The sequence below is a fragment of the Melozone crissalis genome, unplaced genomic scaffold (genome assembly GCF_028551555.1).
Source record: "Melozone crissalis strain CALT ecotype California unplaced genomic scaffold, PUWL_Pcris_2 ptg000023l_1, whole genome shotgun sequence".
NCBI lineage: Eukaryota > Metazoa > Chordata > Aves > Passeriformes > Passerellidae > Melozone > Melozone crissalis.
The window spans coordinates 3,377,140-3,499,035 of NW_026535801.1; the positions used below are offsets into that span (position 1 = coordinate 3,377,140).

The 121,896-nt window shown below is 45.4% G+C and overlaps 1 protein-coding gene across 1 annotated transcript; it reads left to right on the forward strand.

Moving 5' to 3' along the window:
* The first annotated feature begins 13,386 nt into the window (after positions 1-13,386).
* On the forward strand, positions 13,387-121,564 carry IQCA1 (IQ motif containing with AAA domain 1). Its single transcript, XM_054277702.1, has 20 exons — positions 13,387-13,733; positions 25,610-25,934; positions 28,858-28,971; positions 31,299-31,481; positions 32,199-32,270; positions 44,322-44,494; positions 67,410-67,494; positions 73,454-73,573; positions 77,557-77,632; positions 84,959-85,065; positions 85,246-85,338; positions 93,070-93,131; positions 95,564-95,646; positions 97,983-98,090; positions 100,497-100,693; positions 109,911-109,997; positions 112,554-112,731; positions 115,659-115,897; positions 120,510-120,541; positions 121,552-121,564. The coding sequence occupies exons 1-20, from the start codon at positions 13,387-13,389 to the stop codon at positions 121,562-121,564; spliced, it is 2,694 nt and encodes an 897-aa protein (XP_054133677.1).
* The last annotated feature ends 332 nt before the right edge of the window (positions 121,565-121,896 follow it).

Sequence of the window (121,896 nt, forward strand, 5' to 3'; positions counted from 1 at the left end):
TTGCTGCATAATAGCTGGGAATAGCTGCATAATAGCTGAACACTGCATTACTGAAATCTTGCAGGACCCTGGGGGGAGCTGCTGAATAGGTAAGTACATCTCAGTACAAAATGTGAGGGCAGGGCCACCAGCAAGGTGACAAATGCACATTGGAGTGCCCCAATCGGCCTGGCCAGGCCACCTGGCAGGGCTGTGACATCTGGCAGAGCTGCCCAGGGTGGTGTGGAGTCTCATTCACAGGATGCATTCCTGTGTCACCTGCTCCAGGGGGTTGGACTGGAGAATCTCCAGAGGCACCATCCAACCCCTATTATCCTGACCCTCCTTCACTGTGCAAGGTGGTCTCAGAGATGCCTGTGTCCTGCAACCTCTGCCTCCCACAGAAGCTGTCCTGACATCCTTCCCAGGGATTAAGAAGCCAGGCAAATAAAGAAATAAAGTGGTGTTCTCAGCTGCATGGGAGAGGGTGTCTCTGCAAGATGGGGGTCTGGCCATATTGACACAAACACGCAGACTTTTGAAAAGAAGAGTGGAAACGCTTAGCACAAAATCCCATTAGCAAATAACGGGATTTCTGGGAGCACCATCTGTGCACCACATTGAGCACCCGCCCTGGAGCACGGAGACCCAGGCACGTTGCATATGGAAAGCCAGACAAAAGAATATACAATAATACACAAAGGCAGGGAAAACACATATAGCACGGGGAAGAAGCCAGAAGAGACGTTTTCCTCCCCATCCTCACAATACCCAAAATCCCATTCCCTTCACAGCCTTCCCAGCGTGGCTCCTGAGGCACCTCACGTCCCTTTGTGCCCACTGTGAGGCCCCGTGATGCTGCCACAGAAGAGGAGAAAGAGCTTTGACCTGAATGAGAATCAGCTGACAACCAAAGCTGTTGAGTGTGAAGTGACACAGAGGTTTAGCCTAAGAGGTGGTTTTTTTCCCCCCTCGGGTGTTTTCCAGGGAGGTCTCCCAGATTTCTAAGGCAAGAGATTACCTGGAAAGGGCTCTGTCTCATCTGTGAGCTTCTTCAGCTCCACTGCAGTGGAAAAGTCCAGAAGTAGCCACGCTGGGGTAACTGAAAAAAAGCAAGAGAGGATTTGGTGTGAGTGGGTTTTGGAGAGCAAAACAAACCCAACTTTACAAGTTGGCAACTTGAAGGAGCCCTCTTGAATGACACTCGAGCACCCTTTCTCCTCTGCACTTCCAGGCGTCTCCGTCTTTGTCCGCTCTCCCAAGGGCTCTTCAACAGCCTCCTCCAAAACAGCTATTACAGCAATTACTGCAATTAATTGATTTGCATATCCCCAAAGCCCCATCATTAGTGCAACACAGCCAAGCGTGTTAGTGTTTAATAATATCAATCAACAATTATTCATAACATCCCGCCCCGGCAGACCTAAATATAGAGACAAGCATTCATGCGAAAACAAAAAGGAGGGGAAAAAAAACCCCAGCAGCTAAACAAAAGAATTAATTTAGAGCAGAATTAGGATCATAGAAACAAGACAGACAAGAGACAAGGTCAGATGTCTCGCTCCCAGCTGATGTGAGACTCTCCCAACCTGCCTGCTCTCAGTTACTGAGTGAGCTGCAAGTAAATGAAGTGATTTTCTCCTTGTAGCAAACAGCCAGAGAGCTGCAATGAGCACCAACACAGAGGGGTGGAGGCAACAAGAGGTGACTTCCCTGTTCAGAACAGCACTTCAACTAAAGCTCAAGAGGCTCCCCATTGAGGACAATACTTAAGCACATGCTGAAATTTAGGTACATGCTTAAATCCTGCTCCTCCCTGGGCCAGGCAGGAGTTAAAGGGAAAGGCTGCTCGCCGCTTTTCCAGGCTTTTTTAGCAATGCAAGCCGCATCTCTTAGGGACTCTATGCTCTTTGCCAGCCTCTGGATTTGGAGCCACACGGGGATGTGGGGCCAGTGTGAGTCCAACACCACCAGGATATCAGAGAGCTGACACATCTTTGCCATCCAGAGTGTAGGATGTGCTCAGATCCCCCAGCCACCCTCTGATCCCACATGTGCTGCTTTGCTGCTCACTTCAGGGAGGGTTTCCACCACCTTCGGCAGCAGGAGGAGGTTTTTGCAAGAGCCCAGGGTCAGATTACCTTAATGTAATTAACAGATATGTTGATCAAGCAAGGAGAACAGCTATTGCCCTGAAACAGCGCCAAGAAAACTCAGGCACTCAGCTCCTCCAGTGGTGTTGGCACCAAAAGCAAGGAGTTTTTTATACTGCTGGAGGAACTGGCAAGACCATGGTGGTACAAAGCCACAGCCTTGCTGCAAGCCCCAGCTTTTCACCCAGCTGACGGAGTCCTACTCTGGCAATATCCCATTTATTGAAGGAATTGGGCCAGGAGGGGCTCAGGAGGTGCTTCCCACTCTCATGGAGGCAGCTGGAGCTGGGCAGGAGTGTCCTTAACCCTCATCACTCATGACATCCCAACCATGCAGCAGCGTCAAAGCCATCCTGAGCCTCCTCCATCCTCACCCAGTGCATCCCAAGGTCCCTCAGACAGCTCTGCCAGCACAATTCCAACATGGCAAATGGTCCAGATATCACAGAGGGTGGCAGGAAAGATGGATCTGGCCATGAGGAGAAATGTGGTTGCAGGGAAGGAGCAATTCTACTCTTGCTTCCCACCCTTTGGCACTGAGACAAGCTCTCCAGAACACTTTCCCCTCTGCTTTGGCTCTGTCAATCCCATAGTCAGATCCCAACACTGTAAATCACATCAGCCTGAGAAGAGGACACGCAACTTCCCAGCTCTGGGCCCAGGGCTCCTGCTAAAACTACTGACTGCAGACTAAACAAAGCTTTTTTTTACCCTGCCCACAGTCTGGACTCCTAACTGGAGACTCATCCAGCATGAAATCTATTCCCATTCCTTCCCCACCCCTCCCTGCCTCCATCGGTGCTGATGCTGGGGGACACATTGTGCCTTGATGGTAGGAAGGAATAAAATGCAACGTCTCATTGGCAGCATTCTAAATAGAGAGAGAAATAAGATTTTAGAGCCCCCTTGCCTTTTGTTGGCCTTCCAACTTCCCCCAGTGCCTGTAGCCACACACAACGAGCTGGGAGGTGTGCCCAAAGCAGGAGCAGGAAGCAAAGCAAACTACAATTCCAGTAAACCACTTCAAAAAGGCTTCGGTTTCACTCAGAATTGCTTGAAAGGAAACTCGACGCCTCATCCTTCATCTTTCACACGTCTGAAAAGAAACATTCGTCTGATTGTCTGGGTTTTTCTTGGGAAAAAAATGCATTTCTGGAAGTCACAGTTTAAAAGCAAAACATAAATAGGAAATATAAATGCTTCCTTAAAGCCATATTCGGGTTGTTTGTGAAAATCCCCAGCAGCTTTCATTGCCTCCAAACAGCGACTGAGAGATTTCAGAGGAAAAGTAAGACATTAGAGGCCACGCTGCTATTTTATGGAGAACGTGGAAGGGGAAATCCAAAACAACTCCGAGCACAACGCTGAGGACATTAGAGAGAAGCTTGCCTGGGGCAAACATCTCCTAACTGCTGTAATTACCGTGAAAGGTCACCAAGGACACCTCCCCGCGCATGCTAGAAAAATGCATGCGAGCATTTCGCGTGGTCAGCGCGGAGTTCTGACATTGAGCCACACGAGGTGACATCAGCAAGCAGGCATTCCCCTCGCGAAGAGCTGAGGACATGGAGCACCTTCCAGCTCCTTGCTCTCTTGGTTTGAAACACGGCCATTAACAAGTCTGAAGCGACCAAAAAACGGGGATGAAAAGCGAAGGCTGCGCACGCATTGGCAGCAGCGAGGACAAAAGAGCTCAGTTTGCAGATATAATTGGATTTAAGAGCCAAATTTCTGCCGGGAGCTGGCTGCTGGGACGTTCTCCTGCGTCCCATGATCCAGCAGGAGCTGGATCACTCCTCCCACGGTGCCTATGGGGTGGCAGCCAGGTCCCGTCGCACGCCCACATCCACGCGCGGCTTTAGGGGAGCCCTAAGGAAAGGCAGATGCAGAGGGAGGTTTGCAGGAATGTTCATCCTCAGGTGCTTCCCTCCCCAGCTACCCACCGAGGAGGGATGGGATGCTGAGGAGAGAGGTCCTCCACAGCCTCATCCCACAGCTGGAGCCGTGTCCCCTCTCCTAGGACACCCCAGGGACACTCTGAGCAAGGAATCCTTCAAACCTGCCCTCCTCTCTGCACAACATCTGGGACTGGCCACATCTGGCCACCTGGTTTCACCTGTCTCAGGCAGAATGACCATTTTGGGGCTGGACTGCTTCCTCTGGAGCCCCACATCTCCCTTTCAAAGGTGGGGGAGAAAGCCTTTGACCTGCAGTGGGCCGTTGTGAGGACTCACTGTTGGCATCTGCCTCTCTTGGCAGGGTGAGTGTACAGTCATGCAGGCTGGAAGGGATCCTCACAGCCCCATCTGCTCCAAATCCCTGCTCAAAGCTGCAGGAAACAAACCCAGCACGTCCCCTGTGCTCCTGCAGCCAAAGGCACAGGTGGGGGACACGTGAGGAGCAGAGAAGGAGGCAGGAGGTCTCAACACAAGAAAAATCCTGCTCTGAGCACTGTGGAGAGCAAATCTCCTGGGTGAGAAGAGGCTGCTGAAACATAAATAGTCCTGCCTGAACACCTCAGCTTAACCTCTCCACACACAAAAAACCCTCCCCAAAAAGCAGGTTTTAGTCCTCAACTCACATGCAAAGGAACACTCAGGCAAAGAACTGACCTTTAGCTGCAAAAACAAGTATTCTTGGTGCTTTTTTCCTAAACTTTACCCCCTTCTTCCCAGACCTGGTGGCTCTGCTGTGCACCTCACAAAGCAGAGCTATCCCAGCAAAGGCCCACCTGCTCCATTTACCCCACGCAGCCAACGTGAGGCAAGAGCTGGAACTGCCTCAGAGGTGTCCCACAACCACACACTGGTGTAAAATAATGAAAATCCTGCAAAGCCACTTTTTGACTGAGCAAATTCACCTGTTTCATACTTTGTGATACAGGAAAACCCCTTCACCAACTCAGGCCAAACCTTTCCCTGTGCTCATTCCCAGTGACAACCCTGCAGCACTTATGAGCTGTTCCTTCTCTGGCCTTTTTGTTTCATTCCATAACACCAAAAGCAGAGGCAGGCCTGGAAATTAAACTGCCCCCACTAGTTTCATTCATAAATTTGGCTGCACAACCACCAAGTCAGCTATTGTTGTTATTTCTCACAGTTTACCACTTCCAAGCCAAGGAGTATTGTTTTTATTGCTATTGTGAGAACAAGAGCAGGGGAAAAAAATAATCTTATGCTTCCTTTCCCCTCCCAATCAAATATAATAGAGAAAAAAACAAAAAAACCCCTCAACAGGGCGGATGTTGGATCCTCAAGGATTTTTTTTTTTTTTGGAGCTATCTACAGGAGCTCAGCCTGACGCTGCAGGTTTCTGAGTCTGAATTTTTATCAATGGGCTGCATTGGGTCCATTTGAAAAGCCAGCAGGTGTTTGAACAATGAGGCAGAGCTGCCTCTACATCTGGGCCACAAAAGTCATCGCCGTGTTTACAAGAAACAGGATAAGCAAGAAAACATCCTGCCACAGGCACCTAAAAAGCTGCAGCCCCTTGTTATTCTTTTTTTTTTTTTTTTTCTCACACTGGGCTGTTTATTTATAGCACGAGAAGCTGAAGCAGGAGGAGGAAAGAAAGAAGTGAGAGGTTTCTCACTCGTTTTCACGCAGGAGTGACGCACGTGCGACGCGGCAGGCGCTGGCTTGTATTGTCCCTTCAGCTCTGGGATCTCATTAACCCCTCAGCTCTGGCTGCAATTAATTAATGATCAGGGCACAGCCTGCTGGGTTTGCTTCACCGATGTGACCAGTTAAGCCTGACTCATTCTGGGACACCCTGGAGGGAAACTGAGTCACCACGTTCTGGAAATAACATCCCTAAAGCCTAAACTCACAGACATTGCGGGGGAGGGATGAGGGAAACTCCTCATCCTCAGCACTTAAGGTTGGATCCCGAGGGCCAACAGAGCAAGAGGATCTTCCAGAGCTCAGAGAGGACACAGAGGAACTTCTTCCCTTGCACAGTGCACCAAGCACATCTGCAGAACCAAGGGTTGCCACCAAATTTCAGCTGCTGATGGCTCGTGGTCCCCCACAGAACCACTGCTTCTGCAAGTTCTTTCTCATGACATTTTGCTCTGCTTCCTTTCAACTTTTAAGTTTTAAACAAAGCAGGACACATCCAATTTAGTAACAAGACCAAGTTTTTTTAATCAAGTTCATTAAAGATGCACCAAAATGAAACCTCTAAAATATTTCTCACCATCCTTAAGAACAGCTGAGGAAGCTCCAAGGCATCTCTGCCTTCCAGACTAACACTTTGTGACTCAAGTCATTCTTATGTCCAGCAAAATTAAGTATTCCCTCACCTCATGTCCTCCTTTTAATAGTTTCACTTCTGGAAGCCTTCAAAGCACACCAGTTAGAGCCCCCCCTCAGAAACCTGGGGAAATGAGAGCTGAGCTGCTCAGCCTCTCGTGGAGTTTGACTTCCTTGCTTTTGAGCTGAGTCAAAGAGGATTAACTCAACAGGTGTTTTACTGAAGAGTGGGAGGGAAAACAAAGCAAAACACAATGAAACAACTGCCTACGTGCACGAATAGCAGATGAATTCCTCCTCCCTTTCTGGGGAATGAGCTGCTAAAGCAGATGGCAGACATCCCCTTCTCCTGCAGCCCCGAGTCACTCTTACTTCTGGCTTTAAACACTTCAAGTCCCAGAGCTCAAATGCTTCCCCTCAGTCAGGTCTGGAAGGGGATCTTGCTGATGCAGACTTGACCTCTGAAGGGCTGAGCTGCTTGCACTGCCCCTGACTCGTGGTCTCCTGCACCCTGGTCATGCTCAGAGACACCAGCTGGAGCACAAAGGACTTTCCAGCAGCCTCTGTGCCCCGTGCACGGTCTAGGATGGCTGAAGCCCAGACTGCTGCCCTGTAAATTCATGGTAACACCTCACAGCTCTTTTTTCATGAGCAGGAAGGTCATCAAACAGCACAGGAATAAACAGAGACCAGCATCTTCTTCCCCTTTTGGGCCATGGAAAGCAAATTATAAATTGCTGTTCTGATTTCTCACCAACCCAGCTGGTCCCACCAAAGCTCCTGTTGGCCGCAGCATGAGACACGGGGGCTTGGGTCAGCTAAAATCCCACTGCAGCTGGAGGGAGCAGACAGCAGCTGAGGCTGTGTAGTGTTTGTGGAGAATTTTCTTGAAGCTTTCAGAGATTAATGTGCGCATAAGCCAGTGTTAGCACCCAAATTTGTCATTTTTCTATCAAAATCATGAGAAAAGCACATAAAGCACTTCAGATTGCTGATGGTGAGCCTGTACAGTGAGGAAGTGGTCAGAGGCTCTGTATATCTTAGCAGAACTGAAAAGGGTCTGTCTAGAAGTGTCATTCCACATGCCATACTGAACATATCTTCACAAGAAATGCTACTTATTTCCAATATTTGGGTTGCAGGATGATATAGAAGTGAACTTTGCCCCTATAAGTGACTAAACCTTGACAGAGGGTTTGTGTGAATTTATTAAAAACTCCTGAGCCGAAGCCAAACATTCAAGCCAACCAATGTCCTAAAACGTCTGCTTACAAATTACTTGGATAATTGCCAGAAGCCCGAGTCTGGTCCCTTTTTCTGTTTCTTTCTCACCCAAAAAACATCTGGTGTGTGTTGCCAGTCTGTATTGACTGCTCTCTTGATGCTGTAGGCATCTTTAGGAACAGCATCCTATATAATTAAATAGCTGAGCGCTGACGAACTGTTGTCAAGACAGAATAAAATCAATCCACTCCCTGTCGTGTCATAATGATACAGAGCTGGCACTGTTTGAACCAGCTTCTTTGGAAAGCTTTAATTTTATCAAACAACACTCTTTCAGGAGAGATGATTTGGGGTTTTGCTTTTTAACAAAGAGAGAAGTGGAGTGCAGCACACGGCACTTAATATCTGGCTGAGATTTAAAACGCATGCTCCTTATGAAGTGTGACATTTTATCCCTGAAGCCACAGGAACATTTCCCACATTTAAGTGATAGAGGGAAAATTCTTCAAATTAGATTTGAACTTTATACCTTCTAATTCTGCTGCAATCCTCCTCCTCCATGTACCACGCTCGGGCCTGATGAACACACTGTGATATCAAAGTCTAACAGACCTGAGTGCTGACAAATCCCCTTCACTTAGCCTGGAAGTAAGCAAAAAACCTCCTGGAGATCCAGGAGTCAATATTAACTGGGAAAAATAGCCTGGAAGTAAGCAGCAAACCTCCAGGAGATCCAGGAGTCAATGTTAACTGGGAAAAAATAGCCTGGAGGCAAGCAGCAAACCTCCTGGAGATCCAGGAGTCAGTGTTAACTGGGAAAAAATAGCCTGGAGGCAAGCAGCAAACCTCCTGGAGATCCAGGAGTCAATGTTAACTGGGAAAATAGCCTGGAAGTAAGCAGCAAACCTCCTGGAGATCCAGGAGTCAATGTTGGCTGGGAAAAATAGCCTGCAAGAAAGCAGCAAACCTGCTGGAGATCCAGGAGTCAATGTTAACTGGGAAAAATAGCCTGGAAGTAAGCAGCAAACCTCTTGGAGATCCAGGAGTCAATGTTAACTGGGAAAAAATAGCCTGGAAGTAAGCAGCAAACCTGCTGGAGATCCAGGATTCAGTGTTAACTGGGAAAATAGCCTGGAAGTAAGCAGCAAACCTCCTGGAGATCCAGGAGTCAATGTTAACTGGGAAAAAATAGCCTGGAAGTAAGCAGCAAACCTGCTGGAGATCCAGGAGTCAGTGTTAACTGGGAAAATAGCCCAGTCACAAGGCTAAATGAAGTGGCCAGTGCAGCCCAGCTGGCAGAGCCACCCCTCCTGGGTGTCACCATGAGCTGGAAGCCAGCACTTGAGGCCACAAGGGTGACCCCTGTCCCCAAGGTTTGCAAAGGGCCACCCAGAGCTCCTATAAACACTTCCATCCAAGCCTAAAGGAAAACCAAATACCCACCTGCAAGGAAGTCATGGTCAGAGGGAGGGAGCAGCCCTCCTACAAAGGTGGGCTGGGTGAGCTGGGGGTGTTCACCTGGAGAAGAGGAAGCTCCAGGGAGATCTCAGAGCCCTAAAGAAGCTCCAAGAGATCTAAAAAAGGACTTTGGGCAAGGGCCTGGAGCACCAGTGCATGGGGGAATGGTTTTAAACTGAAAGAGGGCAGGATTAGGTGGGATAATGGGAAGGAATTGTTCCTGTGAGGGTGGGCAGGCCCTGGCACAGGGTGCCCAGAGCAGCTGTGGCTGCCCCTGGATCCCTGGCAGTGCCCAAGGCCAGGTTGGACAGGGATTGGAGCAGCCTGGGATGGTGGAAGGTGTCCCTGCCCATGGCAGGGAGTGGGATGGGATGATCTTTGAGCTCCCTTCCAACCCAGGCCATTCTGGGATTCTGTGAAGCCCTGAGCAACAGCTCCTCAGGCTTGCTGATCACAAGGTCCTACTTCTCACTTTCCAGATTCACAGGTTTGCTGTGCAACTCAGCTGTAACCAGGTCCCCATTTGGGGACAGCTGCCCTGCTGTAACTGCCATCCTTCAGGATGAGGAGAACCCACAAGGATCATCAGGTCCAGCTCCTGGCCCTGGACACCCCAAAAATCCCACCCTGTGCCCAAGAGCCCCTTCAGAGGAAGCTGCAGACCCCAGTGAGGTCTGACCTCTGTCTCCTCCAGGCTGAACAATCCAAGTGCCCTCAAACTGCTCCTTCCCTATCTTCTGTGTCTCCTTTGAACACCCTCTAACAGCTTTAGATCTTATCTAAAGCTGCCCCAGCCCAGAGCAGAGAGGGCAGTGCCCTCCCTGGCCTGGCTGGCACGGCTGGGGTGATCCCCAGGACAGGGATGTCCCTCCTGGCTCCAGGCACTGCTGACTCAGATCCAGCCATGGACCAGCACTGCCAGGTCCCTGCTGCCCTCTCACTCCCCAGTGTGTCCCTGCCTCCAGGGCTGCCCCATTCCAGGTGCAGGATGCAGCACTGTTGAGTCTCACACAGCTGGGGAGTGCCCAGCCTCACAGAGCACATGGCACACTGCATCCCAGGCTGTCACACCCTGTGTCACATAGCAAACAGAATGCTGGACTCCCAAGTGCTGGCCCAAAGCCTCAGCCCACCACGGATGGAGGAGGAAGCCCTGGACCCACAGCTTCTTCCTTTGCACCTCTCAGGGCCAGCAACACTCAGGAAAAACCCACCCCACCTTCCACCCTGCACCCTGAGGCACAGCCCAGACCTCGGGAAGTGCTTTGAAATACAAGTTGCAAAGGCAGAACATTATTCCCATTAGGTTGCTTGCTTTCCCTAAGCCCTCCTCAATAACAGACAGGTGCACTAAGCTCTTTGCCAGGGACCCACGTTGAGAGGAACAAGACCCTCCAGTTTTATGTTTTACCCCCTTTGTAAGCTCACAGTCACCTCTTAAGCTCGTAATAAAAGATTTTTTTTTCGAAAATGATGGCACCTAGTTTCCAAGGCAGCAGGACTTTTAAGCCTGTGTTTGCAAGAGCCTGAGGAATTAGAGATGCCAAAAGGCACGGGCTGTACAAAACCCATCCCCTGTTCCTGCTGGATAGATCAAATAACACACTTGGAGTTTTTAATGCAACACGAGCTGCACGAGGAAGTGGCCAGTGATGCTGTACAAAAAATGTACAATGAGTGGGATAACAGCTACAAATCCCTTTAATCTCTGGTCTTACCTCGACATCTCAGACTGCTTGGAGCCTGCAGGGATTATTGGAGACGTGTGGTTCCAGAATGGAAAGAGGGAGATGCTTCATGGTGATCACTGACCATGAGGGGTCTGCTGGACCTCAGCTGCAGTGAGCACAGAATCATTTTCGTTGGAAAACACCTCCAAGATCATCAAGTCCAACCTGTGACCGATCCCCACCTTGTCACCTAACCCCAAGCACTGAGTGCCATGTCCATGAGATCCTTGGACACCTCCAGGGATGAGGACCCCACTGCTGCCTGGGCAGCCCCTTCCAAGGCCTGAGCACCCTTTCCATGGAGAAATTCCTGCTGCTGTCCAACCTGAGCCTGCCCTGGCACAGCCTGAGCCCTGTCCCTGTTCCCTGGAGCACAGCCTGACCCCCTGGCTGTCCCCTGCTGTCAGGAGCTGTGCAGAGCCACAAGGGCCCCCTGAGCCTCCTTTGCTCCAGGCTGAGCTGTGGGGACACCACAGCCCAGGCAGACCTGTGTCCTTTCACTGCAAATTACTGAAAAGCTCAAGGACTCAACTGGAACCCTGTTGGAAACCAGAACATCTCCCACTCCCTGCTTTCTCCTTTTATAAATGTCTATTTTCTTAGGCGAAACCAATTACTTACTCTTAGTCATACACAGCTCCCATTTCAGCTCAAAAACAGGCTCCTTTCCCATGGAAGAAAAAATAAAAACCAACTCTCCTCATTTCATAATTAATTTTTCTTCATGACTTTTCCCAGCAACACAACTCATTTTTTTCCGAAGTTCTCTATGAACTGATGAAAATTAAAATCCCCTCAGCCTCCCTGCACGCTCTCATGTGCATCACTTCTTTGTAGCTTAATTTCCCACTTTTAAAAGGAAGATATTTGCTTTCCTCCAACTTTTTTTTAGGGGGGGGGAGGGTGGAGAAGGCAGGTGGGGAAAGTGAGCAATAAATATTATTTCATCGTTAATACAACGACAATCTTGTGCACTGTGACACCGAGGTGCTAACAGAGGGCAATAAATTCAGATTAATAATTAACATCCACATCAAATCAAGCCATCTTGGTGCTCTCATTTCAACTGCTTCAGAAATCTTCCCACTTCTTTATTGCAAACACATGCAATAGGTCGATCAGTCCTTAAAGCCACACACGCTGATGGAGACAGCACTGCTGGGACTCTGCAGGTAAAACTTTTGGCTGAAAAAAGCACAGTTTGGCATCAGAAGTGGCGAACAGATGCCAGCACCAATGGAAATAAAAATGCAAGGTTCCTATTTGGGCTGCAAAGACTGGAATATTTTATTTAAAAAGGAACAAAATACAAGTTACTTACTGCTTTTGAGACCCTCCTGACCTGCACGTGGATGAGGAACAGGCACTGGAAGGAAGCAGACAAATTTCCCATGTTAATTTCAGTGTGAACAACCCCTTTGATATTAACATTGAAAATTACAAGCTGATTTTACAGCATTTTCCAACCTCAGCACGAAGAAAATGCAACAAGTCCTCCTAAAAACCCTCCACTGATCCCATACACTTAAAGAAATGATGTGGTGGGCATAGTCATCATATGGCTTGAAGAATAATATCCTTAGATGCTTTTATTATGGTCTTCAAGATTCATGTTTTCAAGCTTTTCCTCCAAAACCAGGGAGGGCTAGAAACTTTATTTCAAAAACTTGATAGCCAAGAATCTCACCTAATTATGTGAACTGGGGCTTCAATGGGAGAAAAAAAAAGGGGGGGGGGGGGAACAAAGAAAAGGAGTGCAGGCATACAGAAATTTGTGTAAAAAAATATGATCACTGGCAAAACTATACTTATTGTCCCAAACTTCTTGCTTTTTTTCCTTCTCGTTGGCTCTGTGGTTGAATGCATTTTCCCCCCAAAATAATCCTGTCCTCTAAACTTGTTTTTTAAGTGTTAAGGGAGTGGAAGACCACTAGAAAGTTGCCTCAATAGGGAAAGAAATAAGAAGAAGAAAGAGGAAAAATGTGAATGCAACAGGGACAAGCCCTTGGTGGGAGAAGGAAATAACAGGGAGGGGGGAAACTAAAAAAAAATAAGGAGGAAAGAGAAAAATATAGGAAAGGGGAAGAAAAGGGGGGGAAAGTACAGGAAAGGGGGAGGAACATATAGGAAAGGGGAGAAAAGGAAACATAGGAAAGGGGGGGAAAGGAAAAACACATGGAGGGAGGGACAGAAAATAAAGGAAAGAGTGAAAGGGGGAAGGAAGATAAAAGAAAGGGAGAAAAAAGGAAAATAAAGTGAGGCAAAGAAAGGGGAGTGAAGGAAACTAATGGGGAGGTGAAAGTAATGGGGGGCTGGCAATGAAACTCGGGGCAAAAACCAAAACTAAGGGAGTGGGCGGCGTGATAGTGATAGCAACGAGGGATGGTTTTAAAGTAAAAAATGAGAGATTTAGATCAGATTCAGAGAAGAAATTCTTGACTTTAACGGTGCTGAGACCCTGGCACAGGGTGCCCAGAGCAGCTGGGGCCGCCCCTGGATCCCTGGCAGTACCCAAGGCCAGGCTGGATGGGGCTTGGAGCCACCTGGGACGGTGGAAGGTGTCCCTGCCCATGGCAGGGGTGGCACTGGATGGGCTTTGAGCTCCTTTCCGACCCAAACCACCTCGTGAATCTGCGAGCAAAAAAGAATAAAAGGTTTAAAAAAGAAGGCGGAAAGCCTGCAGCTCCCTTGGCTCGGAGGAGAAGCCGCGGGCACGGCTCGGCCCCCCCGGGCTGTGTCCAAGGCAACGCCGCGGCCGCGGGCGGCTCGGGCCGGGCCCGTGCCGGTGTCGGTGCCGGCCCAGCGAACTCAGGCTCGGTACCCCGGGGCTCCAGGGACGTGCCGGTGTCGGCCCAGCGGGATTCGGGCTCGGTTCCCCTCGACCCGGGCTCCGCCTCTGTGCCGGTGCGGCTCTCGGCGCTCAGCATGTCCCAGAAGTGAGTAGCCCGGGGCTGCAGTGGGGCTGAGGGCGAGAATGCCCTCAGAGGGCTGGGACACGGCCTGGGGGAGGCGAGTGTGTGCACCCACAAAGTGACCGCGTCCTCACAGGAAAACCGGGCAAATGTTAATGTTATTCACTCAGACCCTTTGTGCAAAAGGTTCTTCTCTCTTAACTGTTCGTGAGAATCTCCTCAGAGGGGTTGGACACAGCCCAGGGGGAGGCAGGTGCGTGCTCCCACAAAGCCATCGCGTCCTCTCAGGAAAACCAGGCAAATGTTAATGTTATTCACTCGGACCCTTTGCTCAAAAGGTTCCTCTCTCTTACAGCCCACTGTTAGTGAAAATCGTCTCAGAGGGGTGAGACACAGCCCAGGGGGAGGCGAGTGTCCCCCACAAAGCCACCGCGTCCTCGCAGGAAAACCACTTAAATATTAACATTATTCAGTCAGACCTTAGTTCAAAAGCGGTCTCTCTCTTTACTGTTCGTGAAAATCGCCTCAGAGGGGTGAAACACGGTCCGGGGTGAGGCAGGCAGGTGCACCCACAAAGTCACTGCGTCCTCACAGGAAAGCCAGGCAAATGCTAAAGTTGTTCCCTCAGACCCTTTGCTCAAAAAGTTCCTGTCTCTTACAGTCCACTGGTAGCAAAAATCGCCTCAGAGGGGTGAGATACAGTCCGGGGGGAGGCGGATGCACCCACAAAGTGACCGTGTCTGTCCTCTCAGGAAAGCCAGGCAAATGTTAACGTTATTCACTCAGACCCTTTGTGCAAAAGGTTCTTCTCTCTTTAATGTTCGTGAAAATCGCCTCAGAGGGGTGAGACACAGCCCAGGGGGAGGCAGGTGCACCCCATAACGTGACTGCGTCCTCTCAGGAAAACCAGGCAAATGTTAATGTTATTCACTCGGACCCTTTGCTCAAAAAGTTCCTCTCTCTTACAGCCCACTGTTTGCAAAAATCGCCTCACAGGGGTGAGGAGACACAGCCCGGGAGGACGCAGACCGGTGCACCCACAAAGCCACCGCATCCTCACAGGAAAACCTCTTAAATGTTAACATTATTCTGAGTTGTTAACATTAGTCTGAGTTATTCACTCAGACCTTAGTGCAAAAGGTTCCTCCCTCTTTACTGTTCATGAAAATTGCCTCAAGAGGGGTGAAACACAGCCCGAGGGGAGGCGGGTGCACCCCACAAAGCGACCGTGTCTACTTAGGAAAACTGGGCAGATCTTAAAATTATTCACTCAGGCCCTTTGTGCAAAAGGTTCCTCTCTCTTACAGCCCACATTGTGTCTTGTTGCCCCCCAGTAATTTTAGCACAGTGCAAAGCTTTATGAGTTTGTCTGCAAAAAATAGACAATGACAGCATTGGATCAAAGTGCCTGCAAAGAGCTGTGCTCATTGCCCCAGAAACATCACTCCAAACCCAGCAAGTATTATTGTTATTGTCATTGTGCTGCAGTGCTGGGAGCTAAACTGTGAGCATCGTCCATAATATCATCCCTCAGTGTTGTGCTGTCTGCTGCTCCCAGCTCCAGCAGCACAGCCTAGTTTGTGGAGGCTCTTTTTCCCAGTTCCAAGCTGGGTATGGCTTATTCAAGTTCATTGAATAATAGTGCATTAGTAAAAACAAAATAGAAAACACCTCGAGGTGGTTTTGCTACCTCCTTCTGCTCCTCTCCTTCACACCCAGACCTGGCCATATCCAAACTGCAGGTTGTGAGCAAAGCCTTTCCTGGCATCTTTCCCATGGTCTCCCTTCTCTGGCATCAGTGGCAACAACCTCAAAGCCCACTGCTTCTTTTGCCCAGTATCCCATTTCCAAACTCAGAGCATTTTGCCAGGGAAAACGCCCTCAGATTCTAAACCATCCTTCCAAGTTCAGAACCAGAGCAGCTCTCCTTGTCACCAGCACCTTGGGCTTCACAGAGCTATTAAGGATGGACAAGACTTGCGAAATCACCAAGTCCAACCTTCAACCAAAACATATCATTAAATGCTACATCTGCTTCCAGGGATGGTGACTCCACTGTTCCCCCTGGGCAGCCTGTTCCAATGCTTAACTACTCTTTTCAGTGAAAAACGTTTTCCTAATAACCAATCTGAACCTTCTTGGCTTAAGTTGAGGCCGTTTCCTCTTATCCTAGTGCTTGTTGCCTGGGAAAAAAGGCTGAGCCCCAGCTGACCACAACTCTCTTTCAGGCAGCTGCAGAGAGCAATAAGGTTTCCGCTGAGATAGTTTTCTCCAACCTTCTTTTCTCCACTCTTGCCTCCACACATTGGCAGAGCCAGACACCAGTGAAAACTCCACTGCTTTCCAGCCAGGCAGCTCCTTGGTTCAGGAGAGGAAGGTGAGAGGGATGAAGGGCAGAGCAGAGAAGGTCTGGGGGCTGTGTCCAAGGGCAGACCCATCTCAGCCTGCAGTTGGAGGAAAAAGCTTGGTTAGATCCCTGGTGGATCCAGTGCAGGGCTTGTATAAATCCTGCCTAACACTCTCATGGAATCAGTTAAGTGAAGTTCACAGGGTAGTGGAGAGTTGTCTGAATTGTGCTCTTTAAAAGGAATAAAAAAAAAAAAAAAAAGAAAAAAGAGATAAAGGAAGAAAGAAAAAAACCCCACAAAAGCAGTGTTTGACCTCTTCTTCAGAGTTATCTCAGAATCTGTCATTCCTACCCAGTCTCTGGATCATGGATGCTGTTATTTGAGCCAGATTAACACCAAAGGAGTCAAACTGAGCATAGCTGGAAAAATACTTGTGCTTCAACTGGTTTGGCTCAGTTTAATTTTAACAGAGACAGGGCTTTTAGCATTTCCTATGGCATTGACAGCACTGCCAGCAAATCCATATAAACAGGATCATATATCCACGCCCCATGACAAGAGCACACATCCACTCCTGTTTCTGAGCAAGGTGCTGCTCAGGGACTCCAGTTTGGTGTTGAAGCCCCTTGGCTCAGGTTGCTATAATGACATTGTAGCTGTGCACAGCACAGGATTTACAGCTGGGCTAATCCAGCCCTTCCTAAAGAGGAGCCAGAGTTGGATCTCAAATAAGTTACCAAGGCTACTGTTAAGGTGGTTGGTTGCAGTGAGGTTAGGCTGGCTGTGCGCCATAAATCAGAGTTGTTCAGGTTGGAAAAGCCCTCTGAGATCATCCAGTCCAAGCCTTAACCCAGCGCTGCCAAGGCCACCACTAACCCAAGTCCCCAGGAGTCACATCCAAATGGTTTTTAAATCCATCCAGGGATGGGGACTCCACCACCTTCTTCTTTCCATGAAGAGATTTTTGCTGATATCCAGCCTGTCCTGTATCTTCCCAGTAGCTAAACTGGGCTGACAAGAAGGCTGGAGAGGGACTTCTCATACAGGTATAAAGTAATAGGACAAGGAGGAAAGGCCTCAAGCAGGAGGGCAGGTAAAGATGGGATGTTGAGGAGAAATTCTCCCCTGTGAGGGTGGGCAGGCCCTGGCACAGGGTGCCCAGAGCAGCTGTGGCTGTCCCTGGATCCCTGGCAGTGCCCAAGGCCAGGCTGGATGGGGCTTGGAGCACCCTGGGACAGTGGAAGGTGTCCCTGCCATGGCAGGGGGTGGGATGGGATGAACTTTGAGCTCCCTTCCAACCCAAACCATTCCATGGTTCTGTTATTCTACAAACCTTCCCTGGTGCAACTCGAGGCCATGTCCAAGGTGTTTTAAATGCCATGTGACAAACATGACTTCCAACAGCCTGCCTTACCTGAAGGCAGCGAGACAAAGAGACAATAATGCAAGGGGGTTATGAGAAAGAGCTTTGGTTCTTCAGAAATAGAAATGCTACACAGCTTTCCTTGTTCTGAGGCACGTTCACCATGCTCCAGGTGCTGTGATTCTCAGAGGTGTGGGCTAAAGCAGCAGGTTTAGTTCCCCTGCCTCAGGAAGCTGTGTCAGGGCAGGGGGGGAGCTCAGAGTCAGCAGCGCTCTCTTAGGGTCACTAAGTGCAGCAGGCAGCCAAGGGAGCAGTCAGCATGCCCAGACATGCCTGGGATTTTCCAGGGGCAGTCTCAGCCTCGGGAGGGAACAGAGCCATCAAGTGCAGGGTGATTAAAAAGTGCTGGGGTGTCTCACTTCCCAAAGCACTCAGGCCCAGCATTTGCATGCAGATGTACCTTCTGTTCCAGACACTGGAGATTCACAGAGATGCTGCTGCATTTATGTTTTCCTGCTGTTTCCTCCTCTTTTATGGATTTGTTTACCCTCTCCTTGACCCCTGGGATCCTGACCAGTGATTTCTTACCTTGCCCCTGACAGCCCTAGCCCACGCACGTTCAAAGCCAAGCCTTGGCACTGCTACCACTCCTGCCAGGTTTTAATCAGCTACAAGACATTTGCCACTGCCACCAAGGAGCTTTAAACAATCAAAGCGCTTTAAAATTTAATCTCGTGTCACAAATAGAATTTATATTAATTCACTGGTTAAATATTGATCTAAGACAAGATCCTGAGCATCTCCCTCCCTGCTTCCAACAGAAACAGCCAAAGCAGAGCTCTCTGTTTTACATCACATCCCCAAGGCTCAGCTGAAGAAAATTAAGGTTGCAACACCCAAATGTGAAAAAATGTCAGTGCAACTTCTAATCCCCCCTGCTGTCCCCCCTCACGTTCTGTGGCTGCATTACGATGCAGTTTCTGATGCTGTGATCACATCCTATTCCCTTCCCACGGGGCCCCAGCCTCATGCAGCCATTGGCCCGTTGTTGAATATTTCTTTTTATCCCCTCATTCAGCGTCTGGCCCCAGGCCATATTCTTCAAATTCCAACCAAACGCCACAATTATTAGCTTCCTCCTGGGCATTCCTTGCATGTTCTCTCTCATACATCTCCCAGGCAGTCACAGATTCATCTTTGCCCCTCTTTCCACCCCTGGTGAGCATTAGCACATCATCTTGCTTATGTTAAAGCAGGAAATCAGAGACAGGATCAAATTGATCACAGCTAAGACTCAAAGCTACAACTCCCTCCTGTGCCTCCCTTCATCCTTAATGAGCAGGTAGGGAAAGATCTTGTGTATTACTCCTTCAGTGTCTCCTCTGGGAAAAAGCATTGTCAGTGGAAATATCCCAGCAGCACTTGTGCTGGAAAATAGGGAAAGAAAAGGCTCCAGTTTTCCAGGAAACTGAGTAGATGGTGTCAGCTTTGAGCCTCCTGCTCCTGGCAGGGATAGGGCAGCACCCAGCCCTTTATGCATGGAATTGTAGGCAGCTGGATGGGTAGCTGCCCCTTCCTGTCCTAAGGAAGAGAGGGGTAAAAAGAAGAAGATACAGGATGGTTAAAGCCGAAATAAACTTTGTTGTCAGAAGCAGTGAAGTGTGTTATAGGCAAATACTGCTTGGAAGGAAAAATTCTGCTTGCAAAGGAGAGGAGGCTGCTGTTCATGTAACACAGAATAGTTTGGGGCTGGAAGAGACCTTAAAGCCCACCACCTGCCATGGGCAGGGATATCTTCCACTAGCCAAGGCTGCTCCAAGCCCCATCCAACCTGGCCTTGGACTCTTCCAGGGATCCAGGGGCAGCCACAGCTTCCCTGGGCAACCTGTACCAGGGCCTCCCCACCTTCACAGGGACAAATTTCTCCCCAATATCCCATCTAGCCCTGCCCTCTGGCAGTGGGAAGGCATTTCCCCTTCCCCTGGCACTCCAGACCCTTGTCAGTAGTCTCTGTCCATCTTTATTGCAGGTTCCCTTCAGGTACTGGCAGGCCACAGTTAGGTCACCCCAAAGCTTCTCTTCTAGAGCATTCCCAGCTCTCCCAGCCTTTCCCCATGGAGCTTTCCCATCCCTCTGCTCATCCTGGTGCCTCCTCTGGACTGTCTGCAGCAGCTCCAGGTCCTTCCTGTGCTGGGGCAGCTCTGCAGGTGGGGTCTCACTGAGCAGGGCAGAGGGGCAGAATTCCCTCTTTCCTGCTGCCCACACTGTGGGATCAGCCCAGGGCACAGCCCAGGCAGGAGCCGAGGGACAGGAGGGCAGCCTCTGGAGCATTGGACAGCTCAAAATAGCTTTTCCCACACCTTAATTGCTTTGTCATTTAGGAAAACATTGGTTTTTAAAAAACCCATGAAAGAAAACAGTTCATTTTCCTGCCAGCCTCGTGAGTTAGGCAGGTGCAGGTGCCTGAGACCTGCTGAGGTGTGTTGTTGCTGCTGCTGCTGCTGCTCCATGGAACTGCTTCCTCGCCTTCCCTGTGGTTTCCCATTACATTTCTGCCACACAAATCTTTTATTCCCCCTTCACTTTCTGTCATAGTAGCCAGGACTGAAATTGGAGATGACAGAAGCACCGAGCTGTTCACGTTAACAATGCCAGCAGGCTGTGTGTTTTCTTCTCTTGTCACAACCAAAGCCTACTGAGGTTTAGCCTTTATTTTTCCCCCAAATGCTTCCAACTCTGTAAAACATCGTGGCTGGAGCAAGCCTGCTTAAAAAGTCATCTGGCAGAGTCACATTCACCACCAGCTGAGAAGTTTGGCATAATTGTGAGACTAATCTTATTTTAGAAGCAAGGCAGGCTTAAACAGGCTCATGAGCCTGAACTGCTCCAGACTGCAGGCTAAAGGCTTTGAAATCAGCAATTAATTCCAACACCATTTCAGGCAATTTGGTTCACAGGATCAGTGCTGAGTTGGAAGGGACCCACCAGAGCCATTGATCCAACTGCTGGGCCTGCAGCTGGATTCCACAGGACACCCCAGGAGCCCCACCCTGAGCCCGAGAGCATTGTCTAAGGACTTCTTGAGCTCAGACACGTTTTGTTGTAAGGCCACACTGATCTCTGATTCTGCCTGCACCTCTCCAACACAAGTAATGTTTGCCTATAATAGGGCAAAAGAAAAAAGGGGGGTTACTCCTACAATGTAATCACCCCACAACACCTGTGAGGGAACAGGTAACTGCTGACCTGGATCACCCAGCATCACCCTAAGCCTGGTGATTTTTAGAAAGAGAGAAGAAAAAAAAGCAGCAGCAGCAGCATTAAAAACCCTTTTTCCTCTCAGGGTCTCACTTTCCCCTCCCAACCTTTGTCTCTTGTTTCTTTATTTTCCCGAGGCTGCAGGGCAGGGTTTCCCTCCCCCGTGTTTGCCCAGGGCTCAGCACAATGCCTGACCTGTCAGGCTCCCAAGTGTGGCCAGGGGACCCCGAGCTGTGGCCCCTGCGTGCACTTCCTTGTCACCAGCCCTGCATCTCTGTCCCTGCTGCCTGTGTGTCCTGTGCCAGGCTCCCTGAGCCCTGCTCCACATCCCTGGGGCTGTCACAAACCCTGGGGCACTTTCTCCAGCCCCAGTGCTGAGAAAGAAATACAAGGTGGCCTTGCAGTGGCAGCAGAGGTTCCTTCAGCAGCGGTTTAACACACACAATTTAGAGTTCCTTTAATCACACAGGAGTTCCCAAACGAGGTGAGGAAACCTGGAGTCAGAGTCAAATGTTTTCCCTTCCACCTCCTTCCATCCATCAGGATAAACCAGGGAGACCCAGGCAGCACTGCACTACTGCAGCTTTAGCATGGGAAAGCAGGAGATATTGCTGAGGGCAGCCCAGAAAAACCAGGCAGCAAAGAAGCCAGGGTTCAGCCCATGCACAAATCCAGAGACAAGCTGTGCCATGTCCTGGAATAACAGGGGCAGTGTTCCCTTTGGCAGGGAGTGAAACCCAGAGACGCTCTGGGGGGAGAAGAAAAGGCACACAAAGGTGACCCCACTGATGGCAGATTGCTGCCCTGGCTCAGGAGTGGCCTGAGGGACAGCTTGCATGCTCAGCACAAACCCTTCCAAGAGGGGCATGCTTCAGCCTTAAAACCAGCCCAGCACCAGTGAGCAGGCTCACCTCAGCTGGACTGCAAACCAACAGGCTTTTCCAAGTGTTGGGAGTGATGGGGCAAGCAAACATGCAGACTTGGAGGGCCCTACAATGCTAAAACAAGGCATGCACAATTTGACAGGATTTTAAACATCTCTTTGTAACTTCAGCAGGAGAAAAACCCTGTGTTGTTAAGCTTCACTCTACACAAGGAGAGCAGGCTTTACTTTGAGCAATAAAAGTGAGATTTGAACTGGCAATCAGGCTATGGGCAAAAGAAATTCTTAAGCCCATGTTTTAGTCTCTGTTTCTACTCTGTGGGAGGGAAGAGAAAGGACATCAGTGAGGAGCTAAAGCTCTGACCTTCCCTCCAAGCTGTGAGCTGCCAGAAATCACTCTGGGGACTCTGGAGTTCAGTCACTTGATGTGCTTCTTCCTCATCCCATTACAGCATTGCTTATTTCCCCCATAACACCCCTATTTGGTAGTTGCTATGACAATTTGTAGCATTACTTACAGTGCTGTATGCACAGAGAGATCAGGAGACAACTTTCTTTCCCAGGATTTTATTTTCTTAAGCCTTGAATAAGAAAGCTAGGCTCATTACCTGCACTAATAGGTGAGTTAGAGGCTCTAATCCAACCTAAATCTGGTGGAATATCCTTGGGCACAGACATAGCTCAGGACAGAGCCTACAAAGTGGACCAGTCACAGTAAATAAAAGCCCAGTGCATTCAATGCTACATTGTCCTCCCCCTGCAGCGTGTGGAAGCAATTTTGAGGCAGTTCACAATTTAATGCAAAGGGGCACTGAGCAAATAGGCAAAAATTCCAACAGGGACTTAGGGATCACACGGTGTCTGACTCACAGGCAAGGGGAGGCTGTGCTCTCCTTTGCTTTTAAGGCATAACCTTGAAGTTATTCCTCCTGACTACCCCTGAGCACGTTTGTCTCTAAAGCTGAAAGGCTCCTCTGCTTCACAGCAGCTCTGCCAAGTGCCCCAAAAGGAGCTCTAAACACCAGGCCCAGCTCACCCTTCAGACTAGGCCAGAAGGGCTCTCATTTGGACCTGGGATAACCATTTTAATCCCATTTTGGGGATGTGTCCTCTAGTTTTTAACCAGGGTGAAGCAGTGTAACACTCAAATCAGATTTCTGCTTGGTCTGTCCAGTACATGATGTACCCATTCTGTACCTAAGAAACTTGGGGGTCAGGTCCCCAGGGTGTCAGTGACCCCGAACACAGCAGGTACATAGGGTTATCAGCTACAAATGTATCACTTTCACATCCACCTTCTCCTTCAGCACTTCATTTTCCAGTGGGCCCATCGTTTCTTTTGCCCTCATGTTGCAAAAGCCACAATCATCCCATAATATCCATAGTCTTAACATCTGACCCCCAACAACCGTGCCTGCAATCATCCCTGCGCTTATCTGATAAACTAATGCTTTATGGAAGCAATTATGTCCTATCTGCAGTGCCTCATGGAAACGTCCTGCAGCCCCCTCCTCTCCTCCCTCCAGCAGCCATTCCCAATGTAAAATGAAACTGGATATGAGCTGGCTCAGCAGGAGGAACCACTTGACATTGCTCACTCAGAGAAGGCAGATTATTGTAAACCGGTCACTTCTGCGTGCACAGAGCAACCTGCACGGGAAAGGCTCCAGCCCCAGCATCCCCAGGGCTCATCAATCAGCGGGATGGCTGTGGGGACACCCCACAGGGCTGGGCTTCCTCCGAGGCTGACAAGCTGTGCCCTATCCGTGAGAAATCACACAAAGTACGCAGGACACCACGCCGTTTCCTCCCGCGCTGGAAAACCCGCGTGCCTCACATCCTTCCGTGCTCTGGCTCCAGCCCTGCTGGCCTTGCTCAGCCCCATCTCCTCCCCTCGGCCGGGTTTGTTCTGTTTATCTCCTGCACCTGGCTTAATTGCTGCAATTGACTGATACGAGTGGTGCAGTGGGATGTAAATGAAGTAGGGAAAAAAGGGAAGGGGAAAGAGCTGGGTGGGCTGCAGAAGCATTAGGAAAAGCAAGGCCAGCTGCATCCTGCAGAAAGCCAGGTCAGCTGAAGTGTATAATACGCCCTCTAAAACGTTAATGGTGCAAATTCAATAGCAGGGTTTGGTTGCTGGTGTTTTTGCTGACTGCAGCGGGGAGTCCCACAGCCCTGTCACCACCCAGGGCACCCCATGTTTGAGGCACTCAGGGCTGGAGTTGTCCTGTCCCACCCCACACGTCCCTCTTGCAGCACAAGCCTTGGGTCACTCTGACCTCCGGGACAGGCAATGATAAGATCAGCTCACAGAGCTCCAACATTTATTGTCATGCACAAACAATGCTAACAACATCTGTCCAGCTTTCTGGTCGGGATAAATAAACCAACACTCCCCCAATGCAAGGTCTGCTCTCAAAGCTCATCTAACAAAGGCAGGGCCTTTTGCTGTTCTCATCCCTCTTTGAGAAGCTCTAGGCACAGCAACTTGGTTCAGCAAGGATGGGTCTAGATTGCACCATTGAAGCCTTTGTTCCTGGGATTAAGGAGCAAGTCAGCTGTCCCTGTTTCCATTGCCACTGTTTTCTCCCAATGAATGAATGGTTTTCTCCCAACACAACCATGGCTCAGCGCAGAAGGAATTTCCTTGCTCTATTCCTAGAGAGGCATTTTCAAAGATGTAGGATTTTTTAACACTTTTCACTGGCAAGAGTCTCCATCTGGCAAAGGAGAACAGGACCAAAAAGTGTCTTCTCTGTCACAGGTGTTATTAACACCCTTCCATGACAAACCTGCTGCTTGAGCCCTTCTCTGAATAAAAACCTCATGGCTCATTTCTTGCTCCTTTAGGCTCATCCCCCAGGACATTCTGATCTGCTTTTCCCATGAAAAGCCACTGACAGCCAGTCCATGCTCACCTTAGAACTCCACCTATTCCTACCAAAACTGCCAAGTGAGCAGCATTACTGCTCCTGGATATGGAGATGGCCTGAGGTGACAGCTTCCATGCCACATAATCCCACGGCCACCAGACCAGACATTTAGCAATTCCTTGGACTGCAGCAGTTGCTACCACAGAAATAAATCAAATTATTTTCCTTACCTCACATTTGAATTAGGGCCCCCAGCTTCACTCCAGCATTTGCACCAACCCCACCCTTACTCCGCAGTTAATGCCAAGCAACCACTTCAGAAAGGCAGAACAGCTTTAGAAACACGAATTGGTCCAGATCCCAAAAGTGCAGAGCTTCAAATAGTCCTTCCCCCTATTAAAAGGGAGAAGGACTATTAAAATGCCTATTAAAAGGCATTGGAGGGAGACACCTTTTCAATTAAACCATCTTCTCAATTAGCACAGTTGAATAAAACTCCTGGCACTGTTGGGCGTTGTAACTTCAAGCATTTGAAGGATGCTTCAAGCCTTTTAGAATGAAGTTGGAAAGCTTTAAAGTATTAAGCTTGTTTTAATAAAACAAACACAGAAACTTCTGCTAATGGTTTTCAAAATGCTTTGTAGTTAAAAACTGTCACAGGCATATTTTCTGAAAAATCCTTTGCTAGGATTTTTTCTCCTGAGAAGCTGAGAAGCCTCAGAGGAAAAGAAAAACAACAATTATCTGCTGCTGTGGAATGCAACAGGTGGATCTGTGATTGGTCCATGTGAGTTGTTTCTACTTGATGACCAATCACAGGTCCAGCTGTGTTGGGACTCTGGTCAGTCACGAGATTTTATTACCATTCCATTCCTTTCTTTTCTAGCCTTCTGATGAAATCCTTTCTTCTATTCTTTTAGTACAGTTTTAATATAATATATATCATAAAATAATATATCAGCCTTCTGAAACATGGAGTCAAGATTCTCATCTCTTCCTGAGATGAGAAACAGGGGGCCCCTGTGAACACCACCACAAAAAACCTCCTTATGAATGTAATGGCTGACACTTCCAGGCTTGCTCTGTGAGAAATCCACACCCTCAGAGCCCTGGCTCTGTGCACTCACTCCTGCTTTCATATCAGGCTGACACGAAATTCTCCTCTTCCCAACCAGCACTTGCTGCCAGATATGGGCAGACACCCAGAAAGAGCTGGACGCCATGCTGGAGAGAGAGAGAGAGGAGTTCCAGGAGCCCCAGGAGGACCCTGAGGAGGTGATGAAGATGCTGGCCACGGCCTACGTGCAGTACCTGGCCATCCTGCGGAAGCTGGACGAGGCCCACGCCCCCCTGATCCACCAGCAGAAGCGCGCGGCCGTGCGGCAGGCGCTGGACGGCGTCATGGGCCGCATCCTGGAGATCAAGGGGGAGATGGTGGCCCTGGAGAAGTGCGAGTGCCACTCCATGGCTGCTGTCCTCAAGGAGCTGCAGCGAGTGCCGGTAGGGCTGCCTCCATGGGAAACATGGATTCTGTCTGTAGGCCTTGTAGTTGTAACCCTGCCTGCTGCCTCTCTGGGGTCACCAGCAAACTTCCAAGTTTTTCACACCCCATGCACCTGATCTTCCATGCACAGGGCAGGGAAAGGGTGACACACAGTCTGAGGGTGATCACAAATGATTTCAGGGTTCTGTAACATTTAGTAAGGGGTTCTGGGGCACGCTCCTGACACTTGCAGTTGAAAGCAGAGATATGGAAAGAAGCAGATGGCTCCCCAGCTGGTGTCAGCACCATAACTTTGAGGGTTTTGACAGTGCAATGGCTTGTGCAGTGTCAGGAGTGCTGGTATCAGTTGGCACCCACCTTTCTCAGAAGGGAGGGGAGTCTTTGCCTGGCAGCAGGAGGGTGGAACCAGATGACCTTTGTGGTCCCTTTCAATTTGACCCATTCCATGATTCCATATTACATTTGTGTTCATAGAATCCCAGAATGGTTTGGGGTGGAAAGGACCTCAAAGCCCATCCAGTGCCACCCCCTGCCATGGGCAGGGACACCTTCCACTGTCCCAGGCTGCTCCAAGCCCCATCCAACCTTGGACACTTCCAGAGATCCAGGGGCAGCCACAGCTTCTGTGGGCACCCTGTGCCAGGGTCTGCCCACTCTCACAGGGAGGAATTCCTTCCCAATATCCCATCTAACCCTCCTCCCTGTCAGTAATAACTTCACAGCTTTGCTGTTAAGTGTCAGGAGCTTGACTCTGCCAGATGTTCATGTGGGGTGAGATAGAAAATGGGCCACTGATAAGTAAAGTGGAGTCCGCTGCAGCCTGCCCTTCGTGGCACGGTGAAATCAGCACCGTGAATATGACAATGAGGCCAAGCGTGGAAGCTGTGCTTTAAAAGCCGCCGGAAAAATGAGCTGGCAAAGAGGGTTACTTCTCTCGCAGACAGCTCCATCTATTGTCACATTCAGGTACCGCTGCTTCGCTAAAACCAGCTGAAATTCCTGCTTTTTGTGCTTTGAAATTCCTGCTTTTCGTAGGATGGCAGCTCCGAGATAAATTGCCCAGTATCATTATAGCATCACTCTGAGATCTGCATCGTGTTTCTGTTTGCACATCTGCAAATTTAGGAGAGGATTTGCCAGGAATTTCCACCAGCCCTTTCCCTTCAGCATTAAGCACTATTTTAAACACATCTCCAGGGAAAACAATCCTTCAAATCATATTTTGAAATCCTTAGCTCTGCTGTTTTCATGACTCAGCAGTAAATCCATCTGCAGCAAGAAGTTGGCAAGTCTGAGGAGTCATGCCTGACATCTCCTCAAAAACAAGCATAAATTCAAATTCCTGCACCACACCTTAATTTTAAGAGGGCATAACATACCTACCTACCACAAAAGAAATCAATCACTGAGGAGATTTCAGTTTTTTTCAAAGAAAAAATTTTCCATGCTAGATAAGAATATAGATTTATGGGGTGTTCTTTTGAATAAAATATTTAAACATTCTTGGTAACATAACAAAATTACTGGACAAATAACTCCTGTTTCTCAAAGGATCTGCCCAGAAAGGATATCTCCTGTCATTCCTTTCCCTTTATTATCAGTGCTAAAATCCTGCAGGAGTGAAGGCAGAGGACACAATATTTTATATTCTCTGTGATGATATTGCCTGTTTTGTACTGTGTCACTGCAAGGCCAAGCTTTCCTATTTCCCCAGTTCTGTAAATTGTGTTTTTGTGCAGTTGCCTTCCAGCATCCAGTCTCTCCATTTCCTGGGGTAATTGTGAAGGTATTTGGATCCATAAATCCCATGTGGAGCTGGGAGTGGCTAAAAAGCCACACATTTGACTTGAGGTTAAACATCCCAAGCCTGACTTTTCAGTGCTGGGCCCCAGAAAGAGATTATGAAGAGAAGCAGACTCCCCACCCCTTCCAGCCCTGGCACTGGGGCTTTGATCTCCTTTTTCCAGTCAGTAAAAGTCACAATCCAGAATCACTTGGAATTAGAGGCCAGGTGAGACATCAGAGATACTCCTACACTGATTCTGTTCCCTGGCAGCCTAAAAATCCTCTCATCCTCCAGGAGGATGTCCAGGCAAACCCTTGATTTCTTAAACCTCCAGATTTTAATCCACCCAGAGTGATTTGCACTCAGAGTACAGCATATGATCATTTCCATCAGCTGCCAAGGGTTGTTGGAAGGTGCAAACAGGGAGCTTAGCAAGACAAATATTTAGAAACTTTATCAGAGCAGCCCTCTGCACTGATAAAATCATCAGGGATCAGCACAGCCCGACTTGGAAGCTTTCTTGTGGTGTCGTGGTAGGGATGTCCCTCAGTGTGCAGCTGAGGGAGTGAGGAATGAAATTGGGAGAAATGCAAATCAGTTACATCTTCCTAATTACAGAATTTTTTTAAGAAGTGCCTGAGATACCACAGTCACAGGCAGACAGTCTGTCTACAGCTCAAAATATCTATAAAAAACTCCAGAATTATGCTTTGGTTCCTTATAATGGTAAAAAAAAATTGCAAGAGAGCAGATCTATTTTTCTATGTTGATTAAAACAAGAAGTGGGATGATCACACAACCATAGGTATTCAGCTCAGTGGAAATCATGTTTAAATTTCTAGCAGCCCTGCCAAATATTTTAGCAATTTGATAATATAATTGAGCCATTATAAGAAGAAAGATTTCTGGGCTCACATGGTTCACAAACTGGGTTGATTTATTTGTTTTTGTTGAATTAGGTCTAAAGTAATTGGAAAATAACAGCAGCTGTTACAAAGGTCAAATTCCCCATTACTCAAAAAAATACTCAACAACCTCTGTCCTTATTTTTTTGCTTTGTAGAGGTGTTCAATTAATCAGTAATGTGATTTAAATACAGTCCTAAAAAGCATCTTGTGACTTTCTTCCTCCAGGAAGACATAGAAATACCCATCCCAAAGTATTTCATTCAAGAAAACCTGGGAATCCTGCAGTACAGGGAGAAATACCTGCATGAGATTTTGCTGAATGCTGGTTTGATAGAACAGGTAAATGTACCCCATACCTACATATTGTGCTTGGTTTGTTTAGTTCACAGCCACATGTGTCTGAGCACGAGACACTGAAGTGAGAAGTGCTTTTACAGCAGTGAGGAAGTAAAAGTGTGTTTACAGATAAGGCACAAGCAGCAAGAAACCTTAGATTTCCCTGTCAAACAACATCCAGTCACATCTCAAGGCTGGGTAAGACTGGAATGATTCTACTCTGCTTTCTGTGTGTGAGAGTGTCAGAAAGAGCAGCACTTTGGCCAAGTCAGTGCTTTGTTTGTCTAACTAACCCTCATCTTGTAATTAGTCCTACTGATGCCTTGTGAAGGCTGACATAGAACAAAGACTAGACAGAGCTAAAGAATAAAGTAGGGATTTAGTAGGAGGCCTCAGTGGATCCACCTTGGGCAGCACAAGAGCCCAGCCAGGGCTACACCCCAGATGAACCCAAAATGGTCACAAAAATGGACAACTGCTCACAGGGTCTCTAAATTTTCTAAGTTCTGCTCCATTTGCATATTGGAGTTAATTGTCCAATTCCAGCTTTAGGTTATGAATCCCATCCTTCTTGTTTTTCTGTCTTCAGTCCATGTTGTTTGTGCTCTTGGGCCTGAGATTTGGATCATTTGTCCTTGGTCCCCAGCTGGAGCAGGAATTGTTTTGTCTCCCTACTCTGTGAGGAGAGCTCACCATGCCCTAATATGAAACTCAGATTAAAGCAGTGTACCCACTAAAGCAGCACAGAATCTGAAAAATATAAAAGCTAAAACCTGAAGTATCACTACTGAAATCAAGCTGTCCTGGCCCAGGATTCCTCACTGGAGCAGGCAGAACTCAGAGTTCAGGTCAGCACAACTGCTGGCATTCACTTGTTTGTAACCTCTGAACAATGAGTGCGGTTTCCCCCGTGCAGCTACAGAGCTGCAGCTGCTGGGAGGAGCAGAAAACTGAGTTTTGGCAGAGCAAAAGTCATTACAGACAAATACATAAGCACTGCAGTGAAGGCTGCTCTGAGTTTGATATACTTTTGACCTTTTGGGAGTGGCATGTTGACCCCTGAAGTAAACAACTGTGCCTACATTCCTGGATAACTTGGATTCATGGGTGTTGTAGCCATAAGAGACAGTGCTGATGGCCCACTTAGTCACACTGCTGCCCTGATTTCCCCAGCAGTGATTGTGCCTGTTGATCCCACCAAATAACAGAGGGAAAGTCCCCAGGGATGGAAGCTGCCCCAGGCAGGCTGCAGAGACAGAGCACAGGCTTCCCTGCTGGGGAGAGGCTTTGCTGGGCAGCTGCAGAGCTCCCCTGATTGAGTTCTCTGCTCTCCTGCTGTTGCTCTGGGGAGATCCTGTTTCAGCGCAGTTTATCCTGGAGCCTTTTTGCTTCCCAGAGTTCTGCTCTTGCCCCTTTCCAGCGTGGCATCCATTAGGGATGAGGTTGTCTAGTGAGCAGCCAGCTCAGGCAGAGCACCAGGCTCTGGCAGGGTCCAGGCTGCTGCAGGGAGCCAGGGGATTCAATAAACAGCAATAAAATCACCTCACCCGGTGCAAAAACCCAGTGTCCTGTGCTGCACTTCCAGCTCACTCACCACTGGGATTGCTGCAGGGCTGTCAGCACCTCTGCACCTCATCCTCTCAGGAAATCCTGGCTGCTGTGTAACCAACTGGAGCTCTCCATGTCCGTGGCACTGCTGTTAGGAGCAGTCCAACATAAATCAAAACCAGCAGAGTTCATCTTAGGAATCTGCTCTGCACATGGTTTATGGGATTCTGTTCAGGAAATCTAGTCTGTGTAATTGTGTCCTAGAAAGCCCTGCTGAAAGTAAGTGCTACACAATATAAATATAATAATTAAATATGAGCTGCCTCCAGCTGGGAGATGATCATCAAGAAACACTAATTCAGCTTTTCCATGGGGAGCATGAGGGGTCTCAGGAGTGAGAAGGGGGAGTCCCTTCTGTTCTGATCCATTTTTCCCCTCTGACTCAGAGCAGCCCCTCCTTCCATTTTAAGCTAAAGAACTGTCATCCCAGCAGCACCTCCAGAAACCCTCCCCTCAGAAAAGCAAAGGAAAACATTCCACAGCCTAAGAAACTCTCCTTTTAGAGGGACAAAGCCCCATGGTTGTGTCTTTCTGCTCAAATGGATCAAGTTCAGCAGGGCTGCATGAGCCACTGTGGCTTCCCAGCAGAGCAGGTTTTCCACCTCACACGTCAACAGCAGTCTCTGCTCTTTGTTTGCTAAGATACCATCTAACTGAGGCAGGCAATTTACAAAACATAACTTTGCTTTGCTGATTCCCCTTTTTTGGCTGTGCTGTTGAAGGAAGTTGTCACGGCCATGACACTCGAGGAGGCCATTCGAGTGATCCAGGTGGCAGAACGGGCTCGCCAGGGCCGCGCTCGAGCCGCCTTCATGAGGAGAATTTACCTTGAAGAGAAAAGGCAAAGTAGAACACAGGAGCAACAGACTAAAAGTCCAGATGAAGCTGCCACTTGCATTCAAAAGGTGAGTTTCTTGTGTAGCAGCAATTCTAGCAAAGCCACATGACAATGTTTTGGTCAGGAGAGCAGCTGTAGGCAGAAACACAGCTCACACAATGGAGAGTTTTCTGAAATGATCCTTTTTAGGGTGTCCAGCAAGGTGAAATATATCATTTAAAATTAAAAAAATGAGACAGGACCCCCAGATGTAAGATCAATGGAACCAGTCCTGCACTGGCAATGCAGGATGACTTTGTAACTTACACGTTGTTTTTCCATTCTGATTTTTATGACCTCAGTTGCTCTTTCTGGCCTCCCCTTGGAATTCAGTGCATCTCTGAATCCATGCCTTTTTCTGTGATCTCCAGGGGAAGAGTTCATCCCATATCTGGAATAAAGGACAGAGGGAGGTCAGTGCTAAATTCCACAAAGAGTTCTTGCACATGAATAATTCAGACAATTCAGCCTGATGAGAGCAGGAGCTCAGCCTAAATCTTATGTCTGAACTTCATGAAGCAGTGCCAGTTTTTAGAAGCCACCCAGAGCATCATGAGGGGATAACAAACCTCAAAATTTGTTAAAAAAAGAAAAAAGAATAGCAGATGGCAACCTGTTAAAAAGCAATAGTTTCAATGGTGTATTGTGCCTTTCCTTCCTCTATTTGTTTTTTCCTGTGTCTGCCCCAGAAAAGGAAGCTGTACCAAGGCCCATTTGTCTCATCAGAGTTTTGTTTACAACGCAGGTCTGGCGTGGGCACAGGCAGCGCAAGGAAACAGAGAGGCTGAGAGAGGAGGAGATGATATTTCTGGGCATGGTAAGTGGGGCTGTGCCTCCAGAGCACAAAATGCCACACTCTGTTTGTTCTTCAGGCTTTTATCATTCAGCCCAAGAGGAGAAATTAATTTCTATGATTCCTCCTATTTTAAAAGGAGTCTCCGAGGAATCCAGAGCCCAGCTGAAATGATAAATGGCACAGGAGTAGCACAATTTGTCTTCTGCTGAATGGGTTTGTGCTGTCCATACATTCTCCAATGTGTGTGGCAGATGTGGAAGCTGCCTGTGGAGAATTTGCCCTGGGTTCCAGGGAATTTGACCTAGGCATGATCAGCAAGGAAATTTTGTTAATCAGCTTTTCAGTCCTGATTTCAAGAGTGGTGAGCTGCCTTATGTCTGGAGTAGAATTCATGAAGGTTGGAAAAGCCCTCTAAAATCATCAAGTCCAAGCATTAACCCAGCACTGCCAAGCCCACCCCTAACCATGTCCCCAAGTGCCACATCCACACATTTTTTAACATTTCCAGGGATGGTGACTCTGCCACTTAACTGGGCAGCCTGTTGCAATCCTTGACAGCCCTTAGAGTGGGCTAAAATAATTAATTTTTGCTAATATCCAATTAAACTAAAGGAGCAAAATCCTCTTGTCCTACCCCTTTGCAAGCCACTGCCTGTGTGTGTCAAGAGCAGGGAAGAGAAACCTAAGAACTGGCATGTTAATCCATCAATATTTCTCTAAGTCCATATAAAAATAATCAAAATCTGCCTCACATCACACTGCAGAGGCACAGGGAAGTGAACAGCTGCCCATGGTCAGTTAAAATGCACAGGGGTGAAGGAGAAAAATCAGAGCATCCTTTCCACAAGGAATCTGTTCCTCCCACCCCCTTCCTTGCAACAAACACCCCAAAAATAAGATAAATTCTTTACTGTTGACCTTTTTTTGCCCCCCTCCAAGTTTTTGGAGGCACTAACAGGTGTCAAGCCTTACCCAAGCCCAGCTGCAGTAGCACTGTTGGATTAAGGGGTTTTTTTGGTTTAGAGATGAGGTAACTGAGAGGTGTTTAAAAACATTTATTTTATTTTTATTTTTATGTGAAGGATGAGATAATACAGATGTTATAATTTATGTTATTATTATTAGAAGCTAATTATTTCTTAATTCTAATACATGATAAGTGTATCCTTCTGCTATCAAATTTTAAACATTTTCTACAAATCCATTTTTCACATAGCACAGCCGTTGTACCAAGCTCTAGTAGCCCTTTGTACCAAGTTAAGTTCTAGTAAAGCAGCAGCACATCACAGAAACATCCAGCACTGCTCTGCATTTGTTAAGTTTATTTGTGCTTCCATGGTCTACAGTTCTTAAGTGATTAATTTATAAACTAAAAATTTCATTTTGATTTAAAACATGCTTTCTGCTTTTCCCAAGCAGTTTGGGGGATTTTCTTGCCCAGCAATGGAGTTGCCCTTAGCTGCTTTAGAGGGTTCTGAAAACTGTGCCTAGAGAATGCCTCTCACATCAATTAAAAGTACCATTAATACCTTACCTTTAGGGAGGAAAATGTACATTTACCTAACTTTGCCATGTTAAATATGGGTAACACCTTAGGGATTACTCCTTTAGTATCTGCTGGTCTCCAACAGCTAAACAGAACCTTGGGTGCCAATTCTGCCTCTGTTTAAGACAAAATTCTCAAAGATTTTAACCAGTGCAGACCTAAATACTTGGGATGTACTGAAAATGAGTTGGAAAGGGCACCTTTTGCAGAACAAGGGATTGTTTCCTGTCAAATCCCACGATGTTTCTGTCGAGTCCTTAGGAAGGAAATGTAAATCTGGCATCAGTTATCGGAGGGTTCACAGCCAAGCCCTCATTTCATGGTGGCCAGTGTGGGAGGAACTGGAAACTAGGATGTGAACAGCCTGGTTTATGGGGAGAATAATATAATCTATATCATCAGAGGGATGAGGGGAATTAAAACCAAACACATCGAGTGCATTCAGTTCCTGACCTCCTTTAAAAAGCAAGAGAATTGATGTTTGCTCCTCTGCACTCTGACTCATTGCTCTTTATCAAGTTTATAATCAAAGCATGTTGAGAGGAAAAAATGATAACTCTAAATAAAATTTTAAAAATCCTGTTCTTCTTTCCAGGGTTTTTATATTCCCTTTCCCTTTCCATGCTGCATTCCCTTCCCTGGTCTCCAAAGGAAACAGATATTGGTTCCCACTGATAGATAGGCAGGGAGCTCCAAAGGTCAGGTCCCTTTGATGTATGATCACGTCAGCCCTCTAAAAAATGACCACAGATCTTCATGTGTAAATATGTTGAATTTGCTTTTCTAATGCTGCACGACTTAGATAAATTAGAAGACCCAATCATCCATTACTCCAAGTCCATCCCAAAGGAGACTCGACTTTTGTTGCAATAAATATAAATTCTCTTATAATTAGGGGTTTTTTTAAAAAATGTCTGTGTTACTTTCAGACAAAGACTGCTTTGCACAAAGAGCTGATCCATCTGAAGTTCTGTGTAAAAGATTTCTGGGAAAATTCAGTTGTGTTGGCCTAAAAAATAGGAAAATAAGTGTCAAACCCAAGGATTGTCCAGTCTTCTGCTTAATTCAGTGTTATTTTCTTTACTCTCTACTTGGTTCACAAAAAATTTATGTGTCTTTTCTGGAATTCGATTCTGTTTCATCTTTTGCTTGATGACAGAGAACAAGCCTATGGTAGAGAGATTTTTCTTGGCTCAAAAATAAAGCCTCATTATTATTATTATTTATTAAAGCCTAATTGCAGAAACAGCATGATCCCCTCAGCACCCGTTCTCCAAAGCCCCGATAAATCACACTTTGCAGTCCCAGTTTAATTTGTGAAGAGAAGCAAGCCTCCTAAGAGCACATATATCTTGATAACTGTATCCTGAGCTGCTTCCTGATCTTCCTCACATTCCTGCCACAGGGCTGTTTACTGCCAGCTCCAGCACGACCACCAGAACCACTGCTCCAGGCACAGGCTTGTGTTTAAACCACACTGATGTGGCAAGAAAACACATTGAGCTGTCTGAAAACACAGACGTGCTGTCTGGGCAAACCTGCCTTTCCTTGCTCTGCTTTGCCCTCCCAGCTCAATTTAACACACCAGCTTTTTAAACTGCCCTGTTCTTCTGGCATTTATAGATTCCCTGTCACTAAACCCCCCTTCAGAGGTTATGATTGTTGAATTTTGCTGCAGAGCTGTGTGACCTGGCTTTTGGCAACTGCTGTGTCTTCAGGCTAGTGCAGACTGCTCCTGGATCCCCCTCAGCACTCTCCTGCAGGAAGTTATACTTTTAATCTCACAGCACAGGCTACTGGAAAGAGGAAAGGCTGGGTTCAACCTAAAACATTAGGATAAACAGTTTGCCTTCAGACTGATTTATGGGAGGGTAGGAGGATGTTGGGGACTGGAGGAACAGTTGGTTTAAAACCATTAAATGGGAAGAACATGAAGCCAGCAAGTGCCCAGGTGGCCAAGGGCACTTTTGTGTACCTGCCCTGGGCTGGGCACTGGTCAGGCTGTTATTTTCTTTACTCTCCACTTGCTTCACAAAAAAATGTATGTATCTTTTCTGGAATTTGATTCTATTTCATCTTTTGCTTGATGACAGAGAACAAGAGAACAAGCCTATGCTGTGTCCAGTTCTACCTTGTTCTTCTCAAAATGTTCTGGAAGTCAGGCCAAAAAATTCCAGTCAATGCTTTGGTAAATCCTCTGTTGTGTCTGGAGGAGTTAAAGTTTGCCACGTGCCTTATTTTGTCAGGCTGTTCCAACGTTGGCAAGTAAAAGTTGTTATTGGACCTCCTGAGAATTTTGTTGTTTGTGCACACCCAGAGTAACTCACACTACCTTCCCTAAACCTGCTGAGCAGGAATTAGAGGAGTCCAGGAAAACAGAATACAGAAAGACAAGTCCCTCTCTCCACCTGCAGTGCTCTGATACATTTGCCCCCAAGCCTCTTCTCCCTGGGCTGGGCTGACTCAGAGCAGCCCCTCCTTCCATTTTCACCAGGAGAACTGCAATCCCAGCAGCACATCCAGAAACCCATCCCTTCAGAAAAGTAAACATTCCATAGCTTAAGGAATTCTCCTTTTAGTGGCACAAAGCCTCATGGTTCCTTCTGTCTTTTTTCTCAAATGGATGCAGTTCAGCAGGATGCATGAGCCGTGTGGAGCCGCGGTGGTTCCCACTGGAGCATCAGGTTTTCCTCACCACACCAGATCCAGCTTCTCCTAAAGGTGCTCATGGAAACACATCTCCCTGGATATCAGACTTCCAACACATTGCAGGACAAGCCCAACCCCAGTTTAGGGTCTCACAGCTGTGAATTGACATTTACAGAGATCTATCCTGAAATTCCAGCCCTTCCCAAAGAGTTGGAGATGCAACACCTGCTGCTCTGTGATTCTCTGACATGGTATTTCCAACATCCTTCCTTCCTCCATATCCAAGGCCTGCCTGGATGGGGCTTGGAGCACCCTGGGCTAGTGGAAAGTGTCCCTGCCCTGGCAGGGAACGAAACAAGATGAGCTTTAAGATCCCTTTGAACCCAAACCATTCCATGATCCTTTTCACATGAAAGGATCTGTGTGGTGTTAAATAAAAAGCTTTTCTCTCCTTCGTACCTCTTTTAAACATACCCAAATTTAGGCATGTTGTCTTGGTTAACGCTTTATTTATATCTGAGAAAACAGGCTGCCAAACATTCCTCCTTCTCTGAATTCCTGATAAATATAATTCATTTCATCCAGTCAGAAAGGAAAAATAAAATCAGCATTTCCCAGAATAGCTTTCTGTGTAAACATTATAGACTATGGCTAAATAAATATTACACAGGATTTAACAAAGTACAAACTCCATCAAGTGAAATTTAAAATATTTCATCAGCTCTTGAGAGTGGGCAGCTACAGCAGTGGTGCAGATCAGGCCTGGTTTTGCCAAGTTTAAGATTAAAATGAGTTTTGCTTGCTTGGGTGTCAGCACAAAGTCCTCTGTTATTTCACATCTCAGCAGTGATAACTAATCTGTCCTGTTTTCAATAGAAATTTTAAGCCTGCTTATTTTTGAAACAGAAAGACTCTGGGAAGAAAGAATGCTGAATAATTTGGCTTTCATTGGCTGCAGTCACACTAACAATGAAATCACTGCCTTTCAGAGCCCAAAACATGCTTGCCATGTTTAGTCAAGTTTAACAGCATGCCCAGGTATCATATCAGAAGTAAACAAAACCCAAATTATGTAAACTCATCTGGCCCTGCATGTAAACCTTCAAATTTTCTTTGTCTTCCTAAAAGGTGTTACATGTAAATATATTTCTAAATATGTATGATATGAATCTCTAAACCAGCCATTTTCAGTATTTTTTTAGCAAGGCCTCCTACTACAAATGCTTTGTTTGAATGCATATGACAATTACTTTAATTGGCAAAGCCATTGGAGTGAGTCAGAGAGTAGGGAAGCTTTAATGAATGCAATATATTTTGCTTACTTGTTTCTTTTTTTTGTGCCTAATTTAGGAATTCAGCCATATAATTGATGTGGCTATCACCATTTGTGTACTGTGGAACCTCTATTAATACAATTTTCATTTGGGGGGTTGGAACTGGATGGGCTTTAAGGTGCTTCCAACCCAAACCATTATGTGATTTTATGATTTACAAGATAAGAGACCTCTTTAAAAATCTATTCTTCCCTCAGACAGACAAATTATATTGAGGAAATAAAGCAAGGACATAGCTCAATCCTGCAGCAAACTTTTAAATGCAGTTTGGATCACAGTTCAAAATTCAGCAGAATCGTATCATGGAATCACAGAATGATTTGGGTTGGAAGAGACCTTAAAGATGATCTCATTCCACCCCTTGCCATGGGTAGGGACACCTTCCACCTGAAGAATAAGAGTGTAAGTAAAGAACAAGACCCCAGCTTCTCTGACAGTAAATTGTTTTAGTCTTCATGCCTGTGTAATCCAAATGTATAAAAAAAAGAATTTCACTTTCACTGCTGGTTAAAATAAGTGACTATTACAACTACTTACTTTAAAAATATATGGAAATTAAGCTTCTCCCCCAGAGAAGCAAACTGTAAATGTACTGAAAAAAATATTGCACAACTGGTCCATCTTTTGAAATCTTACTGTTGGGGGTGATGCTGGCTGTGGCAGAACATTTCCTGGAGCCCCATAAAACCACAGAGCATGTGCTTCAGCTCTGCTGTTCCAGGCCTACGACAAGAAGCTGTCCTAAATTAAGTACCCAGCAATAAAAGCTGCAGTAAATCTACCTCTCAGGCATAATAGGGACGTTGGCCTTCCCAACATGGAGGGAAATGAAATGTATTTATTTCACTGCCACCGAGCCTCTTGCCCTCCTGATGGAACAATTGAGGAGCAGTTAGTTCCACAGCAGGGCCTCCTCCTCCTCCTCCTCTGTGAGGAAGAGCAGCCCCAGGGTGCTCAGGCAGCCTGCACACCTCTGGGTGTTTCACAATGAGCAGTACAGGCTCTGCTGGGGAGCTGGCTCAGCACCAAGGCAGGGCTTTCCAGCCAGGAAAGGGATCCCAGCAAGCAAAGGCCCGAGGTGGGCAGGGAAAACAGGCCCAGTTCTGTGGAACCACGCATTGCTTTGGTTGAGATGGGCCCTAAAGCCCATCCAGTGCCACCTCTGCCATGGCAGGGACACCTTCCACTGTCCCCACTGTCCCAGGGTGCTCCCAGCCCCATCCAGCCTGGCCTTGGGCACTGCCAGGGGCAGCCACAGCTGCTCTGGGCACCCTGTGCCTGGGACTGCCCACCCTCACAGGGAGGAATTCCTTCCCAATATCCCATCTAAACCCACTCTCTGTCAGTTGGAACCTACTCCCCCTAGTCCTGTCATTCCAGGCTCTCTCCAGCTTCCTTGTAAGCCCTTCAGATACTGGAAGGGGCCCTGAGGTCTCCACACAACCTTCTCCATGCTGAACATGCCCAGCTCCCTCACCCTGTCTCCAGATGGGAGGTTGTCCAGTCCCCTCATCACCCACATGGTCCTTCATCCCACTGACTCACCTGGGAGCTGTAGGAAATATCCTCTCTCTTCTGCTGGTGCATCATCCCCTTCCCTAAAACCTAAATTCTTTTGGGGAACAAGTAAAGAACAGAACAGAAGAATCTTAGCAGCACACTCGTGACTGATGAGTTGGAATAAAATTCTCTTTTAGACAAATGTCCATTTTGCCTTATTAATTTAAACAAGGATTTTAAAGACAAAGCCCATCAAACATTAGATAAGCCTTTTAAGTTAATGGACCATGTAGTCCTATTTTCCCACAAACTCAGGAATCTTCATAATATGTCCTATTTTTACAGCAACATCAATTATTAATATGTATACTTTTGCTGACAGAGGACCACACTAAAAATGTGAGTTTCGTTATCCAGTTCTGGGTCATTAACTGTGAAAAGCTTGTAAATATAATGGTTTATTCACATGGGAAGCCTTCATTAAGATGCATTATTCTACAACTGATGTGGCAGCATTGCATTATCAAGTTCACTGTCTCCATCTAATATTTGTAATTTGTTTCTAAATTAGTTGCTGTTTGTAGGGCAAGTTAACAAATTTGAATTTCACATGGCCAGAGAAATTTCTTAAAGATGGGAAAATGCTTCTTCCCCCAAGGAAAAGCTATTTATTAGCATCTTCCTGGAGAATGCCTCCCTTTGATTCAGAAGCAGGAACATTAGAGGCGTGGAGAGAAGGGATGTTAGAGATAAATTGGCTTTTGTCTTCCTTCCATGCACATTAGAGGGCTGTGGAAGCACACTCAGGATAACTTCAGAGCTCCTCAAGAGCCATGTGGAAACATGGAAAGCTCTTCCATGATGCTGCATGGCACAGGTCACAGGCTGGCCAGCAGGGATCCCAGCATTCCTGCTGGAGCTGTTGGAATTCACCCTCTCTCTTGGCACTCTCCAGCCATTTCGCTTCCTATTCCCTCTCGCATCTTCAGATGGCCAAAGCTTTTTCAGACCTGTTTCCTTCTGAGTTCTGCTGGTTGGCAAGAGAACAGAACCTCCAGCAGGGCTCTTGGAGAGATTCTGTCTCCTTCTGAAGGCCCAGGAGCACCTGGAGATGAGCACAAGGCACACGGGTTGTGCAGTTGGCTCCTCATTCCTGAGACAGGGTTAGGAATGTGTTTTATGCTGAAACCATAAAATCATGGAATGGTTTGGGTTGGAAGCACCTTAAAGCCCGTCCAATTCCAACCCCCCCAAATGAAAAGTTGTTAATAGAGGTTCCATGGCAAACAAAACCCTGACGCTGGTGAGGTTCAGGGTGACACATGCTTATGTGATTAGGTCAAGAACACTGTGGACAAAATAAAACAAGTTTACCAGGGCAGCTTTCTTCAAAGTGGGAAGGTATCACCTATGCTATTCATAGCTTATTTTTTTTTAAAGTGTTTTAATAGTCTAAAACATTTTATATCATCATTTACTCGACAGAAGAAAAGCCTTTTCTGTGGAAATTCCTGACAAATGGTAGAGAACTGACAGTTCCACCCTCTGGACATCTTGTTGCATCTCTTCAGCAGCTCCCACTGCCCCAGTGTCTAGGTTATGTTGCTAAATTCCCTTCCACACTTAGTTTTGTCTAGTTCCTCTTCTTATTCCCTCCCTCCTTTATCAATTAGCTTCCTTGAGCATCCCCATGCTTGGATCAGTTCCTACATTTTTAACATAGTTCCGATTTCACTTGGCCCACGTACACATAAATTCTTCTGATGTCTCCTCATCCTTGTTTTCCTCAAGTCCATTCATTTTTTGTTTACATGACTGCATTGATTTCAAAGTGACAGAACAGAGAGCCAAGCCAGCTGTACATGCACCTGTGCTGTTTTGTTTAAAAACCAAGTGCCCATGGCACGATGTCCTCACTGCCAGCCAGTGCTTTCCTCCTGGTTCTCCTCTCCCTGAACAGGAGCCAGCCTTGGGTTCCTGACCCCTCCTGCTCTTCCCCCATAGACAGGGCACTCTGTGTAAGTTCCTCGTCAGCCAGCCCTGAGTCCTTCAGGCCTCATTTCTCACAGCCAGCTGTGCTCCTCATGTCCTGCTCCCATCACAGCTGGAGCGTGTTACTGCCAAACAAGAAATCAGGAGGACTGGGGGAAAGAGAGAGTACAACCTTATCAACTTCTGTTCTCTTTCATGCTTTTTCTTTAGGGAAGTATTGAAGGTGAATGGCTTCTGTTCTAGAAGTAATTCTCATTTTGTTCTAGAAGTAATTCTCATTTCTTCTTTTTCTTGTAGTAAAATGGACTGTGGAAAACAAAAAATTAAAAAAAAATACAACGGAGCTTCTCATAAGCTGTTCTACAGGTTACTCCAGCCTTGGTGCTGAGTACAGCTGATAAACTCCTGTTAGCAGATGTATTGATAACTGAATGGTGCTCAGACAGGGAACTGGACAAATATTTACCCAGGACTGAGCTGGGTTTTGCCAACCAGAACATTTCCCATGGCCTTGTTGTTGTCAGCATCTGAGCCAGCTGGTTCAGAGCTACCTGGGCTGTGTCCACAGCAGCTTCTTGACATCAGATATGGGCTGTAGCAATTCTCTTTTTGAGATAAGAATTTCCTAGTGCTGATCTCACACTGGCACCTCCTGTTTGCCACTTCAAACAGCTCTTACCTTGTCTGGCTTTGGGGCTGCTGAATAAATTCACAGTGGGACAAGCTAGTCATGCAAGGCTCCCTCAAGGTGCAGTGGAGAGCAGCTCAGAGGAGCTGCAAAGCTTCTGGGATGGCAGGGAGGAGCTCTGCTGCCTGTGCTGCTGCTTCTCCCCACCTTGCTCTGCTCCCACTGCCCTTGCTGTGGCACTGGCCCTCAGCTGGCTGATCCACCTTGTTACAGTGGGAGATGCGTAACTTGAGGAGGTGGGAGGAGAGGAAGAGACACAAGGGATTATTTTCCAGTTTTTAGGGAGCTGACCTGGTTCACTGCAGGCTCAGGTGAGTGCCAGAGCCTGGGCAGAAGGGAGGGATCATGCACCCAGCAGTTGAGGTGGTGCAGGATCCCTCCCTTCCCTGCTCACCTGGTGACATTGCACCTTTCAGTGTGCAGGCTGTGCTGGAGAGGAGCCTGTCTCTGTCCATCAGCCTCCCTAAAGCTGCAGGCATCCTCATGCCCATCTGCTGGGAATGTCTCAGGAATCCCCTGAGGATTGCTGTAGGGACACAAACAGAGGAGTTGGTTTTGGATCTCAGTCTGGAAAACAGGCCCTGTGGGGCCTCCTCTGGTTTCCAAAGGAGCCCCTGAGAGAGCAGCATCACATCTGGGCTCTGTTCATCATCAGCAAGGCAGGCAATGGTGAAATACAAATAAACACTCTCAATAGTAGCTGTGTTATACTCATAAATAGGTGCTGGTGAGGGGGGAGATTGGAAACACTCAACTTCCCTGAAAACTGGGAATTGAGCAGAGGCAACATCTCAGGGTAAAAGGCAGCATTGGGGTCACATATTCAAGGAGGGAACATGTGCAGCCACCTTTCAGAAGCACACTGCTGTTCTTATTTCCTCCTGAATATTTTCTCCCTGGTGGCCTTGACCCATTCCTGGAGCACAGTGCGAGTCACACATCCCAGATGCAGTAAATTGGTTTTCTGAATGGGGCCTGTGTGCTTGCTTTGGACACTGGGGGATCCCTCTGGGTGCTCAGAAACCAAAGTTGCTTGGCACTTATTAGTGATTTTTGGAACCTGGTGGAAGCACAAAAAACCAGGGAATAACAGATCTTAAATATGAGCTGGCCAAAGCTTTGACAGAGCTTTTTGTCTTCATGGGAGGCCTCAGGAACTGAGGAGCACACCAGAAAATACACCAGAGCAAGAAGAATGCATTACTGAATCAGTTTGAGATGTGCCAGTTAAGGACAATTTCAGTATGCCCTGAAGTTGAAAGACCAGAGCAAAATTATATCGGGTTTTTTTTTTTCATGCAAACCAAGCTTTTGTTCACATATGCTGCCACATATGTCAGTTACAAACTTTGAAAAGAAATAAAATTGTACTACAAAACCAGATTGTCGTATTTTCTCCTCTTTTCCCTTCTTAAATTTGCCATATGCCATCAGACAATATGATTAATAATTCCCAAGTACATGAAAAAAACATTTTGTTCCAGAATTAAGAAAACCTAAAACCACAAAGCCAGTTCACTAGTTGATTTTTAAAATAGATTTTGCTCTACACTTACAAGGTAGCAATAGGTCGTAAAACACTGGGAACATCTTAATTTTATCAATGATTGCAAGCTGAAAAATGCAAAGTTTCAGCCCACCCACACAGATGGGTTTTTTCATGCTTCTGTATTTGAATACCAGAAAGACTTTCATTTTTCTCCCTCACACTACATGTGTAAAATCAATCACAGAGCAGAAATTGTTGTAAGACTTGAAACTGGCTGAGAAGCCCTTCTCTCCAAGGTTATCAAATCATGGGAAACTTGGGGAGCTGTGATTTTTGTTATAGTGTTTGGGGGGGGGGGTGTTTATTCCTTTTTTGTTGTTGTTGTTCCTCAAGGGAAGTTGATTTCCTAAAGGAGTCTGACCAGCTGCAACAAAATACCAGGAAACCACTGACCAAGCAGTGTGCATATAAAAATTTCAGTGCACAAATTAAAAACAATACTGGCTAATTAAAAAGCTCCAATGGGAAGTCCAGACATTTGAAAATTCAATTAAAAAATTCTCTGGCACCCTTCTGACATGGATAAAGCTGGCATTTGCAGAACAGCAGCTTTCTCACCTGTCTCATTGAGATCCAGGATCCCACGCTGCAAAGGTTGTTTTTGTACACTGCAATGTTGTTAATTAATGCTGAAATACCAACAATAGACCATTGTGTACATCCAGGCACTTTTTATGAGCACAGGGTTGGTTTTTTTTCCTGGCTTCCTGCAAATAAATTAAGGCTTAAGCTCAGATTCACTGTCAACCTGGCATTCCAGTAAATATTAAGTTTCTTTTCATTCATACCTTTTATTTTCTCCTCTCCTTTTCAGAGCCTGCCTCCCGAGTTGGAGGTAATGATCAGCTTGCAGAAAACAAATGTCCTGGAAGGTGAGTTCCAGGAAAGAGCAGACTACTCCTTCACACATGAGCTGAGGGCAGCAGAGGGGCCCCACATCAAGGAAACCTTCCAGGAGGAGATCACCCAGTGCTTCCTCGAGTGCAGGTGAGCAGAAACACTGACCCCTGAACCAGTCCATTTGCCCCAAAGTGTCTGGTTTTGAGTTCCTACAAACTGCAAAACCCATCTTTAAGGCAGTGGTGCCAGTCCCAGGTGAGGAGTTAGTTCTGTACCAGCCGCAAAGCCCAAATGCTGAGCTGGAGGATTCCTGACCAGGGAGACCACAGCTCCTGGCAGGGCTCAGAGGTGCTCCTTCAGTCACTGGCTGTGGGTCAGAGCCACGAATATTCAAGTGGGACACCTTCACCTTGCACATTACCTTGGGCCCAGTCTTTGGAATTACAAGCAGCACACTCTAAACCTCAGGAGCAGTGACTTTTCTCCCTGAGGTTTAAGAGAAGGAAGTCACTCTTCCATGAGATGGAAGGACCATTATTTGCCGTAGCAAATCACATCATGTCACTGGCACTGCCATCCTGCTGCTGGTATTAGCCATGAATCTGAAACACTTCTGTTCTTGAGGCTTGACCTTGGAGCCACTCCCCCAAATGGAACCTGACTCTGCTGATCTCAGAGAAACTTCACGTCTCAGTAGAGTTAAGCACGTACTTACACAGTTTTAAACCCTCTGCTGACACCTCTGCTTCTCTCAGGGAGTTTACTTCAGCCAAAGAACTTTTGAGACTGGCAATTCTGACACTGGAAACTCTTGTCCTAAGGAGTATGGGCTGGTTTTATAATTTTATGGGATTTACCCATCCAGAGGATCAGTGTGTGAAAGTAAATTGGGAAGCAGCAACCAAAACTTCCAGGATTTGGCAGCAAGGCTTCATTTGCTCTGCATAAAGCTGCTCTGCAAACTGTTTTTGTGTCTTGAGCTGCTCAGGGATGTTACAGGGCTCATATTTGTCTTGTGGACCAGTGTCATGCCCATTAATCATTCAGTGTTTGCTCAGGGTACTGGACTTGCCTTCAGCATGCAGTTTCCAGTTGGAAACACAAATGCATTCTGATAAAATCCTGCCCTGTTTGTTCCTTGACTCCTTCAGTCAGGTTTGGGCTGCTGTGCTCCAGTGAAGTGTTTGTTAAAAAAGAAAGAATGATCAAAACCAGCACTCTCACAGGTCTGCCACAACCTATTTCTCTTCTTTCTTGCACTTTTGCCTCTTACAGACTCTCAAGACTGCGGTGTATTTTTACTCTCCTTTGGAAAGAGCTGCTGGTTTTACAAACCTCAGTTATTGCAAAGCACTTTCCCATTCCTTAAATCAGCCCTCTCCCAGGGCCTGCTCTGCACACTCCTTGAGCTGCCATTTCCTGCCATTCCCCACAGCTCCCAGCATGTTCTGAGCTACAGAAAGATCCTATTCCCTTTGCTTAATATTCCTCACCTAATAGTCATTCTCTACCATAGGTCAATTGTGTCCAATTAACTTGGCTGTGGAGCTGGGGAAGAACTCCCTGAAATACTGCAGGAACCAATGGCAATGTTTCTGTAGCAGATTAGCAGGGAGCAGGCAATCTCCCAGAGAACCAGGCTGAGCCATAAACCTCTTTAAAGACATTATGAGACACTATTAAAAGTTAAATCTGGTCCACAGAGACCCTTAACAGCAGAGCCAACCAGCAGCCTAAGCCATCCAAAGGATCATTTGAGGGAGCTGAAGCCATGGTTCAGTGGAGGGAGGTGCAGAGGGGTGGCTGAGAGGGCACTTCATCAAAACTCCTGCTGCCTGGTTCAGGGGAGCCCTCAGCCTCATGTGCCTGTCTAAGGTGGCATGTAAAGTGCTGAGCTTTCTTTTTGCAGCCCTTACAAGCAGGATGGGACTTGCTTGCTACATTTATATCTCAGCTTCAGGTGAGACTCAAGGCTAGAGGCACACCAGTAGCCCAGCATGTGAACATACCTGATTAAACAAGCTCCAAGGATTCCTTTTTCTGGTCTGCCTAGTCAGGCTCAGTAGTCTTGAATCTCATCTAGATTTGAAAATTAACAAAGATTAAAGGAGATGCTGGAATTAAAGCACCACATTAACTGTTCTTGGATAGTTTTATGGATAATCCTCTGAGCAAGGGATTATATTAGATGGGACTAAAATACACCCACAGGGTGCTTAGAGATAAGCCTCCAGTCAGGCTTGTTCTGCTGCATTTGAGACAGAGTGAGACAACAGCTCCCTTCCAACCTTGTACAATAACCCACCCATCTGAAACAACATCATATTTTAACCATTAACCATTTCCTATCAAAATGGTCTGATTAGGCTTAAAACTGCTTTTAGGCTCAAGATGTGCAGTTCTGTGCCTGCCTGAGAGCAGGGTCATTGCAGTGGGACAGTGGGACTGCAATCTGCAGGTGGCACAGGGACGGTGCCACACTTGTTGCAGTGAGTGTTTGATCAGAGAAGCCCAGCGTGGTTTGGGCTGGAAGGGACCTTAAAGCTCCTCTCATTCCACCCCCTGCCATGGGCAGGGACAGTTTTCCCTAGGCCAGGCTGCTCCAAGCCCTATCATACTCCCTGCTACTGTCTCCTTGCAAATGAACTCTCTGTCATGACCCCTAAAAATCATTAGTGCATGGTTCAGCCAAGACCAGACAGCTCTCATTGATAAAAGCTCTTGTGGTGATTTAGCAGATGAAATCCTGCCCCTGGTGAAGGCAGTGGGAGAGCTGCCATCAGCTGCAGCACAGGCTGGCCATGGCCCAGTGCTGGGGCTCATTTGACTCTGGCTGAGTGAGGCAGTGATTTACAGAGCTGAGAGGAACCAGAGCGAGCTCCTGAGCCCTGCTCCTCACAGCAGGCCTCTGTCTGAGTGACCACAATCACTTTCCCCTCAGACACATTTGTTGGCATCCAAAATAGGTTCAAAAACAGCAAAAAAAATCAGCTTATTTCTCCACAAGGGGAGTGTGTGTATCCTGCAGAGCCAGGCTTTCCTGCCAGAGAACTGGGAGCTGTGTCCTGCTCAACAGAGGGCCAGGCCTGAAGTGTCAAGGTTTGCATTAATTATTACCTGCCAGGATATAGTTTGGCTCTCCCCTAAGCCAGTCTGACAGATCAACAGCTAATTGTAGCTTGTAAATTATTCTTCAACTAGGTTTTTTGACAGAGTTTACTATTTTTTATAGTCTATTAAATAAATAGATAAAGGGGAACAAAGATTCTTTTGAATAAATTTTGCTGTGTGGGGTAGAAAATAAAGCCAAACTTCCATATTTTATCTTTCACTCTGAAAGGACTGTGATAGAAAATACAATTAGCAGGCATTGTCTTTCAGCACAGTTACTCTTAGAGTACAAAAGGAATGAGCACATATTAAATTTCTCAACTTGTAAGAGCTGCTGTAAATATTTATCACTTTCATTGCACAAGGGAGCAGCTTCAGTCATTTCAAGACCCAAAGCAGCTTCTTAGGAAGAGAGGTTATAAAAAAAGCCAAGGAAAGCAAAACCCCAAGGAATGGACTAAATGAAATTGTTCCAGTTGCTTATATCAATCCTACTGCAGAGAAGATAAAATAATTTTGATATAACATTGCATTTTTCAGCCTTGCCATCCATCCTTCAATTTACCTGGGCTGACTTCTGTGGAGCTGCTCTTTTTTGGTTAGCAAATTATTCACATAAGGCCTTACAAATTTCCATGTGGCCTTGTCCAGCTATACTAGAAAAGAAAGATAATTGCTTATGAATGCTTTGTGAAGAAGCATCATGCAGTTTACCTACAGACCTGCCCTTCTTATATTTTTTTTTTTCCAACAGCAGGAGTACAAATGATCCAAAATTAGCAGTTGCTATGATTCTATAGATCTGAGTCTGGATGGTAATCACTTAAGTCCCACACATTCCATCCATTCAATTAATAACAAAGTTTCATATTAAGATACAGCAGAGCTGGGGTTTTAGCTTCAATTTCCTTTCCTGTTCCAAACCAAACCCATTTTTCTGTACTTTCACATTTAGGGTTTTGTGCTGAATATGCAAAGGCAGTCATCATCTTCTCAACTCTTTACCTAGTGAATAAACCAGTTCCCAAAGAACGAGTCTTGTTAGAGTCATCCCTAAAATGAATTTCAAAAAGGGATGGGCAGAAAAGGGGAGAAGGATGCCTTTATTATCCAGAGAAATACAGCAGTATCTTTGTCTAAGACAAGTCTTTTCTGACAGAAATCAATACAAAGGATGAGAAATCAAGATGAGGTTTTTATTACCAGAGATGGCCTCCAGAATCACAGGGGAGAGCCTCATGCACGGGCTCTGCTGTGCTGTGCCTCATGCCCTCGAGCTGTAACAAATTACTCCATGAATTTCTGGCAGGATTTATCCACCACTGCTCAGAGCTCTGGGGAGCATTTCATCAGTGCCATCACTGACCTAATGACAGGGGATCTAAGTAATAGCAACTTTTATGGAGGCTGTGTGTTATTCCCACAGATTTGGGGATTGGTTTTCGGGAGGGAGGAGGCAGTCAGGGGTAAATGTGCTTCCATAATAGGTTTACACTTTACTGATTAGCTTTGAATGATCTTCTTGCTCTGCCTGCTGACTCGAGTACTGTCAGAAAAGGAATTGGCCAAGCTTCATGGTGAGTGAATGAGACTCCTCCTGAAGCAGGGGGGGTTCCTGTGCTTTATTTATTCATTTTGAACATTCCTGACAGCCAGCCCGGGCTTTGATGCAGAGGGAAGAGAAAGAAATAGGAAGTGATGGTGTTTTGTTTCTCTTTTTTCCCCAGCCTGTTTTGTGGAGCTGAGTTTACTGCCAATACTCCTGTTGCTGGGGCTCCCTGGGCAGCAGGGGCTGGGGAAGGGGGAGGCAGGAGGGAGGTGAATGGAGAGAGAGGTTTTTGCACTGAAACCCCACAGAATAGGGAAAGTGTTCATTTGTGTTGATGCCTTGTCAAGGCTGACCTAGAACAAAGACTAGACAGAGGTAAAGAATAAAGTAGGGATTTAGTAGGAGGCCTCAATGGATCCACCTTAGGCAGCACCAGAGCCCAGCCAGGGCTACACCCCAGATCAACCCAAAATGGTCACAAAATGGATGACTGGTCACAGGGTCTGTCACTTTTATCATTTCTGCTCCATTTGCATATTGCAGTTTGTTGTCCCATTACAGCTTTAGGTTATCAAATCTCATCCTTCTTGTTTTTCTCTCTCCAGCCCACGTTGTTTGTGCTCTTGGGTCTGAGATTTGGATCCTTTGTCCCTGGTACCCAGCTAGAGCGGGAATTGTTTTGTCTCCCTGCTCTGTGCAGAGAGCTCACCATCCCCTAATATGAAGCTCAGAAGTGCACACTAAAGCAGCACAGAGTGTGAAAAATAGAAAAGCTCAAACCTGAGGCATCAGTGTCAGGCACTGCCCATTTCGCACTCCATGCACTCTGCTTTTTTGGAGTCAGTGGTGAAGCTGCCAGGCCATCCCTCAGCAGGGAAGCCTGGCCAACAGGGCAGAGAGGGATGGCACCTCAGCAGTGCCAGCAGCAGCACCCCCTGCTCTGCTTCCAAGGTGTAACAATTCCTGCCTTTAGTCCAGTACAAGACCAGGGAATCACGGCTCCAAAGCCAGCCCGGCTCGCGGCGCTTTCCAGTCCCATCTGGCTCACCTCAACCTGCCAGCACTGCTTTCCAACAGCCCAGGAGCGTGGACTGCAGCCTCCACACAGCATGGCAGCCACTCCTGGAACAGCTGATGGGAAATTGCTTCAAAACCCGGTTTGGTGGCACGGGCCTCTCCAGCAGACAGTTGTCCCAAAGCAAGCACCAGGCTGAAGATCCTTGGAACACAACCAGAGACATGGAGCCCCTTGATCACAGGCCTCTTTCCATGCAATGGCCTGTGAGTCTGGAAAAACCATTCCCTTCTTCTCTGCCACTCCTGCAGGGCATTCCTGCTGTAGGAACCCCTGCAGGAATCCCTGCTGAAATTTGTATTTACATTTAAATACATATTATCTAAACCCTCTATCAGACTTTAAAAATTCCCTATAAATCCATTTCCCACACTGCAGGGGCATTCCTGCTGTAGGAACCTACCCAAAAAAAATGCCTCTTTGCTATTTGGCCCTTGATATTCAGCACAGAGAGGAGTTGCTGCCCACAAGAGCTAATTTTGGTCTGTAGATGGCTGAAGAACCATTCTCTTTTCACCTAATGAAAACTCTCATTACCTGTTTTCCCTGTCACATGCACGTGACATTCCACCCAGGAGCAGAAGTTACCAGGTAGGAGCAGCTGTGAGCTCATGGTAATAATCAGGATTTGGGTATAAATAAGTGGTTGTCTGCTAATTCCACCAGATGAGGATGAGCTGAACTAAATTAGAAAGAGATCTGTACCTGCACCATATTTTCTCCTGTCCTCACCTGGAGTTGAATACATCTTCACCTGCCCTCTTGTACTTTGTGCAGTTTACACAAACCAAATTCTTTTGGTTACAGCACAAAACAAGGAGATTCTCCTTCTGAATTCCTCTGCAGGGTTGTGTCTCAGCCAAATCTCCTGGTTTTCCCCAGGAGAGTGAAGGCAAGCTCTGAATTATGGAAATGAAGCTCTGAAAGAGGATGGCACAGCCTGGAGTGTCCTCTGCCCAAACACTTGGTCTTCCTGCAGAAGTAAAGAAACATTATTAGAAGAGGCAATGTCTGGAGGAGAGGGTTTCTATCAGTAGTTGCACCTCTGTTTTCTGACAGAGCCAGCAATCCCAGGTTTTGCCAAGGCGGCAATCCCTGTATCCCAACAACGAGTGCTGGTGCTCTCCGAGTGCCTCTGTCCCCTGCCAGGAGGCATTTCTGCAGGGACAGCTTCCACTCAGCATCCCTCTCCCTGAGCACGGCCCAGCCTGCTCCCAGGTGCTTTTGGGAGTTCAGTCTCCAGCAGGAACCCCCAGCACAGGCTGCCCAGGACCCAGCACAAACATCCTGGCAGGCAGAGCCTGCTGAGCTCCTCGCTGCAAGCAGCCATGGCAGTGACTTAAAGACCATCTGTGGGAACTGAAATGCTGCCTCTGGGCTCCCGGCTCAGACAGCCTCCAAGACTGATTAATTAAGATAATTAGGAGCTGTAAACATTAATGGGTAATGTTCAAGCCTTTCCTAACACGTTCTTAAAAGCTTCCACTGTGTAGTTATCTGTTGACTAATTTTGGCAGGCATCCTTAGGGCTGGAGGGAGCAGGGGAATGGAATGCAAATGCACCACTGGCTCACGGGAGGAGTGAACCAAAGCAAATAACCCACTGGGTTCCTTTAATAGAGGGGAAATAAGTTATCAGAAACAAGAGAATTGTTTGTTTATGGCAGGGGAGAGTGGAGCCAACAGCTCTGCAACCTGTTTTCCCATAGATTGGAATCAGCTACCTAACCTGAAAGCCATTTAAAACAAAACAACAACAAAAATCCCCTTCAGGCCTTTCTTGCTTATGGGATCATCTTTTTAGAAGCGTGAACCCCTCTAATTCCAAAGGAGGGACAGCTGTTATGAAGTCCACCTGCAGTTAATCCACTTTACTGGGTGTCCATGGATTTACAGGAGGCAGGGGACACCTCTGGAAGCTTCTGTGCAGTGGCAGAAGTTGCCTCCTTTAGTGCAAGCTCAGAATTTACGAGAGTGCTGACATTAATGGAGGCAGCTCCATGGCTTTGGGGGGCACCAGCAGGAAGCCCCTGGATTCATCTATTTCCCACACACAGATAAATCTTGGCTGCAGCTATCTGAAACAGCAAGGCCACTTGAACCCTGATGTCACATCTCCAGAGAGGCATTGATAAGATCACCAATTCTGCTTTCTAAATCACCACAAACTCCGAGATAACGTTTTATTTCCAGTTTGACACCTGGATTTATGATTGCCACCTCTGTGCAGTGATTGAAAACACATGCAAAGGGCTCTTTGCAATCCTGGATTTTGCTCATTCAACTATCCAAATTTCTAAGGAACGAAAAGAAGATTCTTAAAGCAGCATAGGTGCAAATTGAGCTCCCCAAGGGGTTTTCAATATAACAAGTCATGCTCCTGAACTCTTATTTAATCACCAAGTGCACTAATATTGCACATAAGCACATCTTCACCAGCTTTCCAAACACTGTGATTCCTTTCCAGAGAGACACTCAGCCATCTCAGATCACAAAGCCCTTAGGGATCTTCGCTGACTGATCTCTCCTTTCCCTGAGAGGTTTTGCATTCACTGGGAAGAGGGTCAGGTCCTGATGTTGGTTAATTGTCCTCATTCCAAGCAGACTCCCATTGACTTCCACGGGGATTCAGAGAATAAGACGTTGTTGGTTTTGAGCCCTTTTCAAGGCTGTTACAGCCAGGCAGAATCACAGTCTTGTTCTCCAAGCAGTTCACCAATGCAAAACCAGGGAAAACCACATTTCAGTGCGGTGGCACTTTGGGCTTTCTGCTTTTGCAGGAATGCTCAGAACTTCCAGCATTTGTGAGCTGATACCCAGCTCTCCATCAGGCACGATTTGCCCTGCACACTTCTTGCCATACTTGCACGCAAATGATGCAGAAGCAACATGAAAAGGCTCATTGAGATCTCAACAGCCCCACATCAGCAAAGCCACAGCAAGCACAGTTCTTCCACAGACCAGGCTCTCCTCAACCTGCTTGCTCTCAAATTCCTTTGCCCAAAAAGGCTTTACCTTTTCCCCACCCCATTCCTGCCCTAGTTTCTGTCTCTGTGGTTTTCAGCTGTAGACCAAAGGCAAGATTGTCCTCAGCCTGTGTGAATTTTTACAGGGATAGCAGAGACATTTCTGTTCCAAAAGGCACAAGGACTAAAGAGAAAGGTAAAACTCCTGTGGGCAAAAAGATGGGTCCAATTAGACATTTTCATTTATTTAGCATAATTGTTATGCCTTTAACTATATTGATCCATTCTCACAGACTTGCCCATCCTGAGCACTGCTCTGTAGGATAACTCCAGGCTTCCCAATTTATGATTTGTAGCACTCTAGAAGCAAAACTGACCATTACAAAAAATTGAGGCTAGATTCCCTTTCCTGCTTTCTTCAAATGGCTGCAAGTGACCCATGGATACCCACAGTCCAGTGACCTTGAGGCTAAGCCTCCTGCTTAGAATTAAAGCTCCTAAAAATATTCCCTCCTTTATACATCCAAAAGTCTGGAATCAGCTAAAGTAAATAGCATTAGTCTGAGCTGGCCCATTTGCACACAAGAAAAATAAAATCTGGTGACTAATTAGTTCATTTTCCTAAAGCACTTCATACTCATCTCCATAATACTTAGGAATTAAAAGTCTGAAAATGCAAAGTGTTCCCAACCTAATGCAGCACCCCCCCAGTGAGATTCCCAAGGACACTTCCCAAACATTAGGTTTATTTGTTGTCATAGATACTCACCCAGACACAAACATCAGTGGCACCCAGGGACTCACACTTGCCAGCAGCTTGTTATAATAAAGCTCTACATGTCTGAAAGGCAGGGTTGGGCTTTTTTTAAAATTTTTTTCCTGGAAAATCCTGCAGGCTGTGCCCGTTCAGTGGGTGTGTTAAGCTGCTGTCCTCCTCTATTCCTTTGTCAAGCAGAGTCCTGACACAGCAGGCTGGGTTTCTGAAGGCAGGAACAGAGCAGTGGGGTGTTTCAAACTGCTAACTGGGGCCTGATGTTCACCTTGGAGCTGGCTTCTCTTTCAGGAATCCAGCTAGATACCTACTAGGCTTGGCCCAGGGGAGCCTGCTCTGCCATCTGATCTGCTCTTGGTTTAACCAGCACAGCCTGGTCCTAATCAATGAGAAAGAAAGGAAGAAGGGAATGAATCCCAAGGGGAAGGGGAAGAGACCCAGCCCAGCTATTATTTCACTCTACTGTGACAGGGAGAGGTGTCTTCTCCAGCAAGTTAATACAGAGCAGGAGGAAGAAGCAATTTTCCCCACTTCCCCATTTCCAACAAGCAAAGATCTGCTGGCATACAGAAACAAGAAACAGGCAAAGAAAAAAGAGCCAGGAGTCCCACTGGTGCCTGGTAGAAGCACTGAAGAGCCAGTGGCTGGCAGAGGAGAGGTGTTTAATGGATATTCTGGGAAGAGAAAGACTGAGGGAAAGGCTCAGAACTAGGGAGAATAAAAATGAGCGTGAAGCACAGAGCAGTGGCTCCCAAGCTGCAGCCCTTGCTCCACAGATGGATCTCTTTGGAGAAGCAAGCAGAGGAGCTAGAAAAGGCATTTTCAGCCTTGGCTCTGTAGAATGCAAAGAAGAAAAGAGGCAAGTGGGGTAAAAAAGAACCGTGGCATGGACTGACACAAGCAGAGCAAAGGGATAGCAGAAGCAGCCACGAGGAGCTGGAGAGGCAGAATCAGAAGAGAAGCGATGAAAGAGGCATAAAACTGGGGAAAAAAACCCCTATGAGTTACCATTTTGATAAATAGGCACAGTTAGGACCAAAGGCTGACAGAAAATAGGAAGTGTTTCCAAGGCAAAGACAAAAGAGCAGTTCCCAAATGTCTGTGGCAGGTGAATATATTAAAAAAGACTTGATTGCCAAGAGAACAGATTTGACTTGGAGAAGATGAAGGAATCAAGTTATGGCTGGGAATGTGGCTGTGGATGACAGCCTGTTATTCTTTCCCCCAAGAGAGGAAGGATATGTTCAATTCTGAAATCCAGTTGTTTCCCTGTTTTCACTGGCAGGGGCTTTTTCCCACTTTGCGCCCTGGGGACCACGGCAGGGGAATGTCTGCTGGAACACGAGGCTGATTCAGGGCACTGTGGCTCCAGTGTGCCAACAGGATTATTTAACAGGCTGCTGACAAGTTCCTCAAGTGCTGAATTCCAAGTGAATTCCACACACAGCAGAGAAAATTCCAGGCTTACTCTGCAAATGCAACAAGCAGGAGCTGAGGGGGAAGGAGGACACAGGCAGCAGGAGCAGGTTATCCCCTAAACCTCAACATCTCCATGGTGGAATAGCTGGAACAGGCTCTAGGTGACAGCAGAACACTGGCTGCAGTCCCAGGGCTGGGAAATATGGCAAGCACACTTGAGACAAAGCTTTTTCAAAAATTATTTGATAATTTCCCTCAAGAACTACCAGGCTGCTCCTTTGTTAGCTGGGCAGTGTGGGTTGGTGAGCACCTAGGGAAGCTCTTGCCAGGGCAAAATTCACATTAAAGCCACTCTGTCCAAATCCTGTACTCAGATTCAAGGCTGGAAAGGTTTGATGGCAGTATTTCTGTGGGCAGAGCAAGAATTGCCTGAAACCTGAGTCACATCCATTCCTTCCAGAGCCAATGTGTTTCAGTTTTACTGGGAATTTCAGCATGGGGGAGATTAGTCAGACTCCATCAAGCAGGTTGTTTTTATTATCCAGGTCAGAGTCCAGGGCTTTTAAGTCATGCTGCATTGCAGCCCTGTGCAGAGACAACAGAAATTCTAATTATTTATAGTCATTTACTATAAAAACACCCAGTTATTATGGTTTGTGTTTTGTGTCAGGCAGGCTTAGGATCATCCTAGGCTGAATAAAAGACATTTAATGGCACATAAGGGAGTTTAGGTGGTTCTTCTTAGGCTCTACTTGTACAAAATAACTATATCAACAGTAATAATAACTAAATCAGTAAGATCTTGTGCCAAATACAAATGTGTTTGAATTTCCCCATCCCTGGAAGAGTTCAAGGTCAGGCTGGACAGGGCTTGGAACAAGCTGGGACAAGTGGAAGGTGTCCCTGGCCAGGGTATGGGATGAGATGGACTTTAAGGTCCCTCCAACCCAAAGTATTCCTTGATTCCACAACTTGAGCAAAGGGTATAGAAGCATAAAAAAAAAGCTGGTTCAATGTTTCCTGAGACATTTATGGAATAGCAGGAAACTTGCTGGCCCTGAAATCTGTTCAAATACTCCCCTGTCTCTTCCCAGAGCCCCTTACTACCTCAGTAATCGTCTGGTGGCTTGGAAAGGAAATTTACTCTCCTGCTTTGTGTTCCTCATCACACAGGGAAACCAGCTCTAAAACAGCTCTTCCCAGATTTTTTTTTTTTTCTGAAAAGCATCTCTAATCCAGCATCCAGTCCTGAAGCTGCTGGTTGAAAGCATGGCTGTGAGCTAAAGCCAGTGTAGCTGCACGACTCCTCCAAGCATCCCAAGGCAAAGCACAATTGTTCCAAAATTCCAGAGCCAGAGCTGTGCCATATGCTAAGGTGAACTTCCATCACAGGCTCAGCTCTGGCTCTGGAATTTTAGAATCCTTCCACCTCCATCCCCTCCTGAAAAACCCCATCTGACACGTGGCTTTGTCCCTGTCCCTTGCGCCAGGCTGGCAGTTTGGTGGGAGCGGCTGATTGCTGCCTCTCCCACGTGTGTGCCTGCATCCCCTTCTGCCCAAATCTCCCCATCCCTTGCCCCAGGGAGCTCTGCTTTCCTGCAGTGAGGCCATCCCAGACAGTGATGCTCTGCAGAGGCCTGGCAAGCAGCACAGTCACGTCTCCAGGCCTGGAAAACAACACCAAAGATTGAGCAAAGCTGCCCTGCAGGGCTCACCTCCCAACGGCACGTCCCACCCCACCTTGCCTGTTCCACCACTTTGGGGAAATTACCTGTGTTTCGGCTCTCTGCTGCTTCCCAGAGCAGGCTCCAGCTCCAAATTCCCAGAGAATATCCCTTTTATCCCTGGTTCTCCAGCCTCTTTGCCACATTGCCAGCAACTCTGAGCAGCACCGACCCCGTCTACCAAAAAAAATATTTAAAAGCACATTATTAAGCCATCATTTAAATTAGCAACAATAAAAAAGCTGCACTTTGTGCTTATTTTTTATTTAATCTGAGTGTATCCCACTGAGTAATGTGCAGAAGGAATCAGTCGTTTGGAGAGGCAAAAGGTATTCAACTCTATCAGTCTGCACAATTCCAGCCAATTTTGAGAAACTATAAATCATGCACCAGAGCCACACCAAAGAGGTACAGGATTAGAACATCCCAATTTTTCCCTCCCAAAACTAAAAAGGTGATAGTTAAGGAACTTGGCACCTCCAGGCATTGCAGTGTGTTTCTTGGACTGCAGAGATGACTGGGGTTTTGAGCTAAAACTCCTGATAAATGGCTGCTCTTAATACCATGCCTGGCTTAGAGCTGAGCTCATCTGGAATGTTTCTCCTGTTTTTTTCCCGCACTTTTAAAATGCCAGAGTCGAGGTTCTAAATTATTTTTCTTTCTAGTGAGCTCTTTGGTTATCAGCATTGGCCAGGAGTGTAAACATCTCTAATTTTATAGATGGGCTGTGCAACATTCTCCTTTTTTCCCTGGTTTTACACTCTGTGTACACCTGATGGGGATTTTTTCCAATAAGGCTGCAAAAGCCACTTGGGATGAACATGGAAAAATCAAGCACTGAGACTGCTTTCATCTGCATGAAATTGCCTCAGAATTATCATTAAATAGCTCATTTATGCTTTCACATAAACCACAGAGAACCAGATCTCTTGAAGTGGACAAGGAGCTGTCCCTGAGCCATGAGTGTTCCCTAGGGGACAAGAAGGTCAGTGGGGTCCAGGGGTGCATCAGGAAGAGCACTCCCAGCAGGTCAGGGGGGGAGCCTGCCCCCTGCTCAGCCCCGGGAGGCACCTCTGGACTGCTGTGTCCACTTCTGAGCTCCTCAGGACAAGAATCTCCTGGAGGGGCCCAGCAGAGGCTGCAGAGGTGATGGAGGGATTGGAGCATCTCTAAGAAGGAAAGGAGGAGCTCAAGAGTAGCTACAGCAGAGAGGGGACCTCTGTAACGTGTATAAATATCCAAAGGGTGGATATTTATATATCTGGATATCCCAGAGCATGGAGCAGGCTCTGCTCCTCCACGGGGCCCAGCAGTGGGACATGAGGAACAGGCAGATGCTGATGCCCAGGAGTTCCACCTGAGCAGGAGGCAGAAATCCTTCCGTGGGTAGTGACTGAGCAGTGAACAGAGCATCCAGGGAGGCTGTGGAGCCTCCCTCACTGGGCATATTCTGTGACAGTGGTCACAGGGGTTCTTGGATGAGGGAAGAGACGAGAATGTTGACTCCATGTTTCAGAAGGCTAGATTTATTATTTTATGATACATATATTACATTGTAACTATACTAAAGAATAGAAGGAAAGGTTTCATCTCAGAAGGCTAGCTAAGAATAGAATAGAAAAAATAATAACAAAAGGCAGCTCTCTGGGACTCTGTCTGAGATAGCTCGGCCTTGATTGGCCATTAATTATAAACGTCTAAGATGGGCCAATCAAAAATTCACCTGTTGCATTCCACAGCAGCCGATAACCATTGTTCACATTTTGTTTCTGAGGCCTCTCAGCTTCTCAGAAGGAAAAAAAATCCTAAGAAAGGATTTTGACTAAAAGATGTGTACGACAATATTCCAGAGCCATCCAGACACAATCCTGTGCCCTGTGCTCTGGGCTGACCTTGCTGGAGCAGGGAGGCTGGACGAGACCCTCACTGTGGCCCCTTCTGGGATTCTGGGCACTGAAAGAGAAAGCAGTGTCTGGTTATTCCTAAAAACCATTTTCAGCTTCTCCTTTCCCACTGATGTTTTCCTGCTGCGTCACAGGTGCTTCTGACGGCAGTTCAGTCTTAGGTGCAAATAGTGATTCCAGTTTGAAATGAAATTCCAGCCACTCTCCCAAGCAGTGATGCAGTGCCTGATGAACCTGGTCACACTCTGTCCTTTGGAAACTCCTGAGGTTAAACTCCTGTGTGAGTGGGACAGCCATGACACAGTGGCTGGGCAAGCATTTTAATCCTGAGAAGCAAAAAATGAGTTCTGCCAGCCTGGGCTGGATTTCTGCACTGATACCACAGCTATAAGGCAGAGATAGAAATACTGAAATGTATTGAAATACTGAAATTTGTCTGATGCCACCTCAGACACACCATCCATTTTCATCACCCTGCAAAAATTACTTCAATGGAAATCACATCATTTACCCACAAGCAGGGTTGTCTAATCATCATATCACTCCTACATGTCCTCCTTGTTGGAATGTTAGATATCTAGTATTGAACAAAAGGGTGGATCAAAGCACAGAGCTTCTGTGCTCCTCCCAGGCTCCCATTCCCAGTTTTCCAGGCAGATATAAAGGGTGTCCCTTTGCACAGCACACACAGGGAGGCTGGCACACCCCAGGAGCACTGCACTATCCTCAGTTTTAAGTGATGGGCCATGGCAAAGCAGCCAGGTTAGAGCCTTCTTCCCCTCCTGTAGAGATGTGTTTTGGTCCACCTTGACTTCTGAGAAGCAAAAACATTTGCTCAAATTTCTCATAAACAAATCCCATAAAACAAAATGCTCTCTTATACTCCATTTCGCTCCAAATCCCAAAGAAACTTGTGATGTTGGAGGGCGAGTTATTTCTTTTGGCTGGCCTTGCTAGAAAAAAATGGCATGCTTTATTTTCCTCTTTACAGGATTCATATTGTGTTAATAAAGTGCTCTTGATTCCCTCTGGCTGACTCTGCAGGAAAACTATTCTTGCAAAGCTTCTAGTCTGGGTTAAAGTAATCTTGCTTAAAACTGCCCATAATTGCTTCAGTCTCTTAAGTTGAATGCTGAGCACTGGAAATTCTGCCAAATTTGAGCCAGGATTGGGTGTTCTGTGCTGGCAGGATAAGCTGACCAAAGGTAAGGAATTCAGTAAATGCAGGGGGAATTTGACCTGGCGTTTCTTTGAGCCAGCTTCTGTATTTCTGACCTTGCTCTGAAGAGAGTGGAAAGACATGAGAAAATCAAACCAGATGAGAGTTTAATGGGAGCTATTCCATCAGCGAGGCCCCAGCCCTGGAGCAGCCCCTGGGGGCAGCTCTCCTGCTCAGCAAGGGCTGCTCTCCTGTTCAGCAGGGACTGCTGACCCTGCTCTCCTGCTCAGCAAGGGCTGCTCACCCTGCTCACCCTGCTCTCCTGTTCACCAAGGAGTGCTCACCCCATTCTCCTGTTCACCAAGGGCTGCTCTCCTGCTCAGCAAGGGCTGCTCACCCCATTCTCCTGCTCAGCAAGGGCTGCTCACCCTGCTCACCCTGCTCAGCAAGGGCTGCTCACCCTGCTCACCCTGCTCTCCTGTTCACCAAGGAGTGCTCACCCCATTCTCCTGTTCACCAAGGGCTGCTCTCCTGCTCAGCAAGGGCTGCTCACCCCATTCTCCTGCTCAGCAAGGGCTGCTCACCCTGCGCTCCTGCTCAGCAAGGGCTGCTCACTCTGCTCTCCTGCTCAGCAAGGGCTGCTCTCCCCACTCTTGCTCAGCAAGGGCTGCTCTCCTGCTCAGCAAGGGCTGCTCTCCCCACTCTTGCTCAGCAAGGGCTGCTCTCCTGCTCAGCAAGGGCTGCTCACCGTGCTCTTGTTCAGCAAGAACTCCTCACCCTGCTCACCCTGCTCTCCCGCAAAGGCTGGAGACAGCCACCAGGAAGCCGACCCTGGAAAGGAGCCTGGGGACAGCCAGACTGGGAAAGAGGGGGAGCAGCCCTTCATCCTTGGAGGAATGCAGCTCTGGTAAACACAGGGTGATCAACAACTCCAAAAGAGTTTCCTTCTCCAAAGGAAACACACTCGAGGAACTTCAGAGCTAGAAAACCAAGCATGGGGTAGTGCTGGATGTCAGTTTTCCCTCCAGGGGCAGACATGGGACACCCAGGTGTCCTCAGATCCATCAGGAGATGCTTTCAATGTTATTCCACACCTTGCAGCTCTGCCCAAAGCTGTTCTGCACTGCAGGAGTCAAGCCAAAAACCTGAAATAACCTTCCAGGGATCTGCTTTCCCGCCCCTTTAATCTTCCCATTTCCATGCTTGGTGGGTACATTGAGTGTTCTCTAGGTTAGTCTGATCCTTCAGCACAGCTTGGTTGGTATCAGCTCTTGCCAAGCAGTTCAGTTCTATCAGCCAGGGTGTGATTTCTCCCAATCCTCAGTTCATTCAAATGGGAGATCTGAAAAAACTTTGGGCAACAATTTTTGAGTGTGTGGAGGGTCATGCAAAATCAGAGCACCAGAACGTTCCATCAGTGTCAATATTACACAGTTTTTCTTCGGATTGTAGCAGGTTTTCTTTTAACTTAAGCTAACATTGGAAGAATAAGTGGCTTTGGTTTTCCTTGGCATTATTCATGCCAAAGCTGCCTTTTATTCCCATTCAAAAACCTAGGAGCCATTTGCAGTGCTATCATCCACATCTCCAATTATCTCAAGGAGAAAAACCTAATCCCATTTTAAACCAGCAATGATTTGTCAGAATTTTGAAGAGAAAAAAAATTTAAAAATCCTTTTCCCTTGTGGTTTTACAGCAGGAATCAGGATAACCAGGAGTCCTGGCAGAGAAAGCTCATGCCCCAGCCCACCTGAAGGGGAACAGAGATTCCCATTTTCCCATTACATTAATTACTTAGTGCTGTCCCAAAAAGACCAGAAGGATCCTTGGAAAGGTAATAACTTCATGACAAAGCAGAACAGACTCTTTTGCTGTAAGAACTCAAGCAGCTTATGAACAACTGCACTGGGTCAGCCAAAGGTCTACCTTTCCTGGCCAGTAACACCACATGTAATAAAACTATCAGGGAGAATTACCACATTCCTCATTTAGCTCTGTCCCCTCCAACAACTGTTCCCAACTATTACTTGGCTTTGAAGTTCCCTTCTCCCATTTCAGATCTAAGGCAGGCACTGAGGACCCAAAAGACCGTTCTAATTATGATAGTTACTATAATAAAGGATATCACCTTTCCCCACAAACCTTGCCTCCTCATTCCTCCATGGGAATGCTTTCCCTTGCACATTGTTGGCCTCACTACACTTGATCTTCAGTTTTCAAAGCTGAATATTTATGCGGAACAATAAAGTTTCTGATCCTCCAATTACCCTGCACTGAAATGCTTCCATGCATAACAAGCACACGTACAAGCAAACACTGGGAGGATCAGGACCTGAGATAAAACATCAGTTGTAATGTTGTCTGTGTCCAAACTCATTAAAGATGATAAGAAGCCCGTGGAAATCAATCTCACTTTAGAAGTAATTCTGTATTTGCCCAGGTTATTTTTTCTGGAAGTGATTTTCAAAGAGCTAAAGAGAGCACAAATACAAAAGGGAAAAAAAGCACCACAGCAAAGACACCTAAAATAAACCAGCACTGCTATTTAAGCACTCTGAGAGAATCCATATCAGGTGGGATCACAGAAACAAGCAAGAACAACACAACTGAGGAGGGTTTTATTTTTTTTAAGAGCTCCCCCCTCTTAGTTTGTGTCCCTTTTCTGCACAGAACACCCCTGTGTCCCTCCACTCAGAGCCTCCACCATCATTCATGCCTCCTCTTCTGCACACAGCCCGCATCTTTTCTTCCCTTGAGAAGAGTTAAACGCTCTTGTTCCTCCAAAGAACAATTTATTTTTCCTGACAAGGCCTTTTATGCAATTAGCTGGAGAAGCCATAGCCAAAAAGAAAGAATAACACATGTAAAACCACGCCAGAGAACAGAGTAGGTAGGAACTTGTTGAGTCTATTACCAGACAAAATGTTTAAATCAATGGTGTGCTCTCATAAATCAAAAGCCATATTTAGTCCTAACTACAACCATCCCTGAGCAATGTGCAATAGAGAGAAAACACTTTAGAAAAAATTTGAAGCTCCTAAATGAGGAAGGGAGGAAGCAGCAGATGAGAGAAGCACAGTGCAGGGTCGTCTCCCAGACAAAGAATTTACTGTGCAGGTGAGGATGGAGGTGCGACAGCACTGAGGGCTGAGCAGAGCCTGCCAATCACCCTGACTTGTCCCAGCCTGGTGGTGATTTGGAGACATTGCAGAACCATTTGAACCTAGTTAAAACTTGGACATTTATGTGGGGTTTGTGCTGTACAAATATTGAGCCCAGAAGAGCCAGAACTCTTTGCTACAGATCACAGACAAAAGGATTTGTACTGCAGACCATAAAAGATCATTCTTTTTCAATTACACTTGACAGGTCTGAGTTATTGTAAGAGGAATAGGTTTGGAGCAGTAACAGTGAACCAGAGAACATAATGTAATTTGAGAAACAGCACAAAAACCTCATCACATCCTTTTCCTTTTCAGCTGGGAGTGCAAGATTGTATCTTTTCACCCCTCCATCCTTGTTCATCCCTTTACTCTTCCACTTGAGCTGCTTTGATTCAGATTTAGGGCTCCCATTCATCCCAATTAGATGGCTTTTCTGTAAAGCTGCTTTCCAACCCCTGCTCTGCTTCCGTTGACAGGATTTCACTGCTTTCCAGAAAAGTGATGGATTTCTCACATAGCACAATTTCTAAAGGTCCCTTCTGCAACAGCATCCTCCTCAGCACAGAAACCTTGAGCAGTTGTGTTAAAGCAGTGGCTGTGACCCAAAGAAGGATCTTCTTGCCTGCTGTGAGCTCCAGCACTCCTCATTTTTATTTGCAGCAGTGCAAGCAGAGGCTGCTGCTCGGTGTCTGGGAGCAGAAAACGAGGAGCAGGTCACCCCCAGGAGCCATCCTCAGCTCCTGAGCCATCCTGCAGGCTTTGGGCTCCTGAGGGCCTCCCCAGGCTGCTGATGGGGTTTGTCTCACAAGGAGAAGGTTTCTTCCTAGCCCTGTCCTTCCATCTCCCCTTCTTTACTCTGTTCAGCCACCGAGCCCAGTCCCACCATGGGCTTTTATAAACTTCATTTGTTCCTTCAGGCAATTGGTTTTTACTGGAGCTGCGTCCTCCCTAAGAAATCCAGGACAATTTGCTTCTGCTTTTGCTTGCAGTGCTTAGCACGTTGTCAGCACTCCCAGTGAAGCAATCACACTGAAAATAAGAGTTGCTTCTTCCAGTTCTGGCATTTACACATTTTTATGAGACACTAGAAAAGTAAAGTTGGATATTTCTCCCCCTTGCAAATGCTGAGACAGTAATAAGTAACAGATTCACAGAGTTCTGACTCGGATCTAGGTGTCTCTGACATGTACCATGGCTTTCAAATATATTACACACTCTAATGCTCCTGTTATCAAGAGCTTAAGCTTTTTACATCCTCCTCTCCCCATCAGCAGTGGAACCGGGGAGGATTCTCATCACAAAGCTCCCCTGCACACTTCCCACAAAACAAAGCAGCCTGCTGGGGCTCCAGTTGGGAGCAACTTCTTGCATCATCTGAGATAATTTTCTTACCCTATTATTGCCTCTAATCACCAATACTTCAGTGTTTCTAGGAAGTTTCAAAAGGGGAAGGCAGTTAAAAATTATTTGAACAAATAATATTGTGAAGCAAGCTCAGAATCCCTCCACGGTGTTTGGGAGCTCCTCCTAATTCAAGAGCTGTTCATGGGACACACCTGGTAGGACCCTCTTCAGCCCTAGATGAGGTGCAGCTTATCTGATGGCACAAAGATATAAGAATTTAAGATTATAGAGTGGTTTGGGTAAGAAGAGACTTTGAACACCATTTAGTCCCACCTTCCACTAAATCAGGTTGCTCCAAGCCCCATCCAACCTGGCCTGGGAGACTTCCAGAGTTGGGGGGCAGCCACAGCTTCTCTGGCTGTTCATTTTATCCTGGTGTTTCCAACTGCAAACCAAGGAATTTAGGTGCAGCTGAATCCAAATGAACATCCTAAGATAAATGCATGAGGCAACCCATTGCGATGGCTCTGAGTAGAACACTGCCAGAAAGTGAAGGGGGAATGAAAATTGAGATTCATTATGTTTAAAGTGGACTTTTGACCAGGAAGATGAATGGCTGCATTTTTCTGGGCAGATTTACAGGCCAAATGAATCCCTGGTTTAACCTCTGAACTCAGAGGGTTTCATGAAGGGAGGAATTTGCCAACTGGGGGTCATGCATGTGAATTCCCAGGCATTACAAGATTGAAGTTGTGGTTATTTCAACCTAGAAGAGAAAGAGGAAAACCCACAAGAGGGTGGGTAGGGAAATAAGATTTAAGAGTGCTGCTTCCAGACCATCAGACAGCAGTGGATACACTCAAGAAAAAAGCAGATGCCCTGGAAGAATTAGAACATCAAACTGTTTGGTACTGTCTGCTCTGAGGTCATTGATGACCATGGAAAATCACATCCTGCAGTGCCCTCAGCCAGAAAATCCCAGCTATCCATGACTGCTCAGTAAATGCCTGACCCTCTTTCCATGGAAAGATGGACATTGTCTTCTCCTCCCCTTGTTTTTTGACATAAGCTGAAGTTGATAGCAAAAAAAGGTGAGAGGAGCCACATCACCCCAAACAACTGCACCCTCTCAGAGGAGGAGAATCACACAGAAAACACAGATTATAAATCAGAAAACCCTTCCCAATTTCAGAATATGGTAGAATTTCTACAGCACTCAGATATACTCAGCATACATCCCCAAAGGTAAATATCACAGAATGGTTTGGGTTGGAGGGAACCTTAAAAAGAATTTAATCCCAACCCCCCACCATCTCTAAGAGCTGTAAATGATTTAAAAGTGAAAAAGGGAGTACAAATACCAAATGTAACATGAATAAATATTGGCAGCTGGCCCTGGTATCATGTTCAGTGGGCTCCCAGCTGATTCTTCACCCACAGTGCATTTACCTTTCCTTCCTCCCAGCTGGCACTGAGGTAGCAACAACCTCAATTACAAATTTTGGGAAGTTTTTTACTGTTACCAGATTTGTAGCAGCATTTAAGGCTTCACTTAACATAAAACTGAGCTATTTTCTGTCTGGCTGCAAAAAATGGAACACGAGCAAACGTTAAATAATAGATCAGGCAGGGTTTTGAGGCCAAAATCCCATTCTTAATGGATTTTTAAAAAACACACTGACAAGCACAGCTCTTTGTTGATGCAGGCTGGTTTCTGGGAATGCAGTGACCAAGGATTTGCATCTGTTTGCATGTAGAACTTGTAACTGTGGAACAAGCCAGGGCTCCCAAGCACAGATGAATGTTTGTTGATTCTGCCCTAATTGGTGTTGCATTAATAGCAGCAAGAGATCCCAGCCCTACATGTGGTGCTACAGAAACAGAACAGATGCTCTGTTCCAATGATCTCAGCTTAAAACTGAGCCTGCAGCTTAACACCAGCCTAGCAAAGTCCCTTAAGGTACCAGTTGTTTAAAAAAAAAAAAAGAAAACATTTTTAGGAATAGTGTTGACCTTTCTGAGCTCTTTTCTTCTCCAGGGAAATTTAATTTCATTTAGAGGAAATATAACCATGCTGCTTGAAAGTATCACAAGGGTTTTTCTGCACTGTCAGAATTTTCTTTGGAACAGAAAAATCTTCCTGATATTACCAAACAAACAGAAAATCTTACAAATATATTCCACCAAGCAACAAAAGGGAAAGAAGTTAAAGGGTTTTATCAGTATAAATGGCCTTGGGGCTGAAGTTATTTTCTGTATCTTTTAATCCCTTTCTGAAAGGTCTGGAAGCTCCCTGTGTTACCCATGAAACCTTCCCACAGTCACCAACTGCCCCTTCCCAGCTTCCATCACCACCAAGTCCACTGGAAATTTAGGAGTGGTAATCTTGACATTTAGAGATTAAATCCTGATTTAAGCAAAATAACTCTTAAAAAAAAAAAAGCCAAAATGGATGTTGAAAGCAGAGATTTGGGCTGTGAACATAAAGTAATGTAAAATAACATAGCAACCATTCCCAGAATGATTTGGGTTGGAAGAGACCGTAAAGCTCATCCCATTCCCACCCTGCCATGGGCAGGGACACCTTCCTGTGTCCCAGGGTGCTCCCAGCCCTGTCCAACCTGGCTCTGGGCACTGCCAGGCACAAACACTTTAATCTCCATCTCTGAGCTAGGCAGGAATCTGCAGTTTTAGGAATTTCCCTGAGAATTTGCAGTTTTTGTTGGGCCGTGGGATAAGAGACATGGATTGGTCTTAATGAACTTACAGGACAGAAACCACTGCCATGAGAAGCTTCCCTACTACCTAACATCTTTACCAACCAGGTAAAAAATTATGAACTCTAATTCCTCTTCCACTTTTGTTTCTCCCACAGGCATGTCACAGGCCGGTTTCCTGACTATCCCCTTGAGAAGGCAGGTGGTTCCAAGGCTATTATTGTTGAAAAACATCCAGAGGAGGTACTGTCCCTCTTTTAATGAAAAAAACCTCACGGTGTTGCAGAAGGATTTGCTACAAAACATGTCTGTTTATTTAAGTTGCAATTTTCCCTAACAGTGGCTCCAGTTCTCCAAGACCCTTATGGTTAAAAGCTTTTTGTTGCAAATGAGAGAATGAAGTTTTTTCCCAGGGTGTTTTCATCAGGTGCTAAAATCTGTTCCCTTTTGGGCTCTGCAGCCACTTAATCACCACTGAAGGTGCTCAGGTGATGGGAAAGAAGTAGAGAACAGCAGAGGAGAGTTTCCAGTGCAGGCAGGGCTAAGCCTTGATTTACTGCCAAGGCTCATTAAGCAAATTGAACATCCCAGCAAAGGAAGTATCTCAGTTTATCTTGTGTGTTGTAGGTTGTTTTTCCTGGTAAATCCCTCTCCTGATTTCTCTGGCTAATGGAAGTGGCTGATAATCTCTTCCTCTGATCACTGGGTGTCACACAGGGAAAGTGATTAAGCCCAGCTGAAGGCAGTGCTGAGCACTTGGAGCCTTTCCCACCCATCCCGAGGAGCCAAGGGGGTCATGGGTCTGGTGGGGGAGAGCAGGAAGCAGGATTTGGCCCCTGAGTCAACCACTGTGCTGGGCTAGCAAAACTTCAGAGGTCAAAACCCAAATTCTGTGGTCCTGAAAGCCCCACCCCTGAGAATGTTGTGTGATTTTTCTGCAGCTGGTGGTCTGACCCAAGCATGGTAAAAGAGGATTTTTATAGAATCACAGAATGGTTTGGGTTGGAAGGGATGTAAAAATCCTCTCATTGCAACCACCCTGACACCTTCCAACAGCCTAGGTTGCTCAGAGCCCCATCCAGGCTGGCCTTAAATGCTTCCAGGATGGAGAATTTTGGATCCAGTCCTCTCTGGGATCCCTGGGGCACGCAGCAGTCTCGGTGTGGTTTGGGGGATGTAAGGACAGCAGAGAGCACAGCACTAACCATCAGCCAGCTTTGCTAAAAACACAGCAAAACTGCTGCAAACAGCTCCCAGTGCCCCACTAAAACTGAGTCTGGGGCTTGCTCCTGCTTTAACCAAGTTCAGGGGATAAACCCTGCTGGGCTCTGCTCTGCTGAGTTTGAGAGGTCCCCAGGATGAGGTGAGAGATGAGAATCTGACTCCATGTTCTCAGAAGGCTGATATGTTATATTATATTATATTATATTATATTATATTATATTATATTATATTATATTATATATTATGCTATATTAAAACTGTACTAAAGAAAGAGAAAGGACACAGGCAGAAGGCTTAACAAGAATGAATAATAAAACTCGTGACTGACTCCTCAGTCTGACACAGCTGGCTGTGATTGGTCACTAATTAATAACAATTCACATGGAACCAATCAAGCATTCACCTGTTGGTAAACAATGTCCAAGCCACATTCCCAAGCAGCAAACACAGGAGCAGCAATCAGATAATTCTTGTTTTCATTCCTCTCTGAGGCTTCTCAGCTTCCCAGGAGAAAATCCTGGGCAAAGAGGATTTTCCAGAAAATGTGACAGTGGCACTTCTGTTCAGGCAGGCAGAGGGAAGGAGACCCTCAGTGAAGTTTTTAGCCTCCAAAGCAGAAACTCCTGCCAGAGTCCAGAAGGCTTTGTTGGGAGCCACCCAGCAAGTGGGGCTGAGCGCTGGAGAAGGGTTTGGGGGAGGTGGTGCCAAACAGAGCTGCCAGCATCAAGGATTAACACAGCTGGGGAGGAAAACACAGCAAGGAATTATGCTGAGCAACACTGGATATGGAGGTAGATTCTGGAGAAATGGGTTTAACCTCCCTGTCATGCTCCCTGCTTTCAATTCCCACCTTCAGCTGCTTTGTTGCCTTTGCTGAGCATCTGCTTTTTCTTTGCATGGAAAAATGGAAGCCAAAAGTCTGCAGAGGTTGTTTTACTCCTCGTTTTCCCTGCACTCAGGAAAAAAACCCTTCCTCTATTTTCCTAACAAATTTTCACTAGCAATTATCTGATTTTCACCAATTTTGGGGCCTGTTTTTTTCTCCCTTTTTAGCCAGCAGAATGTGTGTCACAGCCTCAAGAGATCTCCCCAATGCAGCCGGCCAGAGAAAGTTCAGTGCAATCATGATTTTACCTGAATGTCAGACAAGTAAAACATTTTTTGTTCCACTGAGTCAGCTGCATATTTAAAAAATCCCTGAGGCCACTGGGTTTGTTCCACACACTGGTCTGCTGGGCAACATAGGGAAGGAAATCCTGGCCCCATGGAAGCTGATGGGAGTTTTGTCCTTGACTCCAGGGGGGACAGGAGTTCACCTCTTGTCTGTCTGAGCTCCTCTATGAGCAGGGGTGGGTTACTCCCAAGTCAAACTCCATGAAAAATCAAGACTGAGCTGTATTTAAAAAGGGAGCATTTTATAAGGCTTCAGTAAAGACACTTTGGGGAAAATAAAATACAAATTAATCACTTCACGAACCATTGCTGCATTATTATACATTCTATATTTCTTGATCCTTTGACAACCCTGACCTTACTTGACTTTGTGATGTAGCTGGCCTTCTGCACAAAATGCTTCCATGACATTTTACAAATACCTTCCCAAAGACATCCCAATGCACAGCATTGCTGCTTCAGTCAGAAAAAGAAGTGCTGTCCCTCAAAAAGAAGATTTTTCTCTACTTTACTTGCTCTTCAAGAGAAATTTAACATTCCAGGATACTGGTGTAATCTCCCTGCATCTGTTCCAGATTTCTATCCCTAATGTTTTTTTATGTTTTGCTCCACAGATAATCATCAGTTGTGACAATTTTTAGCTTTGCCCTTATCCTGCTGCCAACAAAATTAGGATCTTTCCCTGCAGCTCATTAAGTCTCATCACCATGAAAATAAGCCAAGAGAGTTGCCATTTCACAGGCACTTCCCCCTCTCCCAGCTCCTCATTTCCAATATGAAATAACATTAAAAAACAAAAAGAAATATGTCAGAGAAAGACTAAAAGTCTTAAAATATTCTGAATATTTGTAGTTAACCATACAGGAGGGAAATTCTCCTTGGCCTCTGTTAAATTACACTCACCTACAGACAGCAATCTACCTACCCCAAAAAAACCCCACCAAAAATCCTCCATAAAGAAGAAACATTTCATAGATTCCAGCAAAACTTCTTTCAGTAGAGTTAATATTCCAAGAGAGGAATTTTCCCTCCAGGAACACTGGGCTGTGTCCCTGTGCAGTGTTAGAGCCATGCTCTGAGGCTGCTCTCACCTGCTCAGCTGGAGATCCAGCATTCCCAAACTCACTCCAGCCCTGCTTTTCTTTGGTGCCCACAACTCTGAAAGGCAAGAAGTTCAAGTAAGGTTTTCTTTCAAGGAATAAGGGAAGGTTTTATTCCTGAAGAAGAACTTTTACCTGAGCCAACACCAAAACTTCCTGAGTCTGAGGACAGCAGAACAAGTGAGTCCTGCTGGCAGCTGGAAGTTTTCTTATTCTTGGCTCATATAAACCAGCATTAGACATTTTCATTCACAGGCTACACTCTGGTTTAGTGCCCAGTTCTTCCCCTGCCTCCAAAAAAAAGGAGATTTGCACTGCAAGGCTTTAGAAACTGATATAGGAATACAAAAGTCACTTCAGCTTTCATGGAGCATCAGTTTTAAAGGAAAATGTCTTTTCAGCCACTGAAGAAAATTTTACTGGAGAAGAATCATCACTGGCACAACAAGAGTTCTAGGAAGGACTGGGAAAAAATACAAAGAAGCAAAAATTCATCTGCTCCTATTGAAACACAATCTCTTCCTCAGTATTAAGAGTTTGCTAACTACTTTCTGCATCATTTGAAAACCAGACAATCTAACAAAGAAAAGGGGAGTCCGAAACAACTTAAGAAAATATCTACTTCTCTTTCCACCATGAAGTTTTCTCCAGAGCAAAAAAAACCAAAAAAACCCTGCACTAAAATGTTGGTGAAATGCCTACTAATCTCAAACTAACCTTTGCTTGCCATTCCCTTTCTTCCCTCCTGTTTTGTCAGATTGTTCAGGCATCCTCTTGCTGTGGTATTTTCTGGGTCCCCAGGATGAAGGAGGAATTGAGAATCTGACTCCATGTTCTCAGAAGGCTGATTTATTATTTTATTATATTATATAAAAGAATGCTATACTAAACTGTACTAAAGAAAGGATACAGACAGAAGGTTTAACAAGAAAGAATAAAAAAACTTGTGACTGACTCAGAGTCTGATACAGCTGGACCATGATTGGTCATTAAGTAAAAACAATTCACAAGGAACCAATCAAGCATTCACCTGTTGGATAAACAGTCTCCAGACCACATTCCAAAGCAGCAAACACAGGAGAAGCCATCAGATAATTATTGTTTTCATTTTCTCTGAGGCTTCTCAGCTTCCCAGGAGAAGAAATCCTGGCGAAGGGATTTTTCAGCCAGTGATACCTTGCAGCTGGAGGGGAAGTGGTTCTGGATAAAAGAGCAGAAGCCACTCAAGGTTGGACACAGCTTGCCCCCAGCTCTGCAATGCTGGAGCTGCTTGGAGCAGAGCTGGAGGAGCTGCAGCAAGGCCAGGCAGAGGCAGAAGGACACCTGAGCTGCCCAGTGCCATCCCAGCAGGTTCATGAGAACACAAACTCTGGCTCACCCCTTCCAGCATCACTGCTCTGTGCAGAAACATGAAAGCAGAGTGTGGATGCACTGAAATACTGCTGCAGAATGGCCCTGCTGCAAAGTGGGACCTTTTGTCAATCCCATGTGTGTGTGCAGGTACCCAGAGGTGCTGGGCATGGTTCTGCTTCCCCTCTGCAGGCAGAGCAGAGGTGACAGGGCTGGGTTCTGGCTGTGTAGGAGCACTGCAGTAAAGGATACAGTCAGAGTAGCTGTGTTGGTTTTGGATCCAACGGGCCTGCTGGGACACTAAAAACTGATTCTGAACCCCAGTCAATCTGTTAATCTATCCCAGGGAATGAAATGCTTCACTGCTTATCAGCACAAGATGTGACTGAGCAGTGCTCAGGGCTTGAATTACCATATTTAATTAAATGTAAGGTACTGAAATGCTCAGGGAGGGCCACTAATGGAACTGCCACTAATGGCTGCAAAGTACAGCCCTTGTCATTGTCCCCCTCCAGCATCCTGTGCTCAGTACATTAAAAGGTATACTTGAGAAAACAAATATTTTCACTGTTACAGGAAAAGCATCTTACAGATGGAAATGTTTTATTTTCTACTCTTTCACAGTACTGCCAGTATTAGTGGTCCATTAATAAACTTCAATGGTTGTTCTGATTTAGACTCATTAGTAAATGATCTTAGAATTCCTCTCAGGGACAAGAAAGCTACCTAGAAACAAGAGAATGGTGGAAGCAGCAAGTTTTTCCCTGCCTTTTTTAGATAATAAAGTATAATTGGCCAGGAACGAAAGATATGGGAATTGATGGAGCTGTACCCAGCTATCAGCTGCTACTTGCTTGCAGGGATAAAGATGCTGAGCTATCCCTGTGTATCTGTCAGGGTTTGTCACAATATCTCCATCCAATCTCCCTCAGCCACTAGAACAATTTCAGCCTTTAGCCATATATTGAAATTCGACACACTTCAGGGCAGCCTCTCAAAATCCATCCCTGTAAAAATCAATCTGCCTTACAAACACCGGGACAAATTCATCATCTGAGTCTGAGATAATTCATTATGAATTCATCATCTGGGTCTGAGTCCAGAGGGAACTTTGAGTTGTGTGTCATTAGAATATTCTGCTTCTGGACAGCTTCAGGAACTGGTCTTACACCATAAGAGCCCCCATGATTTGGGACAGAGAAATCAGCCTTTCCCTAATGATAAATTGGGATATTCAGCACCTGTGCTGGAGTTGGGCCGCACAAAAAGGCTTCTCTGGGATGGTCTGGAATTCAGAGAGTGCAGCCTGTTGGATATTGTGTTTTCCCAATCCCATTCTTCCCTGCCTCTTTCAGATCGTTGAGGAGCTCGCTGCCAAAAAGGCACTGGCAGAGGCACAGAAAAATGAAAAGGATAAGAAGAAAAAAGAAGCCAAGGAACCTGCCTCAGAGAAAAAGCCAGAAGTTGAAAAGCCGGTAAGGAATGAAAGCAGGTTGTGAAGCCTCAGGTGTGGGCAGGGGCTGCAAAGTGACTTTAAAGTGGTCACCAAAGCTGCAGGCTCAGGTTCAGGACACCAAGAACTGGCTGAGCTTGGTCTCTCTCAGCCTTCCCATCACCTCAGGGATTCTGGGGAACTTTTTACCTCTCATATTTTAGGAATGGCCACAGCTGAGCTCAGTGGGAAGAGCTGAGGACGTGCAGACTGTCAGGGACATCAGTGAGAGCAAAAATCCACTTTGGGGCTTTGAGGTCATTGCCAGGACACAAGGTGGTAACCAAGCATTCTCTGACCCTCTTTCCATGGAAAATCCCAGCTATCCCTGACTGCTCAGTAAATGCCTGACCCTCTTTCCATGGAAGGATGGACATTGTCTTCTCCTCACCTCGTTTTTTGACATAAGCTGAAGTTGCTACCAAAAAAAGGTGATGAGAGGAGCCACATCACCCCAAACAAGTGCACCCTCTCAGAGGAGGAGAATCACACAGAAAATACAGATTATAAACCAAAAAACCCTTCCCAATTTCAGAATATGGTAGAATTTCTACAGCACTCAGATATACTCAGCATGCATCCCCAAAGGTAAATATCACAGAATGGTTTGGGTTGGAGGGAACCTTAAAAAGAATTGAATGGTGCAGAGCAGTTCATCACTGCCACCCCTTGCAAAATTAGGAATTAAAAACCTCAGAGCTTGTGTGGATTTCAAGCCAACTTTTAAACCCCATCAGCCATCCATAAATAAAGCCATGCATTTTCCATGTCCTCAGGGTAGGAACTACTTTTATTTCAAATGTCAATAGACACCACTTAATGTGCAATATACCCCCTGAAATCTTGGAGGTAAAGGGCTGCTTTCACAAAAGACACTTCCAGATTATTTCAGGACCATCTTCACAGACCAAACCACCTGTGGAACAGAGCAGTGACCAAAGGGCATCTTCAAAAGCAAGCTGTGCAACAAAAATGGTCAGCTTTTGCTGAAGCAGCGGCTTTTGTTTCTCATTTACCTCCACAGTATAAACAAAAGTTAAAAGAATATATATTTTTTTAATAAGGGTCATCAATCTCTCACTAAATATGTGGAGGAGAAGGGTAAGTTTTCTAGGGCAAAGCTTACTCTTCACTGCAAGTTTTACACAAATTAATTTGAAGGCCTAACCCTAGAACAAATATATTTCCAAAAAAATGCTTTTCTTGGACAACATCCATTAATCTGGCAAAAGATCTCAGAACATCTAGCCAGGAACCTAAATTACATGAATTCAGGAAGCATCAGTCAATTTAATTGGGAGGTAGATACCTACATGTTAACTTGTAAATGAGCACCTTGAAAACACTGTTTGGGGGTTTGGGGTGTTTTGGTTTTTTTTCCTTAAATGAAAATGTAAATGAAAATACAAAAATGTAAATGAAAATACACAGCAGACTGAAGGAGGAATTACATGAAAGTTTTTCAAGGTATTTAAGCCTGATTGCTTAAGTTTGGTAACTAGGAAGGGTTGTGACTGCTCCTGTGCAAACCAAATTTTTAAGTTCTGGTCACACATGTCTTCAGTCAGTCCCTTGTTACTGTGACTAATTTGCTGGGTGACACTGTAACAGCCCTGGTGAAACTCCTGAAACTGGATGGCACCTCACCCATCTGCTTAAAAACCTGACTTTCCCAGGATAAAATTGAATTCTTTTTTGGTTTTGCACATTTCTGAAGGTAAGAACCAACAACAGCAGAAATGTGTCTCGATCCCCTGGCAGCCTCTGCAAGGCTGTTTTGAATTGGGGTGAAATAACAGCGTGGAGCTCTGGGTTTTTATAACTTCATGTCAATCCCATCTCCTCAGCCATCACAACTCCTGTCAAGTAAAATTCTGAGCCATTATATCAGGTTCTCTATGGTTCATTGAGAAACAACAAAGGGAACATTCTCTCCAAGGTTATAGCACTGACAGGGGAAAAAAAAGAGTGTCTTAGACCAGTTGAGAAGTATTTGGAAAAGTTCTAACAGCAGGACTCTTATTAAAATAAGTGTAGGCTATAAGTCATAGGGATGCAGGCAGAAAAAAGCTCTGCTCCCAACTTCAGCTCTTAAAGAAAACAAAAGTTGGATCCCAGAAGGAAATTTAAGTATTTCTGAAAAGCCTGATAGCAATCTTTACAAAGAGTATTTGATATCAAAGGAACTTCACTTTTTCTTTTCTCTGCAAGGTGCTGATTTGATTTCCCTAAGGAAAAAAACAACCCAAGGCTCCATCCCCCAAAAAAATCCCTTTTTCCAAAAGCATCAGCAGTCGGGGCTGCCTCACCCAGCAACCTGCTGGAGCTTGTGTCCCACTGAATGGGAGCAAGGCTGTGCTGTGCATCCCTAAATTTCACCCAGAAATGTCAAATGGTGAGGCACATTCCTGTCCCTGTGAAACTTCTGAGGGAAATCTCCAAAGGAAATGTGCACAGTGAACTGAAGGAATTCAGTTATCCCTGCTGTCCAGTGGGAATCACCTGGTGTGGTGCTGGCTTTGGAAAGCCTCAGAAATAGATTGAGGCTCTTATTTCCACATTTCTTAATTAATTCAGATTACATTGCTTAAATTCAAACATATATTGCTGGTTCAAGGGGCCTTAATGAGCATTGAGTCCATGCTCATTTAAAACAGAACAAGCATGGACTCAATGCACTGAAAATCAAAAAACCATATGAACTGGTTTCAAAGGAAAAGTTCTTTTTATTATGTTGACTCTTAGGCTGTTAATTGAGGCAAGAGAAAACAGAGCAGCAACTGTCCCTAAGACACAAGAGAGTGGGTTTGATTAAAATCAATTAAATTGACACAATGATATCATTGACATCAGTGTATAAAACCACTGAAGCAAATAACTAAAACAATTCATTGGCTTATTTATAACCATAAAATGTTGATGTGTCCTGTGGTATTGAGAGGCTAAAAATGAATAACCCATTTTTAGACTGGTTTGGGAGGAATTGGTTTGTTGGGTTTTTTAATAGTTGACACATTTCCTCTCAGAACATTGTGGTTGAATCATTTTCTATAAAATACCATGGAAAAAATGGTAAAAGAAGGACTCTGCCCACTGCAAATGATCCAAGGATGAACCACACCCTGTGAAACTGGGAATGCATTGGAGTCACTGGGTATTTGAGCTCAAATCCTCCAACTTTTTGTTATCCTTTAAACAAAGTTCTAAAACAAAACAGTTCTTGATGTTCTGTCAAGAACCTCCCAAGTCTCTTTCAAATGCATCTATAGGGTAGAAGTGATAAATGTATTATTTTCCTGTCCTTCTGGGCCCAAACTGGAATTACTGTAATGATACTTTAATTAAAAGCAGATATTTGATAACTCCCATAATGGGGCTTCAGCTGTACCTACAGGTAGCAGATATTTCCCTAATTACAGAGCTGATTTAGGGAATGTTTAGTTTTAATCATCCCAAGAGCTGCTGATATTTTATCTTGCTGATAACAAGTGGTTTGCAGGTTGTTTAGCAAAATCCTGATCCTGTTTGGTATACATCCTCGTTCATCTCCTCCCAAACAATGATCAAATCTCTCTTTATCAACTATTACTTCACTCACATCTTAAAACTTATGACTGATACAAGATGAAGAAACTTTGATAATTTTCTGGGAGGTTTTTCCCTTGGCAATACTGCTTCAATTAAATGAAACTGTTTCAGGAATGTGGCCAAGTAACAACAAAAATGGCATTTAAATGAAATTCCATTTCAATATTGCAAGTCGCCTACCTAAATTACATCTTCAAACAAGCTGGAGTTTAATTCTTGTTTAATTTGGTGACTTCAGCTGATAATATGACTAGTGGAAAGTGTCCCTGCCTATGGCAGGGGGTGGAATGGGAACTTTCAGGCCTCTTCCAACCCATTCCATAATTGTGTGAAACAATGCTGTCAGCAATTCCTCTCTTCACTTTCTTCCCAATCTAGGTAGTGGATGAAGGCTGGAAAATGGCTCCAAGCAATTTCCTTTTGATGCTGGAGGAAGGAAGCTCTCAGTACCAAGGTCAGTAGCAAAAGATAACAATTCCAGCTGGAATGCTCTCCCAGATCAGCTTAATGGCAGTGTCATTCCTATAAGGTCAAGTGGGCAGCTGCCCAAACTATGGAATGTTATAAAAATTAGGATGTTAGATTAAAAATGGTATTTAGGAAGGGAGGCTCTCTGGACCTCAATTCTTCCAAGGAATCTGTCAAAACCATTGAGCTAATCATGCAGGAAGGGACATTTCTGTGGGTGAAAGTGGACAAACTTGAAGCAAAGTGCTTCAAAAAGCAAAAAAAAGGCATTTTAGGATTTTCTGAGAGCAACAAGGATGACATCAGAATAGCCAATAATTCAAAAGCTCCAGACTGTAGATCAATTTTCAGCATCAATGTTTTCTTACTCCTGTAATTCTACCTGTCCTGTCTCCTCCAAGAGTGAGAACTCATGGAAGAGTCCATGGATTGCTTCACAGCTGCTCAAATTATTTTTTATTGTATCTTTGAACAGGAGGAGCATTTTCCCAAGCAGAGGCACAAAACTCTGAATGTACTTTCTTCATGCCAAGTGTGTGAAACTAAAACGTAATTCAGACTGAGCTAGGGGTCTGGGTTGTTTTTCACCTGGAGTAAGCCCCAAAAAGCAGGGGTTTCTTAATAAAAACCATGAAAGGGCATTTGGTTCTTTTCCAGATCTCTTCTATCCCCTCCTCCGCTTTTGATATTTCTGTTTATCTCTTCAACCCTTGTACTCAGTGCTCAGCCTGATCCACACATGAATTAGGAAGTCTGCACTTGTCTAAAGTGGAAAATGAGGTTATTTTTGCTGTATCTCTGCAGATCCTGTTCTGATACAATGTGGAAAAATATCTTTTCTGCTCTCCACTCTTCAGAGCTAGTGCCTTGCTAAAATTCCTCATATGAAAAGTCTCCATTATTCCCTCCTGCTGACAAATTACTGGTGTCAAGTTTTCTGCCTGGTTTCAGCTGGCTGGAGAGAAAGAAGTGAACTTAAACTTGCTAAATGTGCATCAGTAGTTTGGCCTGACCTCTGACTCGTAACAATTAGGATTTTCTTACACCTTATAAATCACAGAGCAGCTTTCTGGCTAAAAAAAAGGAGCTTTGCAACCCATCTGCTCTCAACTAGCACGTCAGAACCCTGCTGAAGGCAGCAGGAGCTTTAGATAAGCGTCAAATCCATCCAAACTCCTTTCCTGAGCTGGCCAAGCATGCAATGGCACCTGGAAGTCAAAGGCAGCCTTGGCAGGAGTGGGGCTCCCAGCCAGAGAGTGCCCAGGGCAGGGCAGGAGGGGTTTGCCTTGGAGGGAACATGCCTGGCTGTGAGCTCAGCTCAGCTGTGGCTACCAGAGTTGTCAGAACCCGGGACATTCCTCTGGCTGCCCTGGAGGACTCCAGACCCTGGCAGGGGGACTCAGAGACCTTGGCACAGAGTCACAAACACCTGTGCCTTCGATTTTAGCCCATGGAGAAAAACAATTACCAACTTTGTGTGAGGAGTTACAAACCAGAAGGGTTTGAGCAGAATGGCAGTGAATTTGTCACAGGGTGAAAAAGTAGAATTTTGGGGATTTAGAATGCGGGTTCAGGAGGCAAGATGGAGGAATCTGGGCATATCCAGCCTTTTTCCTTCTTCTTCTTGGCCTCCATCTTCTGCTGTGAAAGTGACGCTTCTGGATTGGTTTAGAGTAGAGACAGACTGTCTAACATAGGTAGATTCCAGGTATTGGAATCTCTGGTGGTCAGAGGGACCCCAAGGTGTGTCAGAGCCCCTCTTCCCAGCCTGGCAGTGGAAGAAGGAGTCAGGACTCTTCTGTTCTCCTTCTCAAGGTTGTTTATTTTTCTGTTATTTATAAAATTCTTTCTCTGCCTGCTGAGGTCCGTTCAGCAGGTCAGACAGAGCCACACTGCCCACCCCGGGGCGGTGTTATCTTTTTATACTAAAAACAACTACGTGTACAATATTTACAGTTACTTTCCAATACCTATCATCTACGTTAGACAGTGAGCTTCTACTCTAAACCAATCTAAAAGTGCCAACATCACAGCAGAAGATGGAGGCCAAGAAGAAGAAGGAAGAAGGACAGGGTACATCAAAATTCCTCCATCTTGGGATCCTGAGCCCTCATTCTAAAAACCCCAAAAATCTATTTTTCACCCCGTGACAAACTAACTATTATTCTACTTAATAATTGTAATTCCTCATATAAAGGTGGTAATTTGCTCCATGGGTCAGAATCAAAGGCACAGGTGTCCTGGGCTCTGTGCCAAGGTCTCTGAGCCCCTGGCAGGGGTTGGAGCCATCCAGGACAGCCAGAGGAATTTCCTGGGTTCCAACAGATAGGTATTGGAAAATTATGGTAAATAAAATACACATGGTTCTTGGTATAAAAAGCTAACACCACCCCAAGGGTGGTCACTGTGCCACAACCCAGCCTGCTGGACAGATCTCAGCAGGTCAGAGAAAGAATGGAATAGATAAGAGAAAATAAATAACCTTGAGAAGCAGAGCTGAGGAATCCTGACTTCTTTTGTTGTGAAGCTGGGAAAAAAGAGACTTTCTAATACCTCAGGGGTCATCTCAACCACAGAAACCTGAGAGGAGTGAGGAATAAAAACACCACAGGGGGGACTTTGACAGCAGTGGAGACTCCCAAATTTCACAACTATCCTGTATGAGAAGCCAGGAGGGTTAAAGGGGATGGGGGATTTGTCACCGAGCTGTATCTGAACACCAGGACCTGCTCTGAGCCCTGCACACACAGAACTTTGGGGGTTATCCCCACAGTGTGAGTGCCTCTGATTCCCATTCCCAAACACAGAACTTTGGGGGTTATCCCCACAGTGTGAGTGCCTCTGTGATTCCCATTCCCAAACACAGAATTTTGGGGGGTTATCCCCACAGTGTGAGTGCCTCTGTGGTTCCCATTCCCAAACACAGAATTTTGGGGATTATCCCCACAGTGTGAGTGCCTCTGTGGCTCTCATTTCCAAACACAGAATTTTGGGGATTATCCCCACAGTGTGAGTGCCTCTGTGATTCCCATTCCCAAATACAGAACTTTGTGGGGTGATTCCCATTCCCAAACACAGATCTTTGTGGGGTTATCCCACAGTGTGAGTGCCTCTGTGGCGCCCATTTCCCAGTTGCACACCCCACACCTCCAGCCCGTCCTGCTGGGGCTGCCAGCTGCTCCCCAGCTCTGAAGGCACATGAGAAGGAGCCCTTTTCTGCAGAGAGCACAAGCAGGAGCCCTCAGAGTGGAAAAGCTCTCTTGCAGGCTTCAAAGGATGCCTGCAGCTCTGCCTTAGGCACTGGAGGAGTCTGTAGCTGTGCAGTTCAACTTCACGTGGGGATAGTTTTTCCTCCTTTTCTCCTGGTGAACCAGGTCTGTTTGACACCACACTTATTTTTAGTAATTAGCTGGTTTAGCTTTTTAGTAATTAGCTGGTTTGGGCTTTTCATTGCAGGGCACTCACACAATACTACCTGGGGGTTGTCCAAAATTATTTTATTTTTAATTTGACCATGGATCCTTTGAATCAAATTATTTCGTCAGAATCAAATCTACAATAACATCCACCCAGAACAGTCTCTTGTATTTTTAATTTTTAGGCTGCTTTCCTCTCACTATCAGAATTATGCAGGAAAAAATAGGTCTGAGTTTGGACTTTCTACTGAGAACTCTTTTTCCCCCTAATCTTATACAGAAATAGGTCACTTGCTATCAGCATTTGCACAGAAGTTCAGATTTGTTAGTGCAGAAACCTTGAAGACATGATTGAAGCAACAGAGCTTGATTAAGAAATGTTTGTATCAGGAGTAATTCAAAGCTCCTGTTTGTATCAGGAGTAATTCAAAGTGTGTCTAAAGTTCACCTAAATGACAGCTGACCAAACAACAAACATCTTTGTTTTGTCACAGCCCCCAACACTTAATTTGAAGAAAGTGTTTTCATCCCATGAAATTGGTGCTTTATACCTAGCTTTCTTAAATATATTTTTTAAATTTAGATCAGTTTTGACAAAAATCTGAACATTTCACTCTGTTTTTAACTCCTTTACCAAGCTGGAGCTGCTGCCTAAACTTCACTGGAAGCCTTTTATCCTCCTAGGCTATACCTGGCCATTTTTCTAGTGGCTAAACTCCACTTGCCAAGCCCTAAACCACTTATTTTGAATGATGTGGCTGGAAACAGCCTCTTTGTGTGGCATCTCCTGCCACACTGGAATAGCCAGAGTTTACAGGGGGCAGATGTAAGGCTGAGCCTTTTCCTCCCTCGGTATTTTTGCAGTGTATTTTTGCAGCGTGAGGCAGCAATGTGCTATTTCCCCCATCCTACAGATTATATTTATGACTTGCTCTGTATCACAGAGGATATTTGAGTTCAAATACTCCATGGTGTGCCCAAATATTCCTTGAAGGTGTGGTGATACTCTGTATTTTTAACCAGCCTTCAAAAGATTCAGATCCTTTTGCCAGGAGGTTCAAAGTGGCCGTTTCAATAGAAGCTTCATGATTCAAGTAAATATTTTAGAATTGTTATTAACAGGCTGTTCTGTGAAATTCGGGGATATTGGTGTTCCCTACTGGCCTGCAGAGCTGGGATGCAGATTTAAGAGTGCTCTGGGCTGCCTTTGAGCCCTGAGCCAGCTCTGCATATAAAACAATCCCAAAATAAGCATACACTATTTTAGAAAAGGTGACATCAATTTCACTGCACACACACAGGCACAGAAATAGCTCCTGGAGCTGGCTGACCCTGCCTGTAACAAAATACCAGACTCTGCTGACCAGCCAGTGAAAACATAACATCCTTAGCCTCCTGACCCCCCTTTAAAATTAACTTTGAAACATTTTGTTGATCTATAAAAGAATAACAGAGCATCTAGCACCTATGAGTTATTGATCTCTCTACTAAAATTAGGCCCCTCTAACCCAGTGGTTAATATAACACTGAGATAACTCATTGCCAGGTAATCCCAGGGTCTGGGGGGACCCTCCCTGCTTTGCCTGCAGTGGGTATTAACCACTAATCAATCTACAAAATGACAATAAACAATTATGAAAAAAAAAAACCAGAATAGAAAAACCTACAGATCCCTCTATGAAAAATAAATCTCCAAAGCCTGGTACTCCTGTGAAAACATAGCACTGGCAACCTGCTGACCCAGTCAGGAAAGTGTTTAAAAATTCACATAACTCCTGTGTAATGTGCCCTTTCCCCAAGGCTGTAATTCCAGGCTGGAGGAGCTACCTCATAACTTGGGCAAATCAACTTTTCCTGCTGCAATATTACATGCCATCTGTCATGCCCTCTGATGACCCACAAGTAATTTAAAGAAATTAAATGTCTGTATTTTGGAGTTTCTTCCATTACCAAAATCTCCCCTGTCCTCCTCCATCCCCACCATTCTCAGCGCTGAAATTAAGATTACTCACCTGCAAGAATTAATCCCTCTATAAACTTTGTAAAACTCCAAATCCTCTGCCTGGAATTGGGCCCTGAAAAATTTTTGGGGGGGGGGGGGGTGGAAAGAGCAGCCAGTTTTGGATTAATTAAAATTTGGATGTTAAAACCCTTCTGAATTTGCACAGTGCCTTCAGCAGGCCAGGGGTGCAGGGGAGAATATCAAATAGAATGTCTGTACAGATAGAATGTCTGTACAAATATAATATCTGTACAAAACTGATTCATACAGGAGCCAACATCTGAAAGTGGAAAACTGTCATTTCAAATCATCAGGAAATTGAATTAGCACACAGCTGGAGATTAGCTGTCATTTAGGAAGATACAATCAGGGCTTGAAAGGCAAGATATGAATTGTCTTCCTTCAAATTATCTCAAGGAGTGTAGGAAAAAAGGTGTTTCCATTAAAACCAGGCATTTAGAGAACTCAGATATGCACTGAGCTCGTCAGACTTCATTTAGTTTTCTTTCTAAAGAGCAAATTGCAGTTTGCCTCAACAAAAATAACGAGCTGCACCTCAGGATCATTAGGTACTTTATCATAAACAGCTTTTTTTTCCATCCCCAGTTCCACAAATTCACTGTGACTGGGTGTTAGGTCTTCTTGTTACTTCTCCTTTGCACAGCGCTTCAAAACAGAGGGGCTGGATCAGGTGGGTCTTGTCTCTTTTGGGCTTAACTGCCTTTTAACTTCTGAACTGAGCTTAAAATCCCCTTAAAAAGTGAAGTTTCTGTGTGGCCTTGCATCCCTTGTGGTCAGCTGCAGGTTATTGCTCTGTCACCCTCACTGTCCCCTCCTCTCTCTCACCTCCAGGTGCTCAGTGCTGGTTTTATTCCTCTTCCAGTGCCCCTATTCCCATATTTCAGCCTCCTGGGAATGACCACAAAGGGCAGCTCTACAGGTTGCAGCAGCTCTAGCTGAACCGTGGGGAGAAATTTGTGGGTTGAATTAACCCCCTTCCTTTGGTCCCCATGCCAAGTGACACTGGTGGAGAGCACATCCTTCAGGGCAGGAGCCACCTCTGTGCCTTCTTCATGGAAAAGATTGAAGCCTTGTGCTGTGAAATGAAATGAAATGAAATGAAATGAAATGAAATGAATAAAATAAAATAAAATAAAATAAAATAATGCCAAAATCAGGTACAGAACACAGCTCATGGAGATTGAGCGCGCTCCAGGCTCTCAGCTTCACAGCCTCACTATCCCATTATCCTCCTGAATTCTGATCCCATTCTGCAAGCCAAGGCAAAAGCAGAAATCCCTTAACCTCAAGATTTGCAGATCCTAACACAACAGGGTGTTGTGTGGTTGTGAGGGTCCCCAGGACGAGGTGAGAGATGAGAATTTGACTCTAGGTTCTTAGAAGGTTGATATATTATATTATATTATATTATATTATATTATATTATATTATATTATTTTCTAAAACTATACTAAAGAAAGAGAAAGGAGACATTAGAAGGGTGGACAAGAATGAATAAATGAATAATAAAAACACGTGACAGACGCAGAGAGTCCGACACAGCTGGACTGGGATTGGTCATTAATTAAAAACAATTAATATGTTTGGATAGACAATCTCCAGGCCACATTCCAGAAGAGCAAAACATGGAGAAGCTGAAGCTTCTCAGCTTCTCAGGAGAAAAATCCTGGCAAAGGGACTTCTCAGAAAATCTCATGGTGACAACAGGTCTCTGAACTTGGTGAGGGTCCCTAGAGCCTGCTGCTTTTCTGCAGCTCATCATTTAATAAAAGCTGCCTACACCCACCCTTTCTTTTGCTTCCAGAAGCATTTGGAGAAACCAATGGCTTCTGTAACTTTTCCCCCTTTTTTTTTTCTTTCTTTTGGCCAACAGTCTTTTGGGAGAACAGAGATAACAAAGCAGATTTTCTCCAGGATCATGACCCAGAGCTGATCAGAGCAGGGGAACGGGGAGCAGTGGAGGAGGAGATCAGAGTGCAGGTGAGCTTACAATAGCAAGAGGACACTGCTCACGTGCATTACCTGGGGAGATTTTTCTCCAGCTGCAAGAACTGGCCCTGGCACAGCCCTTCCCTCCCTCCAGAGTCCCTGCTGCCTGTTCTGTGCTTGTTCAGCTGAGCAGAAAGCTGAGGAAGGTCCCTCTGTGTTTGTCTTGGGCAGGTCGATGAAGTGATGCAGGAGAAGCTGCTGAGAGTCAAAGAGGCTGTGGATGGAGAGACAGGTCCAGGTCAGGTCAAAGCTGTCAAAGAGAAGGTAAGAGCAGCAAGGTGGGGAATTGAGGGGCAGCCTCAATTACATCAGTGCAAACCTCAGGGACAAACATCAAAATGTCCCCCCATAACATTTACTGAATCTCACGTCAGGAACATCTGAAAATCTCTTCACCTGTGGCTATTTCCAGGGCCTTCTCCATTAGCTTTTGCTCTTTAACTTGTATAAATATTGCTTAGGGCAAGTTGGGCTGTTCCAGAGATAAATCACTACAATGTAGTTCAGATTTTCACCTTCCCGAAATCCTTGGATGCAGTCAAACAGCAAAATGGAAGCAATCCCTCTCTTTAGCCTGACCAGTTCAGATTTATAGTTTTCCAAGGAAAACAGGGATCTGGAGGCCAGTGAGTTTTCCAGCTGCTGGCTGTTTTCCTCCTGAATAAGGGCTGGTTATTATGTTTCAAAACCATACACCCAAAAAATTTCCTCTGAATGTTTTGATGTAACCTTTCATTTGTCTGTAACACCACATAGATCACACACAGCCAGGTACTCATTATGTTACTACATCCTCTTGAAGGGTTTGGGAATTTGCAATTAAGCCAAGTTTATTTAGGCATAAAAAATAGGTTAAACCCTCCCCAAAACACAGCACATGTCATGTTCACATCTAGTTTTACAGCATTATCATATGAAGAATTCCACAGCTTGTGGTTCTCTAAAATTCCTTACCAAAGCATTTAAATGAGAGATCATGTCAGTGTAAAATCACTCAGAGCTTACAGCCCACCACTCAATCAGCAGATCCACTTAAAACCCTCAGGGCAAATAGCCAGCCCTAATCTCATGCTGTATTTCATTTCTGTAATACCCTTTAGCATGCAAATACTTGCTGTTGCTCTACTTCTACTCAAATTATCTTTAAAAATGCTCTTTCACCTGACAAACCTCCAGGGACAATCTAATAAGAAAAGACTGGGGCAGCTCTGAAAGCTGATCCCAACTGGATTCCTAAATCTGCTTCAAAAATAAGGGGGGGCTTAAGACAGACAGACAAAATATTGCAACAATCTCCCCCAAGTTTTCATGGGCAGCCACATTTAGATCAGCTGGTCAGTGCCCTGCTGCAAAATGTCCCACTGGAATTACAGAGCTTTATCTTAGGGCTGGGTTGGGTTTGGTTTTTTCCCTTCAATGTACTGTTGGAATAGCTTAGGGTGGAGGGAGATTATTTAACTTTTATCTTCCCAAGTTGTGCCAGTAGCCTAAAAGAATGAGGCAGGGAAAGAAGCACTAATTAGATAATAGAAATTCCTTAAAGATTTCATCTAAAATAACCCCACCCAAGCCAAAACAGTTCTATTTGAGGAAAGGTGCAGTTTAAGTCAAAACACATCTTGCCTGTGCAAAACCATTTAAAATGTCCATTCAGCATTGGCAAAGGCTTTTTCCAATTAGTGTTTGCATAAATATCTCAGCCATGAACCAGACCAGTGCATACCTGTGCACACAGACTGCAGATCTGCTTCAGGATAACCTGCTCTAGATAATAAGAATAATATGAGCTGGAAAGTTTTGGAAATAGCTCATTAATTTATTATTCAGCAAAAAAAAAATCTCTAGTTTTTCAAGCAACATTTGAGGTCCCATATGTCTCCCCTCAGCTATGCAGCACAAAATAACAGGTTCAGGTTCTCATTGTAGCCAGGAGTGTGGCTGAGTTCAGTGTGAAACATCCCCCTGCCAAAAAACAAAGGGGATTTTCTGCATTCTCAGGAGAATTCAACATTCTTCAGAGGAATCAGACCTTCTCCTGCACTCTGGCAGTGGGCAAGGGGCAATGAAAGGGGAATTTCTTCAGGAGAGCTTTTACAGGTGGAATTTTGTGTCTGGAGACCATTATCCCAAATTCCTGATGCCACATTTGGCCATTCTCTCTGTTTTAGGGAGCGATTTCTTCTGCTCTCTTTGTCAGGGAATAATCCCTACCAGAGGTTCTGTGCCTTCCCAAGCCTTAAGATGAGTAGCTCTCAACTCAGAAAAATTCTGTCAAATCTGTATTAAAACCAAAAAAATCTGCCTGACCCACAGAACCAATCTGAGTTTTAAAGTTCCTTTTGTGGGGAATACAGCAAAGACATTTTGGAACTGGAATCTGAAGGGAAATTTCAGTGTTCCAGACATCTCAGGTCTTAGATTTAAGAAAAACAATATATAACATCTCCAGGCCTAGCCAGAGCCACTCCTTTATTTCCATAAGTTCTTTATCAGTGATTCCCAAACCTTCAAATACCACTTACTGCTAAAAACTGACTCTTAACCCTACCAAGAACTGCTCTTAGAGCTCCTGAAGATAAGAGGAGTTTCTTTGGAGTGCCTTCCATTACCAAAATACCCCATCCTCCTCCATCCCCACCATTCTCAGTGCTGAAATTAAGATTACTTGCCTGCAAGAGCTATTCTCTCTATAAACTTTGTGAAACTACAAATCCTCCATTTGGCAGCTGTGTGGAAGAACAAACTTGGGTGAAAAAAATTGTTGTTCTCATGACAAGTGGGTCTCCAGAGCAGCAGACTGATGTGGAAATAGCAAAATTAATTAGATTGCAGCTAATAGTCAATAAAGCACAGTGCTGTTACTGGAGTCACTGATCCTGTGTGTGGTGGTGTTCACAGGGGTCCCAGGATGAGGGAAGAGATGAGAATCTTGACTCCATGTTTCAGAAGGCTGATTTATTATTTTATGATATATTAAAAGAAAATGAGATATTAAAACTATACTAAAAGAAGAGAAGAAAGGACTTCGTCAGAAGGCTAGCAAAGAAAGGAATGGAATGATAATAAAATCTTATGACTAACCAGAGTCCCAACACAGCTGGACCTGTGATTGGTCATCAAGTAGAAACAACTCACATGGACCAATCAAAAATGCACCTGTTGCATTCCACAGCCGCAGATAATTGTTGTTTTTCTTTTCCTCTGAGGCTTCTCAGCTTCTCAGGAGAAAAAATCCTGTCAAAAAGGATTTTTCATAAAATATGTCTGTGAGACCTGTGCCTGTTTCCAAGCTGGAAGCTTCCCACCCCCAGGGATGGAGCAGAGTGCCCTGTTTGAGACATACTTTGCTTTCCTCTGATTCTTCCAGAGAGCTCCTGGTCCCATGACTGTCACAGCAAAGGGGATGGGGACACAACAGGAACAAAGGAATTGGGTCAGCTCTGCTCTCAACTGCATTTTCCTTCTCTTGGCACAGTGGCAGCTCATCCCCTGCCCAGGCAGGATCACCAGCTGGGACTGGGAGCACTGGGAAAGGCGAGGCTGAGGAGGGGCTGGCAGGGAGATGTCCTGTGAGGGAGGAACATGGCAGGCACTGATCTGGAAGTTACATTTAAGAGCTTATCAGAGCTCTTTCTCCCAAGCCCATTGTGCTGCTTTTCCTGCTCTGCTCCCCCAAGGATTTATTGCTGATCCCCAGTGCAGGTAAAGCACTGCATTGGAAATGAACACACCCACACAGACACAAAGGCATGGCCAGAATTCAGGGGAAAAAAAAAAAAAAAGACACAGAACAACCCAGGAAAGGGGGACTTGAGAACCTAAGTGTGGAAAACTTGCTTCTGACAGCTTTGGAGGTTCCTTTTTGGTGAAACTGGGCAGAAGCAAGAAAACCACAAGTGGCTGTGACAGAAATACTGACAAGAGGTATAAATATATCTGTAAATATAACTATATCTATAAATATAAATTATTTATATATAATAATATATAATTATTTATTGATATAATAATATATCAATATATAATAATATATTGATATAAATAATATATTTATATATTATAATAATTATTTCTATATGTAATAATATATAATTATAAAATATAAACATTCTGTTTACATATAAATATAAATTAATATATTATGATTGTTATAAAATAAAATAAATATATAATAATTATATACCATTATAATATAAATGTAGATATGTGTATAAGTATAAATTTATATATATTATATAAATACTATATGTTTATATGTACATATATATGAAAATAAATATATATATATAGATTATATATATATATATATAAATGGAGGCCAGGAGAGAAGCTAGGTGAGAACTGAAGAAAGGCTGGGTTTGAAGGCTCTGATTCGCAAGCCCTGCTGGATTTCCTGTAACTGCTGCACCCAGAGCCCTCAGCCAGCTGTAGGAGCTGTCACCTCTTTGGGTCCTAAATCCAGCAGGGATGGCAGAGCAGAGTCCCTCATTCAGCAAGTTAATGAATCAGTGGGAGCATCTTTGTCTGAGCATTTTGCAGTGCCAGAAGCTGCTTGTTTTATCTCAGCACTGCCAGAACAGACTTCTCAACCCAGGCCCAGTGCAGAGCTGCACTTGCTCAACCTCCCATCTTAAACATCTCCCTTGATCCAAGGAATCCCCTAAAAAACTGCATCAGCTGCTGCTGTTTCCCTTAAACCACAGGAGCACTTCCCTCCTGTCCCTGTTCCCCAAGGGAACCTACAAGACCCACTTGTTACAACAAGGGACAAGTTTTACTATGATATTTTCTGAAAAATCCTCTTTGCCCAGGATTTTCTCCTTTGAAGCTGAGAAGCCTCAGAGAGGAATCAATGAAACCCCAGTAATTATCTGATTGCTGCTCCTGTGTTTGCTGCTTGGGAATGTGGCTTGGACATTGTTTACCAACAGGTGAATGTTTGATTGGTTCCATGGGAATTGTTATTAATTAATGACCAATCACTGTCAGCTGTGTTGAGGCTCTGAGGAGAGACACGAGTTTTTATTATTTCATTCTTGTTAAGCTTTCTCTTTCTTTAGTACAGTTTTAGTATAGCATTCTTTAATACAATATCATAAAATAATAACTCAGCCTTCTGAGAACATGGAGTCAGATTCTCATCTCTCACCTCCTCCTGGGAACCTCACAAACACCACAGACAAGGAGGAATGGCTTCCAACTGAGAGTGGGTTTAGATGGGATATTGGGAAGGAATTGCTCCCTGTGAGGGTGGGCAGGCCCTGGCACAGGGTGCCCAGAGCAGCTGTGGCTGCCCCTGGATCCCTGGCAGTGCCCAAGGCCAGGTTGGATGGGGCTTGGAACACCCTGGGATGGTGGAAGGTGTCCCTGCCCATGGCAAGGGTGGAACTGGGTGATTTTCCAAACCAGCCATGCCATGATTCCTGTGGTGGCCATAGCTGCAGCCAGAACTGTGAGATCACAGCCAAAGGGTGTCACAGATCCTCCAGTTTCCTCCATTCCCCTCAGGGACACATTTGGACAGCCTCTCCCTCCTGCTGCCATCCCAGCAGCAGCCAGGGCTCTGGAATTGGGTCTGAAATCAGGTTGTTGTCTGCTCCAGCCCCTGAGCTGCCCAAAACGTTTTGCTGGGTGGGAGCAGGCACCCCCTGGGCACAGGACAGAGCCCCGTGTCCCTGGCAGCTGGCACCTGGTACAGCTCACCCTGTGGGGTCAGCAAAGCAGGAAATCACCCAGTCAGGGCATGGTGCACAGGAGCTCAGCTGGCACTTGAGGCAGAGCAGCCAGACATTCCCATTCTAAATGAGCAGCGTGTTCACATCCATTAAACATTATCATTTCCTAAATAAAATCAGTTCCCAGCAAGACATTTTGGAGACAAGCCATTGTCTACAATTCATATTTGCTCTTATCACATCTCAGCCTGTGCCAAATTCCCCACAAGTGCTGTTGTTAATTAGGAAAACACATTTTTCCTCCACACAGTTCATTTTTGTTTTGCTCTGGAGTTACTTTATTGGTGAAGCTGCCTTGAGGACAATACCAGTTGGCCAATAAATTCAACATATGCTTCGTGTCTTTACATAGGTTGAAACGAGCTTTTCTTCCCAGTCAGACACAAATATATGTAATTTCTGGCTTGTTGGAAGAGAAGTTAAAAAGACAAAACAGGAGGAACAGCAAAAATAAACCAGTGACAGCCTCAATATTTCCACAGTTGTTAAAACAGCATGGCATGTGCTTTCTTCTTCCCATTCCTTTTCTTCAAAACAAAATCCCCCTGGCACATTTGGATGAATATTTGCTGCCAAACTTATTTATGTAAAGAAACCCAAGGTTTAGTTCTCCAAATACAGAATTGTTTGCTTTATCCTAACCCAAACCATCTCCTTTTCTCAGTAGCTGATCCATGTAGTGCTGGGCTTAGGCTGCATTTTCCTCTGCATTATCTTTGTGGCATCACAAACAGGAACAGGTGATTGAACCACAGGTTTCTCACATTGTGTCTATCTTGAAAAACCTGAAATTGATGTATTCCTGAAGGCTGCTGATCCATTCTGTGAAAAAGCCCAGCATTTTCCAGATAATTGGATAGGATTTTTTTTAAACTCAACAACACAGCCTCCAGAGCTCTGCAGAAGTATTCACTCTTATAAAAAAGGCAAAGTAAATGACTGTATTCCCAGGAAAGTGAACATAAACTTTTGGAAAGAATAAGCTGTCTTGTTCAACTAAGCATTTAAGCACGTGCTTAAATTTAAGCTGTTGGAGAAATCCCCTGGTGCCCCAAGGTTTCTGTGTAAACAGCTCCACTGGAGCAATGCTGAGGTGCTTTAAGGAGCTCAGACACCAGTGGTGGGCACTAACATGTATTAATGATGCCCTCTCCACACTACTAATTATCCCTAACCATATTTATGGCTCCTGAGCTGTAATTAATGGAGGGCCTTGACAAGCCTGAGTCACATCTTCCTTATTTATGTTTGCCAGGAGTTTTTTTTGGTAAGGTGTAAAGAAATGAGGCACACGAGTCAAAATCTTTCTGTGGTGAAATCGTGATGAAAAGATGAAAAGAGCAGGTTGTGTTTTTCTGACCTCTTCCAGCTTCTTCCCTGAGGCATTAGGGAGGAGAAGGATGTCCAGTGGTTATGAGGGTAGCCAGCGTCTCAGGAGCTTTTCCCCTCAGTATATATATACTTAATATATATACTTAAGTATATATATATAGATAGATAGATAGATAGATAGATAGATAGATATAGATATATACTTAATATATATATATGCTTAATATATATACTTAAGTATATATATTAAGTATATATATATACTTAATATTTATAAGTAATATATATTAAGTAAATATATATTTACTTAAACATATATTAAGTAAATGTGTATTTACTTAATATATATTAAGTAAATATATATTTACTTAATATATATCTGTTTTTTAAAAATATATAAACAGTCTCTGGAGCAGCTACTTGGACCCCACACCCTTTTCCTTCCTGCTTCCTTCTTAAGCAAGGGCCATGTCTCCCCTCAGCCACAGAAGTGGGTTCCAGAAAAATCATGGAATGAGAATCACTCAACTGGAAAAGGTCTCTGAGAGATCAAAGTCCAGCCCTTAACCTGCCCTGCCAAGGCCACCACTAAACCATGTCCCCAGGTGCCACATCCACACAGCTTTTAAATTCCTTCAGGGCTGGGGCTTCCGCCTCTGTCCTGGACAGCTGTGCCAATTAAAAAAAAAAAAAAAGTTTAATATCCAAGCAAAAGGAAGGAGAGAAGCTTCTTCCCTCGGAGCAAAGTGACCCTGGGATGCTTTGCTATGTAGCAGTGGCGCTGCTGGTTAAGGACATGGTTTTTCCCTTTGGGCTACATTCATACACTGAAACATTGGCTGTTCTGGCCCTCACTTGGCTTCAGTACATCCAAAAATATTTATCTGTTCTAAATTCACTAACTCCTGCTTGCTTGTGTGGTCCTCAGGTAAGCAAGGCAGCTGTGAAGAAAAAGGTATCTGAGCTGGAGAAAGATCTGACTCCTGGCAGGTAAGGAGAACCTCTCTGCATTACATCTCCAGTATCAGCCTTGGTTTTCCTCACCTTCACCACAAACACAAGTTCAAATCCCCATTGTGCTGTCACACAGCAGCAGGAGCAGTCCATGCCCTGCAGGCAGGTGAACTGCAGTGGGCAGAGCTCAGCACATGCAGCATTTCAGCAGGAGATGGGCCCTGGGTGCCTCTTCCCCCTCTCTGCAGGTGCAGAAGCACCTGGCTGCTTTGGTGGCTCTCAGGTTTTCCATCCCAATAAGTGAGGCTGCAGACAGTCCCCAAATCCCCTCATGGCTGAGCTGTGGTGTACATGCCATAAATCAGTCCCATGGATCAATCAGAGTCTTGGCAGACCTGGCCTCCTCTTGTGGACCCTTGCTCTTTGAAGCACTCTTATTTTATTTGGAGGATCTGAGAGGATTTCTCCTTCTGCCCTGCCATTTTCAATGAGTGATGTGTTCCCTGAAAAGCCAGCCATTTTTCACCTGTACACATCACCACAGGGAGCAGCTGATCCAGGAGCAGGGCTGGAGAACAGCACAGTGCCAAACACAATCAGTGAAATTCACCCCACAAACCCATTTGTGCAAGAACAGCCAGAGCTGGACTCCATCATTTGGGTGCTGGCATCACACAACCAGCCAATGATCTCTTTACCTGCTTTAAAATATATTTTAAAAATTAAAAAAACACCTCCAAGCAAATATTTAAAATCCATGTCTCATGGATTCTAACAGAGCAGGACCTCTCCTACAGAACAGTGCCAAAATCTGATATATTCCCTGCTTTTAAAACTGTTCTTGCACTTATCTGCTTCTTTAGATATAAACTTACCATGCAGCCAGCTGAAAACATGAACTTTTTAGTAGCTGGCTTTTTATCTGGCATTTTGGCTCCCTGCTTTGCTCTTCCCTGATGAGCATTTCAGAAATAACCCAGAGAGGGGCTGAATAACAGATTCAAAATGTCCCTTTTGGCCCAGTGAAGGGGGCACAGGGGGCTCCAGCCAGCACAGACTGGTCACATCCCCCTCCCCTAGAGGGGACATGCATCATTTAACTGGCACAGTAAAAATAATAAACCAGGAAAAGTGGAAGTCCTGCTCCCACCAGAGCTGCCAGGTTAGTCCCATTCCAACTTCTGCCTGGTTTATGATGCATTCCCAACATAAAACCACTGAGGATGAAAGCAAGAGTCAGAGCAGCAAAATCAACCTTGTTGAAGGTGCATTAAATTTTGGATTTGCTTATTGCTGCTCCTACATTAATTGTGCCACTAAGACTGCATAAACATAAAACTCCTCAGCTGAAATGGAAAAAAAGGCTGCAGACCTCAAATTATACCTGGAGGTTTATTAGCCAGCTGAGAGGCACTATTAAATATATTTATTGTAGCCAGGCCAGGACATCCCAATTAAGATAGGTGAGAAAGACAGAATAATTGAGGGGAAAGAATGTGAAAAGTGTGGAAAAACACTGAGAGATCTAAAAAGACTAAAATCAATATTGTTTATGCTGTCAATACACTGAGAATTTCCGACAGGTTTATTCAGTTTTCATCATCCTGGAAGCAGTATTACTCTATAAAACCAAGGGCCAGAAATGTCCTTGAAATTAATACTTAGAATTCCAAAAGAAAGCATAGAGAGGATCCACATCAATAGAAAACCACACACAAATTTAAGTGGTTTAACTCCTTCATTATTGAGATCTACTTCCAGCCACTAATGGAGATAGGGAGAAACTTCCACTGGGGAACTTTTCCCCATTTGATGGAATCCCAAACTGGTTTGGGTTGGAGGAGACCCCAAAGCCTATCCAGTGCCACCCCTGCCATGGGCAGGGACACCTCCCACTGTCCCAGGCTGCTCCAAGCCCTGTCCAGCCTGGCCTTGGACACCTCCAGGGATGGGGCAACACTTCCACTTCCAATGCCCCTCTGACCACAACCCTGCAAGTGGTGGATCTGAGCAAAGCATTCCCAGTGTGTTCCCAGAGAGATGAGGCTGTCTGTTGCCAACACAATAAATTCCAAGAAGAATTAATGAATTAGTACTAATTGGAGAGCTGGGTGAACAGGTATAGTAGTGTTAGGATTGCCATTATTGTATAATTTAAAAATAATTTCCCAGTAATTGATATTAATGAATGAGTCTATTACACAAGTCATAACTGATCTGGCATCACCTGAAATGGGTAAATGGAGTCAGCAGGAGAGGGGGACCCAGCCTGGGAGGGAGGGAAAGACATTGCTCAGCACAAGACAGAAGCTGTGTTTATTGATTTCACACTGATGGCACTAATCATGCACCTCTGAGCCACAGAGGGCATTTATAAAGCTGGGCAAACAAATAACTCCCAGGCTGGCTCAGTTCTGAGAGCACTGAGCCTTTTCTGACCATTGCTGAGTGATGTCTCTTGCCTGCAGGAGCATTGATTCCCTGTACCAGCAGCTTGCAGAAGAGAGATTGCTCATCCAAGTCAAGAATGTGAATCTCTCTGACTACATGGGTAAAGTACCCCTTTCAGAGAAAATGTAGTATTTGATCAGACCTCCAGCCATTCCATCTTCACTGACCCTTATTTTCAGTCAGGACTGAGTTCAGGTCACTGCACTTTGAATATCTAAGGCCAGGTATGCAAATCAAGGCTGCTCAGGAGCTTTCACTTCTGCTACTGAAGGCAGGACCTGTTTGCAGAGCTGGTGTTTGACTCCAGGCAGCAACAGCAGTATCCTTGAAGGGTTGTGGATGTCACAGCCACTCTGAGGTGGAACCACAACACCCTTTAAGGAGCCCTTGCCAGGCAGTGGCAAGACAGTGCCAGTCTAACAGAGCAGAGGTCATAATCCATAATGCAGAATATTTCCCAGAGAGCAGCAAAAATTGTACCTTCAGCTTTTGTTGTCTTTTGTAAAGGCTCAGCCCCTTCCCTGCACCTCCCTGACTGCCCATGAACTTTGAGCAGTGCTTTGAGGCATATCTGGCCCTTCATGTGAGAAATGCCTAGTTCTGCATTTCACACTCCTCTTGTCTGGTTTCTGTTAGCTGCAACTGCAGCCAGACCTGCTTATCTGTGCTCTACAGAGAAAAAGAAGGGGTAAAAACCCCAAACCTCACATTTGCAAACTTTAAAGGTGTCTAACACCATGCCCACAAACATATGGTGACGCACAGTGAAATCACAGCATCTTAACAGCAAAAAAACCCCCAAGATTCAGGTATTTCAAAGGCCATGGTTTGGATTTGCAGCTATCCAGAAGCAGAAGTGCTACAGGCTGATAGTACAAGGCCAAGGCAGAAAAGACAAATTCTCTCCTATCACCCGAAATGCCATGTTTATATAAACTCTCAGAAGCACCAGTTCAGCCTGCAGAGCCTCTGCCCACCCCTCTGAAGAGCTGTGAATTCTCTCAGTTAAGTGTCCCATCCACTTCATGCTCATTAAAGACCACCAAGTAAAGGAAGATTTCCATTCTTCCTTTGTTCTCCCAACCCATCAAGGTCACTTTTGTCCAACAAACATTCCCCCACCACAAATGCTTTTAAAACAGCACATCTCCAACCATTTTTTGAAATCCAGAAAAAGTCTTTTGAAGATTCCACGGACACAGAGAAAGAAGCCTTCATCTGCTCAGCCTTCCATGGCTGGAGCCTAAGGAAGGTCACTTCCAGTTCCTGGGGAAAGGACAAAGAGTAGAACTGTGCTACACAGCCAGTAAAGGCACTGAAATGTCCCCCCTCTATGACAAACTGACATCACTGAACTAATTTTCTTGGTGACCTTATCTAAATTAGTCAGAGAATATCCACTGTGATTTATGTGCAGTTGCAATTAAACCCTTTGATGCCTTCTAATTAAATCTGTGAAGATTAATTCCTATCCCGTTCTTTTGATTTCTCCTTAAATAAAAGATAAAACCTGAAATTAATTTTATTCTTCAGAGGGGAGGGGGCAGTTGCACCAGGCCTTGTCTGCCTTTTTGCCCCCAAATTATGCCTCCACTTTTGCTCTTAACCACTGCTAATTTGCCTCTGCTCCAGAGGCCTCTTGCCCTCTGCCTTTTTATCTCCAGTAAAACATAATATATTATTATTTTTCAATAATAATCACCATAATCACATGTAATTTATACTAAAAATAATCACTGTCTGCATCACAACTGCTTTTCCTGCTTGTGGCCCATCCTCCTGTATCTTTGTTCTCCAACATTGCTTGCAGATGGGCTTTGACAGGGCAAGCAGTGTGATTGTAGCCCTGCAACCAGAGCCAAGGCAAGATTAAATCCTTTCAGCTCGTGTCAGGGATTTTTAGTTTCCTTGGGTTGTTTTCTGGAGGTTTTTTTGAACAAAAGAGGGGAAAAAAGAAGAGGTGAACTGCAAAGCAGAGGGCCCCACCAAATGAGGTGACGCAGCGAGGAGCTGAGATGGGACCCAGCCAGGGAAAAGCTTGTTAAAATAGCTTTTCCCCCTTTTTGAAATCCTTCTGAGAGCTCATGGTTCACTGGGATTCTAGCCCTGCAAAATCCCAATTTCAGGAATGCTTTGCCAGCAGTGTGATTTATGGCACTGCTAATGATTCTTCTCCACAAAGTTCCTTTCAAAGGTTACTGCAAACCGTCTGCTCTCTGCTGAACGACTTCCACAGCCTGCTCAGCTCCAATTTCCCTCTGCACTTCACCTTTCTCAGGGCCACATTCCACCAGAAGGTTGCCCAGCCTGCGTCCCTGAGCCTGGCTCTGCTGAATGTGTGCCCCAGCCCCGTGCTGTGGCAGCTCCCCATTCCCTGAGTGATGCTTTCTGCAATGACGCTGGCACATTTGCTGAGCTCCTGCTTCCTCCTCACAGGCTACTACGACTGTCTGGGGACCCTGCTTCGTGAGACAGGGGCCCAGCCCATGCCCTCCATCCCAGAAGTCAGGCAGCTCGTGGCACTCTATGGAATATTGCCCTTGGGTAAGAGCACACCAGAGGGCAGAGCACTCTGAGCCTTTGCTTCCTGCCAGAACCTGCATTTTACTGCCTTTGACAGGGTTGATTAGTGGCAATCTGAAGCATTTTGCAGTCTAATTGTTTTTCAATGAAGCCTTCAGAGTGAGGGCTGGATCCCTTGAACAGTGCATGCCCTCCCCAGCCCATCTCTGCCTGCATGGCAACAGTTTGTGAATGGCAGCACATCAAGGGAAACCACTTGGGAAAGATAATGGCTCAAACAAGCTCCAGTGATCAAAATTAATCAAGTTAAGGCAAGGGCTAAGGTTGCAATTTACCTTTTACAAGCTGGCTAATGTTACTGGTGCTGCAGAGTACAATCGTTGGAGGAATCAGTCTGGATACATTTTGTACACCACAGAAAACACTTTAAATGCCCGTGCAGTTTTAATGCCAGGCTTAGCCAATATCTAGCAAGGCTTTGCTGGGTCAGGTTGTTTGCTTTTAATGTAAAATCTATCCCATTTTTCACTTGGGAATGGCCTTGTGCCGAACTCCAGTGATTGCAAGAAGTGCCTGTCTCGGGGGTCTTTATCAAAACCTTGTTTGTGTCCCTTTCCACTCCTGATTGGATTTTCCAGCTTCAATACTTCACTTGCCTCCTTTTCCATTCCTGAATGGAATTTCAGTGGGTCTCAGGGAGATTTTAACTCCTCCAGGCTGCATCAGTGTCTGCTCATCCCCCTTAGAGGGCAAAATCACCAACATCTGCCTGCCTCCCACCCTGGAACACAGAGCAAGCACAGAATTTCTGTTTTCCCCTCCTCCCAAAGTGCTCAGGTTATTCTCTCCTCAGCCTGGATGGGGCTCTTCCCACCTGGAGCAACACCCTCAGCTGGTTTGGGGTAAGGCTGAAGGTCTGACTGCAGTCAGCTGAGATTGCTAAGCAGTTATCCCTGTCTGCACAATGTGTTTCACTTATCCCCAGACTCCTCCAAAGCTGTGTTTTGACACCATCTGATCTAGGAAAACCAAGCCCTGAGACACCCCTTAATCAAGAGAGCCCATAAATTTTCTGCCATTCATACAATTGGCAAAAATTCTAGGGAGAGGAGACCCTGGACTAGTTAAACAAACAAAAGGTACTTGCAAGAGCAGTTTGAAAAATGCCTTTGAGTAACAAAAGCCATTACATGAGCCAAAAAAAAAAAAAAAAAGGTTCAGGAATGGTTTCACCTATGGGGTGATCTGTTACGGATGACATTTCACTTAATTGGTCTCCAAACTAGTTCATCATGAGATAATTGTGTATCACAGAAGTGAAAGTTTTTCTCAAAATAGCCACCTGATGGCAAGGAAAGCCCCAGCTTAAATGGCATTAAGAAAATTACAAGCAGCTGAAAGGAGAGAGAATAGTAGAAGCCATACTTCATTTTTAACACAGAGGAGTCTGCTGCTCCCCTCCTAATAAATCTTTGTGCAATAGTAATGGATTGCTGTGGAATGACCAAAAATTAATAAAGCCTGGGTGGCTGACAACTTCCTACACCCTGCACCGTGCTGGAATAATGGCATTTGTCTCTGTGCTCAGTTCCCTGCCATCTATTTGGGATGTTAAACCATTAGGACACAGATAACCACCCTGATTGGATTTGTTTTAAATAGCAGCCATCCCCATTAAGCCAGAGGGCTGCTCCAGGCTGAGGCAAAGGCTCCCTCTGCAGCCCATCAGTTTTGGGGCCAGTTTCACTCCCACAATCTGGTGGACACCAGGCTGAGAGACCTCCAGATGCTGTGGATGCTCCCAGAGATTTTCAAACACATTTAAACAGCACCACTGTTGACACAGGACATATTTAGGCATTCAGGCAAAAAGGGCATGGACAAAACATTTGACATTTCCTGCTATTTCCACCTCTGGAGGTTCCCCTGTCCCCAGTTCATGTGGTGGCAGCTGCAGGGAAGACAAGTTCCATCCCCATCAACCACCTAAACCTGTCTGTGCTTGTGTTTTCCCAAGGTGAGGCTTTCCCAGGTGATGGATCATATTTGTCACAGCCAGAGTGAATTTACCTAGAGCAGCCATGGAGACAGAGTGGGAATGCTGAGCAGGCACAGCAACCCTGGCACTCACATTTCCTCTACTCCCAAAATCATTCTTTTAGCTCACAGGGGTTTAAAAGTGAAGTTTTCCCACCAGGAGGTACAAACAAGGGTGGGTGAGTCTTGTTCCAAAAAGAAATGTTAAATCTGCTGGGCTCTCAGCTCAGGTTATGCAGAATTGAACTCAAGAGCACTCATGCCATAGGAAGGAAACAATTAATTCATGTTATCAATTATTTATGGTGAATAAAAAAAGGAGGAATCATTCCATTATCTTTATGGCAGATTTAAATGAAAGCAATAATAATGCCTTATGACTTTTTACAGGTTCCCAAACTGTCCATGAGAATGCTCCTCTGGTGAAATCCCTGTTGCTGGCAGGACCTGCTGGTGTTGGAAAGAAAATGTTGGTCCATGCCATCTGCACAGAAGCAGGAGCCAACCTCTTCAGCCTCACTCCTTCCAACACTGTGAATTATTCAGGCAAGGAAGGCCTCATCATGTTGCTTCACATGATTCTCAAGGTGGGCAATTCTCCACAAAGGTGGCCCAGTTCTTTTGTGGGACAAACAGGGAATGGTAGTTCCTCCATAACAAGCAACATACACAGCTTGGGCAAAGCTCCTTAGCCCAATTTGGAGTTCCTTCCCTGCCTTCAAGTGTTCAGGAGGAATTTCTTGGTGGAAAGGGCTGCCCAGGGAGTGGTGGGTCCAAGGAACAACTGGACGTGGCACTCAGTGCTCTGCACTAATTGAAAGGTGGTGATAAGTCAAAGGTTGGGCTTGATTTTAGAGGTCTTTTCCAACCAAAATGGTTCTGTGATTCTGTGAAACCACTTGTTGACAGCCAGTGTGTGCAGCTCTGCAGAGGATTTAATGCCCCAGGAGAAATCACTGGGACCAGCCATATTTTTCACATTAAGATTTATGGGAGCTTTGTGTTACCTTGAATATGAAAAGCAGCACAGATAAAGAAAATTCTGTTCTCTGTTTATGTGCACATCAGCCAGGAATGCTTGCCATGCAGCATTTAATCAAATGCTAGGCTGGGGGTGGTCAGAAATTTCCTCTCTGGGGCTGTTGCTGGACAAGAGCTCTCTCCCCTATATTGCTCTCTGTTTACCTATCAGCAAGGTCTTCAAAAGAAGGAATCCTAGTTCAGGATTACAGGAACAGAAGTGTATGAGAAGTCTGGAAATGAAAGCAGGCATATGAACTGTGAAGAACACAGCCCAAACCCTCCTCCTAAAAAAAAAAAAAATTAAAAAATACACTATCCTGGCAAGATTTCTTCCAGATTTTAAATGCTCAGTATTTCTGCTCTGCATGGGAGCTGGTAAACATTTCCAGACCAAAAAAAAAATTAGGAAAAAGCCAAAGGGAATATTTTTCCAGTGCCAGTGGTCTACTAAAATTGGCCTTGCTGGGGATTTATCAGCTGTATTTCATGGAATCCAGTGTTGGAGCAGGTTTTGTGACAGGTGAACAAAGCCACCCCTGAGGAGGTGGTGCCAAGGGAGGGGTGGCAGTGCTGTGATCACACACCTGTGGTGCCGTGGCACTGGCACTGGGCCTGGCACTCCCTGGCACGATTCAGAGCCATGATCCTGAGCTAGCAATCCCTCCTCTCTGCACATTTCACCTTTCTGCACTCCATGTCTCTGCCCTCACCCATGGCAAAGCTCAGCTCTGGCTGCAGGCCAGAGCACAAGGGCTTTGGGCACAGGAGAAATGAAGGAAGCCTTTGTACCCCTGGACAGGGTTCCAGCTGAAGATAGCAAGGGATTTTTTTGGATACTTGCATATAAATATTATGAACAATAAGAGGAGCATGCATAAGATGTGTATTTATACACTTTAATAAGAATATACACACACATCGTGTATTCATGTGTGCTGCAGGTACATTCAAACCCTGCATTTTCCCACATTAATTACAAATAACTGGAAACACTTCTCCAACTCCTTCCTCAAAACCATGGGGAGCACTCCAAGCTTATTTCTCTCTACTCAAACTCTTGCAAAGGACAGTGACACTTCAGGGAGCCCCTGTGAGTTCCTGGGATGGAGTTGCTCACAATCCCATGGAATCAGGGCTCTCCAGCGCTGTTGTGTTTCCCCAGTTTGAGGCCTTCCCAGGTGATGGATCATATTTGTCATAGCCCAGGATGAATTTACCTGCAGCAGCCATGGAGACAGAGTGGGAATGTGTTGTTGGTTGGGGGTTATGTACAAATCACAAACAGGATGGGATTGCTAGGAACGTGTTTTGAGTTGTTTTATTTTTTAGCATCAGTTTTATTACATGGTTATGACAATGGGAAGATGCCATCAGCATACATTTCAGGCAGCAGACTAAGAACTTACTGTTACAACTTATTTTAAAAGTTGTTTGACTAATCACATAAAGTAAAAGCATATTGACAGTAGTTTTATGCAATCACTATAAGCACACCTCTTACAACTTTCCCAAAACCCTCTAATTTTATAAATTCTCACAGGAATGTCGAGCAGGCACAGCAAAGCAGGCACAGCATCCCTGGCATCCTTGCTTACCAAAAGGTGACTTGTTCCAGCTGCAGCACTGCTGCAAGCCCTGCTGCTTGAACAGCACAGGGTTTCTCTTTCCTGGGTGTTCAGTCCTTCCCTGTCAGGGTGGGCAGAGCAGCTGTGGCTGCCCCTGCATCCCTGGAAGTGTCCCAGGTCAGGTTGGATGGAGCCTGGAGCACCCTGGGACAGTGGAAGGTGTCCCTGCCAGGGCAGGGGTGGCAGTGTATGGGATTTAAGGTCCCTTCCCACCCAAACCAGTCTGGCCTGTCCTAGCAGCATCCAAATCCACTGTGCTCCATTTGCATTCCCAGTTCCTGTGGTGGTCTCAGCTCTCCCCTCACCTGCTGTCCCCATGGCTGAGCATTTCATCTCAGAGCCTGTAGGTTCTCAGAGCCAGGCTGGAAACAATCCTGCCCCCACAGAATTTCCACCTCCTTATTCCTGACAATGCCAAATGTGCCTCATTCCCCCTCTCTCTGCTCCAGTCCAGCAGCACTAACTCAGCCAAATACCTGCCTGTACCAGCAGGAATATAGCAAACACCTTAAAATAATCAATTATTCCCTGTTATTGGGCATTTATGAGACCACAACTGGACTGCCCAGTTAAAACAGGCCTTGACAAGCAGCTCCAGAGGAGAGCTGTGGAGATAAGGGGCAGGAGTGTGAGACACATCTGGAGAAATCCGGCTGTTTGGGGTTAAAATAAAGCTGGAGTGAGAGGGAGTTTGGCTGCTGTTTTCAGGGTTTTCATGGGATAACACAGAGAACAGAGTCAGACTTTGCCCAGAGTGCACAGAGGTGGGACAAGAAGAAATGGGCACAAGTAGCAACAAGGAAAATTGTTTGCGTATTAAGGAGAAAGTTTTATGAGGAGCTAAAGGACAAGGAATCTCCTATATCCTGCAGGAATTTACTGCTACCCAAGCTGAAAAAAAGCAACACACATTCAAAACAAATTCCTTGACAAGAGAAAGCTGAGCACTGGTAACTGCCCTCCCCAAAAAAGTTCATTTTTCACCATGGTACAAAAATCTGGTTATTTGGTTAATGTAAGACTACACTGGACAGTGGCACATGTGGCAGACAAACCATGGAAGTCGTTGGTAGCTTGCAGCTGATATTTTATATTTACTATTCCCAGCTCTCAGTCTTACCTGACCCATCACAGCACCCCCCATCTGAGGGCCCTGTGTGCAGAGATCACTGAAAATGCCCCAAATCTCCCTAATCAGACACTTCTGGGCAGCTTTTTTTGGAAACAGCAACTGTTGTCAAGGCAGCTCTGTACTCCAGCTTCCCAGAAGTGCCTTTATGGAGAGTTAGTGAAGCAAAATGCAGACCTGGCACTGCAAGTTGTGAGTGAAGGACAAGGAAACATGACAGCTCTTTGCCTATTAAATTCTGATCCACACAACCAGGATTTAGTAAATAAGGATTTATGGTGCTCTGTGGGATAGGTGAAGTCACCTCACACTTTTGATTACCTGTCCTGTGTGCAAACAAATAAGTTTCTGCAATGAATGGAAACTCTGGAGAGCATAAAATGACCATGAGGAAACTTTCCTTCCATGACTGAAGTGTTGGCTGCTGGCACTTGTTTGGTGGGAGACGCCCTAAACAAGTGAATAGGATTGGGAGGAAAATGAAACTTTAATTTGTTTCAGATGCAAAAGCAAAATTCTTTCACCCCCCCCGCTTTTCTGAGGGAGGGGACTCACAGGAGACACAGCAGCCCTGATCCAAGAGAGGCTCGAGTGTGACTCCAGGCAGGCATTTTAATGTCATCCAGAGGAAATGACTTCTCATACCAGAGCAGAAACACCAATGTTTCAATCTGCCTGTTCAGAGATGGAAGGGAGGTGGATATTGAATAGGGAAACAATTGAAAGAGGCTGCAAACACAAAGCTGAGCAAATCCTGCCAGGGCAGCTCTGCTTCACAGCAAAAAGGGGAGGATCTGTGTCCACCAGAGAAGCACTTCCCAGAAATCCCCCCCAAAACAAAACTCACCAATGTAATATCATGTAACTATTTCAATGTAATGAAATATTATTTATTTAATATTTCAAAATTAATTATTTTTGTTTTAATGTGTAATATTATATGTATAATATAATATATTGCATAATATATAATATTTTATATATTATAGTAAATATATATTATGCATTGTAATATAATACAATAATAATGTAATATTTCACAACAATTTAGTGAAATGTTATTTACGTAATATTTTAATAGTAAATATTTATTTCTAATGTGTAATATTATAATATAATAATATGTATAATATTATCTATGTTATATAATATCTATTATAATAATTATATATTATACATTATAATAAAATACAATGACAATGTAATAGTATGTAACAATTTAATTAAATATTACTAATTTAATATTTCAATATTAAATCTTATTTATTTCTAATGTGTAATATTATAATACAATATTATATTATCATATTATTATATTATATTATATCATTATATATAATATAATGTTATATTATTTTATATAATATAATATAATAATATTATATATCATGTAATGTTATATCCTATAATAATTATATCATTTACATTATAATATAATACAATAATAATGTAATATTACATAACAATTTAATGAAATATTATTTATTTAATATTTCAATATTAAATCATTTATTTCTATGTAATATTACATAACAATTAATGAACTATTATTTATTTAATATTTCAATATTGACTGAAATATTCCACACTGGAATATTCCAGTTAAGCCCCATTTCCCAGCCTAAGCTGCCAGCTTGTGCCAATTGGCTCTCCAATGTCCCCATAAAATCCAGGAAAGATGCAAGGAGGGGCAGGGAAGGAGGCATGGAAGCAAAATCAGACCTAGAAAGGAGCAAGGGCAAAGGGGAGAATGCACAGCTCAGTGACACAAAAGCCAAGGTAGTTCAGAGGTTTAGCTGAAGGCAATAAAAATGCCAAGCAGGGGGTTAATCACTGGCAGAGAGACCCATCCTCTCTCCAGGACACAGAGCTCATTGTGCCCCGAGCCACACCTGGGGAAACCTCCTCAGAGCAGCTCTGGCCAGGCTGAAATGTTGGGGAGAGGTGGCCAGGAGGAAATGCCAGCAGGGGAGCTGTGTGTGTGTGTCAGCAACTTGATGTGTGCAGTGCAGGGCCACAGAGATTAATATTGTCCAGAAATATTTCAGCACCATCAGTGCTGGGGGACTCTTATCAGCCTCTTTGGGTCTGCTCTTTAGCAACTCAGAGGTGACTGCACAAGTGTTACACCCAAAAAAGGGACGTGATGCAGTTTATTTAGATTTAATGATATAACTCCAGCATTTAGAGGCAACAGAATTTTGAAGTCTGCCATTAATTTATTTTTTTCCCACTGATTCACGTTCATTTGTTCATAAGCACTGCTGTATTGTCAGCCAGACCATTGTTCTGGCAGGTTCAGGAGCTTGTCCTGCTACACTGACAGAATTCTGTGTGTGTTTAGCATTTCCATGCCACAAGACTCTCCCACGACAGCTAAAATTTAGGAACAGTACAATTTCCAGCATCCAAAACAATTCTGCTCTTGGTGCAGCTCAGCCTGCTGGAATTCTTAGATCCTTGAAGTGTTAAGTATCAAACAGTGCTCAAATATGCAATTATTTCTGTGAGAAAGCAGCTTGAACTTGTGTTACCTTAAGGTTAAAAATTAAATTTATCCTGTTGCAAGTCATTTTCTGCCTCACAAACCAGAATGCAGTGGCATCATCTCTGTAGCACAGGAATATTTAGTTGGAGATGCTCCCACTGATCAGGTCTAATCACAGGATTCAGTGCAGCATTTCTGGGGGTATAAACTACAGAGCACTAAGTTTTTCAGCAATAACTTGAACTTCCAAAAAATCTTGGGCCTTTAAAAAAAAAAATCCATCAAATCCTTCAAGTTTGGAGGAGCCTTGTGCAACATGTGCTGGGCAAGAATCACATTGCTGCATTTTCAAGCGTAACAATTTAACTGTTAAACTCTGGCTCCCAGGTTTGAAAAGCTGAACCCAAGGCTTTCAAAAGTGCTGTTTGATCTTTGGTGACTCTTGACAGCAGGATGAGAGGGATTTTTATTTTTTTTCCCCCATAATGATTTTCCCAAAGAGCAAATCTCACTCAGTGTGGTATTAGAAGGGTTAAGGGGCCATCTGCTGGCAGCTCCAACAAATTGTGGAATTGCAGCGAAGCTAATAAAATTTCAATTACAAATTAATTATGTACAGTGCATTTAATTATCCATGGATTCAAACTGTCCGTGGATAATTCAAATGGAGCATTTCACAGGGGGATATACAGGCAGCTACAGATCTGCCAACAATTTAAATTAGATGCCAGTGGATTCTGGGGGTCTCATCTGGATTCCCAAGAAGAAACAGCCAGGCTCAAACACAGTGTGTTGAATTGGGTTATATGAGTGTCTATTAACACCTGAAAAATCATGGAATGGTTTCTTAGGAAGGGATTTAAAGCTCATCCAGTGCCATGGCAGGGATACCTCCCTCTCTCCCAGGGTGCTCCAAGTCCCACTGTCCAGCCTGGCCTTGGACACTTCCAGGGATGGAGCATCCACGGCTTTTCTGGGCAACAAACACATGCAGGCCATTTTCTCCATTTAGCTCTTTGCCTCAAAACAGAAAACACAGGGAATTCTCTCTTTAGGGGCCAAAACTGAGGTTATTCATTCTATTTCCACTTAGTGGGGAAACAAAGGGGGCAAAGAAGATGAAAGATGTGACCACAGTGAGTGTTCTCCTGTGAAAATGAAGGTATAATCTGGTTTCAGACTTCAGGGGGCTGCATTTCAGGGGTCTGCTCAGCACAGAAACCATCTCCAAGCCAAACAAGGAATACCTGCACCTCCCAGCCTGTGGTGACCCCACCAGAAAGACAAAGAGAGACACCAGCAGTGTCCAACCTTTGCCAACAGCTTTTGTAACCTCTGTAACCTTTCCCCACCCTTGTTTCCCACTGCAGCAGCAGGCACTGAACAGGCTCCCCATGAATGTGGTATCTTTTCTAATAAGTTGGTTTTATTTTTTTCCATCTTCACTATTAACATTAAATGTTTGAGCTCCTGCCATCCACCAAAGGAAAAAGCTCAGGAAGGACATGGACCTGTTGGAGTGAGCCCAGAGGAGGCCACCAATCTGATCAGAGGGATGGAGCACCTCTCCTGCAAGGAAAGGCTGAGACAACTGGGATTGTCAAGCCTAGAAAAGAGAAGGCATGGGGGTCACCTTAGAGCCCCTGTGAAGGCTGACCAAGAACAGAGGTCAGATAAAGAATAAAGCAGGGATTTATTAAAAGGCTTCCATGGAACCACAGCACAAGAGCCCAGCCAGGGCTACACGCAAGATGGATCCAAAATGGTCATGAGGTCACAGGGTCTCTCACTCTGATGAGTTCTGCTCCATTTGGATATTGCAGTTCATTGTCCCATTCCAGCTTTAGGTTATGAAATCCCATCCTTCTTGTTTTTCTCTCTCCAGCCCACGTTGTTTGTGCTCTTGGGCCTGAGATTTGGATCATTTGTCCTTGGTCCCCAGCTGGAGAAGGAATTGTTTTGTCTCCCTGCTCTGTGCAGAGAGCTCACCATCCCATAATTAAAGCTCAGACCCACACACTAAAGCAACACAGAATGTGAAAAATATAAAAGCTCAAACCTGAGGCATCACTTCCAGTGCCTGAAAAGGCTACAAGAAAGATGGAGAAAAGGCTATTTATAAGGGCCTGCAGGGACAGGACAAGGGGGAATGGGTTTAAACTGACAGAGAGTGGGTTTAGATGGGAATATTGGGAAGGAATTGTTCCTGTGAGGGTGGGCAGGCCCTGGCACAGGGTGCCCAGAGCAGCTGTGGCTGCCCCTGGATCCCTGGAAGTGTCCAAGGCCAGGCTGGATGGGGCTTGGAGCAACCTGGGATAGTGGCACAGGGGTGGAATGGGATGAGCTTTAAGATCTTTTCCAGCCCCAACCATTCCAGGGTTCTACAATCCAACTGGAATTGGAGGTATCACCTCACATATTCTAGAACTGACCAGCTGCCACCATCAAAGTGTCACACACTGAAGGTGGCCTTGCTCCCACTTCACCCCACCAGCAGCCCAGCAAACAGAGTGACCAGCCCTTGTTCCCTGTGCTCTCTCCCATCCCCAGCCCACCCCTCCTTCACTCCCGCACTCACTCTTTGAAGCACAGCCACCAAAATGAGCTGCAGTGCTGCTCACAACTCAATTCCTCCTGCCTGGCTGCCAATCAGCCAGCAGCCTGTGATGTACACAGCCCCTGGGTTTTGTCAGCTGCCTTCCTGGAAGCAGCAGCTTCAACTAGGGGGAATTAAAGGAAAAAAATAAAAAAAGCAAAAGGCAGGATAGAAAGAAGCTGTGCCTGTCTCTCTCTCTCTCGTTACCGCTGACTCCTCGAGCCGTCAGTTTTTGTTGCTGAGCAAACTCTGAGAGCCACTGGAAAGTGATTAAAATTTGGCAGCAGAGTGTCTAAACCTCTGGAATGGCTCAACCTCTGGCGTTTCTATAGCAATGGGGAAGAGTGCAGGATGTGGAAAAAGCCTGTAGCATTGCTGCCATCCTGCTGTGAACCAGGGGTATCGAGCTTCCCACTTTGGAACAGGAAAAACCAGTATTGGGCAATGCCCCCCCCCCCCCCCCCCCCCGCCCTTCAAATTTAATTCTTGGGCTCACTGGAAATTAAATGTTTCAACCAGAAGATTGACAAACTGTTTTGCTTAATGAAGAGTGCCCTCCCTCTCATGCAGCAGCCGTGCCTTGCCTGTGTCCCCATCCAGAAAAGCAAGGTGGGATCCTAAAGCTGCCCTTGGACCATGATTTTCCACTGAACACCAAATCCAGGCTTCCTCTTGCAGGAGCACAACTGAATGTGTGCTGAGAAATTAAAGAATAGCATAGCAGACAAAATGATCCCGTCTGGGGTGGGCTCTTAATGCTCCATTCCTGACTGGAAAGAGTTGAATTTGCCAAGCACTTCTGTCTGTGATTGCTCAACATTCCCAGGGATAAAAAATGAGCCAGGCTAATTGAGCTGCTGCAATCTGGATACAAAAGCCCAGTGACAGGCTCCCAGGTATGAAATTGCAGCTGTTTTAATCAACTCTTTGCCTTTTCTCCTAGGTGGGCAAGGAATTGCAGCCTTCAGTGGTGTGGATTGGAGACACAGAGAGAATATATTCCAAAGGGGCAACGAAGGGAGAAGATGAGGTGAATTCTTCTTTATTTCAGTGCAGATAATTTCTCCTGTTGCACTACAGCCCACACAAAGCACATACCACTATGGCCAGACCTGCCAAAGCTTGCTTGATAATAGCTTGTCTCGCTAACTTTTTTTTTTTTTTTAGCTTTTAAGAGAGTCTTGTGACTTCTTAAGAGCCCCCAAGAGGTCACATTTCTCTCTTCCACCTATCCTTGCTTTATTTAAAAATAGTCCAGTCACTGCTCATCAGTGCCCTGGAAAGTAAAAGGGAATAATGGAGAATTTCAAAATATGAGGCAAGAAGCTAAAAGTTGAGATGAGCTTAAATTGTTCAGCTCTATTAATTTGAGAAATTGGATGGAGCCAAAGTGAACAATAAAGTAACAAGGATAGATTTCCACTGCAAAAACAATGAGCCTGTGTTAAATAGTTACAATTACAGATTATTTTCTTTGGGCTCTCATTAGGAGTCCTAATGCCACTGCTTCCATTTCTTCCTCTCCTGTGGGGCTTCCCCATTGGAAAGAAAATTAAAATTCTGCCCCATATTCACAGCAACAACACCACCCCAGTTCCTGTTGTCTGCAAAATATTTTGCTTTTAGAGCTTTATGTGAAAAATTAAACCTTTTTTACTTAGAGTGTCTGTGGGGTGGTCACAAGAATGTATTTTGGAAAGGCAGCACAAGGCAACCCAACCCTGGCTGGGGCTGTTCCTTCTGCCAGGCCTGGGTGAGGTAGTGGCTGTGCAGGGATCCTTAGGGGTGGTGCCTCAGGTTTGAGCTTTTGTATTTTTCAGGTTCTGTGCTGCTTTAGTGTGTGGGTCTGAGCTGCGTATTATGGGATGGTGAGCTCTGCACAGAGCAGGGAGACAAAACAATTCCTGCTCTAACTGGGCACCAAGGAGAAATGATCCAAATATCAGCCCAAGAGCACAAACAATGTGGGCTGGAGAGAGAAAAACAAGAAGGATGGGATTTGATAACCTAAAGCTGTAATTAGACAATTAAGTCCAAGATACAAATGGAGCAGAACTTTTGAAAGTTAGAGAGCCCATGACCAGTCATCCCATTTTGTGGCCATTTTGGTTCATCTTGGGTGCAGCCCTGGCTGGGCTCCTGTGCTGCCCAAGGTGTGTCCATTGAGGAGATCCTTTTAATAAACCCCTGCTTTATTCTTTAACTCTCTCCAGCCTCTGTTCTAGGGCAGCCTCTCAAGGCATCAGAGGGACCCTTAGTGGTCCCCACAGTGGGAGGGAACCTTTCTCTTGGGCTCAAACCCTGACAGAAAATGCAGATGGGGACTAAAATTAAGATTAGGGGCCCAAAATGGCCTGGATTACTCATGATCCTTGCTTGCTTTGCCATCTGTGTGAAAACTTTCTTGTCCTGCTCACTTCAGAGTCCAGGGTGTCCCCTCTGGCCGTTGTACCCATCCCAAGACCTTCCCCCTTGGTGGGAGCCTGTTGGCTCCAGGCTTGGGATCCCACACATTCCAAATTGTTCACAGCACACCCAACACTTAGAGGAGAGAGCATGAACTTGGGAGGACAGGCAGAGTGCTGGAATTTGGGAGAATGGTTTGGGTTGAAAGGGGCCTCAAAGCTCACCTGGTTCCACCTCCTGCAGGGCAGGGACATCTTCCACTAGAGCAGGCCCATCCTAAAAGATGAGCTAAGCTCAGCCTTCAGAAGCCAAAGCATGTACCAGTCACTGTGCTCCTCCCAGGGTGACAGAAATGCACAGCATGACCATGAGAAGAAAATGAATGATCCACCAAATGTATTGTGTTAAGACAAGCTTATTTAGGAGGAAAAAAAGTGCTACTCTACCCCAAAACTTGTGGGAAAGCTTATGGATTAACACTAATGACACCACAACAATGTGGTGAGGCTTCTCCAGCCAATATTCACTTGAACATTATAAAATATAAATAATATTTGATATAAAAGGTTCTCCAATAAAAGGTTCTGCTCAATACTCATTTGCTCTGTAAGCGGCAGTTAAAAATGTGTTACAAAGTCAAGCAGTAAATTATTGCAAAGAAATGAACCCAGAGCTCCCAGAACCTTTGTTCTCAGAGCCTCAGCAAAGTTAAAAAGCACAACAAAAAATAGGGAGTGTATTTTTCACACTTAGAAGTCAGAAAATCATAACCTCCAAGAGCTGGGAGGATTCCAAGCCAGGTTACAATTTTCTACCTGTCGAGGTTCATCAGGTGTGCAGGTCCCTGCAATATTTCTCCTTGCACTGGAAATAAGGATTTCCTTCTTTAAAATAATTGTTTCCTGCCTGCCTTTGAATAACCAGACCATAAATTCAGTAGTGAAAGGCACTGGCAGAAACCCACAAAAACAGAAGCAGAAATCAAGTGTTTATCTGAATTTGAGGAGGCAGAATCTTTCTACTTGTGTTGATATCTCACCAGCTCACACCAAATACAGCGAGAGCACTGAAAAAACCCCCAAAATCCTGTTGCAGGCAGCAGGTCCAGCTCCAGCTCATTAACTCTGAGCTGTCAGCATCCTTAACAACTCTTTCCTTCTCCTGTTCCCACGTGCTGCAGGTGAACTTCAAGCGCCTGGCCAGACTGCTGCCCCAGTTCCTGAAGACTCTGAAACCCAAGGACAGGGTTCTGCTCGTGGGCACCACCAGGAGACCCTTTGATGCCAATGTGGGACCTTTCTGCAAACTCTACCAGAAAATCATTCTCATCTCAAAGCCTGACTACCTGACAAGATTTGGCAAGTATTTCAGTCATCCTCGGGGTTAATCCCACTGCTTCAAATCCCTGCTTGTTGCCTGGTCATCCTCAGATCTGCCCTTCAGCTCAAGTCATGCCCCTGGTGTGTCTCAAGTGCTGGAAATGTAGGTTAAATCAATACAGGCTCCTCCAAAGGCCAAATAATAAAAGTGGAAGCTGGGAGAATAATATAAAATACTCTTCACCACCAATTCACATTTTTCCATGAGTTCAGTGTGCACCAAGCTGAGCTGGTTCCCCCCCACCCCATCTCAGCACACATTTTATATTTTAATTTTTTTTTTAACACATTGCTGAAATTCAGACATTGCATCTGAATTTCTGGTTCCAGTTTGCAATTCTGAATTTCCAGTCTCCATACTCCAAACAACACAACTTCTCAGCCTCTCCAAAACCAAACCATGTCAGGAGGACTAAATTTTCTCTCTCACAAATTCCACTTTTTGTGCTTACAGATCACGAGAGAAATTGTACAGGCATCCATGATTTTGCGTGTTTGGTCTATCAAATGTTTATAGTGATAAACAAGCCCTCCCCAGTTCTGACAAAATCATTGAATATTCCATGTACTGAGACTCAAAGCTTTCAAGGAAAACAGGGGTATTTTCTAATAAAACAAACCTCCAATATTTTGAGGTTTTAAGCACCCTGAAATCTGCAATAAACAGCAATAAAAGAAAACCCCTTTGGGTCAGGGACCTTTGCACACAGGCACTCTCTGCTCTGTCCATTGCCACCTTGTTACAAAACTCTGACAAACACATTGTGCAGTCCAGTTCCATCCTGCATCCCTCAGGGGCAGCTCAGGCACCCAGGTAATGCACATCTGGGTGAGCCCAGGACAGAGTTTGGCTGCCTAGCACATTGCAAACCTCTCCCAGCTTCCATCATTTTCCTGCTGTGGATGGGAAATGGTCACCAAGCAAGGGAACAAGTGTTTCGTGTTAGGTGACAGCTCTGAGGAATTGCTGAGAGATAAGGAGACATGAGCAAAACCCAGAGAAAGGAGGTGACAGCAGCTGAATTGAGCTGTGCTCACTTCTGGGGGTTGAACTGCCACATTCGGGGACTCTCACCACTAACCTGGAGTCCAAAAAAATGGCCAGCTCAAGGGATTTCAACTGCACACTTCAGAATGCCCAAAAAAGTTAACTTGTGGCATTTTAAAGGAGAATAAACGTATAGCTTTTTAATTCTTTGATGTTGCCCCATTTCAGACAGTGCCTGGCTTGTTCTTCAGCCCCAACCTTCCCTGAAGTTTTATGGAAATGGGATCTTCAGCTCCCAGTGCTGTCAGTTTTCAGTGCCTGACACTCCCTTTGAGAAGGAAAGAAACTTGTTTTGACAGAAAAATAATGACATAACAAATACTTGTAACACACAGTGCACAGCTACCTGTGTGCTGCAGCCCTCCCTCTGGTTACAGAGCAGAGGATTCCAATCTGTGCTCAGTGGGAGCAGTAAATATACAATGGAAATCATTAAACTGGAAGATTCACAATCCCATACTGATTTCTTGCCATTAATCACCCAGCAAGGCAGTGCCTTGTGTTACACACCTGCACCAGGAGCTGCAGCACACAATATCTGCCTGTGTGCATCAATTCCTCTTTTATGAATTAGTGATTCAGCCAATATTTATTGAGCACAAGCACGAGGCAAGTGGGAGACCACAAATTGCTGGAGAGAGAAATGCAGAGCAGAGCTGTCAATAGTTATGGGCTCCAGTCCATGGAATTGATGTCCAGGGGAGAACAAGGCAGCTTTTCCAGCAGCACCAACCTCCACCCAACATCTTCATGCTACATCTGAGCATTCAGGCACAGCAGAACTCAAAATGTCTCATTCAAGGAACTTTTTAACCTCTTATCCATAATCCTCCTAATCTTTTCCAAATATTTCTATGTAATGCTTTAAAGCAAAGCCTGAGGAGGCCACATCAAAATTCTCCTAAATTTCTCTGAAATAGAGCTTTACTCAACATAAAACAAAGCAAAAAATTGGTATTATTCCTATTCTTTGGGAACAAAATCTCAGCCACTTCACAACCTCAAAGAAATCAATCAGGTCACAGAAGTTCACAGCTAAAAGATACAACCAAGTTCACCTTTCAAGTAACCAGCAAAACCCCAATCACGGGAAATTTGCACCTTTAAACATGTGCCTGATAGCTGGAAGCCTTTGGGACATGGAGCCCCTCAGCTCAGCAGGAATAAGCTGTGATGAGGGTCAGAGAAATAAAAACAGGCTGGTGGTAAAGGTATTAAACTCTGCACATCCAAATGGGAGCACTGGACAGGTTCTGTGGGCACACACAAGTGGTTTTTTCCCTTCTTACACAAATACCCAGCCCACTCTGTGTGCCCTCAAGGACTTGCTGAGAAACACTGACTGGTGGCTAAAAATTATCAGTAAGGGTTTAAAAGCACTAATGCTGCAAATCTGAAGAGAAAAGAGAGCAATCCAAAAAAAAAAAAAATTGAATTTTGGCTTTCCTGATCAATAGTCCTTATTTTCTTGTTCCAGTATCAAAATAAATAATAATAAAATGTTATTATATTTGAGCTGGAAATAAGGATTTCTTCTGGAAATAAGGATTTCCTTCTTTAAATTGATTGTTTCCTTCCTACCGGTGAATAACTAGGCCATAAATTCAGTAGTGAAAGGCACTGGCACAAACCAAAAATTTTCAGTAAGGGTTTAAAAGCACACATGCCTAAAAGCCCTATGCTGCAAATCTGAAGAGAAAAGAGAGCACACAAAAAAAAATTTGAATTTTGCCTTTCCTAATTATTAGTCCTTATTTTCTTGTTCTAGTAACAAAATAAATAATAATAAAATATCTTTCTCCTGCTTTCATTGATTTTCTGTCTTTGCATTGTCTCTTTTGCATGTCCTGGTGCTCAGCCCTGTGGAAGCACTACATCCTGCAGGGTGGTGGGACCCTCACCAAGCTGCTGAACCTCAACTGCCTGGCCCACATGTCAGATGGCTTTACCCAGGGCCACATTGTGGAGGTGGTGCACACTGTGCTGACTGAGCTGAGGCTGCTGCAGATGGCCAGGAAGCCCCTGAGGACTGTTGAGTTTGTCACTTCCCTGGCCAGACACGACCCAGTGTACAACGAGGAGGAGGCAGCGTTCCAGGTGAATTCTCTGTTTCATGTCTTTTGTCATTTGTCTTGGTTTGGCAAGACAGGAGTCTGCTAAGGAAGGCAGGAGCCTCCCCTGAAATGGAGAATGTAAACCCTCCCCACCCCTCCAAATTGCTATAAATTTTAAATTAAGGGGCTCTCAGGCAAAAATATGGGAGCAGGAAATAACAGTTCTTTAATAGGGAAGAAAATAAAAGGATAAAATAAACAATGCGGTAAACTAGAACAACAGTGACAGAGTCAGAACCCAACCTGACACCCTGTGGGTCAGGCTGTTGGTGGCAGTCCAATTGGAATTGTGGCTCAGCCCTCCTGCAGTGTCAGGGGTGGTTCTGCTGGAGCAGGGATCCTGGAGAAAGGTGCAGTCTCTTCCTCTCAAGATCCAGGGGAAGAGAAGGCAGCTGCTGTTCCTCTGGGCAATCCAGTGCAGAAGCTGTGCTGGTGTTCCAGAATCTCCAGATTATATCCAGGCAGGAATGCTTGGCTCCTCCCTCTGGGCTCACATCTCCCAGCGGGATTCTGGAGTTCTTATCAGCCATGCAGTGACATTCAGCTGTTATCAGCTGGTGTCTCCCTGAGGGAGGAGTGGGTGTGGAAGAGATAAGGAAAACTGCCCACTTGACAAAAAACAACTGCCATGCAGATGGTAACAGAATACATCTTGCCTTGCAGTCTGGGACGCATCCCCTGCCATGTCCAGCCACACTTGGTGCAGGGACCTGCTCACTGTGCTGGTGGGTTAGCACCTCACCATTTGAATGGTGATTTAGGGCTCAACAGCACCAAAACCCATCTCCCCCAAGCTGGACGTGCCAAACCAGTCCTTATTTTGGCAGCACAGCTGGCAGAGTGCTTTGGTGAACCTGCTGCTGCTCATGTTGAGCAGAGTAGCCTCCCATATGCATGGATAAAACACACAGGGGCCATCAATTCCATGCATTTGTCCTTTTCCTTCCAGACCTGAGGTGTTCAGCAAGCCTGGATACATCACCTAGAGAAGGCGAAACACCTGGCCATTCAATATCCATTCTAAGCCCTTCTCTTAAATAATTTCAAAAATAATTTCTTTAGAAGTTTTCCTTCCAGGCTTTAAAATAAATGAGTTTCTGCCTCAAGCTTCATCCCTCAGGGCTATAAAATCCTGAAGGCAAAACTGACAGAGTTTGAGGTGTACTTTTTTCACTGGCACAGGGTGCTCAGAAAAGCTGTTGCTGCTCCCTGGCAGTGCTCCAGGCCAGGCTGGATGGGGCTTGGAGCAGCCTGGGACAGTGGAAGGTGTCCCTGCCATGGCAAGGAATGGGATGGGATGAGCTTTAAGGTCCCTCCCAGCCCAAACCAGTCTGGGATTCTGTGATTCCACACATGCCTCGAGTACCCATGGATCACCTTCCAGCCTGATAAATGCTACAAAGTCCTTGGGCACTGAGCAGAGCCCTGCTGTGCCCCAGGGACTTCCAGTGAGGTGAGACCTCTGGACTGCTCCAGGAGACCCCAAAAGAGCTTTCTCCATCCCATGGCCCCCATAATTCCCACTGCTTCTAGGAATTATTTGGAATAATTCCTGTAATCTAATTTCAGCCAGGAACCTTTCCTGGCTGGGAGGTTTCCTTGTTGTCCTGCTCCCCCCAGCAGCTCCCACCACAACCAGGATGCTGATTCCCACAGTGTTCTCCAAGGCTTCTCCCACTGCTGACCTAATGACAGTGCACATTTCTCCCAGCCCTGCTGAGTACTTCCCAATTTCCATTTAGAGCCATTTGGCTCACTCAGCACATGCAGAATTTGTGATATTTGGCAAATTACCCTTTTTTTTTTCCTCATGCTTGCTCACTAAACCAATATCTCTCCTCAGGGAAAGGCTAATGGTTCAGTGTTACAGCAAAGAGGAAAAAAAATTACTCCGTCATTCCCAGCTCCAAGTAGTAATCCATTTGTACCCTGAAACATGAGAGCAAGTATTTAGTGTGAGTTTAACTTGAAAATATTATCCCAGTCACTATAAAATGTTCCTGTTTTGTACAGCACAAACTGCCCAGGCAGCCCTTCATTTGGAACACAGCTCAAATGATCCTGTCCTCAGCATCCCATGGCAATCATCTCCTTGCATTAATTACAGCCCTTAAGAAAGTATTTCCTTTTATCTGGTGGAATTTTGTTTCCCTTTTAAATGTCACGGAGCCTTGCTGCAGCACCTGTGATATGGCACAGGGGAGCAGGATTGTCAAAATAGCCTTGTGCATTAATTAACTCCAGTAATCCCCATCTCTCCTCACACAGAAGGCACTCTTCCCAAGCTTCCAATCACTGCCATTTCTGGACCTTTCCCTTTGCTTTGCTGTGTCCCCTGTGGAAGTGGGGCAGCTAAAACGCTGTGTTCCAAGTGAAGATTAGCCTTGTGATGAATCTTGGGTTTTTCTTCCCTGAAAGCATGAATCTCCCAGTCTGACATTTATATTCTGCCAGTGTTCCAAAATGGATATAAATAATGCAAAATTTGGTGACAATGTGATTTCTGCCTTCCATTTACTCAAATTTCTGCCCCAATTACACATTCCCATTTTTTGAAATTATAAATTAGTGCACCAGGGTGGTTGATATAAATCCTTACACAGAAGGGATTTCTAGAGAGGCAAAGCCAGCTCACCACACAAATTTTGCCTGGTAGTGACTGGACCAAAATCATGGAATGGTTTGAGTTGGAAGGGACCTTAAATCCCACCTTGTTCCACACCATTTCATGGGCAGGGACACCTTCCACTATCCCAGGTTGCTCCAGGTTGCTCCAAACCCCATCCAGCCTGGCCTTGAGCATTTTCAGGGATGTGGCAGCCACAGAAATACCTAAGAGAACATTCCAAAGCCTGTGGACATCATTCCTCCAAAAGCCAAATATTTTAACACTGATCAGTCACTGCTGCCAGTAACTTCCATCCTCAGTTCAGCTGCTGGTGATAAATGGACTTTAATTTTAGCTGTGTCTGAGGAGCTGATTTCATGGAACAGCTCCACCAGCTAAGTAGACAAAAAGTTACTGTTGTGCACTGAAATATTTGCGCAAAAAATTGGGAAGAGAACAAAAGAAACATCCAGGGTCTCTTGGCTTCTCCTGCCAAATGCCTCGAGTCCTTTGCCAGTGACCCAGAGCTGGCAGGGAGATGCTCAAACAGCTCTTTCCACCCCACCAAGCTCCCAGAAAGCTCTTGGCAAGGCTTTCCCACCCTCTCCACCTCGCACAGAGGGTCTGGAGGGTGTTACAGCCAGGAGACAAAACTGAGGGGGAAATAAAATCTCTGTGGCCTCATCTCATCCAGGGACAGAGACATCACTGGGCTCTCCTGGCTTCCCTCAGCTTCTGCCAGGGAGCCCAAACTCACAGTCCCCACCTCATCCCTCTCATGGGAAGGACCAGAAACAGCAACACAGCCCAGCTCTGTGCGTCTCCCAAAACCTGGAATAGTTTGGCCCGAGACTGAGGCAGCAAAATTCAACTTCACTGAGAGCCAAAAATTCAACTTCACTGGGGTTCCTGCCCACCACCATCCACGCCCTGCCTGGATGTGGGCACCCAGGAGGCTGGAGGATGTTTTTATCAGGGTTTTGAAGGTGAGGAGCTCAGCTAATTCAGATAATTAAAGCAGAACTGCAATGGATGTTTGAGCCCATCTTGAAAAGGTGGCACCAGGAAGGACCATCTGGGGTCAGGAGAGGGACATGTTGAGTTTTCCTTCCCTATTCCCTTCCAATGCCTCTTCTCCCAGCTTCTCTTCCTGTAACACACACTGGGCAAGTGGAGAAGGCAAATTCTTCAGGGATGCCTGAAGAGGCTCCAGCTGGGAGCAGGATTTGGGGCAAAGCAGATGGACTTTGCAGGATGCCACGTTGAGAGGGAGCTTGGAGATGACCTGGGCAGAGATGTGAGATTAAATAGCAGCCCATGGTCAGGAAGGAATTTTATCAATGCCTAGCACAATCTGAATCTCTGGTTTAGGCAGGACTTTGCTGAGTGAGGTCCCTGTAGGGAAGAAGGAGTAAGGAAGGAGTAATTCCCACCCAGGGCTGCCTTCAAAGCCTCCCCTTCTTCACTCCCCATCACTCTGACACAGCCTAGAGCTGCCTCCCTGACACCAGGAGCTGGGCAAGTGTGCAGAGCAGCTCCAGCAGAATCATTTACAAGTCACAGGCCTGTGAGCAGGCATCTGAAAGCAATAAACAGGTTCTTAATGCTGGGGGTTTGTTTGGCTTCCTGAGCTCCCTCATGGAAATCAAAGCTGTCTGCATCGATTTGCAGAGGCACGAGGAGGGGATGATTTGTCTGTTGCCAAGTCTGGAGCAGAGGGAGCTCTGACAAGAGCTATATTCTCTGGAAATGGGGGTTGATCATGGAATTTAACATTTCCATAACTATAGCAACACAAATGGCCCAGCTAAGTATCGCTGTTAATGAGACTCAGCTCGATCAATTGCTGCACTCCTTGGGATAATCATGTTCTCAAGAGATCTGAGGCTTTCATTTTGGCTTCTCCACCAGCCAGCCTGGATTTTAAGAGGTTTGGGGATTTTTTTATTTTTTTTTTTTTTTATTAAATGCTTTTTTCGTTCTCCAGGCCTGGTTTGGCAAGACTCCGCTGGGGAAAGCGTGGCTCGCAGAACATGCAACAGATGAAGAAGGAAAAGGAAAAAGAAAGAAAAGGAAAGGGAAAGGAAAAGGGAAAGGGAAAGGAAAAGGGAAAGGGAAAGGGAAAAAGTAACTTCCTCGAGGATTTTTCACCTGGCCATACCAGTCACAACTCTATTTCTCTGTGAAGGCATGACAAATTAATGTTATAGGTATTCCAGGAAAGAGAATTCCTCTCTGAATGGATTTTTTAAAGTTAAAAAAGGGGAAAAATATCAGATGAGATGTAACATGTAGCTCTCAGAGGATAAAGAGTTAATGACCACTGACTTGCTCAAGCATTATTTATTCTAAGAGATTTTAGGGGGCAGAAGGGTTCATTACTCAGGCCTGTAACATGCCATCAACTTTTAGGCCATACTCATTTATTTCAGCAAGTAACTCTCCTTAAAAATTGATGTCACTTTAATGTCTTTCATTACTTTAATATCCTATATGCTTTATAAAACTAACTGCTTTATATATCTGTGGGTCTAAAGCATTACAGTCCTCAATAAAACCATTACAGCTCTAAAGACTGCTTTTTAATTGGGATGGATTAGGAGGCACTTGGTGCAATCCACCACAAGCTGGATATTTACACAGCTGCGGGAGGAACAGCACTTGCACCTTTGGAGGCCTTAGCACAGACAAATTCATATCTGTGGGTGTCAGCAGAAAAAAGCCAAGCAGCCAGCTGATAATTTGGGTGGATGGCCACCAAAATCTGGTTTTGATCTATTTTGCCATAGAAAGTAATGCCTGATTAGCTTGTTTGCATAAACAGCAATGTGTTTGTTGTTTAATGCACCTTGTTTACTTAAAAATCAGCAGGTTTGAGGGCAAAGGATTTAAAAGGACACTAAAACTTTGGGACACCCCATAGGATGCTGAAGGAGGCAGCACCACCTTCATGTCAGGCACAGGATCACATTCACCGAGATCTTTTCTAAGGAAGAGCCACAAACACCTGTTTTTCCCTCTGATCACAGAATTCCTGTGTGAACTTGACCACAGGTACCTGGAAATGCCCAGCCCACATCCCCAGGGGGCTGAGGAACCTCTCTGTGCCTGCATCAGCAGCCTGGGAGGTGCAAGCTGGGCAGCACTGCTGGGAAGGGGATGGTGCTGAGCCCCTCCTGCTCCTAGGAGGGAACCAAATGGGAAAAGGCACTCCTGGGAACAGGAATGCCTGAGAAAAAGGGCCTGGGAGGATTCCTGGGTGTAACAGACTGCACAGAAAAGGATTCGAGCAGTTGCGTCACTGTGCGCAGCTCCCAGTGGAGGGAGCTGGATGGGTCTGGTTGATAAAGGGAATTGTCTCCCTTTAGGCTATC

Coding starts and splice junctions, on each gene's coding strand:
- IQCA1 (XM_054277702.1), top strand. CDS start 13,387: ATGGGCTTTGAGCTCCTTTCCGACCCAAACCACCTCGTGAATCTGCGA. Junction 85,339..93,069: donor TCAAAGCTGTCAAAGAGAAG/GTAAGAGCAGCA, acceptor TGTGGTCCTCAG/GTAAGCAAGGCAGCTGTGAA. Junction 115,898..120,509: donor AGGAGGAGGCAGCGTTCCAG/GTGAATTCTCTG, acceptor TTCGTTCTCCAG/GCCTGGTTTGGCAAGACTCC.